Genomic DNA, 121,896 nt, shown 5'->3' with positions numbered 1-121,896 from the left:
ATGCAATCAAACAACCTACATTCTATCTTCCATCACCTGAAGATTGGCTCCGAACAACCAAGAATTTGAGAAGAAGAAGAATTTCTCCCGAAGCTCTACCCGCGGACTTCAATCCTCTGAAAACCAACTTCCTAACCTGAATTCCAGGAAAAGACAGAAGAAGTTAGTGATCTAGAGAAGAAGAAGAATCAATCAGAGAAATTTGGGAGAGAAAGGAGCTCATGGACCCAAAGTCCTTCTCTCTAAGTTTTCTCTCAGAATGAACATAATGAGGCTCCCTTCTTAGAGAAAACCTTATATACTCTCCTCTCTAGCATTCACTAAGCTCTGAACCAACATACTATGTTACAACGATGATACTATATTAATGATTGAGAAGAAAATATTTCTTTTCATTAATCAATTCATGTTATTGGAAAGGGAACTACAAAAAAAAAAATATATACAAAATATTGTAGCTGTTGAAACAAAAATAAAACCTAAACAAATAGAAATTATTATGTAACTGATTTAAAGAATTCAGTTATAGAAAAAAAGAAAAAATATAATTATTTTATGTCTAATAATTATCGTGAAAATCTCTCATGCGAATAATTAATATATATATATATATATATATTATTTTTCTAATAGGATGAATTAAATGATTTCATTTTTGGTTATAAATTATATTTATAAATAAATTATTGATAATAAAAATTTCATATTATTTTCCTTATAGTTTTCATTAATGATTGTATTACATTATTTAATTTACTTTCTTTATACATGTCGTTATGCCTAAACTACTTAAAATGGTATTCTATTATTTTTCTCAAATAGGTACTATTATTAAGTTTCTCTATAATATATTTATTCTTAATTTTATCTTATCTAATACGTTCACATATCCAACACAACACTATATATGTGCATTAAAATTATTCTCTTAATTGTCTTACTGTCCAACATTTAGCATCATACGATAGTGCATTGTTTTTTTAGATATATTAAATCATCTCCTCATAAGCTTGCTCGACTTAGATGACGTGACCCTTCTAAATGATACATATTATTTTATTTCTATATTTTTATTTATACGTTACTAAAAGTTTGCATACTTTACAAATCACATTATCTTTATAACAATTAACATATATTTACCATTAACTTTGCAAACCTTAAAAAGTTAAAATAAACACAACCTAAAAGATTTAGAAGAAATCAAGAAACTAGATTTTTCTTCAAAAAGATTAATACAACCAAACCCTAAAATATCATCTATAAAATTAAAAATGCTGAAATGCATATCCATACGTGGCTTCATGTGCAATAAGTCCAAAAATATCTATGCGAACTAAATTTAACTTGTCAACTTATCTATTAATTTGTTCTTCTATCTCTAAGTTTTGCTATAAGTTTTCCTTCATAAAATCAATGCAATTATCAGACTTAATGTTGAAGTCGAGAGATGAAGTATTATGCCCTTTGATTCACCTTTCATGGCAATACTTTTTCTTATTTATCATCATCAAACTTAATGTTAAAGAATTTATCATAAAAAAAATAAGTTATGCAGTAAAAACAACTTTAGTTAATTGTTCCATTACAAATTATCATATGATAAATTTAATAATTTTTATAATAATCATATCAAAATTATACTGACGATGATTTTTTATTGGTTGACTTTAACATGTAATTTTTTTTTTATAAAAAAATATGTGATTATCAAACTCGGTTATCACTAAAAAAAAATTATTAAATGTAAAAGAAGTTTAAGGATTTAAAATACATATATATTTCTTTTTTGTAAAAACTACAAATATCTTCTATTGAAGACATTTATTCACAGTTTAATAAAATTATCATGAATGACAAAACTTTTTTCTTTTTACTATTTAACATAACTGCGTATATTTTATCAAAATTATACTCTATTCATCCTCTCGTAGTGACTATACAGATTAAAGATATCAATGGATATAACATTATTTTTATAGAATTTTACTAAAATAGATCACCCTTTTAATAAGTATATTATTTTAAATTGTAATGGTTGAATTATTTATGAAAGAATGAATAATATAAAAAAAAATTACATTAAAAAATGAAACTTCATTTATTATTTTTGGACATTCTTTAATTATTAATACTGCAGTCAGAAAAAAAGTATTAAAAAAAATGAGATAGTTACGTTTTGAATTAACCAACATTTCATTGGTGTGTTGTTTGTCTAAAATCTGTCAAAGACTAAACTAAGCATCTTTCCCAACACCAACAGGGAAGAAACATACGGAAATTGTTATTTCTTAGACAGCGCACTACACCTTATCATAAATCTCATTTAAAACACTCTTTTAGAGTAATTTTAAAATAGTATCTGCGTTAATTTAAAATTTAATAATTTAAGTGTAGTTAAATCACAATTAAATTGATATTGATAAAATTATTATTAGTAGTAGTATAAAAATAATATTAAATAATTATAATTTATTGTAACGACTCACTATAGTTGTCACACTGTGGAATTATTATTAATAGCAATTGAAATTAAGTTACTAGAATGTACATGATTAATGGAAGAAATATACCATACATATGTTTAACATGATTATATAAATAAAATATCCAAACTAATATAAATAGGATATATATATATATATATATATATGTATATAGTCATCCCAAAATAATCTTACATTAGTGTCGGTCAAGCACACTTATACAAGGTACATCAGTAGTACTGCCATCAAAAAGTCACAACACCTGCCCGCATCAGCTCCTCAAGCCTAGTCCTGATCTGCTCCTATATAATGTATGATCATCGCGCAGTCTAAACCACCATGAAAATAGAAAGGGTAAGCTAGAGTTCAAAAACATATACATATATAAACAAGTCTATAATATACAACAACATATCATATATCATATATGAAAACTAATCACATCCCAAGCAAGCATGTACCTCACCTAATCATGTCCCAAAAGACATCAAATGCACATGAACACACCTCAACATACATCATATATAAACACATAGACCAATGCGTCGTCACACATTCACCTACAAAGATCTCCTAACAACATGAGCAGTTTAAGTGATTTTCACCCTATCGAACCAACTCAATCGTTTTCACGTTCGAAGCACCAGCTTGATCACAGCAAAAGGGGATACCAATCCCTCCTCTGTTTCTTGGGTCTCATCACTTACACTAAGAAAGTCCTGTTCCACCGTCAAGAGTAGTACAACTAGGTATAGACTTACCACGACCTTGGAATGCATTACCAAGTCACATATGGAATTCGTCCACTAATTATCCTTAAGGAACCATGCAATATTTCCATGTACTTGGTTAAGGGTTATAACCCTCGACCTCCTATCTTACTTAACCACTAACTAAGGATTTAGAAAAAACTCAACACACTTCAAAACCTATTCCAAGAGACACACCTACTCAAGGAGGGTTTTACAAACAGTGGCCTACCCGAGCACCACTCCAAGATACCCTATGTGGGATCTTCAGTTTTCAAAATAATTTTCTCTCCTCAAATCCTAAGTTAGCCATCATGTTATAATGCTACACAACATTCTTAGCATCCACACCTCACCATACATCTACCACATACATTACATCCAATCAATGCATATAGAGATCAGTGTAACATCAATCATATACAACATACCAATGCTTAACATCTCAACCAAGAATAGCATACCAATGCTTAATAATTCATACAATAATAGCATATCAATGCTCCACAATTAATTCAAACATAGCATATCAATCATATAAAGCATACCAATGCTCATTATCATCATCTTATAACACACAACATGCAATAGACACAAGCATTCTATTCATGTTTACCAATTAATTTCACCCATCATACAATATGTATCACATGCAATTTATCAAAATCACTTATTCCTACACTGACAACCCTCACATAAAACAACTCATAGAGAGTTCTACTACTCCAATCACTCTCATCCTTATCTCATATGAAAGACAACAAGAATATTTTCTACAACTTTTGTGAAGAACTCAGGTTCTAATTCCCTTATCTACCATGTTAAAAATTGTAAAAACTGCAACCGTTTTCCTAAATGTTGAAAACTTGACTTTTGCTCACCAAAAAGGTCATAACTAGAGTTTTATATCTCTTTTTTAGGTGATTCCAGTGCCATTGGAAAGCTAACATCCAAGACTACAACTTTCATGAAGACCCCAAGACCAAATTCGATAATCTAGCCTTGGCGCTACAATACTCAATTCTGCGCTCCAGCTTTAACTTTTTGCCAACTTTGTTTCCTCCTGAAGTTGCAACGCCCAACTTGGAGATGCAGTGCAAGATCTCTGCTTGATCAATTTTTCCTAGGGCTATAGCACCTAACCTAGAGTTGCAGCGCCAGATCTCGACCTCCTTGTTTTCTCCCACAACTGCAGTGCTAGTTCAACGCTCTAACACTGCATAAAAAGCTTCTAAACTTTCATGGCTTTCCACCTTCGTTTTACACCTATAATTCCTAAAAAACCTGCAATCCAAGGAGACCCAACACATGCAACTATACAAATACCATACTACCATCAATATATACAACACAAAAAACATCACATAACCCACATGCATCAAGAATTTGACTCAAACCACCACATTTTCTCACTTCCACTCAACGCCTCACTTTCAACTCAAATGCTACACAAATTAATCTCCATTCAGTCAACCCATCAAACAACACCACTTTCATGCTACAAGTAACAATTAATGGTAAGTTTCTAGCTTCCCTTACCTCGAAGGGAGAAGCATTTCGGTTCTAAGCTCACGGGGAAGAGAAGAAGAATAAGAGAAATGACAATGCGAACCAACTCTGGACTTCAAGCTTTCTAGCTCCTCTACTGTCCAACACCTATGTGAATTCAAGAATTGGGGTGAATGAGGTTCAACAACTAAAAAGAGTGAGTGAGAAGGGAGAGATAGAAGGAAATGAGTGTGGAGGAACAACAAGAAAAGACACTAGTCTCACATTTATAACTTTAAATATTAAAATAAAATATAATTTATATATTTTTAATATTTAATATACACATAAAAATTTAAATTATATATAATATAATATATGAGTTTAAGTTTTAATAATATATAACAACGTCCACTAATAATGATTTTACATCTAAAATAAAAAGTATTAAATTAATATAATATAAATTATAAAAAATAAAGATATTAAAAATTGTAAATTAACATAAATTATTAAATTATATTGATAAGAGAGGTATTAAAAATAAGTTTTTTTAATTTATAATTTTTATTAAATATTATTTTAATTAAAATAATTTAAATGAATTTTTAAAATTTAAAAAATAGTTTTTTAATTAGATTGGTTTTAAATTAGTTTGACTAGTTTTGACCATTTGGGACCATTTTTTGACTAATTCACTACAGAACAATTTCTCGGATGAACCAATCCAATTCTTGATCCAACTGACAAGGTCTATCCAGTTTTCACAATCATCCCTATGCAGATACTAACAATATGATTGAAATATAGGGAATAAAAAAAACTTTAACAATACAAGGTATACACCTTTAAAAAAATAAGGCAAAAATACACTTTTTGTACCTTATATTATTTATTAGATTCAATTTAATCTCACTTTAATTAATTGAATCAATTTAGTCCCACATCTTTAAATGTATCTCAATATTTGATTTTTTTCCTCCATTTAAATATTTAACGAATATGACATGTGTCATGTTGTCATGTCACATGGTTGGACATCATGACATGTGATGTGACACATGGTATGACACGTGTCATGATGACATGACACGTGGCATGACAACATGACACGTGACATGACAACATGTTACGTGTTATGACAACATGACACGTGTTAAATCTGTTAAGTATTTAAACAGAGGAAATAGAAAATCAAACATTGAGATACATTTTAAAGATATGAAACTAAATTGATTTAATTAATTAAAGTGGGACTAAATTGACACTAATAAATAATATAAGGCACGAAAAATATATTTTTGCCAAAAAAAAAAATAATAAATGCCCTAAAAGGAATAATAAAGACACAAGATTTGACATGGAAAAAAAAATTTAAACAACTAAAAGTCTTAGTTCTCTCTTTAGAGAAAATCTCTCCTTATGAACTTTTATCAAAGAATTATTTCTTGTGGTAAGTTCTTCATCTTTTTGCTTATCTTCCTTGAAGTGACATACATCTTTCCTCTCTTTCTTTACTATTTTTGAGTTTCTTTGAGCTTTGGAGTTCCATGGAAGAAGATAAGGAGCAACATAGAAGTTAGATGAAGAGAAATATCAACCATTTCTACACTAGATTGATCACAAGATTTTAAGTTTAAGCTTTGTTGTCATCATTGTAATTTATGTTGATAATTTTTTAAGATTAATAAATCTATTCACTACAAAAAAACTGGGTGATTTGTGGGGGTTATTTTGGCAATTTCTGGCGGTTAAAAACTGCCACAAATGGCATTACCAGCGTCATTAATAACCGCCAGATTCACGGTCGCCAAAAACGGTTTGTGGCGGTCGCCAAAAACGGTTTGTGGCGTACATTCCGTAAACGGTGGTTTTGAGCGTCAGGAACCGCCACTAAATGCATTTTAATATTACTTGTTTTACAGTTTCTGACAGTTTAAAACCGCCACAAAATTAATCCAAAATTTTCTTGATTTAACACTTCTGGCGGTTTTAAACCGCCACAAAATTGTTCTTTTTTTTCATTGCTCAGTTGTGTTTCCATTTTCATGAGGCAGTGACCCATTCAATTCATTCTTACATAATCTATCAGTAGAGTAATTAACTAATGAAAGCAAGGGAGTGATAAAGTATGTCGATATATTTTTAGCACAGTTAAATTAACATGCTACATGAAAAACAAGAAAATAGAAGAATCCTTACTTATCACAAATTTGAAAATTCTTGCATTGGCTACAAACCCAACAGTTCCCGGACACCATTAGAATACAATAATGGTGCATGCATGCTGCAAATGAACCATGATAAAATCTTCCTTCATTGGGGAAATGGTTTCGCCAAGCTGGAGAGAGATCAAAAGCTTTACAATAAGGAAACTAATATTTCCAAATAAGGAAATCCCATATGTATGATAAATGCAATTAAGTGAGAAGGTAAAATTGTTTTAAGATCTAGTTATATAACACAAAGCAAATTCAAAAACATGATTAACAAAGGACTTGGTTCCAGCTGCATGTTCAGATGCCTGGGTTACATTTTCTTGCTTATCTTGTCCAATTTCTTTCTCAGTTTTAATATTTTCTAGCCTAGCAATATTAGCAGGCTCGTTATATGTGACAGGCTTACCAGTAGGCCTTTTATCATGTGCATTATCCTCGTCCATTTTTGTCTCACTAAGATTTTCATGAATTGGATGCACCAGAACCTCTGTTTTAACTTCCGTAAGCTCATATTTAGTTGATATATACATATCACCACAAGTATTACGGACTTAATCTTTTAATTTTTACATTCAGTTTCAGTTTTTAATTTGTTTCTGTTTCAATTTTTAATTTATTGTTTTGTCTACTTAAAAGCCAAGTTTAAGGTTACGTATTATAGCACTATTAATCACTTTGTTTAGCTATGATTGGTGAACGTTAGCCATCTAAACTAAAAGAGACTTGCAGAATTATGTTTATAATTGGAACAAACTCCATGCAGGACAAATACAAGAACAAATTTTTACATTGAAACTTCTCATAACCAGGCTTTCTACATGGTGGTTTGGTTCACCCATCAAACCACTATATAAAACATTGAGAAATTAAAAAGATATCCTTTGGATTTATTCCACATATAAAAAAGAAGTTCCTATGAATTTAATTAGATGATTAACCAGGTTCCTTCACATTAGGCAGATAAAGAGAGATTTATGCATATGAGCCCTTGCTCAATAATCAAATTTATGAGATTGTCTGCTTGGTTAATGTCAGCAAGGGAGAAAGAGGAGTACCTTCTCATAAAGGCATTGTGCAGGCTCCTATGATGAAGAAGCAGACACTTTATCTATCTCTTCTATATTGACTACACACTAGTTGCATAAAACCTACAAATATAGAAATCAAACAAATATCTCAGTTCAAAGAGCCAGGTTTCAAGTAACTGCACTAATGATTGACAAGAAACAAACTGCCTCCACATTATTTATATGCAACCAATTTGGAAAGTGAAATTCAAAGCAACAATTCAATAAAAACATAGTTACTAATTTGAACCCTTAATGAAACTCCTTAAACAAAATTCCATGCATGACATCTAACGACTGAAAATTCAAATAGGAAAACTGTTGAAGAGTTAAGTATGCGTAAGATATCTTTTAAAATTATATTGAATACCTTATCATCAAATTAATAACTTATTTTGTGAAATGCTTCCACTCAACAATATATGATTTTAGTTTTATTAAAGACTAATATGTGTTTGTGATTGACCAAATATTAGTTTAACAAATCAAACCTCAGAAAAATAAATAATGCAAGCATATTAGAGAGGAAGGAGAAACAGCATCGTGTGCCCTGTGCTCGTAATCCAAAAGCCAAAGAAGTTCGTGAGATAAAACGTAATGCAGTTACCGTAACTGGACAGGGAAGCCAAAGAGTTTACAAAAATAAATTATGCTATGAAGATCTCATTAAATGTGAAACATTCTGTTCCTAGCAAGATGAAAACTTCTAAAGATGAAGATATCACCTTACAACAAACAGGCTACAAAAGAACTACTAAACCACTTCTATATATCGTAAAGCTACCAATCAAAAATGATACAACTTCCAACATATTGCATTCACCTTGATCCTTATCCATCTAAAATCCTACCTGGAAATTTATAAGGTTGCCTAGAAGGCTATTACATAGTAAAGTCTGAAATATTTCCTAAGCATTAAAACAAGTAAAAAGATCAGTAAAAGTTTTGATAGATCATAGAATCAAACTTCGATAGGATAGATTGCGGATGATTCATGAACTTAAGTAATTATGAACAAACAAACATATAACATTTAACTGAATCTGCGAAATAAGTCTATACTAGAGTTTAGATACTCGATAGTAGCCAAATACCTTATGATACAGAAATTAGCTAATTTCACAACAATTATGTTCCCAAGACATGGAAACAAACAAATTTATCATAAAAATTTGTTACTTTGCAGCACAACAACAGCTTATAGCTGTTAATAAAACATACTAAAATCATTAATTAGAACTTATTATAATAAATGAAAGGGGGAAAAGGAGAAATCAAAATAATTTAGAAGTTTGTGTTAAAAAATCTAATAGTGGACAATAAAAGAGGTGTAGTTAAAGAAAATCTTATTAAATCACACACGAAACCGGAATTAACAACACAACCAAACCATGCCAATAGCCAAACATCAAATCACAAATTCGGGAGCAAAAACTCAATGACCTCAGTGAATCCCTCGCACGCGGCAACATGAAGAGCAGTGCGATAATCAATATCCCTGAAATTGACACTAACACCAGACTCCAACACCTCGCGAATACCATCCACATTGCCTTCGAACGCCGAATACATCAACCTCACACTTTGGTCAACGGCGTCTCCCTCATTCTGAAGCTCCACTTCCTAGTTGCGGCGTTCCGGTGCCAGCGACCAATTAGGAAGGAAGCTCACAAACCCTTCAAAAAACTTAGGTTTACTCTAAGGGCACTGTCTCTATGGATTGGTGTCTTCCATGGCTCCTACTTCGAATTCAAAGTGCAGAGGGGATCCATAAACATCTTATTCTATAAAACATTGAAAAATGCAAAAACAAAAAAGAAAGAAGAGAGTTAGGGTTTGTACCTTGAATTAGGAGAGAAAAGAACACCTCACAAATGAAATCGCCTTACCGAGAATGTGACTGAGTGTGAATTGCGATTGAAGGAAAGCAAGAAAGAGGGGTTGGGAGTGAGTAAGGGACTGAAAGTGAGCGAGTGAGAATAAGTTTTTGATTTTTATTCCTTTAAAAATAATATAAAAAAATGGTTGCCACGTGTGACATGGAAAGATAGAACAGGTATTTAAAGATTGTGGCGGTTTTAAACCGCTGAAAATATCATTCTTTTGTGGCGGTTAAAAAAACTGTCAGAAATATAATATTTTGTGGCGGTTTCTTGAAACCGCCAGAAAAAAACCCCTACTAATTACATAATTTTTTGTAGTGATTATAAATAATTAAATATTCATATTATTACAAACAATTATTGGGATGCAAATCAAAGTCCTACATCCTTAGAATAAGAGAAGAAATAATAGTTTATAAAATACACATACACATACTCCATTGATTAGAGGCCTTCTAAGCAATGATCAAAAGCAAAATCATGAGGATGTAAACTAAAAGTGGATAATATCTTATTATTGTGGAGTTGTGTGTACAAATACCCTAAATAACTCGATAAACAATATAAGAGACAACCTGCACCCGATAAATATATCCCTCCCAAAAACCAAACACAACATAACCTTAATGTTAGTATCAAAGTCATTGGTTGGATTCGATGACAATCAATAACCCATATAAACAAACAACAAAATTACAATTCAATGATAGATTTTTGATGAATGAGAGATTATATCTTTTGTTTGATTGAGGATTGTTGAGATGTAAATTAAAGTCTTACATCGTTAAAACAATAGAAGAAATAAAAGTTTATAAAACACACACATACTTTATTGGTTAAAAGCCTTTTAAGTGATGATCAAAAGCAAAATTATGAGGGTGTAAACCTTGAGTGGATAATATTTTACTATTATGGAGTTGTGTGTACAAATACCCTAAATAACCCCATAAACAATAGAGTAAACTACACTCGCACCCCCAATATTTTTTTAAGATTGCGCCCACTACCCCTTCATAATTTAGACCCATAGTAAAACCTCATAAAAATTGATTAGATGTTACATTGACCTCTTTTGATTGCAAAGATGCATGTCATGTGATCTGCACATGACTTTTAATGAATTTTTCTCTTCCTAAAATTAATGCCCTAAAGTTCTTTAACTGCTCCACCCACCTTCCCCCTTCCCTTGGTTCTCTCAACTTCCTTTCTACTCTTTGCACCCTCCACCTCATTTATTGCACCATCACTACCCACAACCTTAGCCCCATCCACTTCTTCCTCGCCATATAACCTCAATATTTTGATTTTAGTATAGCGAGTTTAATTATTCTTTATCTCCTTGTGATACAACTAATTCCATATTCTATCTACCTTGATTGATTAGTATTCTTTATTAAACATTTTATGGGAACACATTTTTCCTTTGGCATCATCCTACCTTGATGCTTAATTTTTTTTTACGATTTATTACATCAAAATATAATTTTACCCATTCCATAAAAGCCCAACCCATAGTTAATACTCTCTAATTAACCTTGTTTCTATAATTTCTGAAGGTCATTTTTATTCATATTGATTCATTGGTCACGTTGATAAGTGATTTTGGGGGCCGATAGGTGAGGAAGAAATGTGTGGGGGTGAAGGTGTAGGTGGTGATGGTGCGGTTAAGGAGATGGAGGGTGCGAAGAGTGGAGAGGAAGTTGAGAAAGGCAAAGGAGCGATAAAGGTGAGTGAAGTAGTTGGTGAAGATGAAGACATTTAAGGAGAGAAAAATTCATTAAAATTCATGTGCAAGTTACATGACATGAACCTTTGAGGTTAAGGGAGGTCGATGTAGCATCTTTTCAACTTTTAAGAAATCTTACTATAGGTTTAAATTATGAAAGAATATCAGACACAATCTTAAAGAACCAATATAAGAGACAACCCAAACTAAAGATGAATATATCCCTTTCAAAAACCAAGCACAAATCATAAACCCAACACAAGTTACTGATTTGCGTGAAACTAAACTCAATTTCTTAAGATTTTTCAACTATTTTAATAACTATATTATTAGTATAGAATATATATCAGGTTTGTTGATGACAAATTTTCATCGAAAAACATGACTAACTACATATAATAGAATTTTCCTTTCCAATCATTTTTTTTTATCTATAAGACTTAAATTCAAAATTTTCTTTAAGGAAATCAAATCCAATATTATTCACACTAATGACTTGTTAGTAAGTAAGATTTTAAATTTTTTTAATACATGAGTATCAAACATATGTATTAAAGAAACTTAGACTACTCGTCCACCCCACTCAACTAGGTAAGCTAAACTTGTCAATTAATAAATATGAATAATAAGAAAATTCTAAAAGAAATAATTATTAATGAAATTCTAGATGGATAGGTGTAGAAGCAATTTGTCAAGAGTCATACAACATAACAAATGTAAAAGATTAAAAATATTAGATAGGTTCCTTTCTATAGCCACATTATCGGCCGAAGGTGATGGCATAATCAAATTAATTAATTAATATAGCATGCGTAGCCACTAATCCACCACAACTAATCAATGTTGTACTTTATCTTCCACGAAACCTTTATTTTATTTTTCTTGTTATTTTAACTAGCTTTGCATAAAGTCTCCACAATTCTAAAAGTATTTAAATACTAATATTTTTTTTTTACAACAATACTAATATTTTAAGATATGATAATCGGTTTTCCTCAACGGATTATTGACAAAATTGGCATAAGCTACCAGACAAAAAGGTAACAAAATTAATTGTGAAACATAATGTAATAATTCAGTTTTACGAATTCCACAATTTATTATCAAGTAAATATCAATTAAAAATTAATATGTATTTGCGGCGAGTAACTTTTACCAATTAAAATATTATTTTAATATTGATGAAAATTGAATTTTAAAATATTATAACCTGTATTTCAAATCAGACTTTATAATTGTTGAGTCAAAAAAAATTTGATTTATTTAATTAATGTAATGTAATATTTTTATAACTAAAATTGGTTCAAATAATAATATAATACATTTTATAAAATAAAAAAAAAGGTACTTCGTATATTTTTTTTGAATTTTTTTTAAAATTTAAAGACAATAGTATTTGATATAAAAATGAAAATAAAAAAGATGATTATTAAAATCTATTCTATTTATAGTAGATATAGATGATTGTGATCCAATTTCAATATAATTTTTTTTTTATATTATTAATACATAACTTTTTTTCTCATACAAATATAAAACCTGAACTACATAATCATATTTGCAGCCACATCACAATAATCATTTTTGGTCGCATCATCATAATGATATTGTTCATGTGTTGATTTTTTGCAATTTCAACTGCATGTGTAAATGTAAGGAGAATTGCAAAATCGAGAGAGTTGACATACAATGTGTTATTTCTTCCTTTTATTTCACTCTTCTTAATATTTTCTCACTCCATAATTTGGGATTTGGCAATCATTACTCTTCCATTGAAAAATCTAGCTTTTGGTATTTCATTTCAGTATTGCATGAGTTAATTAATATAGGTGAAAAATAAAATAAAATAAAACTAAAATTACGATTTTCAATGGTGTAAACATAAGCATAATTGAGAAAGTTGACTTGTGTGGTATTCTTCCTTCCCTTTTCATTGTTCTTAATTTTTTCTTCTTTGTGCATTATTTTAGATTTTAAAATATTTGTAATCGAATTAAATTAAGTGACTGTGTGTTTTTGTAAAATGGAAATTCATTAGCAATTTTTTTTTTTATTAATATGCTTTTGCCCATTTTAGACCACAATTTTTATTGATTGTTTAAGAATAGTTATGATATTTTTTTTGCCATCATTGTATTTGCGACATTTGATCGTGAAGATAGACAAATGAGAAACCCAAAACAAAAAGTCATTGTTGGATGAAAATCAAAAGTGATCACAAGTCAACTTTATAGAATTTTTATAAAACTTATTTCCTTATCTCATTCGTCAAAGCATAATAAAATATACCGTGAAGATTAAAATACAATAAAATTAAAAGTCTTAAATTACAATGCTACAGAAAAATTCATAAATAAAAAATTACCATAATTTCCATAACTACTATAAAATCAAAATTCTCTTTAGAAAAATAGTGACCTCTTTTTTCCACACATATATATATATACATATATATATATATATATATATATATATATATATATATTTGTATTAAAAATCGTACGATTTAATTTATAATCTAAGCAATCTTATGCCTTATTTGTCCTACTTATTATTTTGCATTAATTCTGCGTACTTATTATATATTTCATGCTTTTAATTTTTATTTAATGTTAATAAGAGAGATTAATATAATTAATATGATGTGTAAGCTAGTTTAGAAAATATTTAATTTTGTACTAAATTAGCCATGCCTCCTACATTTATAATATAACAATGACAATAGCTATTATTTAAAATTTAAAACAAATATACTTTAATTTGCATTGAAATAAGTTTAAAGTTTACTTATAAATCTATTTAAAGTTTAAACTTTGATAGCATTTGAAAAATCTTATAGGAATTGACATTAGAATTTTTTGAGAAGGAAAAGCTTGAAAATTTTTATTTAACAAATTCGATATTTTTATTTGTGACTTTTAAGTAAAAGGTTCTAAAGGCTTTAACAACTTCAATTTATGCTAAAAAAAGAAGAAAAAAAATCAGAATTTAAGTATTTTAGGAATAATTCTAAAAAAAATATTTTAGAAATAAATAAATAATGTTGGAACCACATTTACTTAATTTGACTTGAAAAACATAAAAGACCTAAATTTCATACAATTCAAATGAAAGAGATAAATGCATAACTAAACATTTTATTAAATATTCAATATAATTATTATCAATATATACATATTTACAATATATAAAATAATCTTCACGTACTTATTTGTAATGTTAAGATAATAATTTTTTAATAATATATAAAGTTTTCAATAATTTTATTTATTTACTCGTATATTGTACCGGTCACAATCTAGGCTTTAATAAATTTCAATTAATAATAATAAAAATATTATTTTCTCCAAAATTATAACATCGGTGTAACAATCATGTTACTCTACCAAGTACCAACCATAACATTTGGGCTACCTTGGCCAACCACCAAAAAAATATGCATTTACAGTATTGACATAACAATTAGATAAATCAAGGTCGACAAGGTAAACAACCATGAAAATGTCCAAACTAGAGATCATTGACATTCCTTGATACCCACGATGTCACAATATTTGTAGCAACAAATATTTCTTATTCATGAACAACTCAGTTACCAAATAACAATATGGAACAATACATCATGCAGGATCCGATAATATGAAAGCTGTCACATTATGTCACTATGATTAATAATTTAACAAACCATATTAATGTAATATAATAATAATACCCACAAAGAAATTGAAAAACCTTGTTCAGACCGATCCTATCAATCATTATGTTCATCATCTTGGCACAACTTTTCCTTGTCAAATTCGTCAAACTCTGAAACTATTAGAGACAAAAGAGGGTATGATATCATTATTCACAGTGCTAAAACCTGGTTGGTTGGTTCCAAGATCCATGTCAAGTTCTTTTGTGCAATTTCATCCATCATCATGAGCTTGGCCCTTAACATAAGTTTTTTTTGTGTGGTCATGTTTGTGTCATTCAAATTCAGCATGGTTTTGTGCATTAAAATTGAGGAATTCTACCCAGGAGAAAGAGATGCTTTGATGCTCATAAGGGATTCTTTGAATTCTTCTGTGGATTTGCATGGGAATTGGACGGGTCCTCCTTGTATAGACAATCATAGCAGATGGATTGGCATCACTTGTTCAAATTGGCATGTTGTTCAAATTGTTCTTGAAGGGGTTAACCTTAGTGGTTACTTGCCTCATACATTCCTTCAAAACATAACTTTCTTGAGCCAACTTGACTTCAGAAACAATGCACTTTTTGGACCAGTGCCCAGTCTCAAGAATTTGACGTTTTTGGAACAAGTTTTGCTATCATCCAATCATTTCTCAGGGTCAATTCCTGTGGAGTATGTTGAACTTCCTAGTCTAGAGGTTTTGGAGTTGCAAGAGAATTACTTAGATGGTCAAATTCCACCATTTGATCAAGCATCCTTGACAAGTTTTAATGTGTCATATAATTATCTTTCAGGGCCTATTCCTGAAACTTCTGTGCTGCAACGGTTTCCTGATAGTTCATTCGGTAATAATTCAGGTCTTTGTGGAAAGCCATTGGATAACCCATGTCCTATTGAACCTCCATCTCCATCTCCATTTTATGCACCACCTCCTTTTGTTGTTCCTCCAAGTTCACCAATGGAACCAAATAAGAAGAGGCTTCATGCATGGATTGTTGCTTTGATTGGTGCTGCATCTGCATTTTTTCTACTTTCTCTGATAATTATTATTGCTTTCTTGTTTCTTAAAAGAAGAAGAACAAGTGGAAAAGAACCAAAAAGGAATGATTCAACAGGTAAAATATATCCTATACATGTCAATTCCACCATTGATTTTGTTTAAAGGCTTATTACAATGCTATTTATGCAAAGTTTCAATGATACAAAAATAAAAATGTTAAAAAACATTTGTCTAATAAATTTAGACTGTCATTGACATAAAGTAAAATGCAGTGCTGATTCAGGATTTCGAAATGTTATGATTTTTTTTTTAATTTTTTATTTTTGTATAGGGTATGTTTTTGGGGCATGGGCAAAGAAGATGGTGTATTATGCTGGAAACAGTGATGTTTCTGAAAGGATTGGGAAATTGGAATTTTCCAACAAGAAAATGGCAGTTTTTGACTTGGATGATTTATTAAGGGCATCAGCAGAAGTGCTTGGAAGAGGGAACTTAGGCATTACATACAAAGCAACACTTGAAACTGGAAGTGTTGTTGCAGTGAAGAGACTTAACCACGTGAATGAACTGAGCAAGAGGGAATTTCTCCAGCAGATGCAATTGCTAGGACAGATGAAGCATGAAAATCTTGTAGAAATCGTCTCCTTCTATTATTCAGAGGAGCAAAAGCTGGTCATATATGAATTTACCTCTGATGGCTCTTTGTTTGAATTTCTACATGGTTAGTTTTGATTCTTTCCTTCCTTAAAACACAAAAAGAAAAAACTAAATATGTTTTTAGTTCTTGAACATTTGACAATTCTACCTTTTAATTACTGAACAAATTCTTTACTAGTTTTAATCTCTAAATTTTTGTTGATTTTCACACTTAGTCTTTGAATATTTTCGTTAACATTTTTGTTCCGTGATGTCGAGATTTTTTCTTCATGAGAGAAAACGTTAGGGATTAAAAATAAAAGCCGAGAAAAATTCAGAGACTAAAAATATATTTAATCTGACACAAAATAACTAACTCAATACGCTAACATTCATAATCTGCTGGTGCTAGAGGGTAGAGGACTAGGAAGAATACCACTTGATTGGACAAAAAGACTTTCTATAATCAAAGAGATTGCAAAGGGTCTTGCTTTCCTCCATCATTCTTTGCCTCAGCACAAGGTCCCTCATGCCAACCTCAAATCATCCAATGTCCTAATCCATGAAGACAGTAAAGGGTACCATTCCAAGCTCACAGACTATGGTTTCTTGCCTCTACTCCCAGCCAAACAGAATGCAGAAAAGCTAGCCATAAGGAGGTCACCAGAGTTTGTTCAAGGGAAGAGGCTGACACACAAAGCTGATGTTTATTGCTTTGGTATCATCATGCTAGAGATCATAACTGGCAAAATCCCTGGTCATGTCATAGGTGAAATTGAGGAAACAACTAATGATCTTTCAGATTGGGTGAGAACTGTGGTCAACAATGATTGGTCCACAGACATATTGGACTTGGAAATACTAGCAGAAAAAGAAGGGCATGATGCAATGCTGAAGCTGACAGAGTTAGCTCTAGAGTGCACAGATGTGACACCAGAGAAACGGCCTAAGATGAGTGTAGTATTGATGAGAATAGAAGAGATAGAGCAAATGAGAAAAGAGAATGACTAGAACAAATTTAAGTCACTACAGCAAGATGTATTATTATTGTCTTGCATGAAGTGCACCCCAACAATGTCCTTGTAATCTTGTATACATCTTAACACTCCACTCATATGACATACCATCCAAATCAGAAATGGCTTAACAACTGCATATAACAATATGTACGGATGACAATTTTTTCAGAAGAGATAAATTCTCTTCGATGTTGAGAAATTATTATTTCCATTTTTCCCCATTTTATGAATTTTATTATTTCCATTTATTTTATGATATCCTGTAATTAATGTAATCAAGTTTACCTAGTAGGAGAAGATTTTGTTCTTGTTATTGTATGATTTGGTTTAGAAGACAGTTAAGACATACTAGTAATTATTAGAACATCAGGTGACATGTAACAAATAGAAAGAAAGTACTTTATTCACAGTTTTGATGCTGAAGATATGCCTTATTCAAAGTCATCTGGGATCACATTTTCAATTTTACTATTTCGTTTTTTCTCTCCTTTGCTTCAACTATGTCCAGATTTTGGTGCCTCAGAATATCACAGTTAAGTTGAGCTATTTATTGAATGAAAGAATGTTTTTCCTCTCCATTAGATAGATTAATTGGAGAGAAGGATCATAGACAGTCAATTAAGCATTTGAGTTTGAAGAGAAAAAGGGTATTTTCTAATAGTTAATAAATGTAATATGAGCAATAAAAATATGCCATTATTAACCAAACTCAAGAACTTGACACAGAATATGATGAACTGGAAGTGGGTTAAAGATTTTGGGACAGTCAAGGTTACTCACATGGGATACCCTCCACAAGCAAAGTTAGGGATGGACACGTCCACGGTCCACCTCATCCACACGAATAATTTGAAAGCTCTGCTTTTCAAAGGTTGAGTAGGTTGCAACATAATAAATGAAGGAAAATATACCACATACAATTTTTAAGCAGTTATTTAATAAGGTTTGATATTGTTCCTCGTAATAAATGAAGGAAGTCGTAAAAATATATTTTTCATCCTTATAAAATTTATGCACTATTTTTACTCTCTACTTTTTAATTAAGTGATAAATTTAGGTGGAATATAATTATGTGTGATATTATGTTAGCATGTAATTTTTTTTAAAAAGTTATAATTCTTCAAAATAAATATTATTTTCTTAATTATTAGGGTAGTCTTGTGGTTGGATTGGAAGAAGTTTGGATAATTAGAAATATGAGACATAAATTTGATTTTTTTTTTGACAATTTTTGTAATTATTTTTATTTTTACAAAAATTTTTTTATTGCGATAAAGAAGACATGAAGCACTTGGAACTAGAAGCAAAAGTAAGAAATGTTTTATATTGTGCCATGAATTAAGATATTTTTGAATAAAATTTCAAGTGCGACTTAAATATGTTTAAATTATCTTCAATTAGGCCAACTTTTAGATTATTTCCTGTTAAATTTTTTTTAGTATCTGACGTTAGTTCCTCTTTATTAAGTAATGACATGGTTGATAGATTGTCACGTCATCACCCAATAATGTCTACCACATCATCTAAATGTTCATGTGACAGTCCTTTAAATGATATGACAGACACTGTTGAGTGATGATGTGACAATCTATCAACCATGTCATTATTTAACGGAGAGAAACTAATGTCAAATAATAAATTAAAAAAAAATCAAGTATTTTAAAAAAAATTAATAGATAATAATATAAAAACTAAAATTTGAGATAATTCGATCATATTTAATCATTATTTTAAAGACTAAATGTGACACATTTCTAAATTAGAAAGACTGAAATGGATTTTTTTATAAAAAAAAAACATTTACCGCAAAAAATAACTCGAACTTCAATTAATACACGAGTCAGACAAGCCTCCAAAACCGCAACCGCATGGCATAGATAGTAGCTACATGTTGGTTTTTGTCCTGTTGAGTGAATCAGGATCAACACAGGCAAAATTGTTGATGTTGATATGGGTAGGAAATAAAGAATGACTCAATTTGTAAAAAGCAGCCAACACATACCAATACCCCTACGTGTCCACCATTTAGCATTTCACACAACTAGGTGTCTCAACTAAGTTCAATACCTAGTTTCCCCATATAAGCACACTATCACTCCACTTCTCTAAGCCATGCACAAAAGGCCTTCACTTTAGCCTCTTTTTCTCCATAACTTCTCACCTTTCAGTTTCGTTTTCTACAAAGAATAAACCCTTTTTGTGAAGAGAGAATATAGTCTCAGCTGGATCAGGATCATTCATATTGAAATACCAGTTGTGTGTGACAATCTTAGTTGGTTGAGGGTGCAAGAGAGAGTTTTGCTGTGATGGCAACTCGTAGATATGCTTTTGGAAGGGCTGATGAGGCCACTCATCCAGACTCCATGAGGGCCACTTTGGCTGAATTTGCCTCCACTTTCATCTTTGTCTTTGCTGGAGAAGGCTCAGGCCTTGCTTTGGGTTTGTACATGTTCAAAATCGTGCTTCATACTTCACATATAAATGCTTTGAATCTTTTTATTGCATGTTTACATGGGCTTAATTTACTAGATATGATCTTAGGAGTTTTTTTTTATGCTGCTTTGGCTACATGCTAAAGAGTGTTTGTTTATCTGAAATAACTCTCTCTTTTCCATACATCTTCTCTTATAAGTTTACAAGCATAGAAGTGCTTCTTTATCTGAAATAACTCTTTCATTTCAGTAGAGTATCCTTAGAAGTGCTTCTTGATATAAGCTTAGAAGTGTTTCTTTATCTAAAATAACTCTCATTTCAGTTGTGAAGCTGTTGTATTCAAACATGCTCTTAATCTTCAATGTATATAAAACTTTTTCAGCTGAGTTAAAGGTGACATTTGATCTTGGATTATCTAATGCATGCTATGAATATGCTAGTTATTTGTGTGATTTGTTTTTGTTGCAGTTAAGATTTATCATGATTCAGCTTTCTCAGCTGGCGAACTATTGGCACTTTCACTGGCACATGCATTTGCTCTATTTGCTGCTGTATCTGCGAGCATGCATGTATCAGGTGGTCATGTCAACCCAGCTGTGACATTCGGTGCTCTTCTTGGGGGAAGGATCTCTGTGGTTCGAGCTGTATACTATTGGATTGCTCAACTTCTAGGTGCTATAGTGGCTGCCCTTGTGCTCAGGCTTGTCACTAATAACATGGTAAAATCTATATCCCACTTTTTCAAAAGATTAAAAAAAAAAAAACTTCGATACAATAAGGATGATGTATACAAAGATGTTACTGTGGCTGTTTATAGTTCTTATATGTGCTAACAAGATTAAGAGGTTAATTTCTATACATTATTACTCATAAAAACTGTTATAGTCAATCCCTCCGAAATCATAAATTGATATGATTTTTAAAGTACTTGTATAAAAGTTACCAAACATGCTGAACATCACAATTTGTGATTTGAGGCTGTATATATTGGTTCTGTTTACTCAATTATTATAAAAGCCAATAATGAGATAACAGTTAAATCATTTTAATTTTAATGGTGACATGAAAAAAATTGGACTTTTTCAATGAAAACTGATGTGTTGTTGTGGTCTCTTGTAGAGACCATCAGGGTTCCACGTGTCAGAAGGTGTTGGCGTAGGACACATGCTTATACTTGAGATTATCATGACATTTGGGCTGATGTACACAGTGTATGCTACTGCAATTGATCCCAAAAGGGGTGCTGTTAGCAACATTGCACCGTTGGCAATTGGACTCATTGTTGGGGCAAACATCCTGGTTGGTGGGCCATTTGATGGAGCATGCATGAACCCTGCTCTGGCTTTTGGGCCTTCCTTGGTGGGCTGGAGATGGCACAACCACTGGATCTTCTGGGTGGGCCCATTGATTGGGGCAGCATTGGCAGCACTGGTGTATGAATATGTTGTGATCCCAACTGAGCCCCCTCACCAACACCAACCTTTGGCTTCTGAAGATTACTAGTTGCACTTGTGCATCAAAATATGAGTGTTATTAGCTTTTGTGTATCAAAATGTAAGAGTATGCTTGTGTTTTGTTTTTTCAACCACCTTTCTGCTTGAGTCACCGCTAGGCTCCTGCATGTGCATTTTTACTTTTCTTGTTTTGGGGTCACAAATGCCAAAATCTACTCGAGTGTGTAGCTGTTGTATTTTGTCTTCAACACATACTGAATAAAATGTGTGTGAAACCCTATTTTGTATAGGGATGTTGCTCTTGCATCATATTCAATTCACACTTTAATATAATGCTGAAAGTAACCAATAGATTTAAGAACTATTCATAGGTTTAGGGTTTAGGGTTTAGGGTTTAGGGTTTAGGGTTTAGGGTTTAGGGTTTAGGGTTTAGGGTTTAGGGTTTAGGGTTTAGGGTTTAGGGTTTAGGGTTTAGGGTTTAGGGTTTAGGGTTTAGGGTTTAGGGTTTAGGGTTTAGGGTTTAGGGTTTAGGGTTTAGGGTTTAGGGTTTAGGGTTTAGGGTTTAGGGTTTAGGGTTTAGGGTTTAGGGTTTAGGGTTTAGGGTTTAGGGTTTAGGGTTTAGGGTTTAGGGTTTAGGGTTTAGGGTTTAGGGTTTAGGGTTTAGGGTTTAGGGTTTAGGGTTTAGGGTTTAGGGTTTAGGGTTTAGGGTTTAGGGTTTAGGGTTTAGGGTTTAGGGTTTAGGGTTTAGGGTTTAGGGTTTAGGGTTTAGAGTTTAGAGTTTGTGTTTGCTTATAAAATCTGGCGACCCAAGGAGCAAGTTTGGTATTATGGGGTGTCCTGGGGTTGGAAGAGTAATAATCTGACCAATAGCAAGGGTTGAGTCTATCAGAAAATTTGTTGTCAGCATAAAGGCAAAACGGAAGCCAATTTTCACCTCCATTCATTCTTCTCTTCCTTTCCCTTGGGTAAGCTAACGGTGCCTGTACATACCTGCAATTGTGTCAAAACCTTTTAGCAATATATCAATGAAGGAAAATGAGAATATCATTGATTCCTGTCTCTTTTAAAAACAGAGCTAAAATATGAACAAGAATGGAAGTTTACTCACTTTCACTCCAAATAAGTTAAAATATGCTTTTTTTGGTCTCTTATTTTATGGTTTCAATTTAGTCTGACATCTTTCACAATTTGTCAACACTTTATCAACTTATGATAAACTAATAGAAGCCAACTTATTCTTAAATTTTAAGGGAACTAAAGTACATATATTTTGAAGGATATCTCTCACAATTTGTCAAAACTTTATCAAGTTATGATAAACTAAAAGCCAACTTAATCTAACATACATTTTAAGTGAATTAAAGTACATACATTTTAAGGGAAGGAACTAAAGTGATAATGATACTTTTTAAATTAGATACCAAACTAAAAGGTTTACATAAAGACTAAAAGAATACCTGATACCATCAACAACAGCATCCCAGCAGAAGTGAGTATGGCCAAACACATGGCAAGAAGAGGCATCCTTCCTTCCCTCAGCCCCATGTATAGACCTTATTCGATCTTCAAGAGAGTCTGAACCAATTATTTTTGGAAGCTTGGGATAGAATAACATCCTCTTCTCTGGACAAAGTTCCTGCCTGTGAAGCGTGTAGCATAACCACAACAAATTAATATGTTCATCTTTTGGAGTAACACAACCACACTAGTGTTGCTGTTTAAGTTGCTCCTCATGCACCAAGAGACATGTCATAAGTTAATATAATGCATCTTGGTGTTTATGAGGAATTATGCAGTGCAAAGTCACAATATGTAGCTTTTCATCATGCAATCATGCATTATGGGCCACATTTTGTTAATTTAATTTTGGTGTTTATAAGAGATGTCACTGAGTGGAGTTTAGACTCATTTTGGAAATTAGAACACCAGCACTATTGCACTGACAGAAACATCATGTACTGAGCAATAAACACAGTAATTTCTACACCAAAACTCGCAACACAATTTAGAGCAATTTGTTGTGGCTAAGCATGCAATTAGTTCTATGAAGTTGGAATTGACAACATAGGGAGATCTTTTACAAATTTTCCTTTCCTTTCTTTTGCAAGACCACTAGAGGCACCCATGGGAATGGTAGATTGTATGTTTTTAGCCTTTTTTTTTTTTTTAAATTTTATCCATCAGAATCGAACTCAGAATTGCATGTATTTTAGTCCTTTAAAAAGGGTAGAGACACCAAGAAAAACTATAAAGGAAACTATTAAAAAGGGTCTCATGGTATCCCTGAAAATTTGGATCTTGGCTGTCTTATGGTGTCATTGGTCTATGTAGCCAACCTTGCCTAGAGGGGTAGGTTATTGTTGTTGTTACTTGAGGCCAAAGTATAATAGAAGATGGCTAAACTCGAGCAAAGATCAAACAGCACCGTATACATAAGTGACTGCTACAAAAGTTGCAAGTCAATCATCTAAAATATTCTACAAAACAAGAAGTAACATGCAATCAGAACATGTGTAAGAAATCTATACATTTATTCAGTTTCTCCATAAAACCCAAGTATTATAATAAAAGAACTTAAAAAAGAGCATTAGTTAAGTTTCTCAGTTTGTCAATCAAACACTTCATAATTAATTTCTATAGAAGTTTAGGAAAGAACGATAAAGGAGTAAAGGACTACTGCAACATTTCTCATAACATGATTAGGTAGATTGTTAGGCCATGTAATTCAAACAGCACGTCAATCATACATAGAAGCAATAATAATTGATTGTTTAATTTTAACCTGAGCAATAGAGCTACAATTTAAATGACAGATTAACCACCTGGGAACAAAGTGGGAAAAGGTAATGATGTGATCACACGTCATCTGAATCTCCTTTATCACTTTCATTTGTTTATCATTCATGGCATCAAAATATAAAGCAAGGGACATGTCTCCATTTGAAAGTCCCTCGGGCCACTTACACGCATAGAAGTCTTTACATGCCTAGGGAAAAAGAAGGTACAGACTTAAATCAATATAAATCAATTTGAGCACTACATGGAAAGTAAGAAAAACATAGAAATAAACGGATATAGTCATATAGATACTAAATTAAAAAAGAATGTTCCTATCATAATATGTACACATAGTAACCTTGATCAAAATTCAAAAGCAGGCACATGGAACGGTAAAAAATAACAGTTACTATGAGATATTATAATTCGGTTATTTTTATATTTTAGATTATGATAACGAAGATAAAGGAGAGGCCATCAATTTAGAAGTTGTAAGAATTCTTAAAGAAGGTTTTAATATCATTGTTGAAGATAAAAAATTATGATTTGAAATACATGGTAAGAAAACTACTTTATTTTTGTTTTTCTATTCTACAGGTGTTTCCATTTGTCGACAAATTGATGTTTATTATTATTATTATTATTTTCAGTTTTTGTGGAAGATGTTAGAAGACTTATGAAACTTTGATTTATTTGACTTAGACTTTAATATTTGATTAATACATTGTCTATTTATAAAATTACATGCATGTTTTACATAGTATTGTCTTTTTTAAGCTAACCATTACACCTTAACCTTTGTAACTTTTAAAACTTACAAGTGTAAACTCTTAAATATATTATATATAAGTATGTGTTTCACTATAACTTTTATAAATGGTAGATGAGATTGCTTTCATAATATGTAATAATTTTTCACATGTTAATAAAAAAAAATTATCATAATAATTGTCAAATTTGAATTTTGGAGAAAAATAAAAAAATCAATTAAGGTAAAAATAAAAAAATAAAAAATAGGCCAGCCCGAAAGAGTCATAGTTCCCATAGAAAAAATCCAAAGTCCATAAAGTACCGAGTTTGGACATCAATTTAGAAAACTGAATTCAATCCAAACCTTTTACCCAAGCAAAACCACATAGATGCTTATAATACAAGACATAAATTAGCTCAAAATTTATATGCAGATAGTCCTTAATCAAGCACCATAGGAAATCAAGTGCATGATCTGATCATCAATCAACTTTTTTCAAATGGCTTACTAGGAGTTAAAGAGAATAGTCATCATCTCCAAAGACGGAATGCGAAAGCCTGTTATGTCCTTCTCTTTGTCAAAGCTCTGTCAAAGAAGCAGGTTCAACATTTAAATAAATTGCCCTCGAGGAAAACTTTGAATCAAGTCCAACACAAGGTATGGAAGAACGAGGACTGGAGGAGCCAAAAACTGACACTATAGAAAGTAATCACCTCATGGTACCAAGAGAACAAAGGAATTATTCCTATTTCATCTATAACCATTGGATTTGTCTCCACTCCGATTCTCTTACATGCATCAAGCAATTTATTCAGCTTTTCAAGAGAATCAAACTGGAAAGAAATCAGCAAAACTTTATCAGAACAAAACTATTGCAAAAAAGACAGAATGGAATCAATAAGTATAAACATCAATAACTTCTAGGTGATAACACAACATTAAAATTAATGAAAATAGTATGTTAGTAAGTACCGTTTTCAATATCATGTTTAAAAAACAGATATACAACAAGGCATCTGTAATTTCAAGTTAAAGAAAACAATGGCAAATCAGGTAGCGGATACAGTGTAAAATACACCCGAAAAAATATTGATGAAATTAATGGAATAAGATTCCAAAACAAAGTAACGAACACTTTTCCTTTATTTTTGGTGGGGGAAGCTCAGATGAAAACCATTATCTACACACAGAATGAACATAAACAAAGTCACTAGTCTAGAACTCAGGTTTAGATATTGAGATTGCAGATATGTTCCTTTTTTATTGATTAATCAAGTAAGGGGATAACAACTCATTTTTCAGACTAAATAATGGCCAAAGCAAAATTTAACAAACAAGCTAGAATACTTAATCTTTAACAAAGTCAAACTAAGAGCATCTACTTTCTAATAATGGTTGCATAGCTAATTAAGTTGGCAAACAAGCTCCGATGGAATTATGCCATAGTTTTCACCTGATGTGAGTGACATACCTCCATTGTGTCTCAAATTATAAAACGCAATCACAAACTCTTAAGAAAATGGGTTTCAACCTACTCAATCTTACAAAATTAGTTTGTAGGATGAAGATTGCTCCTAACTCACATACAATATTATGACCTTCTCACTAATCAATATGCAATATCCAACATACTCTCTTACGTCGAGAATTGAACATCTTAAGTGTGAAGTTTGCAGGATGACCCAATAACGGACAACAGGATAGCCTGATAAGCTCAACAACACTTACTATTATAGACTCTGATACTATCTTAAGAAAATAGGTTTGAACCTACCTCAATCTCACTAAATTTGCTTGTAAAATAAGGATTGTACTCTACTTATAAACAATGTTATAGCGTTCTCACTAGTCAATATAAAATCTCCAACATGAACCATGATAAAAAGGACTATACATTCAAAATTAAACATGCCACACATAACATCAAGAACCAATCATCCTTGCCTAACAACAACAACGAATCATCCTAAAAGTTTTAGTAGTCAGGTAGAGAGGCACAGAATCGTTTTCATTTCTAAAAAACATTCCACACAATGCACAAACTTGAACCAAATGATCAAGCACAACAACCTTACATAGTTTTGCCCCTCACGGCGGCACCAAAGGTCATGGTTTCCAGGAACATAGAAGACATGATCAAACTTCTCTTTCAAAAGAGACATTGTGACAACAAACATGGAATATGTCTCAGCCACATCACCTGCCACAAGAAGCACATCATTCTGGTGTCTCACATTGGACAAGCCCTCCACCCAGTTCAGATTATCATCATAGTCAGTGTGCAAGTCAGACACCACAAACACACGCACCCCTTCGGTGCTCCCCAACACAGGAGGCACAATCTGTGGCCTTCCAATGCCACCCATTTTAATGTGTTTCCCATAACTGCTGCTAACTGTCACTTGTTTGGAGAAATATGCAGTGTGGTGAGGATTATGAGAGAGGGTGAGACATGAAGGGTTGAACCTCACCACCATGAGTACAAAATAAAAATAAAAATAAACACTTTTGATATGACAAAGATCCTAATTCACCATACAAATGCCACCAAAATGAACAAATGGCAAAAGCGTAGCTGGTAATTAGCTCCTGACAGCAAAACCAAGTTCAGATTTAGAACATGAAGGATTGCATAGGAAACATCGAACAGAATACCCAAAATCTGAAGAAGAGTATGTGAGAATCACAAAGGGGAAAAGTCAATCTGATAATTGGCCACTTGAAAAAATTGATTTTGAATGAATTAAAATTTGATTTTGAATGAATTAAAATTTGATTTAAGTTCCTTTCGTTCTCTTAGATTAGATATCTACCCTAAATTTTCTCGAAAACAATTTTTTTAAAGGTTTTTATTTTTCTTGGAAGGTAATATAGCATAGCAGGCTAAGAAAAATATCATTTTTTTTTTAATTTTAGGTTTCAATTTTTAAGTCCAAAATTTTTTTTCTTTTTTTTTATTATTTAAAAAAGCTTTTTCTCATTTCTTATTTATGAAGGTGGAGATGAAAATAACATGGTTTCTTCCCTTTATAAATTTTTAATTTAACTATCTATCTATTTATATATATATATATATATATATATATATAATTAATTGATGCATGATTGTGTTAATTAATAATGTCAAATTTGAACCTTAAAGTATAAGAAATATTTTTTACATCAGATATTTACATTGATTCAATAAAAATTAATGTATGAATAAAAATAAAATAAAAATTAATGTAGCATGTGAGATGATAACCGTTTTGAAATATATTGATATGAAATTTAAGATTGATTTAATAAAAAAATTGACCTGAAAAATACTTTTCTCATCAATTGTATCAGATTATCTATATCTATCTGCAAAGTATTTTTATTACATGTAATTGGATTTGTGGTGATAATTAGTTACTTAGCAATAAGTCGTTTTGATTGAGATGTTATTTGAAGCCCAAATAAGTGTGAATTTTGTGTTTTTTTTAATCTTCTATTCACATTTCATGGCCCAAGAAAAAGAGTGTACCTCTTAATATTTTTTTTTTAATTCTCTTCTCTCTAATGGGCCAACCGCACACTCCAACTCAATTCCAATTCCATGTGTTCAAACACTTGTCAAATGTCAACCCTTACTTGCATTATCCGTAAAACACTATTTAGTTATATATTTTTTATTCATCTCAAATACAACCATTTAAATTAATTACCATCAATTGGAATATTGAACTTAAGCATACATATCAATTTAATAGATATAGAGATGATAGATTTTTCATCAAATTATTAGTTTTATGTGATTTTTTTTCCCTAAATTTCATAAGTTTTATTTGTTTAATTTATTATTATTTAATAAAATAAAATCCTCATTATTTATTGCAGTGGGAGAAATGTCCTATTATTTTTTAAAGTACATTATTTTTTTAATCTTTAATTAATAATAATGATATTGCTTCTCTTGTAACACTATAAGTCGTAGTGTTATAATTATTTCAAGTCATTTTTGTGTGGTTAAGCTAGAGTGTTATTCATTGTTAAGAGACTTTGCAGTCTAAGAATCTCTTAGGAGTTTTCATGGTATTAGGGGTTTCTCTAGGTAGAGGGTCAGTTTAACCTAAAAGGAAGAGTATATGTAAGATTTTTGTTTTGAATAAAGTCTTGTAAACTCTTTTTCCCAAAAGTCTAGTGAGAGGATTCTAGAGAGGATTATGGTCTGTGAACTTCTCTTTTCTCTAAATCTTCTCTTCTTCCTTCCTTCATTCTCATTGTATTGTCTTGTTGGTGAATTTAGGTACTTAGGAACCTTGAACCGAGCTGTAGATCCATTTAGAGTTGTGTTGCGGATTGTTCGAAGTTTTCTTATTCTCCTTCCCTAGTTCTCTTCAATTCCGAGGTAAGGGAGGCTAGAATAATCACAAGTTGGTTGAGTTGCTAGCTAGTGAATGATTTTTGAGTTGTAAGTGGCATGAAATTTCAAAGATTGGTGGCTGTGTTGGAGAATTCGAAGTGAAAAGCATGTCAAAAGTTGGGTTTTGGGTGGAAAATGAAATGTGTTGATTTGATGTGAAATTGTTGTCGCATGTTAAATATGATTGCATTTTTAAGTTGGTTGTGATGTATATAGCCGTGAGAGGATTCTAGAGAGGATTATGGCTTGTGATCTTCTCTTTTCTCTAAATCTTCTCTTCTTCCTTCCTTGATTCTCATTGTGTTGTCTTGTTGGTGAATTTAGGTACTTAGGAACCTTGAACCAAGTTGTAGATCCATTTAGAGTTGTGTTGCGGATTGTTCGGAGTTTTCTTATTCTCCTTCCCTAGTTCTCTTCAATTTCGAGGTAAGGGGGGCTAGAATAATCACAAGTTGGTTGAGTTGCTAGCTAGTGAATGATTTTTGAGTTGTAAGTGGCATGAAATTTCAAAGATTGGTGGTTGTGTTAGAGAATTCGAAGTGAAAAGCATGTCGGGAGTTGGGTTTTGGGTGGAAAATGAAATGTTTTGATTTGATATGAAATTATTGTTGCATGTTAAATCTGATTGCATTTTTAAGTTGGTTGTGATGTATATAGTCGAGAGAGGATTCTAGAGAGGATTGTGGTCTGTGATCTTCTCTTTTCTCTAAATCTTCTCTTCTTCCTTCCTTGATTCTCATTGTGTTGTCTTGTTGGTGAATTTAGGTACTTAGGAACCTTGAACCAAGCTATAGATCCATTTAGAGTTGTGTTGCGGATTGTTCGGAGTTTTCTTATTCTCCTTCCCTAGTTCTCTTCAATTACGAGGTAAGGGGGCTAGAATAATCACAAGTTGGTTGAGTTGCTAGCTAGTGAATGATTTTTGAGTTGTAAGTGGCATGAAATTTCAAAGAACTGTGGCTGTGTTGGAGAATTCGAAGTGAAAAGCATGTCGAAAGTTGGGTTTCGGGTGGAAAATGAAATGTGTTGATTTGATGTGAAATTGTTGTTGCATGTTAAATTTGATTACATTTTTAAGTTGGTTGTGATGTATATAGTCGACTTGTAATGGTGCATGTGTGGAAGTTGTTGAGTTTCAGGTGGAATGAGCCAAATTCGCAATTTACTTAAGTGTAGAGCTTGCATTGTGCCCGACGCGCCTTTAGGACACTAGACATCATTCCAACATGAGACTTCTATCTCGATCACATTGGACACAGGATTAGTGACATCAAATGTGAGGAGAGACACTTGTCTTGGGTTGGGATAGCGTTAGACGTGAGAACATTGAGAGGTCTCTAATTTGGTGGCGTCGACCCTAAGGTGGAGTGACACCTAGCATGGCCAAGCTAGAGCTTTGTGTTTGGATGATGTCGAGAGCTAATATGGTGACCCTAGGTGTGATTGAGGCAGAGACTCTTTGCTAAAATGAGACCAAGCATGACACTTTACCATGCTAGTGTGAAGTCTCAAGGGCCTCTGTCTTATCCACCCCGAACGCGAGTTATGTAGCATTAGGCGTGGAGAAGGTAGAAAGTTCCCTACCTTGATGGTGCCGAGTGCAGAGCCTGTTGCGTTAGGCGTTGTTAGTAGAATGAGAACATGTTGATGTATGTGTTGAATTGTATAATATGAGATGAATAGATGTATATGTTGTATACTTTAAAGTTGTTAAGTGTTATTGTTCTATATATAATGATCATTGAGATGAATGATGATTGAGAAGTTGAATATGGTTGAGATGTGTGTTGTGGTTCTAAAGTTATGTGTTGGTTGTGTAGCTATGTTGAATATATAAGAAGTTGTGTTGTTGAGCTATGATAACCATCCTAAAACTAGATGAGAGATTTTCAAAAGTTGCATATCCCATTGTATGGATAATGTCTTGTGGTGCTCTAAGAGCCCAAATTTGTTGAAAATCTTTCTTGAAAAGTTGACATTTGAAGTGGATAGTTATGTTGAATCTCCTCTAGGACTTAGTTGGTATTGTGTGTGGGTAAGATTGAGGCACACATGTATGAAATAACCATAATATAGGGGTCAGGTCGAGCTATACTAATTACAAGTGACCAACCGAGTAAAGTAAGAAATAAGGAACTTAGTTCCTAACTGAGTATCAAAAAGACATAGTATTTAAAGGGTAGTCGATGTGCTAATCCTATATGAGGCTTAGTTAAGCTAGCTAATGTCATGGTAGGCCAACACCCAACTGTTCTACCTTGATAGTAGTATTATACTTCCTTGTTTAAGTGACAACATTCGAGAAACTTAGTTGTTGTATTGTGAATTTAGATCCAATTTGTTGTTGATCTAGCAAGCCCAAAAATATCACCTCGTGTTATTGGTTTAGTAAGGTCAAACCACTTAAATTACTCACCTTGTTTTGTAGAAGATTCTTAATTGAAATGTGTGATAATGCATGTAGTTATTGTGTTGTAAATATTGTGTTGTTGAGATGAACAAATTTGAGTTGTTAATATTATGATGTTGAGTTATGGTGTTGTAGCGGAATGAGCAATTCATGTTGATATATGTTGGTTGTATTGTGATGATGAATGTTGATAGTGTTGAAGATGAGATGAAGATGCGATGATGTATTAAAGTTGTTGATGTTTTATGTTGTATGATGCATATATATGTTGATGCTTAAAACTCTAGTTTACTCTTGTGTATTTCCATATGACTTGGACTACGATGATTATATGTAATATAAGAACAGGACAACGATAGGTACGAAGTTATGCAGTGAAGGCTATTCAGCGATGTTAAAGCTAGATGTCTTTTTGATGCTTACCTTTTTGGGGTGATTTTGTATAGATTTTAGAAGTTGCTTGACCAACAATTTAGGTTGTATAATTTATATTTATATGATTACTGTACTTATATTGCACATATTTATGTAATTATTTATTTTATATGTATGCAATATAGTACATATTCTTGTATCTATAGGTATATAATCTTAAGTTAGTTGTTGTTTTGTTACTTATAGATATGTTGTCTAATGTAAGGATCATGACGAGTTGTTACATCTCTTAATATATTTTAATTATTTATAAATATTATTTAAATATAAAATAATCATACAATAAACTTTTTTACTAGTTAAGATAAAATATAAAACTCTAAATAATAAGAAAGCCTTAAAAAGTAAAAGACATATGTGAAAGATAGATAAATCAGATAAAAAAGAGTTCGAAAGAACTTATGCATAGAATTTATTTCAACTTAAGAGGTATTTAGTACGAAGAAATTTTTTTACTTTATGTTAGTTTCTTGTATTTAATTTATTATTTAAAAAATAATATTTTTAAGAAATAATATTTTTTGAAAATAATTTTTTTGTATATGTTTTTTATGAAATTATTTTTACGAGAAGGTAGAAAATTAATTTTTTTGAGGTGAAAATAAATTTTTAATATGGTGAAATGGTCATATTACCTTTATTTGTTTATTTAGTATAGTAAAAGTTTTTAGAGTGTTTGGATGAAAAATTTTAATGAAGTAATTTAATTTTTTTTAAAGAATTTTACATGCTTTGGTATAAAATGTTTTGCTTGAATGAAGAATTTACAAAATATTTAAAATTCAAACATTTGTAAAATTTCTTAAAATGTAAAATTTCATAATCTTCCTAAAATATAAGAATTTAAAATTCTTCTTTCTCTTTTTTCTCTTACCTGTCTCTCTTCTCTTTCAAAATTACATAAAAATATCAATAGTTTTTTTTAATTATAGAATATTTATTTTTAAAAATTATTGAATATTATCTAATAATTTTTTTAAAATTATTAGTTTTATAAAATTAAATTGTCCTATCCAAACTATAAATTTAAAATTTTAAAAAAATTGAATTGACTTATCCAAACAAAATATTTAAAGAATGAGGAAAATTGAAATTAAAGTAATTTAGATTTTAAGAATTTCAAATTCCTTAAATTTCTAAAATTCTTCATCCAAACTATTTATTATCAAGTATCATTTATAAACATTATCACAAATATTTATGACCAACAAAATATATTTTCATGATTTTCAGGATTTATGAATTCCATAAATCATGATTCTTAGACATAAAAAAAATTGTTGTGTACTAATGCTCTCTTATAGAAAAGCTAATGACTTATAATTTTTTTTTAAAAATTATTTTAACAAAAGATTCATCGAAATTTGTCAAATACTTTATTAAATAGTTAATATAACACTTATTTTAAAAATTATTTTTTCTTTTAATGCGACACATAAAGAGTATTTTTTTTTCTTAATGTTGATGAGTAAGTTATTTAAATCTTACAGTAATGATAAGAGATCTATAATTTTTTTTAACCAAATTTTATCATTTTCCATACTATTTCAATTATTTTTTGTTTTAAATAAAAAATATTTAAAATTTCACTAAAGGTTGAGGTTTAAGATCAAATCCATAAGTACTAAATTTTAAAAGCCTGTTTATATATAAATTGGAAGTGTTTTTTTAGAATTTCTTTATTTAAAATAAAAAATATTTTTAATAAAAAAATACAATTTTTTAAATTTATATTCAAACAAACTCTAAATCAATGGGTAGGTAAACATTTATCCTTTGTTGAAAATAGTCTAATATGGCCAATGCTATGTTCTCATCTCATATCATCTTTAAATGCTGATGTTTTTGGTCCAAAAGAAGACTCAAAAGATAACAGTATGACTCGTTCAGTGGTCCAAGTTTATTAAATTGTCCATTATTAATTTTTTTTTCATATGATCCTTATCCCTTCTCCAATTTCAATTCCAATCCTATAACACAAATTGGTCTACTTATTGCAAAGACTTTTATCACGTCATCGATACGAGTTAAAAGAATTCTATAACAATGCTCGTGTAGACAACAATATAACAATACAACAATATGTTTAGATGATAGTTTAATTTTTTTTATCAAACTGAAAATTTGGATCATATATATAATTATTTCTTAACAACTTTTTTCATTTAAGTTCATTTATTATATAAAAGACTGATTTTTTATTATTATTTTTTATATACAAACGAAATTAAACATCTTTACATAACTTTTCATCCCACTTATTCAAACAAAATTTCATTTTAATATTAATTATAGCAATAATCAATTATTCATATAGCCAACTATCAATTATGTTAGAGCAACTCCAATGGGAGTTGCTTGTCCCATGAAGCAACTCAAGCCTCGGTTTCTTGCCATTGGAGGACTCTGACGTGGCAACATGAGTTGCTTGATGAAGAGAGAGAGTTGTTTCTTCAAGCAACCGTTCCTTACCAAATCTTATTGAACATATTTGGGAACGTTTCGGAAATAATAATAATGAAAATTAATTTCGTATAATGTCTATGTATTTACTATTGCTTTATTTTATTTTTAATATTTATTTATTGTATATTTTTTCTCGTAGTACAATTATCCTTTTTAATAAAAATTTAAAATTAGTTCATAAATAATTAAAAAAAAAATTCTAAAAGTTGAATTTCTTAAAGTTTCTTACCATTGGAATAAATTTGTATTTGAGTTGCTTAATATTGACATGACACACTCAAAATCACTTTTTTCATTTTTCAATGCATGAAGCAACTCAAATGAGTTGCTTCAATTAGAGATGCCCTTATTAATATAATTTAATTTTCACATCTTTTTTAAATGCACCCTAAACAACTAAAAAGGTCTTTGCACATTTAATAGACAACCAATCTCTTAAACATCGTAAATTTTAAAATAAATTTTTAAATGGTAATTCATAAATAAATATTATAAAATTGAATTATTATAAATTGAAAAACACCTCTTTTATATTAATTAAATAAATTAGTTAAATATTTAATTTATTCATAAAAAGGGACTAATTTGTTAAAGAAGAACCTCTAAACATAAACATAGTCTTTTTATAAAAATAAAATAAAATTCATATCTATTCACAACACAAAGAAAAAATAATAAATTTATAAAGATTATCTTAAGATTCTCAATTTTATTCTAGATAATTGTTTTTTATTTATATATACTATTAAAGTGATAATTAAACATTGAAAATTTTGATCATGGCCGTACAAATTTTGATAAAAATGAGGGGAAAGACATAACATTAACATAAGTAGGAGATAAGGTTGTGGGAGTGAAGAACGTTTTGATGAAGAAGAAGACATAGAAACGAAAGACATGGAGCTGCCACACACCAAACGACAAGCAACTCAGTTTAGCGCGTACGCACTCAATTGATACCTAACTCACCTACGATATACTCTATACTATTATTTTCCAATTTCCATTTCAACAAAACATAATTTAACATTTTTTCTTACACAATCACGTGTGAGAGAGACATGCTTAGTGATTACGATGCATCAATTTAATTAATTGTATTACCAAATTCACATTCACATTCAAAACCAATCTTTTCTAAAGATAAAAGATGGATAAATATATATTAATTAAATAGCAATTATAATAAAATTAATATTCATGGGTTGTAAAATGATAACTTGGTGTTAAGAGATCCAAAAGAGATAAAATTAAGTTGTTTAAAAATTTTATTGGTTGGATTTAAATTTATTTTATTTTGTTTTTTAAAATTAGGATATAGTGACATTTTTAAGGTCATTCTTAATAATTATGAGGTTATAAATTTATATCTCTTTTAAGGGTTAAATTATTAATAATTTGAATGCTATTTTTATTGTAATTTTTATTTGCCTCTTAATTCTAATGGTAGAATAAAAAGTAGTAATAGAGTATTTTGCTTTCTATTAATATGTGTTTTCATAGAAAGAAAAATAAATTAGCTTAAATATGTTTTTAATTTATCAAATTGAGGATAAATTTATTTTTTATCTTTCAAATTTAAAATTGTTATTTTTAGTTCATGTTATTTTCAAAAATCTTGTCCATTCAAGTCATCAATAATATATTTAAAAGTGACAGATTAAAATAATAATGTAGCATCAACGAAATTTAATGTGATATTTTTATTAATAAGAACATCAATAACTAGATTTTATACGATAATATTTGACAGATTTCCTAATAAAATTTGAGTATAAGAGTTAAAATAAAATTTTTTAAAATTACAAAATTAAAAAAATCAATTTTAAATTTAAAAGATTAAAAATAAATTTAACTTAAATTTAAAAGATTAAAAATATGTTTAAACCAAACAAATTTATTGGTTGTGATCGAGGGTATCAAGGAATATGTTTGGGCTATTGGTATAAGAAAAATGGGTGGACCTCTGAATAAATGTTTTAAAAATGATTTAATCATATTTTATTTTGGACCTAAATTCCATCCTTTACTTGAAATAGAATTAATTAAGGGCATGCTGTTTTATACATAGAGTCAATTTTTTTTTTCGATACAGACGTGTTTTAATATAAAACGTGTAATTAAAACTAATTAGATCCAATGATTTGAAAATTGAGAAATTTTACGTTACTTTTGCAAATTTGTGAATTGGAAAATTTTACGTTACCTTTGTAAATTTGTGAGTTGTTCTAATAATTTTGACTTCAAGTACTAGACATATAACTTCATTATTTAACTAGCACTGACTTCAAGTACAAGATATATAACTTAGTAAAATAAAAATTTTGCTATCACTCATAATAATCCTATCTATAATTGAGTTTGAAGTCAGTTTAAGCTATTTTAATATTTATTAAAATAAAAAAATTTGGATGAATCATTATTAATTTAATTAGATAAGTTTAGATAATTTATGAATAGTTTTTTAATCCAATATATGAATAATATAATTCTTTTATATCTCTATATTTTTTTAGAGGATTTATATCTATGAAAATATCGAGTTGTGTGAAGTTTATAGTTGTTTATAGACATATTAATAATTGGGATGAACTATTTTTTATAAGTTTGAGGAACACAAATAAATTTAACTTTTGTAAAAATTTTGTGTCATTTTAACCTTTAAATTTATTTATTTTTCTTCTTATGTCCACTCGCTGAAAAATTTATTCAGATTAATATAGTCTTATTAAAAAGTTTAAAAGATATATATATATTTTTTTTATATTTTCATCAGCATATTTTTTTTTAAAAAATAAATACAGAAAAGTAATAACTAATTACTTTATAATAAATCTACAATAAGCTTTACTGCAACAAACAATTGAACACCTACTTTTTTATCATCAGAATTAATCATAAAAATACTATTCAAGTTTAATCATTTTTCTCTGGGGCACGAGATTATCATGCACGACACAGATAATCCAAATAATAAAGTAATATTTGAAGGATTGATTCAGATCCTTTCCTGTTTCTGGGGCAAGATTTCTCTACAACACAATGCATCATATTCTCTCTCCTCTCATAGTGTTATACAATAATGGATCGAATCATTAAGCATCTGTTTAGATATATATCAATTTAAAATTACATTAAAAAATACATTTTAATATAAAAAAGTAAAAATTTGTTGGTGTAATTTTTTTTCCCAATCATAATTGAATTCAACTCAACTGATTTTTAATCACATCCAAAGATATTTGCAATATTTTGATCGAAGAAAACAAGTGAAAGAGGATGCAAAAGCAATCAAGATTAACACACATTATTACATGCCTGCAAGAAAAAAGGTTGATCGGAGTCTAGTGGGAATATCTCACAATGTGTCCAACCAAAATTTGAATTTTTTATAAAAACAATCGTATCTTAAATATGATTGTATTTGAAAAACAGAAAATTATAATTATAAATTTTTTTGTTATTCATCTTTTTCATTTTTACATATTTTTTCATTCAACTTTAAAGTTGTACATTTTGTTATCAAATTTTAAAATTTTCACATATATTATCACTTTATTAATTAATTATCTAACTCTATTAATTATAATTGGTTGTTGATGTGATAGGTTAATAATTGATGCAATATAATATAATACATCATCGATTATCCAGTCATATCAAAAGTTAACCTATTACATTAGTAATCAACATGTCAAGTTTCTCGTTTATTAACAAAGTCAAACAATCAACTAATAAGATAACAAAATTTGTAATATTAAAAATTTAGTAACAAAATGTATAATTTCAAAATTTTTGTAGCAAAATTCATGAAAATATAAAAGATAGGTAAAAAAAAATACAATTAAGGCAAAAAAAAAAAAAAAAAAAAAAAACAGGTGAAACAAGGAAAAGCCAAACTAGAAAAGTTGGTCCATTGGAGCAAACCCCACTTCCACTACTTATTGGTCTATAAATTGCAAGTTACTCTTCCTAGTTGCTCCATAAATTGTACTACACTTCCTTATTGTCATTATTACTGTTTCAATAACAGTAAGCTGTAAGCCACCGCCAAGCTTCATTTCATTCTTTTTTTTTCCTTCCTTTCCACTCTTCTTCACCTTCCCAAAAGTTCAATATCTTTTTGCATCTTCAATAACACATTTATATGTTCATATAGTATATGGAATACCACATGGCCCTTCAATATTCACCCTCAATAAGTTGGAACTTCAGGTTATCCATGATGGCATGGCTTGTCTTGTGCCTCCTTGTGATGTTGAACAATGCAAGTTTTTCTTCTGCTCGTTTGTTGTTGAATAGAACAAGAGGAGGAGGGTTCATGGTGTCTAGAGAGCTACATAGGAGAAACCTTCTTGGCAATGGACTTGGCCAAACACCCCCTATGGGGTAAGTAAATTAACTCTTTTTTTCTCAACTTTTCCCACCAAACTTTCTTGTTTTCTATCTTCTTTGTTACCCCTTAAGCTTGTCCCCCCTATAGCTAGCTAGCTTTTGCATTTAACTAACATGCTCAAATAATTGAAATATACACTATTTCGCATGAGTGTGTCAAAGTTTAATATTATTCTTCCACAATTGCACATGGTCTCATATTATATTTGGTTAATTATTGGTACTACTTTTCATCTTATATGTATATATATCAAGAATGTATCTTCTCTGGTGACATTTTCACTGAATTGGATCCTATTCATTTAATGTAAAAATTTGTTAATATAATAATTTTTTTTATTATAAAGTAGTAATTTAATGGATTAATTAAGAATGAAATTTAAACACTTTAGAATCTCAATTTGTTTTCATGTATATATGAAAGGATCTCTTCCAATTTATATCCATCCTAATTCTTAAATTAATGTACTAATTGAAGAGAATACTTAATTATCTTCAATTTCAACTGCTCCATTATCAATTTACACACTCTGAGATGGTAGGGAAATTGGGAAGGCAGCTAGCTAGTGGAATCAAAAGGGTATCTGAAATCGGATAAAATCTTCTATAATGTATGAAAGTTATTAATAGGTATAAAATAATAAACAATAAATTATATATGTCTTATCTTGATCTGATTCTTGATACATATATATATCTATAAACAATTTATGGTGGCACCATCAAGTCCTCCCACTACATCCAACTTGTTTAATCATGAGTTGCATGCACAAGATGATGATGTGAGTGATCCAACGGAAGGTCCATATATGGTGGTGGCATTATTTGTCTTAATTTGCAGTTATGATATCTTGTTTGGGGTTTTAGGGATTTTGGGTTACTTGTTCATCTTCACTGATTTTGTGGGCAAGAATAAGACAAGGACATGTGGTAACTTAATTGCATCAATTGCATAAAATATTAAGGCTCAAGAGGAGTTGTTATAGTATTTGATAGTTTTACCTAAGCCACCTACAGGGAATAAAACAAACCTGGGTTGGTTCTTGTTGTATCTTTTTATTTTTATTTGTTGCATTCACTAATCAAGAAATTAGTAAATTAGGAGTTATATGATGTTATAGAAATAGATCACACATGCATTCAAATGCCCTATCCAAGCATTATTTCATGATGGGAATGTTAATCCACTATCTTTTCCATTTACATCAATAGCAACGTCAATATATTAATGATTCGTGATTGAGCTTTCAACTCATAATTGGGTTTTCAATTGACCCTCCAACCACTCCTTATATGTTGGCCAAAAAAAAAGTTAATGATTTTCTTGTTATCATTGAATAACTTTTCTAAACGATCTTATCTTCAATTTTTAGGAAATTTTTTATCACATTTTATAATGTTTACTTGATAGATTAGTAAAAATAAAATAAAATATTACCACAAGTAAATAATGTAAATGTAATGTGAGAATTTGAATAGTTACGTCTTCAATCCTTTTTTTTTCTTTCTCTATTGTGTGATTTATTTTTTATTTCATCACGTGAAACATCCGTTGCCTTGTTGTATACAGCTATGTTATCCAAAAGAAGAAGTAATAAAGGGATACTTTTTTTATTTATTTTTTACTAATTTCCATCATATTATATAAAAACAAAGCCTTCATATTTTTGGCTAAAGCCAATAAGGAAAGAGAATTGAATATGAAAGTTCATAGAGCATCTGCAATAAAGATTACTTATAAACAATTTCTTGTATTACACTATTGCCACATCAATTCTGGTCCACTTTATGGATTGCTTAAATTTTAACAAAGTTACTTGTAGAAGCAAATAACGAGTATTTGATGCATCAAATTATTTAGCTTTCAAATAATTAGTGTTTAATGTAAAAAGTGTTTGAAATGAATGTTTTACTTTGGAAGCCCATACTACTGAATTAATGTTTTCATATTGAATAGTAATTTTTTTTTTGGTCATCATAAAAATAACATATATAAAGTGATATCCCTTTTCTTAAAAAATTATATAATTTCTTCAATGACGATGTCTTGTAAATATATGAAAATTAATGTATAGTGACACCAACTACTAATGACAATTATTCAGATGGAATAGCTGGAACCATTTTTCCTGCAATATTAACGAAGACTTAATTCGAGAAACAGGTAACTTAACTATTCATGGTTATATATATATATATATATATATATATATAACTATTACTACATGAATTTTGAATTCACTAAAGTTTTATTAAAATACTAGACATATTCATGTAAATATTATGTTGTGCCATATCTCTTTATTATTGCAGCTGATGCAATGGTGTCAATGGGCCTTGCTGCTCTAGGATACCAATATATTAATATAGGTACGACATTTTTTATTATCATTATTGTCATTAATATTAATAATATAAAGTTATATATATTTATTTATAATGAAAAAATAATGTACTATTTTTCTTTGAATTTTTAGATGATTGTTGGGGCGAGCTTAATCGAGATTCACAGGTAATAATATTATTTTATATAAATAATTCCACTAAAAAATAATATTTTGGTCGTGATAATTACAAGATTTGAATTTAGGCGCATGAGTCACCCTAAATTACTTACTATAGTTGGTTTATAATGAAATTAACATATTTGCTACATAGTGTATCACTCTACAATTGCATCTGCATATCAAAATTTAATATCCTTTCTGATAAAAAAAAAAAAAAATTTATATCCTTTTTTGTGATATTTAATTTTGGTTAATGTAAAATGTTGGCAGGGTAATTTGGTTCCCAGAGCCTCAACATTTCCTTCAGGAATGAAGGCTCTAGCAGATTATGTTCATAACAAAGGTTTAAAGTTGGGGATATATTCTGATGCAGGGTATATCACAAATTAAACTTTTTTATTTTTATTTTTTTTGCATTTCTATGATTATTTAATCTTTTTTTTTTGTTGTTTAAATCCTGACAATTTTTCTGCAGAAATCAAACATGCAGTAAAACTATGCCAGGATCACTAGGACATGAAGAGCAAGATGCAAAAACATTTGCTTCTTGGGTAACATGCATTAATTTCAAAGTCATTTTACATTTATGTCAAGCCCTATCCTATGTAATTTTACTAAGATCTCCTTCATTGTTACTAATTTAGGGGATTGACTACTTGAAGTATGATAACTGTGAGAATAATAATATAAGCCCCAAAAAAAGGTACTTGTGACCTTTAAATGCACACAAAAAAATTACATGCTTCAAAAACTCAGGAATTGATACATTTTGTAGCACAGGTACCCTCCAATGAGTGAAGCTTTGTCAAACTCTGGAAGGCCAATTTTTTTCTCTTTGTGTGAATGGTGAGCCATTGGTGATTGTGTTTCACATATTCTTCAATGCTGATGAACTTCACTATTTCTTAAGGAATTTATATTGCTAAAAGAAATCAAGTATAACTAGCATTTTGTATACTCTATTATTCCTCTAAGCCAGAAAATTCACTTTTAGTTTTGAACTATTAATTGCTTTCTCAAACATAGGGGATCAGAAGATCCAGCAACTTGGGCCAAAAGTGTGGGGAATAGTTGGAGAACAACAGGAGACATTGAAGATAAATGGGATAGGTAAGCTGTAATCATGCATGATATGCTATAAAGTATAAAATTATTTATCTGATTTGATGAATTTCATAATCTTATACTCAATTTGAAACCTGTTACATGTTTGTATCACACTCATTTTTATTGAACATTTGACAAAGACATTTCTTGGAGAGGCTTTTATTGAACCAACATGATAGTTAAGTTATAAAGAGTAAATATCATTTTTAAGAAGTTCATTTTTCTTCCATTATTCTGTTTCATACTCTCATTTATTCATTTGCCACATGGGAAACTTATGATATTGTCTCCATAGTATGACATCTCGTGCAGATCTAAATGACAAATGGGCTTCTTATGCTGGACCTGGAGGGTGGAATGGTAATCATACCACTCACTAGTTCTCATGAACATAGTTATCATTCTTAGACTAATTCATACTTAAATACAAAATAAGGACAATTGTCAATGTATAACTCTTATTTAGTTACTGTATCATATTTAAGAAATTAAAGTTCATTATCATTTTTTTATACAGATCCTGACATGCTAGAAGTTGGAAATGGAGGGATGACAACTGAAGAATATCGTGCTCATTTCAGCATATGGGCATTAGCTAAGGTAACATGCAGCAAAAAATTTTAACACATGCTGCTTAGGCATTTCCATATAATAAATGAGAAAATAAAAGTTATACATTCACCATGCAAGTTTTACACTATCATTGAATCACAGAAGTATGATAAGTTTGTTGACTTTTATAATAATTAAGTTTAATGATCATGTATTGTAAAAAGTTTCTTCAGAGCCATTTAGATCCACTTTAAAAATGGGCCACCCACCATTGATGCATGTCTCATAGGCATGAGGGGGTGTATTGGGAAAAACCCAAGTCCCGCCAATCCTAGATCATTAAAAAGGGCCACCCACCATTTATCCACGTACCAAGCCCAATAGTGCTGGACGTGAGGGGGTGTATTGGGAAAAATCCAAGTCCCACATCGACTAGAGATTAGGCAATTGAATAATATATAAGTGGAAAGCAATCATTACCTTACAAGCCGGTTTTGTAGGGTTGAGTTAGGCTTAATCCACTATTCTAAGATGTTTGTATCAATTTTAAAATAGTTATTATAAAATTCAACAAACTTATCATTTATGGTAGATTGTGATTGAATGACACTGTAAAATTGTTTTACACTATCAATATATCACTATTAAACCCATAATAATTACCTAAAAAAGACATATCAATAATGACTTCAGTAGTTAATCTCTTGTAAAAGTTTTTACGCAGTGTTTTTCTTTGAGGAAAAATGTATTTGCATGTTAAGTGCATTTCTTTTGTGTATATAGGCTCCTTTATTGATTGGTTGTGACATTAGAGCATTGGATGCCACCACAAAAGAATTGCTCAGCAACAAAGAAGTTATTGCAGTAAACCAAGGCAGGGACAGACAAAAACAACCTTCTTATACTTTCTTTTACAAGAATGCTTTTAAAGCTAATAACCGTATGTTATTGCAGACAAGCTTGGAGTTCAAGGAAAGAAGGTGAAAAGTAACAATGATTTGGAGGTAACTTCCTATCCTTTGCCTCATGCGTTTTGTGTGTGTTTTTCTTTTCTTGTAAAACTGGGGATAAGTTTTGTCAGCAACTTCCTTTATGATGCTATTCCATGTTTTCATGTAACTACTAAACTTTGATACTGGCACCAGCCTAGTTTTCAAGAGCTGTTGCCTTATCATGTAGAAATAAAGCAGATGCTAACAAATGTGTACTTGAAGTCAAGAGACTCAACCGCGTGTGTCTTCAATGATTTAGTGATCAAATTTAGTGACTTAAACTGTGATAAATTTTGAAACAGAGGAATGGTGGGATATTAAAGGATACGGGCACGGATTTGTTAGAAAAGTTAGTATTGTTTTGTTAAGCTTTTAAAACTGATAGAGAATAGTAGATGTAGAATTAGAAGGGATAGTTAATTGGAGGAGATTAGCTTAATCTACGATCAGCACCAAGTCAGTAAATTGTTAGGCTCTTAATCTATTTATAGGCTCTTAAAGTCAGTAAATTGTTTCACTTGTGATTCTAAAGTTTCCTACATTTATCTAATTATTACATTATGGAGTATTACAAAATTTACAAGAATATTCTAGAAATTTACATCAGCGTCTAATATATTGTTTCTCCCTCACTAATTCTGGGGTCACAAGTTTTTTAGGGATGATGTTTCTAAAAAATTACATATAAATTGCTTTATTATTAATTTAAATTTAAAACTTATATGAAATATCATAAGTGTTGTTTTCTAATTAAAATTAACATTCTTACTTCGGTAATATATATAATAAAATATTTTATTAAATATCAATGTGTATTACTGAAATAAAATACTAATTTTAATTGTAAAACAATATAATTGACTCAACATATCTTTACATAGGCCTGAAGTAAATTATATTTTCAAGCTGGCTTAAAGCAAATTTTAAGATAAAACATTGTTAATTAAAAAATCTGAGCAAAATTTGGTGAAAAAGATATATTAAAAGGTGATTTATTTACTTAAAATTAATGATTAAATAATTTAAATTTTGGTGATAATTGACATATTAAGAGACAATTTATTTATTAAAATTAATGACTAATTTATTTTTAAGTAAGTTAAAGTAATAAAGTAATAAATAAATAACAGAATAAATAAGAGACATTTTTTTCAAGAGGCCTAAAAAAAAGGGCTTGTCCAACTTTATACTTTCTTGAAAAATAGATGGTACTGTTTTTTTTTATTTGATAAGCAAAATATAATATAAATAAATAAATAACAGAATAAATGATATCATTAGTATTGTTATTTTCTAATCAAAATCATAATTTTACTTGGATAATGTGTAATAAAAGATTTCATCAAATACTAACAAAGTAAACGCTTATTGTATATAAGTTTAGTCCTTTAAATTTTTTTGCATGTCAAATTGCTCAATAAAACATATTAAAAGAAAGCAAGTGATGCAGGTCTGGGCAGGTCCTCTCAGTAATAACAAGGTAACAGTGATATTATGGAATAGAAGTTCATCCAAAGCAAAAGTTACTGCATCCTGGTCTGACATAGGCTTGAAACCAGGAACTTCAGTTGATGCAAGAGATTTATGGGCGGTGAGATACCAAGTTTGACTTATTTTGTTTTTCCTAATGCACAACATCTGAAATGCTTATGCTTTTGACCATTTGTTTTTAATTTTGCAGCATTCAACACAATCATCAATTTCTGGAGAAATATCTGCTCAATTAGATTCACATGCTTGTAAGATGTATGTCCTGTCTCCCAACTAAGTTCTTAGTTGGGGAAAAAAAAGGAGTTAAACACAAAAGTCAGCAAAAAGAAATGCATTGGATGTTCCACAGAAGGAAAAAGAAATCACAGGAAATTTATTTATCAATAGGAAATACAAAAGATATGTATAAGTTTTATTTCTCCCAAGGTTTCCATTTTAAATTATACATTGCCATTGAGATCCACTTGATTTCAATATAATATGCTTTTCATATCCCTATCTCCTGTTAATCTGATATCAAGCATTACTATATATATGGTTGACAATTTTGTCTATTCCTGCTAGTATTTCTAATTCATAGTTATAGTGTGAACATTTTGCATTTTGCTTGAAGAAAAAATGGATAATTTTTTCTATGTTCTTACGGTAACTTTGCAACTAATTGAAGTTCAGCACTATACAACAATCAAATTCAGCCAGATCTTTAGTTGAAGTGAAGCAACTTAGGTTGCATTAAAATGAAATGAGTCAACTTCCTTTAAGCATCCCCTATAGAAGCTTCTCTAGTAAGTAGTAACTATTTTCAAGAAGTAGAAGACATGTTTTGAATTTGTCATCAAGCCTATTTGCATGTAGATTTTTCTTGATACAAAGATGAAATAATTACTTTGTAATAAATTTTGGCAATGATATTTTGTGATATAATTGAATTTTTTTTAATTTTTTAAAATTATATTTGAAATAATTTCTAACCAGTTAATAATATATAAATCATTACACAGTGATAAATGGAAATAAAACTCCTTACTTAATAAAATAACAATAGAAACAAGTTATCAATTTATTAAAATCCACTCTAGTTTTGGTCATTACTTTGTTACTTTTTAATAAATAATTATAACTCCATATGTCATCCTTTCCAAAGGACAAACCATAGGCTTATGCATGAAAAATTACCCAAAGCAACTCAAAAAGAGAGAAAGATGGCTACAAATTACTAAGAAGTAAATGTCTTTGCGCCCTTCATCACTTGCCAACTTTCGAAGGTCACTATACCAATGGAACTTGATGATTCGAGACTCTAACAATAATGGGTTCTTCGCACAAACATTAAATATATACTCTTCCATGGCACACTCTGGTGTCCATGGCAACAACCTCACCTACCCTTTGCTCCTCAAGGCCTGTGCCAACCTCGCTTCTATTCAACATGGGACAATGCTTCATGGGCACGTCCTCAAACTTGGGTTCCAAGCAGACACCTTTGTTCAAACTGCTCTCCTTGACATGTACTCAAAATGCTCCCATGTTTCATCTGCACGTCAGGTGTTCGATGAAATGCCGCAGAGAAGTGTCGTCTCGTGGAATGCCATGGTTTCGGCTTACTCTCGCGGGTCATCGGTGGATCAGGCATTGAGATTCTTGAAAGAAATGTGGGTTCTTGGTTTTGAGCCGAATTGTTCCACATTCGTTTCGATTTTGTCAGGTTATTCCAACTTGGATTCTTTCAAGTTTCATTGGCAGGGGAGGTCGATACACTGTTGCTTGATCAAACTTGGGATTGTGTATTTGGAGGTCTCTCTGGCCAACTCACTAATGGGTATGTATGCCCAGTTTTGCCTAATGGATGAAGCAAGGAAAGTTTTTGACTTGATGGATGAAAAGTCGATCATTTCTTGGACAACTATGATAGGGGGTTATGTGAAAATTGGGCATGCTGTGGAAGCATTTAAGTTATTTAATCAAATGCAGCATCAAAGTATTGGCATAGACTTTGTTGTGTTTCTAAATCTTATTTCTGGTTGCATACAAGTAGGAGAGTTTTTGTTAGCTTCATCTGTTCACTCTCTTGTACTTAAATGTGGGTGCGATGTAGAGGATTCCATTGAAAATTTGCTTATTACTATGTATGCAAAATGTGGTAGACTTACATCTGCTAGAAGGATATTTGATTTGATCATTGAAAAGAGCATGTTAACATGGACATCAATGATTGCAGGGTACGTCCATTCAGGTCATCCAGTGGAAGCACTGGATCTGTTTAGAAGGATGGTAAAGACAGGTATTAGACCAAATGGAGCAACCCTTGCAACTGTTTTATCAGCTTGTGCTGATTTGGGATCACTCAGCACTGGGGAAGAGATTGAAGAGTACATTTTTCTAAACGGGTTGGAATCGGACCAACAAATCCAAACATCTTTGATACACATGTACTCCAAATGTGGGAGCATCATGAAAGCAAGAGAAGTGTTTGAAAGGGTGAGAGATAAAGATTTAACTGTTTGGACTTCCATGATAAATAGTTATGCAATCCATGGGATGGGGGATGAGGCTATCAGCCTCTTTCACAAAATGACAACTGCAGAAAGGATAATGCCGGATGCCATTGTTTACACTGGTGTTTTGCTGGCCTGTAGCCATTCCGGATTGGTGGAAGATGGACTGAAGTACTTCAAAAGTATGCAAAAAGATTTTGGAATAGCTCCTACCGTAGAACATTGTACCTGTCTGATAGATCTTCTCGGCCGAGTTGGCCAGCTTGACTTGGCTTTCGATGCAATTCAGGGAATGCCACTGGAAGTGCAAGCTCAAGCTTGGGGTCCATTGCTTAGCGCTTGTAGGATTCATGGTAATGTTGAGCTGGGTGAGCTTGTTACTGATAGGTTATTAGACATTAATCCTGAAAGCTCTGGAAGTTATGTATTAATGGCTAACTTGTATACCTCTTTGGGAAAGTGGAAGGAGGCACATATGATGAGAAATTTGATAGATGGTAAAGGTTTGGTCAAAGAACGTGGCTGGAGCCAAGTTGAGGTCAGTCATAGCTATCATGCATTTGCTGCAGGAAATCAACCGCAGTAAATTGTTGCAGATCTAAATTTTACTCTTCAAGGAAAAAACAATCTCAGTGAATGATTAATAGCTAAAAAACGAAAACACTAGGGAACCTCTGAAAACCTGAGGTTTTCCATAGAATTGTTTCAGCTGGTTGTGTCAATAGAACTACCAGAATCCAGCGTTAGAACATGCTTTGGAGCTCAAGTTCCATAACTAATGACAGGGATTTTATAATGCAAGATCAGCATGTGGTTGCATTTTGAATCCGGTTCTTGTCAAAGTAAGGAATTCAAGTGAATTTGTGATTTCCTTCTTTTTAACCTTTTCTGTCCTGAACCTGGTTCTCTCTAATAAGGCAGTTAGTTTCACATTTGACCAGACAAAGTGTTTACCCATGAATATGATACATGTTACTTTACATGTAAACCAAACTCGTTACGGAATATAAAAGATGTAAATTTGGAAAGATCAGATCTTTGTTGTCCTTTCTGCCAGGCATTCCTAATGCCTACATTCAGTTACTGCAACAGATTTATACATATTCATATTCTTACAATGACAAGGTGGGGGTAGATAACCAACTTGATGAAAATCACAACCATTATCCATCTTCCTTGAATAACTTTTTTCTGTTGGTCACCAGCTAACTTCTATCATTCTGAGTTCTTTTGTTGTAGTTGTAGTTATCAAGTATTGGTCAAGCATAGATCATGCTATCAGGGTTCATAATGATTTGCTTCATTCATGTAAGTCTTTATATTTACCTTCTTAAAAGAAGATATTAATATCAATAAAGAAAATAGGAAGCAAAGTTTGCAATGCTTGCATGCTTACACCAGAAGCAAATTTAAAGACAAAGTAGATTTGGAATAATCTCTTCGTAGTTCAAAGTTAAAACTACTACGAGGATCCACATGGTAGTTCCAAGTTAATAGCAGTTGGCTAGTTAACAAGGCATTATAGAAATTCAAGTACGCAAAATAATAAAGTGAAAATATTCCTCAAATGAGAGCAACTACGAATCTGAAGTATCATTTTTCTGTCACATTATTTGGTAATCAACAATCCAATGAGTCTTCTATTCTATCATACCACGTGGCCATTGCAAATTTACAAGTGAATTAAGTCAGTGCCGTGGTATGCAATAAAAGTATTTTCTATGATGTATATATCTAGTTTTCCCATTTGACCTTCTAAGTTCCTAAACAATATACAACTCATCAATGAAACAATACCTAATACCCCACATTCTTATTTATGAATGGTACTAATCTCTGACATGGTAAAAAAATCAGTAACATAAGTATGTAAGCATTCTGACATTTACTTTGTTTATATTTCTCTCACGGTGCTCTCATCTTCTCAACAATGTTCCTACCCTTTTCTTCAATGTGACGCTTCTTTTCTTCAAATTTCTCACTCATTTTCTTTTTAAAATCAAGCATTTTTTCCCTTCTCCCAATTTTTCTTGGCCTTGAATCTTCCCGTTCAATTGAAGTATGTTGTTTATCCATCACAACATTTCGGGAAGGTGATGGAATCACAGAAATTTCCCCCATTTTTTCTTCCCTAGTTTCATCATGTGTATAGTCATTCCATAACGAAGTAGTTCTAAGTTCTGGCAAATCTCTAGTTTCTTGTGATTTGTCATCCTCTAACAAAGGTGTTGTCAGTTCTTGCAAACTTTTGCTGCTCCTTAATGTTACTGAACTAGAGGAAATTGGAGGAAGTGCCAAAGAATCTGATTTCCTAGCAGGTTCCTGACTAGATTTGGTACACTTTGGTGCTTTCTGTTGTTTGAGTTCTGGACCATCACTTAAGGTCGTTGCACTAACTTTTAGTCCACCAGAAGGTTGATTACTGATATCAACTGAGGTTGAAGTCTCGTTCCCCGATTCTTGGTGGATCCATATGAACGGAGCGACGTTCCTAGGAACCCAATCGTCTTTTTCAGCTAGCATCCATGGAAGGCATATGCTTTCACAATTTGGGAGCACTAAAGTTTCCCGAATTGCTGCCTGCAAGAGATCAATTAAATTAATTTTGCACGTTAAAGATGCTCAAATCCTTTCTAGTTTTCTACTTTTTTGATGTTTCTTTAAACTAAATTTTTTTAAAAAGAAGTTGTTTTAAGAAGCAAATTCTATCTGCTTAAAAAATTACTTTTTTTAAAAATCACTTATTCTATAACCATTTGTTTTCATTTTAAACAAAATAGCCCTGTTTCCCAAAGAAATTCCTCTTTGGACATAATTACCAATATGATTTTTTTTTTTTGTATATAGATTAAACAAGATTCCAAGAAGGACATAGAAATGAACTGCATAAAGCTTGAAAACTTCAAACATCTGCACTGAAAAAGCAATTGTTCAGCAACATCCTTTCATAAGCAAATGAGAAGAGTCATACCTTGAGCCGATTGACCATGAACAAAGCTATGTGTGAATTAGTTATCTTGTGTTCTCCAACAAATGATTCCAAGCTGAAGTCTATATCGGGCATAAATGTGAAACCAAACCACAATTGATCAGAGGGAGGTGGCTTTATCTGCAAACGCAATGTCCCTCTGAGGGATGCTACCCTTATTGCCAAAGAGAGAGGAACCTTTTGATAATAAATAATCCATTAATTTGAGAATAACACAGCTTAAGCATTCATAAATAACTGCATTTATGGATAAAATAGCATAACATCTACGCATTATCAAATATAGAATAGTATAACATCTATGCATTTATCAAATACTTAAGAAGTGTCTCCATGTGCATCTATTGACACCAAAATGCACAAAAACAAGATTTGAATTATGCTCCATATGCTTTGCGGCTTGGCCTATAGATGGGAAAAAATACTTATCAGTAGAGATGGAAAAAAATACTTCATATGCTTTGCCTAAAGGCAAACATTTTTGGGAGTGGTCTAGAGTGCAATCCTTGTTGGCCCAATGATTTTAGCAAAATCCTTTTGATAAAAAGTTGGAATTTAGCACAAGGTAGGTGAGCTTCTGCATTGTCATCCAGGGCCACAAGGTCATGTGTGACGGGGCATGTCAAAGTTGTAATATAAAAATCATTTATGTATCTTCTCCTAAAAGATGAAGCATTCAGTAGAGTTGAATTAAATATATAAATTATTTAATGGTTAAAAACTTAATTTGGTCTCTTATAATATTTTTTTGTTTCAATTTAGTCTCACTTTAATTTTTTGTTTTAATTTGGTCCAATAATTTAAATTATTGCAATTTGAGACTTCCGTCCAAATGATTTAAACAGGGTTAACTCCTGGTGACGTGGACGCCACTTGGATGCGGACGTGGATGCTTAATTTTTTCATGCATCTGAAACCATAATGGCCCGTTCTGAAACTAAAACTGACCGTTCTGGTTGCACTCATGGTGCGTAAATTTTGCATCCGGAACAGGTGTTCCTGATGCATTATTTAACACCAATGAAGTGCATTAGAACGGGCCGTTCTGAAATCAGAGCGGGCCGTTCTGGTTTCCAAAACGGGTCGTTCTAGATTTAGAATGGGCTGTTCCAGAACGCCAACCAACACACTATGTGATTCAAATATCAAAGACAAACCACTTACACATACATAATTTTTTTTATCTAAAAAATAATATATTTTAAAAATAAAAATTATATTCTAATAAATATATATATATATATATATTTAAATTATCATATGTATAAAATCTAAATTTCGAAGAATTATTCATTTATCTCATATTTGTCAAACTTTTGTGCTTTCTATTTATTGTATATGTTGATAAAAAAAAATTAAAATTGTAAAAATTTATCACATCAAAAACATCTTTATATGATAAATAAATTAAATTTGATTTTTATAAGATTTAACATATTTATTTTTATGTTTTTATTAGTGTTAAATTATTATTAAGTAGGTTTTTAAGATTGTAGTTCTAACCAAACATTTTAAAAAATGTCTGACAGATAAATATATCATATTAATAACATGTATTTTTAATAAAAATTAGGTTTAATTTTGTTAAATTATAACATAACATAATCTGACCTAATTTATTTTCATCCTTAATCGTAATTGTAGATATAAAAACTTGTAAAAAATAACTATAATATATATTTATACTTTTAAAAATTATATGTAAAATTTTTAATATTACAAATATATAAATAAGTATTGCCCCCACGATCTAAAATTTCTGGATCTGTTACTGACTATAATCATCGAGTTTGTGTCGCATTTTGGAACTAGAACGGGCCGTTCTGGTTCCAAATGCATTAAAAAAGTTTAGCATCCACGTGGCATTCACGTGTGCATCCACGTGACTAACAGTTAACTCCGTCTAAATAATTTGGATGGAAGTCCGACATTGCAATAATTTAAATTATTAGGGACCAAATTGAAACAAAAAATTAAAGTGGGACTAAATTGAAACAAACAAATATTATAAGGGACTAAATTAGGGTTTTAACCTAATTTAATTAAATATATAATGTTGACTCTAGTCAAACCCAACTGAATATTGGTTGACCTCCCTTTCCAGTTTAGACTCTTTAGAGACTCACTTGATTTTCATAACAGTCTAACGGGGTGAAGTATGAACTATGAACTAATGCCAACATGCTAATCCCCATAAAATTTCACCATATAATAAATTTGCTATTTGTGCCAATCACCGAGTCCCAACCATAAGAACCATGCAGTCTGAATTTCTAGTGATAATTTGCAGACATGCTACTGTGATTTGTGAATAAGCCATGGTAAAAAAGGAGGGCAAAGTATAATGACCTCTTACAGGGTTTCACAAAGCATATGCACATGTCACACTCACATCTAGTTTCATATCATACAAAAATTTCCTTTGAAATTAATTTTTGGCTTAAATATAATTTCAGTCCTTGTAATTTCAAGAAAGTTTGTTCTAATCCCTTAGGACCATCACTGACGAGGAAAAATTGAATCAATTGTTCAACATCAACTTTGATTAATGTGATGTTTTCATCAACAAGGGTATTAGTAGATGTGTTTCGTGTAACAGATTTAGCAACCAGTGAGCTTTGTCGGATACATTCACTAACAACATTTGAGTAGAGATTAAAATGAGTTTTTTTTTTTCAAAGTACAAGGACTAAAAAAATCAATTATAAATTTAACAGACAAAAAAATTTACCTCATATTTGAGAGACTAAAAACATATTTAAGCCTTAATTTTTCATTGGAAAAATAGATACAGGATATTATGTCTCTAGAGAGAAACAGGAGTTATTTGACTGACAAAGAATTATGATAGGGAAGGTCATTGCAATATATAACATGAAAGGGGATCTGTGCTTGGGTGAAAAACCTCAACAAGAGGTTACTATAACTTACCTAAAACTGGAGTTATTGCCTACCAACAGAATAGAACCAAACAAGACCATGCACTAAAATATTTACACGATGACAGAAAATAAATAACATTTAGCTAACTACCATCAAACTATGAAGGCAAAGCAAATATATATTTCTTTAACCCTGGAGAGAGACAATATAACACAGAGAAACACACTTCATTCAAGCACAACCACACTTGATAGTTATATAGCAAACTCCAAATAATGAAAGAACAGCTGAAAAAATGCAGCAGGAATAATTCAACCAATCAAAAAGAAAAGAGAGGGAATAACAAGAAGATGCTACCTGTGAAACTTGCTTGGCAACAGAATTTAACATAGACTTCCATCTTGATCCATGACTTGCGGAAGATGTACTGTGCTTAAAGCTCTTAGACACGTCTGCATAGGGCAGTCTAAAATTGTTAATATGAATGCTTTATATAAACACTATCTAGATACAAGAATCACTTATAGATCCCCCAACTTACGGACACAAATTATTTTTGGAAATTCATTATCTCTTAGGAGAAAAGGACTAGAAAAAGCTGAGAAAGTATCCTATAGGAAAACAAGAAAATAAAAACCAGTTTTTTTTACCAATGCTATAAATATACAAAAAGAATATAATCTTGTAAGAAGAAACCGTAGGTACTTGGTAGAGATACTGCAGGAATTTGGAAGGCTCCTGCCGTCAACCTAGTTTATCAAGTCTAAAAGATAAAGTAAAATACATATGCATAGACTATTGTTGAAGGCGGTGTGATCTTAGGTGACTAACACATTAGAATCCTATGAAGCAACCAAAGAGGATCAAGCGGGCATCCTCCTCTAATGATGATGTAGAAACTGTAGTCCAAGAACAGCCAAAAGAAATTTCATTTTAGGATACGTCCAAAATTTTCAAAGACCAAGTCTTCCAAAAGGTAAGGGCCCATTTACTTGTGTTTTTATTTTCTGTTTTCACCTTTTAATTACAAAAATTGTCACCTTATTTTCAATTGGTTTTCTGTTTTCAAATATTGTACAACAAACACTGAAAATAACATCTTATTTTGCTTTCTCTGTTTCATTTACAAATCTGTGAAAACAAAAAACAGATAAAAAATAATAAGGTGATAGTTTTGTAATTAAAAAGTAAAAACAAAAAAGGAAAACAGCAGTAATGGGCCCTAGTTGTTATATTGAGACCCATGAATGGTTTTAGTATTCAAATATGCCACCTGAACTAGAGGCATTTGGACTTTGAGGTGTGCCCACAAGCTCACTTTATCTTGTGTTGAAATAAAATTTAATATAATGAATGGGAAAGACAAGGATTGAATTCCTAATGATTTGATTTTAAAGGATTCAATACCATGCCAAAGATAAACTATTTTAAAAGCTTAAGATGTTAGATGGAGGCCTGTAAATGGTTTTATACCTTGAACAGAAACTACTACTATGGTCCTCATTAAGTCCATTTTTATGGGGAAAATATCCTGTATAATGTCAACAAACCATTACATACAGAAAATGCATAGATAGTTGGATTTGTCAGGATTAATTTACTAACTAGTTTTCCACTCACCATCTCCTTTTGGCTCTTGTAAATCATTAATTCCTTCTGCAAGATTCAATTGCTCACCCAAATATTCAAATCGTTCAAGAAGATCTGACGGGACATCCCCAACATTGCTCGACTCTGGATTTGAGCCCTCTGTCTCTTTCTGGAGCTCTTCTTCACCTACTTCAAGCCTTGTTTCAATCTCTAAGAATGCACTTCCAGAATATTCAATGTCAACCTCTAAGGCACACACCTCATTCATTTCCATGGGAAGAACCCTCATTCCAATGATACAGGGTGGGACATTCCCCATGTTGATGTCTGTACAGATTACTTCACCTACATAACTGGGAGTCCTCATATTTGACAAGGTTCTCTGTACAAATAATAGAAAAGACCAAAACTTATCTTATAGAAACCAAAACAAAACAAGGTTTTGCGTAGGGTGTTCTTTATATATATATATATATATATCAACATTTAAGTCATAACAGAATGGAATTTGCTGCATGAAAATGAAGAAGTCAGTAGGGAAATGTAAAGAACATTTTAAAATAATGTCCCATCTCATTCTTTCAAATCTAAAACTAATCCTTTTCTTGTGCTTTTTTCATCCATTCATCACATTAAAAATAACTCTAAAAATAGCATTGCTGGCCCTTTGTCTGGTTGATCTAGTTCTTGTCAGAAACATAGGACTTTCAGATTGGCTAAAGTAACAAATTAACTCTAGATGTATTTAAAAGGTAAATCTTCTCAATATTCTTAATGTGTTAAGCTTAACAAATATAATCCACCTTGCACCAATCCGCTTGAGTTTTTGGAACAACTGGCTATGGAGAAGATTACTAGAAAGATATAATATCCTTCATCCAGTTATGAATAAGCTAATTTTATCGATTTAAGAAACTAATATACAGGTGACATGATACTAGAAATTGATCGTTATGCAAAATAATTCCCATTTCCCAATGTTAAACATAATTAAACAGAGTCAAAATAAAGTGCCTACATATGTGAAATTCCCTTACCTGAATCCTTTCTTGGATGGATTTCTTCACTTGCACATTTCCTTTGACATCAAAAAAGAATCGGGAAACCAACAAATTCCAGCATAATGTTCCTTCATCAAAACCTAACTTTTCATCAGCGTCAACGTCAGAATTGACAGAGATATGACTCTGGCTTCCTGAATGAGATAAGGTCGAAGATAATGGTGCAGCATTGTCTAACAGAGGACTTTTCAGATGATGGTTTGCTGCTGAAGCAGATTTTATCAAAGTAGTGGCTAAAACTGCATCTTGAGAAGCACGAAGCCTCTCAATGTTCTTTCTTTCTTCACGGCATGACACTGAAGTCCAAGCTGATTTATTATCCACACCAACTCGGGAAGTTTTTTTCGTAAGTTTTTTCAAAAATTGACGAACCTTTGAGGGACCACCATCAGGCTTACTAGCCCTTTCTATAGCATCAGCACTTGATCCTACCGGTGGTTTTATAAGAGAATGATATTCAGTATTTAATGATGTCAAATAACTATGAAACTCTTCTTGCAACTGGGCAAACCATTCGAGCTTTTCAATCTCATCACAAGAAGCCAGACGGAGGACCTTACACCATGCTTCTTTCTCACATGAAGTCTCAAGATACATGTAAAAAGTCTTGCTTCCACGGTAGATCACAGAGGTCTTGGCTTCCACTTTGATGGGGAATTTTTTTGCCCTATAGGATTCATTACATTGAAGCACCTAATTTCTTCAGTAAATAAGCAAGAATGTAAAATATATATCTATCCATTATCATTTAATGTATAAGTCAAGAAATAACAAGTTACTTCATTAGGATGTATGTGGGGCACAAACGAAATGAAACTTCTCCATTTTAAATTTAATATCATGAAAAGTTCAAAGGAAACCCATTTTCAACTACTTTTTAAACTGCGAATCATAGTTAACTGAAAATGACGTTCATTTCAATATGAATCCCACTAAAAGGATGAAAAAAGTTGTTGTATAAGAGTTTAAAATCATGTTTTCTGCGAATCTAGTACTGCTCTAGTTGATAGCAGTGGTTTGACATGTATAAAACCTTTGTATTGATGAAATAAATATTATACCAACTACAGCATCTACACACTAACTACTGTTGAGAACAAGATATTGGCAAGACCAAGTCTAGTTCAACAACTACAAACCCCAACCCAACAACACTACTAACACAACAACTCTAATTCTAACATTATGAATTACTTCCCTTCAAATTGATCTCACCTCTCAGTTGCAACACACTTATCAAGTGTGTTTGGATTAAGTTCCATTCAACTCAATCCATTGCTCACATAGCTTTCCGTTTATGCATTAGAAGGTGCAAAACTTTCATTTAACGTAATTCTAATAGATATCCAAACACACCATGAACCCCACAAACAGAATTCATATAATGCAGGCAGGCAGCTAATTCAAATGGAACCAAACCAACACACCACAAACACAAAAAAAAAAAAAAAAAAAAGGTGAGTCCCTCTCACTAAACAGTTCAAATTACCATTTTTTTGAAGGAAGACTAGTAGCTGAAACAGCTTCCACTAAGCACCCCTTAAGCTGAATTGTGGTGTGCAAGCCATCAGGGTCTGTAAGCACAAGTGAGGACCCACTGATTTTCCCATACTTCCTAACAGGACTCACCTCCAGCAGTTCCTTTTTTCTCTTCTGCTCCTTTGACTGCTTCTCCACCCTCAATTTTGAAACCTTGTCAGGCTCCAAAACCCAAACCACACCCTGAATAGAGAGGAACACATGATCAAATTAAAAAACAAAACAAAACAAAACAAACAAACATGCATCATGGGGGACCAGAAAGCCACCTCCTTTCTGAGTAACTGTTGATGGGAATCACTTCGAGCACCACCAAGTTGCGTTTCCGACGCGATTTTCGCCTGGTCTCTGCTGATCCTTCTACGCAGTCGTTTCAGGACCCACAAAAACCCAAGAGCTTCGGCAGCCACAACCGCCACCACCCCAAGAAGAAACCCAAAGAAGATCAAGGCGAAAACAAGAACCATTTCACACACCCCCAATTGTTCAATTTCCTTCGAATCAGGGAAAATGGGAACGAAAAACGAAAGTGAGCAAAACGAGACCGACCCAGATGGGGGAATCGAAGGAAAAGCGGGGGGAAAAGATGCCCAGATGCTCAAAATGGAAACTTCCGAAAAGAATCAGATGCCAAACACGGTAGTGGCAATAATCACTTTTCTTCGCTAACGGTTATAGAGAGAGAGAAAGCGCGTGGGTAATTTTTTGTTTGGGGCGAAGGGAACAAAAGAAATGGAAACGTAAGAATAACGGTGAGAAAGATGAAAGGATTTCATTGATTAGTAAAAGGGGGAAAAAAAAGATTTTTGTTTATGAGAAATTTTGAGTTGTGTGTTGCATGCAGAGAAGGGAGAGTGAAGCGAGTAATCGATGTGGACATTGAGAAGCAACAAGGCAGGATTTTATGGGCACAAAAGGAATCTTGGTTTTGATTGGTCACGCATGGGAGGTGTATTGATTGTGTGATCGTAATATTTGTCTTTTGGCCACATTCTTAACAATGCTTGATTCGCTTTTGTTTGAACTTGGGTGGTTGATGGATGACCATGACTATCACAAGCTTTGCTTCCAAATTCAGTTTAATTCCCTTTCCTCTTCACAGCAGATGTTTAGATGAATTTCCATGAATTTTTATATAATGTTAAGATTTCCCATCAATCGACGTGATAAAGGGTATGATTTGAATTATTTTTATAGTTTCATGTATTGTTCTTTGTCCAATAGATTTGATTATTTTATCATATATATGTTTTATAAAGTAAATTAAAAATTTAATTTAATTTTACAAAACTGATTTGTAAGGTGAAGATTATTCTTCATTTATATACATTATTGTGATCTTATTTCTAGTCGATGTGGAATCTTTAACACAATTCTTTCACGTTGAAGATTAAACATCTCAAACGTGAAATTTACATGGTCTTATTCTTATACAATGTGAAGTCTTTCGAGCATGAAGTTTGCATGGTCTAATTCATATTAGGAATGGCAACGGGGTGGGGCGGGTACGGGTTTCATGATACTCGTCCCCGTCCCTGCGAGCCAAACTCATCCCCGTCCCCGTACCCGTACCCGTCGGGTATGTAATTTTCATCCTCATCCCCGTCCCCGTCGGGTATCGAGTATACTCGTACCCGTACCCGTACCCGTCAAAATTTACGGGTATGTAATTATTTTTTTAATTATATTATAATTATAATTAGGTTATTTATTTATCTCATATTATAATAAATAATCACACATAAAAGAATATTAAATTTCTTTAATATAATTAAATTGAAAGTGGATATTAAATTAAAAATAGGAACGGAGACGGATACGGGGACGGGTACGGGGCGGGTAAGTACATACCCGTACCCGTACCCGATTTAATATATCCGGTTTTACCCGTACCCGTACCCGGTCAAATCGGGTATTCCCCGTCAAAGTCAGGACGGGTTCGGGTATTACCCGCGGGTACGGGTATATTTGCCATCCCTAATTCATATATAATGTGAGATCTTCAACACACATTTGTGTGAAGTTTGCATGGTCATATTCCTATACAATATTAGATCTCCAAGACACATTCCTCATGTCGAGGATTGAACATCTCGAATGTGGAGTTTAACTAGACATCTACAGGTGGTTTAATAACGACCTGATAACAAGTGACATGATAAGTCAACTAACAATCATTAATAGCTAGGATATACGTATTTGTGGGTGGTCCAATATCAGTCGATATCAGGTGATCTGATAAGGCCAACAATTAGAATCGCTAAGTAGATACTGATATGCTTTGATACCATCTTAGAAAGTGGATTAAGAGTCTTACTCAATCTTACAAAACAAGCTTGTAAAATGAAAATTGTTCTTTACTTATATACACTATTATAGTCTTATTCTTCCAACACATCTCTCTCATGTCGAGTATTAGACATCTCGAGTGTGAAATTTGCATAGCCTTATTCTTAGACAATGTGGGATCTCCAACAATTTGATCATAAGTATGAAATAAAAAAGAAAATTATTAGAAAAGATAAAATTTACTTCGCTAACTTTTATGTCTTGAAATAAATTAGTATTCAACTATAGATGACATCAAACACAAATATTACAAGGGCCAAATATAGAAATCGGGGCAAATTGCACTTATTTCCCTTGAGATTTGTTTAAATAATACATGCCTTTCCTCTAACTCATCTATCTTAGAATAATGTCATTAGTTAAAGTAAAAAAATGAAGAAAAAAAATAAAAGCCAAAGAAAAAACAAAAGTTAATTCATATTTTATCAATCATATACATGTTTATCTTTCATTTCTAAATTAATTACAATACTATGTATACTAACCTCTCTGATGACATAACCTCGATTATATACTTCTATTTCTGATGACATAACCTCGGTTATACTTCTATTACCGAGTTGATATCTTAATCTCTAACTTATATAATAATCTAATATTAATCAAGTCGGTGTAGGAGCTCAATACTTATTGATATTTAACTCAAATTAGTTTCTTTGTGATGGGGTTATTTTATAATATTTGTCTAAAGGATATTTTATAAGAGTTATTTTTATCATAGGAGCATTACACAAGCATACTCCACAATGATGAGATATTGTCCGCTTTGGGTCTTAGCTCTCACGATTTTGCTTTTGGTCATTACCAAAAAGGCCTCTCAGTCATTGAAGTATGAGTATATTTTATAAGTTGTTATTTTTTCTCTTATTTTATCGATGTGAGACTTGTTTGTATCCCAACACTTTGTAACTATAACGATTATAAAACTGATAAAAACGGACAAGTACGATTAACAAGCAAAAAGGTATGTATAATAAGATAACAAGGATATTGAACAAATGAGACTAACTTGATCGTCAAAATCTCTTTTGCATGTACTTCCACTGCTTGGAACTAAGATTGACAATAATTCATTTCAACATCAATTCATAAGTACAAAAGAGGATCTTTCGAGATAACCATATGATCTAAGTTTATCTTGGTAAGAACACTGTTTTCTTTATAAATATTTTTGTTATTCTTTAATTTTGAAAATAATAATTTCTCAACTCATTCTTTAAAAATATAATTTGAGAATTAAAATTGAATAAGAAATCAAGTCTCATTCAATTATTAATACCTACATTAATAATATGTTCCCTCTTAACACTGTACAAATAGTATTATCTTATATAAGGGATTGCATGTGTCACTTAGATAAATAAATAAGAGATACTAGTATTCACTTAAAAATCAGAAGAGATATGTGTATCATTTAAAAAGACCTCAAAGGAAATTAATAAAATTTTCCCTAAAAAATAAAATTCATAAACATAATATATATTGTATTTCATATAAAACTAGTAGAGAATAGACAATGCATGCCTCTATTATTTATTTATTTTTAGATAAAGTACAATAAAAAAAAACAATCAAACAAACAAGAAAGAAGGATACTATTACACCCTTATAAAAAAAGGATTCTACTTTCATTGGCTAAAAGTTGGTGTCGTAATGCAACTGGGAGTATCTAACTCAAATAATGCAATATCAAAGTTCGGAGCCATCTTGGTGAGCAAGTCTACACAACAATTTTCCTCGCATATCATATGGACTAATATGAGAGTCCAAGGTTTGGCCATAAGCTCCTTAGTGTTCTAAATAATGGATGCATATCTATAAAACTAAGTTTCTATTGCATTAAACCCAAAATGTGAGTTGAATCTGAGATACAAATAGTGAATGAAAATCTCATGCTCCAAGCTAACAAGAGTTCACTAAGCAAAGCTAGCAACTCAATACTTATATGGTGAATAATATAGTGAAGGGAGTTTTTACTGTACCCTTAAAGGTTTAGGGATTTTGGTACTTTCTGTGACATGTACCAATAAAATAAATATATGTCAATTAACAAGCCACATTGGTTTTTTAAATAATGTTTTCTTTTATTTAAATTTTTATATTATTTTTCTTTAACTCCTTATTTGATATTTTTAAAATAAAAAAATAATTTTTGTATTTGTCATTTGTTGATGGTGTGATTTCCGATTGGAGGGAGCTATTAGAGATCGGAGGGTGCAGAAGAAGTTTGGACCGTGCAAAGGAGGCTAGAGGGTGAGGTTGGAGGGTGCAGAAAGAGATCAAAGGGTGTAACTTGTGCGTTAATATCGTCTCTCCTTCTTCAGGTTGCCTCAAGTACTTCTGTGATAGGGTGTTCCTCCTTTGTCGTCAAAGAAAATGTAACTTCTTTTTAGTTTAATATCCTCCTTCTGATCTACCATACCCTAGAGAGAATGGAGGGTACAAGATCATTAGGGTCGGTTTGCATGTAGAGGTTAGAGACCGAAAGTGAAGCAATGACTAAGAGTAACTCTGATGGGAGTGGCTTGTCTCATGAAGTAACTCAAGCCCTGATTGCCATTAGAGAACTCTGACGTGACAACATGAGTTGTTTGAAAAAGAGAAAGAGTTGTTTCCTCAAGCAACAGTTACTTACCAAATTTTAAACAGATCTTATTGAATATATTTAGAAACGTTTCAGAAATAATAATGATGAAAATTAATTTCGCATAATGTTCATGTATTTACTATTACTTTATTTTATTTTAAATATTTACTAATTGTGTATTTTTTCTCGTAATTTATTTTCTTTCATTATAGTGAAATTATCTTTTTCAATAAAAATTAAATTTGATTCATAAATGATTAGAAAAAAATTCTAAAAGTTGAATTTCTTAAAGTTTCTTACTATTGGAATAAATTTGTGTTTAAGTTGCTTAATGCTAATATGATACACTAGAAATCACTTTTTTCATTTTTCAATGCATGAAGTAACTCAAATAAGTTGCTTCTATTAAAGATGCCCTAAAGGTATTACAATAGCGGTTGAAGTGAGGGAAACAACGTAACAAATTTGGGAGTTGAAGGATTGAGTTTGAAAAAAGAAGGAAGAAAGAGAGACATATTGGAAGGTGAAGCCACAACCATGGCAATCTACTTTACTAAAACATCACAATGTGGATGGAAGTACGGTGGATGTAGTCCTGATGCCTTCCCTATCGTCGACAAAGAGGTAGACATTGATGAAATCTCCTCTATAAAATTAAAAATTAAAATTATTATAATTATTTAAAGACTAAATTCAAAAATATAATAATTTTAGCATAGAAATATAAAATGATGACAAATCAAAATTGATGACATGGTATGATTGTACCAAAACCTTTCAAATTATGATAAGGATTGTAAAATTTTCTATATTAAATTCTATTTATCATTTTCTTATATATATATATATATGATAAATTTGTTGATTATTATATTTATCTTAAAAGTCATATTAAAATTATTTTTTATTAGTTAATGATATAAAAAAAATTATATTGACAATACAAATTTGTTACTCTTAAATATTTTTATATTTTAAAATATTAAAAAATATTTACATTTTATTGAGAAATTTAAGATGAAATCATAAAATCCATCCTTATATATTAAATACGAATAACTATCTTACCTAATAAAGTTTTTAAAGATTTCTCTTTAAGGAGATGATTTTGGATGTCTTTCTTTGATAAGATAATTTTTAGAGATTTTTTAATTTATATTTATCATATTTATTTTTAAAATAAGTTATCAATAATTAAAAAATAATCTTATATTAAAATATAAATTATTTTTCTTAAATATAAAAGATAATTTATATATTTTAAAATATTTGTTCATGTAAATTTAAATCCATATAATTTATACATTAAAATATACTATTTATATATGTATGTATAATTATTATAAATTTTATTTATATATAATAAACATTTAAATTATGCAATGTACATGTATATATAAATTGTTGTATAACATGTCTCAACATTTTAGTTCAAGGATTTTAAGTTTTAATCGGTATCTCTAAAAATGAATGTAAAAAAACAAGGGGTTTATTAATTTATTAGTAAAACAAACATTAAATTGTTATTTATTGATAGAAATTTATTTATTTTTATTATGAAGATAGTTAGATTTTTTTATTCTTTTTATTGTACATTTTTTTATTGTAAAATAAACAATCATAAATACTTATTATAAATATTTACAATAAATTAATATTTATATATGAGAACAAATTCACTTGTTTTAAGAGTAAATTTACTTAAACTTATTTCACTCAATAATTCATGTTCTACATCAAGTTTTAACGATTAAATTATTAAATTAAAAGTTCTTAATGCATAGATAAATTTGTAATTTTTAAAAAAATTTGAAAACTATTTAATATTTCGTTTAATTAATTCAAGTCAATGGATAAAATATTTTTATAATTATCCATCAAATTGAATTAATGAAACAGAATATCAAATAGTTTTCAAATTTAAAAAAAATTATAAACTTTATTTAAACATTAAGAACTTTTAGTTTAACAATTTGATCATTAAATTTGATATAAAACATGTTATCAAGTGAAGTAAATGTAAGTAGATTTACTTACTCTTAAAGTAAGTGAATTCTTTCTCGTTATATATTTATTAAATAAATTCCAATTTTTATAATTGGACCCTTCTATGATTAAACCTAGCTCCATCTTTAACAACCTGACATGTCATATATAACTAGTCCTAAATGTTGCCAAAGATAACTACTCTTTGAAAACACATTTACATAGTGTTTAGTTGGATGGAAATGGAAGGAAGGGAAGGGAAAGGATTTTTGTAATTTTTTCTTGTTTTGTTCAATTTTTAAGAAGGAACATGAATAAAGAGAAGCAAAATTTCTCCTAATTTTAGTTTTAGCTTTCATCCAGTATTAGAAAGATTGGAAGGAAGGAGAATGGTTTTAAAACATTTAGTATAACATGTAGAGAAAAGATACACACTAGAAGGGTGGTTGAACAATATGTATAAAAAACTCACATTTGTATAGTGAAAATAAAGTAACTTATCAAACGAAGCTTTGGAGAAAAGTTAGATGAAACATTGAGATTTTTATACTAGTTAATCTAGTTGGATTGAGCTCCACTAACTTTCAACATAGTTACAAATATTCTTTTATCAAGTCACTTCTGGCTCAATCAAGTATTCTTTCAAGCAAGTCTCTTCAAGTTCAACACTAAGTATTCTTTTAAACAAGTCTCTTCAGGTTCAATAATAAGTATTATTTCAAACAAGCCTCTCCAAGCTCAACCCTTATAACAAAGGTAATGGATGATTACAAGGTTGTTTCATCTCTTCTAGACATAGTGTAATCAACAATGAAAGTACAAGTAATCTACAAAGAAATATATACAAAATTTACAATAAACATTTCTTTGTAGTTGTATGCTCTATGTATTTCAATATGCTTCTCTATACAATTTTCTTTATATATATCTTTTCTATTAGTATTGTTTAAAGGCTTGATCCTTTTATAGTAGTTCTAGAGAAGATGACCGTTGTGACAATTTGAGTTGAACTCACAATATTGTTTCACGAGTTGCTTTGTTTGTTTTCTCTACTAATATTAGAGATTGTCGTTGTTGCATTTAATGCAAGCATTAAATGTATTTAAGTAAGACGTGTATCTCTTATTTGATATAACAGACTATTTATCATTATTTCTTTCTAAAATGAACATGGTAGAAGTAATGTCAAGGCAAAGTAGCTAAAGTCAGTGCAAAATAGTTTTTTGTAGAGTCTTTTTAGTTATATCTGGGATTTTACCTTTTGTTTTTGATGAAGAATTTGATTTTTTCCAAATTCTTTTATTGAAGAAAAATTTCTAAGAATATCCATGTACAATAGAGGTTCATATTTAATATATAGAAGTTGATTAACTAAATATTAAATTAAAAAAATCAAAAATTTAATATAAATAAGAATTTTTTAAGAAAAAAAATCATAACCGCATCTATTTAAAGACTCCTTCAATAATGAGTCCATGATAATTATCATTGTTTTCGAGCTTTAAACCGAATTTTGTGTGTGAATTATTGTAAATCTTAGTTATTTAATTAGATTCTTACTGATAAAAAGAAGAGTTAATCACCTATATATTGTCAGTGTAAAATTTTTTTACATTGATAACTAATTATATCTTTTAATTGTATCATGTTACTATTAAAAGTAAATATATTTATGGTGACATGACACAATTAAAAGATATAATTAGCTATTAGTATAAAAAAAATTTATACCGGCAACGTATAGATGATTAATTTTTAAAAAAAATATCTAAAAAATACTGTCTCAAAATTGGATCGAATAGCCACTATTGTGTTGTGAAATTAATTATGTCTACCTTATTTAATTTAATATCTATTCAACAATAAATTTAACTTCTTAAACTCATCAATCACATGCAACTCGAGTATCGCCAATTGAATTTCATTATTTTGACGATGATTAATGAGCGTACAAAAAAAACGATTTTAGTATAAAAATCATACTTCCTCATCAAATATATATTGCTGTGAAAGTAAGATAACTTTTCCATTAATGCATAAAGCCAAATAGATCAAATAACTTCTAAAGGAATGAACAACAATTTACGAATATAAAAATCACACTTTCTCTTTCAAGTACATATTCTAGAAAGATTAAGATATAAGATATAGCCTTTTCACATATGCACCAAGCCGAATAACTCTAATCACTTTTGATAAAAACAAGTATGAAACTATTAAAAATAAAAAATAAAAAGATGAATCTCCGATTTCAACCATATAAATGACAATGACAATAATCATTTACATTCCAGAAAAGAGACAAAATACAAAGATGAGGAATATATGCATTACAGTCAACAAAATTCGAGAGCAAAGTAAACTGATGCTACGTATAAATTAATTATGGAGAAAATCTCTAGTTTGATTCTCTAAAATCACTTTTTTTTCCTGCCAACTAGTATTTTTGGCATATTGTATTAAAGACTAATTTTATTGATATTATTATAATTACTGTTGATCCAACGAACTTTCATATATAAAAAAAAAATTAAACATGAATTCTTCATTATATAAATATATTGTCCCCCATAACATATAATCATAGGATGTCATACTACATTAACCCATGTTACCTTAGAGCATTTGCAATGAGGTTGCTTATAAACAACTCCCTGTGTCACATCAATGCCATGTCAGCCCTAACACGATGTGGCACAGGGAGTTGCTTATAAACAACCTCATTACAGATGCTCTTAGTTCATTAGGTTAAAGACTAATTTCCCTTGCGTTATTGTAATTGTTGTTGATTAGATGAATTTTCGCACAAACAAAAATTAAAAATGGATTATTCACTAAATATATTGTTTCCACAAAATGTGAGCATAGGGTGTCAAACTACATTAGTCCCGAGGATTTTAAGGTTCGAAAATCACATGTTACAGTACAAGGAATACTAATAATATACTCTGTTTAATATATTATTTTTTATTGATTAAAATTTATTAAAAATTATAAAATTAAGAAAAAAGAGAGAGACCGACAGGGGGGAGATACATTAAATATGGCATGAGATTCACCAACTTTTTTATTTTTCAATTAATTTCAACAAATTAGATAAAGTGTGTTAGAAAGGAGGGCTCTCCTTACATTTTTTTTACTCCCTTTATTCTCTATTATAAAAAAATCAAAAATACACACACATTTTTTTTTCTTAAATATAAATAAATTTTAACTACTTTTAATATCATTTAATTATACTCTTCTTAAAATATATATCCTTTAATGTATGATATTTCAGTTGTACTATTTCTTTTAATATTTATAATAGGAACAATTTTAAAAAAATAGTATAGGGTTAATATAATTTGATACAGATAACTAATTTTTTTAATATGTATAAAATTATTTTTTTTATAATAGAAAATAGAGAGAGTATTGTATTACTCCCTCTAGATCATAATTTTTTATGTTTAAGTTTTTTGCACACTCCTTAAAAAATATTTAATACTAGTATATTAAATCTAAAGTATCTCCATTTAATATCTTGAAATATGTAGAATAAGAACAATAATAATTATAGAGTAGTAATATTAATTATTGAATAAATGTATACATAAAAAAGTAATTAATATAACTTGGAATATGTAAAACATAATTTAAAAAAAAAACAAAAGTAAAAGTCCAAAAATTATAAATGATAGTACGAAGGGAGTACTCATTTATCCTCATTGTATTAGTTCTTTAAGGGTTCAACACTAACTTAAATTTAAGAAATTTAATATACGTCTCAAAAAAAAATTTATATGGCAATAATTTGAATTTTTGAGAGATTGATTTAATAATTGATTCTTGAAAGTCTAACTAATGTAATGAGGTTTTCTTTTTATTTTACAAAATTTAGTTAAATTTCTTTAAGTGTGGTTGGTGTCATTTTTCAATTAAAGTTAAAGTTTAATCTCAATATTATACAATTGTATTTAATGTATGTCTCATCAATGTATATTTATGCATACTTGCCAAGTAAAACTCTTTATGATTGAAGATCACCACCAACTCCACCTAAAAAATTATATATAAGTTTTGTCCCTTTTTTTTTTGTTTATTACCAAGAAGTTTCTCTTCGTCAAACACGGAGACTAATCTCTCTCAAAAAATTGAAAAACATTGAGTAGATGGACATTTCCTTCTAGTTGAGCTTTCTGCATTCGTAAAAATTTGAATTTGATCTCTAACCATTTAGTTAAGTAATGTGAGTTCCTTGCCACTTGTATCAATCCAAGTTGGTACTAATATAATAAGATGTATAAATTTAAAAGTCAAAATTCAAATTAGTTACCCACCAAGAGAGTCTTGTAGTTAGAGATTGTCTTCAATATATTTATGGGTTGGGGAACAAGAACTTAGATACCTTTTATTCACAAACCTCTCCTATGCCCCATCTATGGCATTAAAGACGTAAACTACATCATTTGAAGTATGTCTAGTGTGTGTACAAAGGAATATGTACCCTCCAATATATAATCATAGTTTGATTCACAATGGCCACTACTTTTGTGAGGCATAAGTTAATGTTTGATGAAAAACTATGAAACTGATTAGAAGAAAAGTCTTGTTCCACAAAATCAAGATAATATGAAACAGACAAACAAGTCATAAGTTAGCGGCTTATGGGCTACAGGCCCACAGTCTTGTCCATTAACATAGCGCGTCATTAGGGCCGCCCTGGGGCAGCGACGAAGGGCGACAGCCCAGGCCCACAATTTGGAGGACCTTAAATTTTTTTAAAAAATAATAACACACATTTGTGTGTAAAAAAATATATTTTTATATTATTTTATGGTAACTTTATAAAAGATTAAAATCATATTTATTTTTTTATATCTAAATTATTTTTCCAACCCATATTTCACAATAAAAGTATTTTTCCTCATTTAAATGTATCATTGAACAACTTTTTGGTTTTTCCGTAAATGAGTTGTTAAAAATATTTGTAGCTCATATGGCTTAACTAAAAATCATGAATGGTCCTCTTTATTTATTAAACCACACATAGCTCCAGCTTTTAAAGATCTTATTCTAAAGATTTTATAAATTAAAACAGTGTTCTTATGGAGTTTGACAAATTTTAAAAATAGTTGAACTAATAATAGCTAAAGTACTCAAAACTAGGGATGGCAAACATACCCGTACCCGCGAGTAATACTCGAACCCGTCCCGACTTTGACGGGGAATACCCGGTTTGACCGGGTACGGGTACGGGTATGGGTAAAACCCGATATATTAAATCGGGTACGGGTACGAGTACGAGTATGTACTTACCCGCCCCGTACCCGTACCCGTTCTCATTTTTAATTTAATACTCACTTTCAATTTAATTATATTAAAAAAATTTAATATTTTTTATGTATGATTATTTATTATAATATAAGATAAAGAAATAACTTAATTATAATTATAATATAATAAAAAAAATAATTTAAAAATATCATTTTTTTATAAAAAATAAAAAATAAAAAAATTGACAGGTTTAGGGTTTAGGTACGGGTATACCCGATACCTGACGGGGACGGGGATGAGGATGAAAATCTATACCCGACGGTTATGGGGACGGGGACGGGGATGAGTTTAACTTGCGGGGACGGGGACGGGTATCATGAAACCCGTACCCGCCCCGCCCCGTTGCCATCCCTACTCAAAACTTTTTAAACATTTTACCATTGATTTCAGAAGCATATATTTTCTAGGAAGTGATCTCATTATTTCAATAAAAATCACAAAAACAAAATAACAAAATACAAAGGCAATAACCATGTGAAGAAAATAAAGAAAATACTCGAGTAAAAAAAATGACCAACACAAATGAGCACCATACAAGATCTCTCACAATCACATCATGAAGAAATATTCTTGATGTACAAACAAATAATCAAGAATAAGATAGAACTCCTCCATTCCTCAAAGGATGAACACAAAGTTGCAAGAAATACAAAGTTACAAGAAATATCAAGAAGCTCAGTAATGGTGGGTTTGTTTGGCTTTGCCTTGCCAAAGAAAAATCTCCAAAAGCTCAACCAACACTCTTCAATTGTGCTGAATGGTGAAAAGTTGAATTGGGTTGTATGTTGTTGTTAAGTAGTTGTATTGAATATACTTTATGCATAATGTTGTTGTGATATTGATGTTGAAAATGTTTAAGGTATGGTGTTGAAAGTTGTGTTGATCAACCTAGGACTAGTGGTAAGGTTGTTTTAAAGTTGTATATCCTATTGTGAGGATATTGTGTTGTAGTTCTCTGAGAGTTCAATTTGTTGAAAATCCTTTTTGAGAAGTTAATCCTTGAGGAAAATAATTGAGTCTTCTCTAAGACCTTAATTGATTTGATATGTGAGTCAGGTTGATGCATACTGACTACAAGAGTATAGGGGATAGGTCGAACTATACTGATTAAAAGTGACCAATCTAAGTAAAATACAAAGTTAAGGACTTAGTCCCTAATTGAGTATTGAAGGGGCATATTATTTCAAGGGTAATTGATTAACTAATCTTATAGGAGACTTAGTGAAGCTAGCTAATGTCATGGTAGACTCATATACAAATTGTATTACCTTAACAAAAATACTAGACTTTCTAGTTTAAGTGACAACATCTGAGAAACCATGTTGTAGGGATTGATATCTCATTTGGTTGTTGATCTAACTAGTGTAAAAAGATTAGGTTGTTGGTTCAGTAAGATCAAGTTACTTAAACTACTCATTTATGTTGTAGAAGATTTTCACAGTTGAAATACATGATGACACATGTAGTTGACTGTTGTGCATATGTGGTTGTGTTATTTTGTTGTGTGATACATATGCTATGTTGATGATGTTGATTGAGTTGGATTGTTGAGTTGAGCATGAGATGTGATGATATAACTTGTTGCTTATAGTTTATGTTGCATATGTTGACTCTTTGAGCTCTAAATTATCCTTGCTTGTTTCCATATGGAAGTAGAGCAAGAATAGGTATGAGGTGCATAGTGGAGGTCATTTGGCGGATGGTAGCGTTTTATTGTTTTGGTGCTACTTTTGTGTAACTTTTGTATAAATGCTTAACCAAAAATTTAAGTTGTATATTTGACATTTATTGGATTACTGTACTTATTCTGTTTTATAATTTTATAATATACATGTTATATAGTACATATTCAAGTATTTGTAGATATATAATTCTAAAAAATTAGTTATTTTTCACGGTTAATTGATAAGCCATGTAGTATAGGAATCATGATAGATCATTACACTTTTAAAGTATCAAAGCTAGTCAAGTCAATTGGACACTATGTAAGAGTGATCACATTAAGTTTGTGTTGTGTGTTTTACCTTGTATTGTGTTGAATAGTTGTTAAGTAGTTGTTATAAAGTGTTACTAAATGATTTATTGATCTTTATAAAAGATGGATTGATTCATAAATACTTTTATAAAAGAAAAATATGAAGAAAAAAATAATTTTATAGGAAGGCTAAAATTAGCATATGAATAAACTAATGTAGAAGTGTTCTCCTATTTATTTATTTTTAAAAATAACTATATATAAACTTATTTAAATTTATAAAGAAAAATATTTTATTTTTCCTCCTACGTATATTTTGAATATTTTCCCCAAAAATACTTTTATCATGTTACATTCCACATTAACCCTTCCACCATAAATCACTTTAAACACGACATTAATAATTAGAAAAACCTTATGCCCAGGTCATAAGAAGTACGAGGGTTTTCTTCTTCTTCTTTTTCTTCTTTTTGGTCAACTTTAATAATGATTGCCTTCTTGAAATATTAACAGATTTAAAATTACATAAGCAAAAAAAATTGCTTACATATTCTTTACTCTTTCAAATTTAAGATAAATTAATTTTAATTTCTTAAATTTAAAATCATTATTTTTAATTTTGTAATTTTCAAAAACTTTATTTTAATCTCTCAAATTATTAATAATATATCTAAAAGTAACTTAAAACAATTATATACTAAGTTTAATATATGATTTTACTAGATACTAGTAAATAAATAATATGTAGCAAATTTGTTAACAAAATTTAAATATAAGTATTAATTTAAATATTTTTTTGAAATTACAAATACTAATAAAATTAATTTTAATATTAAAAAATAAAAAATAAAATTCATCTAAAATTTGAAAAACTAAAAATATATTTAAACTTTAAAAAAATTAAAAAAAAAATCTTTAAAACTAGCAAGTGAAGCACTTTACGTAATAGCCTGTTAACCAAGTGGTTATTAATTAAATGGATTTACAGAAACAAACGTACTACTTATATATTTTCTACTCTTGGCAAAAACAAACTAAACAAAGCATACCGATAAAATGAATGTTTAATTACTCTTTTTTTTCTCTTTACAGTCTCGTAAACATTATCTTTTGAGTACACTTACGTTAAAAATGTTCTATAACTAAAATGAAATATTATTAATTATAGAGGCAAAAGAATAATTAAACCATAAATAAAACAACTGAACAAAGCATGATATAACAACAATGCTAGATTGGGTCCCATCCCATTATCGTTAAGTTGATCTAAACGACACTAGTTCCTTCTGCCACTAAGATTAAAAGAAAGTAGCAAGATATACAAAATTCAACTTGATGACAAGTTTGGAGAATAAGAAAAGAACTATAGTACAAAATATATATGTCATAGTTTAGTTACCTTCAGCAATCTATTAGTAAATTTTTTTTAAAAAGAAAAAAAAAAACTCACCCTCCATTAACAAAACTATACATTGCATGGGGTTATGGACTCTTTTGAGATATAACTCCTCAGGGGAACCTTTCTTCCTTAGCCGGTGTCAGAGTTCAAAGCTAAACAACGTCAGTGAAGGGGACATGCATGGTGAATGGTGATGATGATGAGGAGGTTTGAAGCAATTTACAAGGTAGAGTGTATGGTGAAGAAGTTGAAGTCATGGTGATGGACATTGAGCTGCTTCAGCCATGAGTCTGCTGCATTGTACAGATAGGATCTCCTTTCACATTCATAAGGATCAGGGCTTAACCAAACTTCTCCTTGCATTTTGTAAGTGGCTAGCCCAAATGGAAGGAGAGATACATGCTCACTCTTCTGCTTCTTGCATTTCTCTTCTTGGATCGAATAGTAGAGATCATTCCCAATGTCAATGTCATCACATTCCATAGTGCAATCTGCAGACACATTAGAGATGGTATTGAGTTTTCAGAAGGAATGTGATCAAGGTCAGCTTTACAACAAATTATGTGAACCAAATCACATAGAATTTGGTTTTGCATGATTGAGTAAGGTCCAAACTTATAGACTAAAGTGGTATCAAAGTCTATCTATCCTAGATCCATTAAAATGATTATCTATTACTACTTATTCATACACCAAGTCCAATAGTACTGTGTCTGAAGCGGTTGGGAAAAAACCCACATTATGAGAGAAGCTTATACCAATGTTTTCTACCAATAAAAACAACAAAAGTCTTATCCCACTAGATGAAGTTGACTACATGGATTACATGATGTTATTAAGCTCAATTGAAAACCAAATTTAAAAATGTATACCAGTGTTTTCTACTGATATGATAAATGAAATTGTATAACAAATAACTCTTGACTTAGATTTTAGAAAGAAATAATGTGGGTAAGGGATATCAATTATCAGATGAATGTCTCAACTCTTATGCATGCTTATCTAATGTCCTAAAACTCACTTGCACATAAATAAACATCATAATATTAGATTGAAAATCAAATATTGCCACACTATATCTTGCATTCAAGTGTTGGATTAATGTATTGAATGTCAATTATAACTTTCATTACTTCAGGGGTGAATAAGGAGAAAAACTAGCAAACATCAAATGATGTGATTTGTGATGGTACAAATCTACCACCTTCTCCTAAGCTATAACAACTGGCAAGAACAACAACTAATTCTGTTTTTTTTTCACTTTCCAGAAAAGAAAATAGAGTGGGAAAAAAATACATTAAGATACCTTGGAAAGATGATGACAGTGTATGGTAAGTGAGAAAGCATGCTTCCAAGTCCTTTTCATTTTTCCGGCTTGGGACGGTATAAATTGGGTACCTATTCAATGATGAAAAGGTCAGTATAACATCTCTCTAAAATGGAAACTGACAGGGACTGACATCTTACAGAAAGTCATATAAATAAGATACAAAAACTATGAATTTGAAAGTCACAAGTGTATTCCTATAAACAATTTATAACATTGTAGCTATAGACTTCATCTTGTATATGAATTCATAAACAAAGACTAGCATTGTCTTGAATTATAAGACAAATGTGTTATCCCATTAAGTGAGGTCAGCTACATGAATCACACAACGACAACATCATTCAGCTCAATTAAAGACCACATCTTCAAAGATGTACAAGAAAGTTCACAAATTTTATCCAAGAATAGAAATGTAATCTTAGAAAGTGGATTTGGGATTTAGACCTACCTCAACCTTACAAAACCATTTTATTTAGACCTACCCCACTTATATACTCTATTAATATCATATCTTTAGTTGAGGTAGGACTTGAAGTTTTTCTCATTATATAATTAGAGCAGAAAACTATGCTCACCAAGAAACGGCCATCCAACTGGCTGGGGAAAGATCCACGCTCTTCAATGTCATTAACGCCGGATGGCTTCTAGCTAACTCATCAATCTGAAACAAGAAACAAGCAAAGGCAATGTATTGTGAGTGTAGCATACAAATACATCCATATATATTATTACAATGGAAATGAGGTGGCGAAAAGTGAATACTACTTGACAAGTGACAACAAAAAAAAATACCTTTTCCACAAGTGGAACCCTTGAGTAAGGTGAAGCCATCTCAGTGTACTGTAAGTAAAGGTAGCCATGCTTGTCCCTTTGCCATGAACCCTCCTGGTCAGAGCTTGAATCCTCAGAAGCAGCATCCCAACCTTTGCTGGAATTGTTACTTAATGATCTGGATAGTTTATCACTTCCACTATCCTCACTCCATGAATCACTTTCAAATTCAACTCCATCACTATCCTCTCTCCGAATCCTGCAAAATAGATAATAGCAACATCACTTAGACCATTTTGTTGACACATTTAAAGTCTATTTAGATACAAATATAAAAGAGTTTTCAAGAACTTTTCTACTAAAAATAGAAAGTTTTTTTTCCACTAAAGAAGCTCTTTTAAGTTTGTATCAAAACAAACTCTTAGTATATAAGCATAAGGATAAAACTTAGATACAATTTCTTAGGTGTTATTAGTACCGTTCTCCAATCAAAACTGGAGATTTACCTTGATAGTATGCATTTACATTTCATACAGATTTTATTAAGACAGATTTATGCATATATCGAGGTAATTCTCTAATTCTGATTGGAGAATGATACTAATCACACCTAAGAAAGTGTTTCTAAGCATAACTGCACAAGGCATTGTTTCCTATATACCTAGAAGCTGCAACAGACTTGTTGCTGTAGATTTGGATAGCAGAAAGATATGGAACATAGTACTGAGTCACAGTATCGCCATCCTCCAACGTCACAGGAGTGCCGGCACCATATGCACTCCATTCATGATAGCAGTCCCAAAGATCTTGCAGAGTGAAGTATTCAATTGTGTCCTTGCCTACCGGCTGCCAGAGGGGATTTACATCATTAAAGCAACTCTGCAAATTACATGATAAAAGCAAAGAAGATTAAGGAAACAAATCAGCCAGTCAATGGTCCTTCTCCCTTCTAATACAATGAATAGCACAGTTTCTTAATTGAATTAAAAGCAGGCAAAAAAAAGCACATTGAATAAGACAGCACCATCACAACTTCACCTCCTGTCTACCTCTGACTAGAAACAAAAGTAGCTCATTACAAGATAATGCAATGCTACACATGCAAGAAATGAGACATCTATAGAATACTACATTTGTGTCAAGTAGTTCACAAGATTACCAGCTAGTATAAGATAGTCTTTTTTTTTTTTTTTTTTTTTTGGTGTAGTAAAGTTTAGATTAGTAGAAGGCAGACCCTAGGGAAGACCACCACCCTCAGTGAGGATTGGTTGATTTATAGTGGAATTTTCATACCACTTACTAACAGTAGAAATCATCTGAGAATCAAACTAAAGTCATAGACTCAGAGTTAATGTGAGGAGAAGACTCAACCAGATGTATCAGTAAGAGATAGAGTCAAGTATAAGAGAATATGTTAAAAATAGGAGTAATTGTCAATAAAGTCATTAGCCACTATAAGCAGTAACAGTTTAAAAAGCAAAGGGGCTAGCATCTAGTAAATTCCACAACATCTTCCACAATCATCATTTTTTGCTTCCTTCATTTGCCCCCAATTAAACACCCAAAAAGCATTGATTAATTCTCTAACACCAGATGTTGATTGAAAACAACATAAATGACATTATAATGTCGTAACATGGAACAATCAAATAGGAAAATCCCACAGGACCATCTTTCTCAATAATAGGTTGCCACAAAAAAAAAAAAAAAAAAAGATTGATATTAATACTTGGATCAACACTTGGACCACTAATCAAAACTAGTGGCTTGTGCCCACCAATGTAATGACCAATTTCCCAGTCACACACGACACATCATGAGGTAAACTAGAAGCCGCCAGAAACACATGAACTAATCTCCTTAAAGAAAATTAATGGATTTTGGTTTATACCATAAAGTTTTGCCCTTGTCCTTTAAACCACAAGCCAAGAGAATAAGAAATTAGAAATCTTTATTTTCTCTCCAAATCAAAATATCTTTGACTAATAACAATTACTTTACTTATACTATTCATGCCTTGATAAAGCAATAAATCACAAAGATTTTGTATGATTTTCCCATTCAAGGAATCCGTAATCTCACGAAGAGTTGTCAAAGTAAAAAATAATTGGAATTAAAAAAAAAGTGGTCTCACTCTATCCTATGGCAGAATTTTGATTTTTCTACCAAGGAATGATTAGGATAGCGTTGTCAAATTTAAATCTCACAAGCAAAGTGTATCAAACCTGCCTAATTAGTTACTAACTTTCTTTTTTTTTTCAAACATAATTGTGTAGAAGATAATGGCTAATCTCATACCCACGTAACAAGACTAATCTCACGCAAGTGGCGTAAGAAGCATAAAAAAAATAATTATTAAAATTTGCAACTTGAGAAAAATAAAAAAAATAAATAAATAACTACTTGATTTATACTTTTCTAAACTAGAAAATATTCGAGAAAAAAAAATATATAACCAGGGTTGTACGAAAATAACAAAAAATAATAAAGTGTCTTTTTCCTCGAGTAGGAAAACTTTGGTGTCAATATCAACCGTAGGTTATCACAAATTTACTTTATGTACAATAATAATTGAAAAATGACACGTGGAGGGAGATTTTTCAAAAGCATCCAATGGATATTCCCTACACAGTACACATGCTTTATTTCTTTACGAATTACGACGTCGTTTCTCATTTTCTAAAAACATGTTAATGTCCTCTCTCACCGGTTACATATCCCTTTAACTCCAAAAAATTCACAATCACAGTCCCACAGAGAAAATGAAAGATAAGCAAATAAATAAATAAATAACAATAATAATAATAATAAAAATAAAAATAAAAATAAAAAACAAAAACAAATAGCTTTTTATCAACGGGACCATAACTCAACTGACACTACTCCATATAAGTTATGTAACCGCGTATTATTCATTAATAGCTATGATAAATATTATGATTTTAATCAACAGTTATAATTAATTCAGAATACTTCCACTCAAAAGAAGTTAATTTCATTAATGTTTGATGAGAGTTGACAAATGCAACCGTATCACCTATTTAATGAATTTTTAAAAATTTATTAAGAGGAAAAAAGCAACCATGGCAGATTTCATTATTTTTAAATTAAATTAGAGTGCTAAAAATCATTTATTTTTTATCTTATTCAGATTCTAAATGTATGGATTTTTCTTTCTTTTTTTTTTTTTTCTTATTTACCATTTTCTTTATTATATTAGTTATTAGAAAATCTTATTGCGTCCCTTCAAAAAAAAAAAAAAAAATCTTATTTCGATACCATGTGACAAAAATGTACTAGAAAGCTAACAGTTTATCTGAAAAATGTAAATCTTAACAAATTTCGACTAAACCATGCCAACTTTTTTCTACAGAAAAGTAGCAGAGAAAATATTTTTAAATTGTCGAGATCACATTTAAATTGTACATATCCACTTTATTACTTCATTTTAATCTTTTAAAAAAATAATTACTTCCTCTTGTATCCCATAAATGCTCGTAACAGGTACAAATATTCTCATAACTGAAAAATCAAAAATTAATTGTGCAAATGATAATAAATTTAAGATAAATAAATAAGTCATTGGAAGGTTAAATAAAATAAAATTTTATTTTTTGTTTAATTATTAATTAATAAAAATAATTCCAGAAATATCATAAAAGTCAAGATTTTCAAAAAAAAAATAGTACAAAAGTCAATATTACAGAACCAATAAACATATTTTTCAAAATTAATTATTTCAATCTGTCAAAAAAAAAACAAAATAATTTCAGAATCTGTAAACTTACTATAAATCGTTCATAAATGGTCTCCTAAAATACATGTATCATATTATTTTTTTTATTTTTCTATTGAATGATGCATAAAAAGTCAGTCCATACACCATAATGAATCCCAATTACAACATAACTCGAAATTTCGAATCTAAATCCTTGTTCATACCATATAATCCCGCTATTCATGTAATTATTTATTATAAATCAATCACGCATTATTATTAGCATGGTTTTTAATTATTTATCATAAAACCCAATAAATTTATTATATACTATGACTAATAATAATGTACAATTACTCTATATTATAGGTAAATAACTTATTTTCTGTTACTAAAACTGATAGTTCTGATATTAAAATATATAAGCAGATAAAAACGAGGAGAGAGAAACAATATAAATTGAAAAAAAAATCAAAAATAAAATATTGAATTTTCTACATTAGGAATTGTGGGAATTAAAAAAAAAAAATAGAAAAACACAACCAAACAAACAAACACACCGTCCGATGAATCGGAACAAAGAGAAGCAACCCAGAGAGAGAAACACACTTGAAGTCTTGAAGAAAAATCAACCTAGAAAATAAAATAAAATAAAAATAAAAAAAAATACCTTGGGTAGAGTCTGTGAAGGAACATGGGGTGTGACACATTGAAGAAATCGTTCGAGGTTCGAAGGAGAAGCAGCAGAGCAACACGTGAAGGAGGAGGTTGTGAATGAGGAAGATGAAGAAGTGGTGGAAGAGGGCATTGTCGTTTCTCAGAGATTTTCCCGGAAAGTGACACAAAACCCTCAGAAACCCAAAGCAAGAGAATGATTATTCAGGAAATGGGTTTTAGTACTTTTGGATATCTACCTAGGAAGCTCTCAAGTCTCTCTCATTGTGTCATATAAGGGACCAAAGATCATTTTTTTTTTCTTTATGGTTATGGCTAAAGTGGCTAAGATGTGATTTAATCAACCAAGATTTCATTTTTTTGGGGAGAACTTGCCACTTTCCTTGTGGGAAGGGATTTGAAGCATTGCATCATAATGGGTGTCAAGAGAAAAGTTAATCAAAACTAAAAATGGGAAAAGGGTTGGGAGAGAGAAATGGTAGAGAAAGAGAGGATCGTTTCAAGGGACAAAGTTCAACCACCCAATATTTTATTGTGCCTCCTGGATTTTTAAAATGCTTCAAAGGTGCAAGATTTTTTCATGACCCAAGTTGAAGAACAAGAAGAAGGAAGAGGTGGGGAACAAAATGTAACTCCCTTTTGTGAATGTTTTTCTTTTTTTTTAAAGAGGGGATGCGTTTAATGAGTTACTCAATTAATTGCAAGATAATAAAAGAAACGGATTTTGGGGCCTTTTTCACTGATTTTTGGTTGACAAAAGTGATGTAGAAAGAAAAAAAGGGGTTTATGGAGAGAAGAAAAAAAAAGTGTGTTTTTGAAGAAGAAAGAGAGTGAAGAAGAGACGATATGTGATGGCGCGTTGCGGTGGCGAATGAAAAAGAGTTCGCTTCGCCGCGTGTTAAGGTCCAAGTGTTGTCAGAGGTTGTTTTTGTTTCTAAAACTCTTTATCTCTTCGCAAAAAAAAAATATTTATTACGTTTCCTTTTTTAAAATGTGTAATTATGAGATTTGCGTTTTGGTAGTAAATTAGGAATTAATTAGGTTTTTATTTATTTATTAACTGCTTTATCAAATACTTTAATACAATGTAATTAACTAATATTTATTTTTTTAAAACTCAATTTTCATTTAATTTATCCATTAATTTAGTGACGGATTGCTTTTGTTCTTATCTTTTTGCTTCTCTTCTTAATTTTCTATTTCTTTTCTTTTCTGGGTTTAAATTTTATAATGTTAACAATTTGGTTGCAGCATGATACACGTGTTGAATATTTTAAGGATAAGGCTGGGATCGTGGATTTATTTATATAGAAACAAACTACTAGTATAATGGCTGGAGTTTTTTTTTTTCATTGTCCTTACTTTTCAGTAAAGAACATGTGTTTGATGCAGTAAAATGTGAAGATTTGGAAACAGGGAAAAAGTTTTTTTAATATCCGAAAATGATGATTCTTGACAATTATAAATTAGAGATGAGTTTTGGAAATGTATAAAAATATTTGGTTAGTCACAAAAATTCTTAAAGAATATTAATATAAGTTTTTGAAAAACTAAAATTTTTTACGTTTAATTACAATATTATGTTTTAATTATATAAATATTTTTTATAAAATATTCTTATTAAATGTAGTCGTCTCATAATCTAACATTAAAAAATATCAAATTTAACTTAAAATAACAAATTAGAAATTTATATATCATTAAACTATGTGTAAAGTCATAATAAATTAAAGTATAAAATATAATTTTCATGATTTATTATAATAAGAAGAGAAAAAAAAGTTAAATTAATGATAAAAATTAAAATATAATGGTATGTTTTGGATTATAATTTCAATAGATTTTAAAATATTTTTTATTATAAAAAATTCATCTGATATTTAATTAAAAAAAATAATATAAAAAAATCATGTAGTATTCAATTAAAATAATCAAGATTTTTTTAAGAATTTGTCGAAATTTTAGGAGTCCATCAAAATTCGATAGTATTTAATTTTTTAAGAATCCATCAAAGTTTGATAGGATTTAATTAAGACTTTTTTACTTTAAAAAAGGTTTGTTTGTATTTAAAAATTTAAAGATTTCAATGGATTATGTTGAATAATGAATTTTGTGAGATTTTTTAGTATAATTTTCATGTAATTTACTTATTATAATCTCACCAAAATTTTTGAAATTTTGCATGAATTTATTTCCCTTTTATTTCTATTTTTTTCTCTTAAAATCTTTTCATATTATTTTTTTCTCTTTTTCTCTCTTCTTTTAATTTTCTCTATCTCATTTTCTCATTCTTTTTATTCATCTCACTTGTTTCTCTTTTCTTCATTATTTCATATTCTTTTTTCCCTTTCTTTCTCCCGTGCTTTTCTTATTTCTCTTTCTCTCACTAGTACAAAAATTAGTTTTAAGATCGGGGTTTTAAGATCGGTTATTAGAGAACCGATCTTAAAAGTAATACGGTGGCAATTTTGTAAATAAGATTACGACTTTTAAGATCGGTCACATTTTAACTGATCTTAAAAGTGCCACGGTGGTATTTTTGTAAATAAAGTTACAACCTTTAAGATCAGTCACATTTTAGCCGATCTTAAAAGTACTTTTAAGATCGGCTCAAATATGACCGATCTTAAAAGTTGTAACTTTATTTACAAAAATGTCACTGTGGCATTTTTGTAAATAAATATAAAGAATTAAGAATCCATATAAATATTATATGACCTTGAGTCCACGATATGTTAAAACTAGCCGTGATATTCTGAGGCATATAAATTGTTGTAGAAAGATAGGCGATACTTATTTGATTGGTGTAATGTAAGAAGATTGGTTTATAGAGTATTCCTGAAGCGGCGATGCTGTATCCAAGCAATTGCTCCGTAATATCCAAAGTATTTATGTGTCTTATGTTATAGGAGATATTAGAATAACAAGCCAAAGAATGATCTTTTGTTTCCTATGGACGACAAGATATACTTACTGTTGCCATTGGGAAGCCTGAGCACACAGGTCGGGTTCGAGCAGCTGGTAAAGGTCATAACTTGCAAACTTACTTTGGACGACAATCAACTTCACACTCATCTACCTCAGTGGATCAATTGGTGGAATTGAAGGTGTCTCAGGTTTGGCGAATAGCTTTTCCTGAAGCTATTGTGGAGCATTTGGTAAGACGACATTCAGATCATAATCCACTCTCCGTGCGTTGTTCTCAAGTGTCGCGTGAAAGTCAAGAGAGACCCTTTCACTTCCAGGCGGCTTGGTGCACTCATGAGGAGTATGGACGGGTAGTTCGGCGTGCTTGGCGCAAAGGTGGGGAGGATGTGGTCAAAGCATTGCAATGTGTGTCGGAGGACTCCTTAGTCTTCAATCGTGATGTTTTTGGGAATATCTTTAACAAGAAAAGATAATTAGAAGCCAGATTATGCGGGATTCAACGCATATTAGAAACTGTTGATTCTGTTCGACTTTCCCTCCTTCACAGGGATTTGTTACAGGAATATGAGTCTATTCTCTTTCAAGAAGAAACCTTTTGGTTCCAAAAGTCTAGAGAAAAGTTCATTCGGTTGGGTAGTAGAAATACATCATTTTCCATGCTCAAACGATTATTCGTAGAAAACATCATAAGATACATGGTCTTTTCTTACCTTCAGGAGAATGGTGTACTCTTGATAGCACACTCCAACGGGAAGCTATCACGTTCTTCAAGGCTTTATTCTGTTCTAAAGACACTACTAGTTCTGTGGCCACGGCCTGGAGTTCAGGAGGTCTTCCTTCATAGGCTCATATGCATCTTCTCGCCCCAATTACCAAAGAAGAGGTGTATCAGGCTCTCCTAAGCATGAAATCGTACAAGGCCCCAGGACCTGATGGCTTTCAACCTATATTCTTTAAAATGTATTGAGAGGATGTAGGTGATATGGTTTGGAGTTTTGTCGCAAAGTGTAACATCCCGGAATTTCTACTATTACAATATCAATTATTATCTATTTTTATATATTTATGAAGATTATTTTTATAGTTATTTTAGTTAATTAAAGGGGTTTTTATAGAATATTTTAATGGTTTGTAATAATTTAAATTATTTATGAAATTCTTTTATAAAATTCTATTTCTTTAGGTTGGAACGCGCCGTTCCAAACAATGAAAATAAACTATTTTTGGAGTATCAGAACGGGCCGTTCCAAAAGTGGAACGGGCCGTTCCAAAGTAGAAAAGAAGCCTATTTGGGTTTTTCCAGAACGGGCCGTTCCCAAAGGGAAACGGGCCATTCCAAGATTCAAAATTTACCTAAAAAGGTTAGTTAGAAAAGGGGCGTTCCAGTAAAGGTCAATGTGTGTAAAATGAACTTCAGAACGGGCCGTTCTAATTTTAGAACGGGCCATTCTGCTTTTTGAAATGGGTCGTTCTGCTTTTTGAAACGGGTCGTTCTGCTTTTTGAAACGGGCCGTTCCAGTTGAGAAATTTACATATATTTGAAGGATCCGGAACGAGCCGTTCCGAATTCAGTACGGGCCATTCCGGGTACACCAGGATTCCTATAAATAGGGACAAAGGGGGTGAAAAGTTTATACTGAGTGAGAAGGTGAAATCTTAGAGAGAGAAAGAGGAGAGAGAGAGAGAGAGAGAGAGAAAGAGAAAGAAAGAAAGAAAGAGAGGGAAAGAAAGAGGGAATCCAGAGGAGGAGGCTCTGCCCAAGTTTCAACTCCTGCTTATCCAGGTAAGGGGGGAGTGAGAAACCTCGCTCGGGGGTGTGGGGATAATTGTTGGATAGTTTGTTTGTCGGATTGGCCCCCAATCCCTTGCCTGTTGTTCTGTCTTTCTGTTTGCTCTACTTTGTTTCTTGTTACTTTGTTCCTTGTTACTTTGTTCCTTGTTACTTTGTTCCTTGTTACTTGTTTCCTTGTTACTTGTTTCCTTGTTACTTTGTTCCTTGTTACTTTGTTCCTTTAAAGTAATAAATGAATATGGAATTAATGGTAAAAATAAATAAGTTTTAATATGAAAAAAATGTTCTCTGTGAATTCCTATGCGAACCTTATGAGGAGTATTTATGACATGACCATGTGAAATATGGACAAATGACATGAGATCTAAGAATGGACTATTGAGACAAGTTATGATTATAAGAATATGGAAAATAATGACATGATATACTTGTTGAAATTCTGTAATATGTTAAATATCGAGTCCATCAAATAATGAAGGTATGACATGCATCATATGCATATATTACTCCAGGTGTGCCGTTGAGGCCGCATACCAACGATGCTAACTAGGTGTACCTTTGGGTCACCCACGACGTAACATGCTAGGTGTACCTTCGGGTCACCCACGACGTAACATGCTAAGAAGGTGTACCTTAGGGTTATCAGTGATGTAACTAGGTGTACCTTAGGGTCACCAATGATGAATTGTGAATCTTCCGTATGGCGCCACATGCATGCATTTATGAGTCAATTCCATGACATTATAAGCATGATAAATGAGTATATATGTGATATTGATTATTTATGTGTATTGTTTACATGTGACTTATATATGTTGTGTGTGTGTGTGCTATCTAGCATTTATTTCTGCACCTGAAACTGAGTGAGATGTTTCTCACTCCCTTGTTGTTTTTGTATGTGTTTAAATTATGTTGCAGGCGATCAACATCATGAGGATGTGGTTGATGAGGCTTAAGGCTTCAGTTGGGCATGCTCTGATAGGATGTGACATCGGGGCATAGCTAGCTTAGTTTAATATGTTATTGTTTTAATAACTTTAGTTTTTCTTCTTTTGTAATTTCTAACGAAGAGATAACGTAGATAAATTTTATAATCCAAGGAAAATGTATGTTAAGAATTGTAATTTGAACGTTTTTGATAAAAGACCCAAATGTGCATCTTTGTTATACTTTTATTACATGATTTGAAAGTTATAAATTAATTCCTAACTAGGAGGCACTGCCACCTTTGCTGGAATTAATCTATATTTTCCTTTTATATGATCTCTTGTATTTTGATACTTACATGATGATTTTCTATGATTTATGAGTTATGAATGTGAATCTTCTACCTTATGATTTGAGACATTTGTTTTATCATGAAAGATGTTATCAAACTATGGAAAATTTTATTCTCTCAAAAAGAAAAAAAAATATTATTTATATTTATTGTGTATTAATGTTGTGGTAGAGGGTGTCACATTTAGTGGTATCAGAGCAGGTCGATCCAATCGGCCGTGAATTATTAGTTTACTATGCTTGTTTGATGAATTATGGACTGAATTGATTGTAGAACTTATTGGTTTGCTAGTGTGATGTTTGATTGTATTATTTTCTTTGATTATGGTTTGGTTGCATATGGATTTTATTTCAGTTGGTAAGTCTTTTGTATTAAATATGTGAGTTGTTTTGATTGTAGTAAAAAGTTTGGATATGAATTCAAGGTAAGAAGGAGTGAGTTTGGAAAAACTAAGGTATTTTTTTTGTGATTTTAGATGTTGATACACTGTTGTTGTCTGGTGTAAGAGATGTTTTCTTGTGTCAGTACAAGTGTTATATTGACAAAATTAGATTTTGTAGTCTTTAGGAAAGTGGTAGCCTTGGATGTTACCTTTCAAATGGAATTGGAATCAGGTAAAACGGAGGTCTAGAACTCCAATAAAGCTGTTTTGGTAATCAGAGGTATAATTGTAAGTGTTGAATATCTTTGTTGTGGTTTTTGAAGTTTTGTTTAGCTAAGAAGATGATCTTTTTAGAACCTCATGTTTTCATAAGGGTTGTAGCTTATTCTCTTGGGATAGGTCGAGATCGTTTGGATGAGAATAATTCTTTATGAACCATTTCTTTGACAGTTATTAAAGGAAGATATATGATGTATTAATGTTTTTGGGTGATTAGGCAATGTAATGATAAAAACTTATCTGGATATGATGTTCTGAGGTGTTGAAAGGTTGTTTAAGGTTGTATGATGCTATGTGAAAAAAATTGGTTCATGTACATGCCATATGGAGTAAACAGTGATTGATTCATACATGCTTAGGGATGGTGTATATGAAGATTTAAAGTAGACATTCTAATATGACTTGATATGCATGTATGTTGGTATGTGGATAGATGACCTTAGAGATCAATTAATGAAGGTTGTGGGAGATTGACCTTAGGATGTAATATCATCATATTAGAGTTAAGGGTGAAGATATATCCAAGACAGCGTTACGCCAAGTTACCTAAGTATGAATTTCTATTGTATGAGGTGAACTTTCTAGGTCTTGTAAATTCTAGTGGAGATATAATGTAGATCTATCTGTGGTAGAAGTTATGCTTAAGTGGGAGATACCAAAGTCAGTTAGTGTGGATATGAGTTTTCTTGAATTAACTTATTATTATAGGAGATTTATTGAGGAAATTTCTAAGATAACTTTACCTTTGATTGGATTGATCAGGAAGAAATAGTTGCCTTTAAGGAATAGTAAGTGTGAGGGTATTTTCCAAACTTTTAAAAAAAAAAATTGACTAGTGTTAACATTACCAGACTTTAGTGAGTCTTATGTGGTATATAATGATGCTTTGAAGACATGTTTGGGTGGATTACTGATGCAAGAAAAAGGTAGTAACTTATGTTTTTAAGTATCTAGGTAATGGAAAATTCATGAGAGAAATTACCTTACCCATGACCTTGAATTAGAGGTTGTAATATTTACGCTTGAGATTTTGGAGACATTACTGGTATAATTCTAAGCTTGAGGTATTTAGTGATCATAAGGATCTTAAATATCTGCTTGATCCGAAGGAGTTGAATATGAGATAGAAGAGATAGTTGGAAATTATAATGATTAGGATTTTAATCTTAGTTGTTATCTGGGTAAATCTAAAGTAGTGGTCGATGCTTTGAGTAGAAAACATCTATATTTATCTTTCTTTATGGTTAAAGATGTATCTTTTGGCTCAAATTAGGAATTTGAGTTTGACTTGTGAAATTACTCCTAGTAGTGGGAAACTAGGTATGATTTGAGTAACGAGTAGATTGTTGAAGGGTATTGGATAAGCATAATTAGTCGATTCATATTGGTGGCAAGGCATGAGGCTATAGGACAAGGTAGTGAATAAGAGTTTGTTTGGGGTATAAATGAAGTGGTAAGACTTGAAGACCGAGTACGAGTACATAGTGAACTTACACTTAGGCGTCTAATCCTTGGAGAGGGTTATAAAAGTAAAATTAATATAGTGACAAATGCCCTGAGTAGGATGAGCATTCATCTATCATTTTTGATGATATAAGGGTTGTATTTGATTGAGGAGATTAGAAACTTAAGCGTGACGTGTGAGCTCACCCTTAGGAACATTGAATTGAATATGTTGAAAGGACTGATAGATTAATGGATGAGGTTAGAGAACCCAGGAGTTAGATTCTTTCTTAGTGACCTAAGTGAAAAAGATTGGTAGGGATATAAATAGCCTTTTACAAGTGGAAGTTGATGGTGTTTATGTGCCTAGTAAAACTGAATTAAGGAAGATGATATTAGAGAAAGAACATAAGAGTACTCTTAGCATTCATTTAGGAGTTACTAAAATGTATCAGAGTGGCACAACGGAAGCGTGATGGTCTAAGGTGAAAAGAGAAGTAGAGGAGATGGTTAGAATTCCTTAAGGATTATGACTTTCAATTGAATTATCACCCTGGCAAGGCTAATGTTGTAGCTGACGCTTTATGTAGAAAATCTTTGAAAGTGTCTTCTTTGATAATTAGGGAATTGCATATGATTGAGGAGTTTAGGGATATGAGCTTAGGGTGTGAGTTGACTTCTAAGAGTATTAAGTTGGGAGCTTTGAGAGTGACTAATAGTTTGATAGATGAGATTAGAGAAGGTCAGAAGACAGATCCTTTCTTATTGAGTCAAGTAGAGAAGTTGAATCAAGGTGTGGAAAGTGAGTTTAGAATTGGAGTGGATGGAGTCTTGAGATTTAAGGATAGGTTGTGCATTCCTAGTGTGCCAAAGTTTAAGAGTGCAATCCTAGAAGAAGGTCATAGAAGTAGTCTTAGTATCCAACCAGGAGTCACTAAGTTGTACCAAGATCTTAAAAAGATGTTTTGGTGGCCTAAGATGAAGAAGGAAGTGGAGGAATTTGTGTATGCTTGCTTAGTATGTTAGAAAGTTAAGGTAGAATACCAAAAACTTTCAGATTTATTGCAACCTTTAGACGTCCTAATTTGGAAATAAGATTCTGTATTTATGGACTTAGTTGTAGTTATGTATGATATTCTTACGAAATTTGATCTTATGGATAGGCTTACCGAGTTTGCTCACCTTGTACTTATGAACGTTAGACATTTCTTGGAGAGATTGATAGAGTTGTACATCAATAAGGTAGTGAGTGCTACATGGGAATTAGAAAGTAAGATGCGAGAAATTTATTCATTTCTGTTTTCAGGTAAATTTCGGGGACTAAATTTCTAAAAGGAGGGGAGAATTGTAACATCCCGGAATTTCTACTATTACAATATCAATTATTATCTATTTTTATATATTTATGAAGATTATTTTTATAGTTATTTTAGTTAATTAAAGGGGTTTTTATAGAATATTTTAATGGTTTGTAATAATTTAAATTATTTATGAAATTCTTTTATAAAATTTTGTTTCTTTAGGTTGGAACGGGCTGTTCCAAAAGTGGAACGGGCCGTTCCAAACAATGAAAATAAACTATTTTTGGAGTATCAGAACGGGCCGTTCCAAAAGTGGAACGGGCCGTTCCAAAGTAGAAAAGAAGCCTATTTGGGTTTTTCCAGAACGGGCCGTTCCCAAAGGGAAACGGGCCGTTCCAAGATTCAGAATTTACCTAAAAAGGTTAGTTAGAAAAGGGGCGTTCCAGTAAAGGTCGATGTGTGTAAAATGAACTTCAGAACGGGCCGTTCTAATTTTAGAACAGGTCGTTCTGCTTTTTGAAACGTGTCGTTCTGCTTTTTGAAACGGGCCGTTCCAGTTGAGAAATTTACGTATATTTGAAGGATCCGAAACGGGCCGTTCCAAATTCAGTACGGGCCGTTCCAGGTACACCAGGATGCCTATAAATAGGGGCAAGGGGGTGAAAAATTTATACTGAGTGAGAAGGTGAAATCTTAGAGAGAGAAAGAGGAGAGAGAGAGAGAGAAAGAAAGAAAGAAAGAAAGAGAGGGAAAGAAAGAGGGAATCCAGAGGAGGAGGCTTTGCCCAAGTTTCAACTCCTGCTTATCCAGGTAAGGGGGGAGTGAGAAACCTCGCTCGGGGGATAATTGTTGGATAGTTTGTTTGTCGGATTGGCCCCCAATCCCTTGCCTGTTGTTTTGTCTTTCTATTTGCTCTGCTTTGTTTCTTGTTACTTTGTTCCTTGTTACTTTGTTCCTTGTTACTTTGTTCCTTGTTACTTGTTTCCTTGTTACTTTGTTCCTTGTTACTTTGTTCCTTGAAAGTAATAAATGAATATGGAATTAATGCTAAAAATAAATAAGTTTTAATATGAAAAAGAATGTTCTCTGTGAATTCCTATGCGGACCTTATGAGGAGTATTTATGACATGACCATGTGAAATATGGACAAATGACATGAGATCTAAGAATGGACTATTGAGACAAGTTATGATTATAAGAATATGGAAAATAATGACATGATATACTTGATGAAATTTTGTAATAAGTTAAATGTTGAGTCCATGAAATAATGAAGGTATGACATGCATCATATACATATATTACTCCAGGTGTGCCGCTGAGGTCGCGTACCAACAATGCTAACTAGGTGTACCTTTGGGTCACCCACGATGTAACATGCTAGGTGTACCTTCGGGTCACCCACGACGTAACATGCTAGGTGTACCGTATGGTCACCCACGACGTAACATGCTAACAAGGTATACCTTAGGGTCATCAATGATGTAACTAGGTGTACCTTAGGGTCACCAATGATGAATTGTGAATCTTCCGTATGGCGCCACATGCATGCATTTATGAGTCGAGTCCATGACATCATAAGCATGATAAATGAGTATATATGTGATATTGATTATTTATGTGTATTGTTTACATGTGACTTATATATGTTGTGTGTGTGTGTGCTATCTAGCATTTATTTCTGCACCTAAAACTGAGTGAGATGTTTCTCACTCCCTTGTTGCTTTTGTATGTGTTTAAATTATGTTGCAGGCGATCAACATCATGAGGATGTGGTTGAGGAGGCTTAAGGCTTCAGTTGGGCATGCTCTGATAGGATGTGACATCGGGGCATAGCTAGCTTAGTTTAATATGTTATTGTTTTAATAACTTTAGTTTTTCTTCTTTTGTAATTTCTAACGAAGAGATAACGTAGATAAATTTTATAATCCAAGGAAAATGTATGTTAAGAATTGTAAATTGAACGTTTTTGATAAAAAGACCAAAATGTGCATCTTTGTTATACTTTTATTACATGATTTGAAAGTTATAAATTAATTCCTAACTAGGAGGCACTGCCACCTTTGCTGGAATTAATCTACATTTTTCTTTTATATGATCTCTTGAATTTTGATACTTACATGATGATTTTCTATGATTTATGAGTTATGAATGTGAGTCTTCTACCTTATGATTTGAGACATTTGTTTTATCATGAAAGATGTTATCAAACTATGGAAAATTTTATTCTCTCAAAAAGAAAAAAAAATTATTGTTTACATTTATTGTGTATTAATGTTGGGGTAGAGGGTGTCACACAAAGGCTTTTTCCACTGGCAACTTTCCGGCTAGTGTCTCTGACACCTTATTGGTTCTCATTCCTAAAGGCGAGAGTCAACGCACTTTCAAAGACTTTTGCCCGATCAGCCTTTGCAATGTAATTTACAAACTAGTGTCTAAGGTTCTAGTGAGTAGATTACGCCCCTACTTAGACTCGATTATTTATCCGTGGCAGAGTAGCTTTATTCCAGGAAGAAGCACAAAAGATAATGCTATAGTTTTTCAAGAGGTTGTTCATCACATGCACAAATCAAAGAGCAAAACTGGTGACTTCCTACTCAAGCTTGACTTGGAGAAAGCTTATGATAGGCTTGACTGGGATTTCCTTGAACAAACCCTCAAGTTATATGGGTTTCCGGAACGAATAGTTTCACTAATCATGCATGGCATTACCTCTACTAGTTTGTCTCTACTTTGGAATGGCAAAAAATTGGATGGGTTCAAACCTATTAGAGGACTCCGCCAAGGCGACCTTCTCTCACCCTATCTCTTTGTTCTTTGTATGGAGCGCCTTGGCATTATGATTCAGCGGGAAGTGGAAGAGGGCACTTGAAACCCATCCAATTAACCAGACATGGCTCAAAATTGTCCCATATCTTTTTTGCGGATGATGTCTTGCTGTTTGCTAAAGCAGAAAAAGAGCAGGTTGTAACAACCCGACTAGTCACTACACACTACACAGTACACCTAAAATCGGACAGAAAGGAACAAGCGTATACATATAGTGTCTAGAATATACATATATACATGTCCAAGTCTGACTAGATTCAAAATGTACAAAAATACATCCAAAGCTACTACACCAAGTAGCTGAAACAACAAAACATCAACAAGGATCAGCTCCGCCTGCCAGCTGCAGACTCACCACTAGCCACCAACCTATCCCTGTTCTGCTCCCATACATAGTATGATCATCGCAGTCCAAACCACGTGGAAACAACAAAGGGTAAGCTAGTGAAAGGAACAACGTACATATATAAATATGTGAATAGGAAACAGCTACAGTTATCAGCACATCAACTAGCTTAACAACATCAACTTAAAATACCACAACATTCAGCAATAACAGCACACATCTCACATCATCAGCATACAATTCATCAGCCATACATCATAACAGCAATAAAACATATAATGCGTCGTCACACATATAAGTTAGTATTGGTCGCTTGTAATCGGTATAGCTCGACTTGGCCCCTATACCGTGGTCTCTTTGTACACGTGTGCCTCGACCTTGCCCACACACGGGACCACTAAGACTTAGAGGAGAACAGCAAGTTACCACTCCAAGGGTCATACAACTGATACAGCTCAACATCAACAAGCAGCGTTAACCACAAGTCATCACATTATATTCATCAACTCAGCTCATCATTCTAGAGCACAACAATAATATAATTTTAGCATTTAAAATAATCAATAACAGCCCAGCTCAGCACAGCAATATCAGCATCCAGCACAACTAAACATCCTTAATCAGCAATAACATCTAACAACACGACATATTCGTCAATTTCAGCTCCACAGCATAATTCAGCGTTATCAACTAGTTAGCACAACAATATTTAACAACTACAGCTCAGCTCAGCATAAAACAACCTCTTTCAACAATTTCAGCAAAGTTTAACAGCTAATAGCACATCAAGTCAACATCCTCCTACGCGCCCGGCGCACCCATGGTTGCGCCTAGCGCGGCTCAACCAGAGAGCACCAGGGGCCAACGCGCCAGGCGCAAGAGTTCCCGCGCCCGGCGTGCCTCAGCCAGAGTGCCCAAGGCTCTCACGCGCCTGGCGCAATTCAGATTACGCCCAGCGTATACCAGGCAGAGACTCCAAGGAGTCTCACGCGCCCGGCGTGGCCTAACCCGCGCCTAGTGTGGGGAAGGCAGAGACCTACCAAGGTCCCGCGCCTGACGCAATTCGCATTGCGCCCAGCGCCCTCTTGGCAGAGACTCCAAAGGAGCCTCCGCGCCCAGCGAGTCCAAACGCGCGCCCAGCGCGGCACCAAACACCCAAAACAGATCACCATTGATATCGCGCCCAGCACAGCTCAAATCACGCCCGGCGGGGGCCAACCAGAGACTCCCATTCTCAAGCTCGCCCGGCGCACACACCTTTGCGCCCGGCGGGCTTGCCTAAATAGAGTCTCCAGGTGGTCACGCGCTCAGCAGCAACACTCTATTTTTGAAAAACTTCACCAAATCCTGCAAAAACAGCCAGAAAACCAGCATGCAACCCAGCCAAGAGTTCCTATTTTCATCAACCATCCCAAAAATCCTTGTTTTACCCACATGCAGCCACAATCAAGAAAACCTCAAGACTTTCATCAAAACCCCGGAAACCCCGAAAACCCGTTTTCATCAAAACAGCTCAATATTATACAAGACGACTTAAATATCATGATTCAACATGAACATCCCACAACACAACTCATCATTAATCAGCTCAACAACGAAATTTAGTATTAGCATCTTACAGTACAACTCAACGTTACATCATTAACAGTATAAATAACGTACTTCACAACTCGACTTTTCATCATACAACATTAACAATATTAATCAGCATAATCAACCACTTTACAACATAAACATGTCCACACCTATAGCAACTTATCAACTTAACTTAAACTAGCTTCCCTTACCTGAAGATTGGATCAGGATAGCCAAGAAGCGGAATCCCCTTTCCGAAGCTCAGCCCGGAACTTCATTCCTTCAAAAGTCAGCTTTCCAGTCCAGAGCCCTTCTCTCTAGAATTTCTCTCTAAAAAAACCTCTTCCCCTCAACTGCCCACAGCCCCTATTTATAGACATTCCAGAGTGACCAAAACGGCCTGAACTGAAACCGGAACGGCCCGTTCTGCACCTCCTCAACACGTACAAAAATTACATGCAGAACGGCCCGTTCTTCAACCAGAACGGCCTGTTCTCCCTTCGGAACGGCCCGTTCTCCAACCAGAACGGCCCGTTCTCAGCTACGACTTACTGGTCATTTTAATAGCTTGGAACGGCCCGTTCTGGGCTACTAAAACACTAACTTGCTACGTCACACAGGCTATCACTATCAATAGAGTTTTGGAGAGCTTTTGTCATATGTCTGGTTTAAAGATTAGCATTCAAAAATCCCGAGCATTGGCTTCGAAGGGTGTGACAAGTCAATGAAAGGAAGCAATTACCACTGTTACTCAAATCCATTTCACCTCTAGGATTGAAAATTACCTGGGGTTTCCTATGTTTCAAGGTCGGATCCATCGCCGAGATTTTATGGCACTTATTGAAAGGGTGAACTCAAAGTTGACTGGCTGGAAGAGTGCATTGTTAAACAAGGCAGGCAGGGTTACTCTCGCTAATGTAGTTCTCACGGCATTGCCATCCTATGGCATGCAATTATACTGGTATCCTCAATACATTTGTGATTTTATTGACAAGTCAGTGCGTTCTTTTATCTGGCATAGTATGGAAGGTAAAGGCCCTCACATGGTAGGATGGGACAAGCTCACTCGACCAAAGAATTGTGGTGGGTTGGGGATTCGCACCGCTCGAAACCAAAATACTGCATTGTTGGGGAAGCTAGTTTGGGATCTACTACACCCAATGCATCAACTATGGGTTTCAGTACTCAAGGAAAAATATCTCCTGCAAGACTCACTCTTCTTATCCAAGAAGAAGTCAGGTTCACCAACTTGGAGGGCCATCATTCAGGCGTTAGCTCTTTTGGAAGACGGTCTAGTTCTCAAGTTAGGCAATGGAGAGATCGATGTTTGGCAGGATGTGTGGGTGGGAAAGGAACCACTAGCGACGTCTGTCCCGTGGGTGGATATTCACGATTCTGGGTTGCGAGTCAAAGATATTTGGGATGGCACCTCATGGCGACTGGACCAGCTTTACACACCTTTGTTTAAGGCTCTTCGTCTCAAGATATCTTGTTTAACTCTGCATCTTGTTGTAGGTGTGCCAGACTTGTGGACTTGGGCACCTGATATCTCTAGGAAGTACACGGTATGATCAGCTTACAGGTGGCTAACAAAGGATCATGGTTTGGAAACCTCTGCATGTTGGAATTGGATTTGGAGGTTGCCACTTCTAGCTAGTTTATGTTTCTTTCTTTGGCAGAGTTATCATCTGGTTTTACCTGTTAAGGAGGTTCTTTGTCAACGTGGCATCTTGGCTTCCAATACCTTCCCTAAGTGTAACTCTGCCATTGAAAGCTTTGAGCATTGTTTCTTTACTTGTCCAATGGTGCAGGAGGTGTGGAAGCGATCTGGTTGCGATTTCTCAACACCTACTCTTGATGAGACACATCGTAGTTGGCTTGAGAAGCGGGTGCAGACGCATGGAGCTCTGTTTATAATTATCATGTGGTTTATTTGGTGCCACAGGAACAGACACATCTTTGATCAGGTGGATTGGAACTTAACATCTATTCTAGCTCAAGCAAATGCTTTACTTCAATTCTCTGTTTCTGCTTTTACGAGTATTGACTGCTCGCATCGGCCTCTACCCCGTTTGGTGCATTGGATTCACCCCCTAGTGGATTCAGTGGCTCTAAATGTGGATGGGAGTAGGATTGGCACGCCTGGTAGAGGGGGCTATGGTGGCTTGTGTCAGAACCATGAAGGACAATTCCTTTTTGGCTTTTATGGCTTTTTGGGGGAGGCTTCTGTTCTTCAAACAGAGATCTTAGCTCTTCTCCACGGCCTTCATCTTTGTTGGGATAAAGGGTTTCGAAAGATTGTTTGTTATTCAGACTCTACTTTGGTGGTATCTCTCTTACAGGGACCTATTCTAATGTTTCATCGCTATGGAAATCAGCTCATGGAGATTCATCAGTTGCTCAATTGTGACTGGACTTGCACTGTTGTTCACACTTTATGTGAGGGTAATAGTTGCGCAGATGCTCTAGCTCGAATGGGAGCTTTAGGAAATGATAGGGTAGTTATTTTACAAGAGCATCCTATGACTCTTTCTAGTTTATTACTAGCCGACTCTCTGGGGACTGTGTTTCAGAGAGGCTAAGTTTTATTTGTCTTTTTGTTAGTTTCTTCTTTTTATTTCTCATTCCAATACAAAAAAAAATAGAAAAATTTTATCCTTCTATTTCTTTTTCTCCCCCCTTCTCTCTCACTCCAATTGTCTTCCTCTCTCTCTCTCTCCTTCTATTCCTCTCTCTCACTCCCCCTCTCTTCCTCTTTCTCCCTCCCATATATCTATTTTTTTTTCTTTCTTGTATTTCATTATTTTCTGACCATGTCAATTTTAATAATTATAAGTTTTTAATTTTTTAAAATAGTTTAATGTCACATTATTTTAATAAAGGAAATTTTTGTATAAAATATTTATATATCTAAAAATATATTATTGTAATCAAACATGAAAAGGAATTGAACTCACATCCTTTTGAGATATGAGTTTGCTTCTTATCGATTGGATCAATCTTTGTTGGTTATAAATAGATATTTTAAGCATATAAATTATATTTTAGTTTATAATAAATAATTTATATTGTAACATAAATTACTTTTACTTATTGGGAACTAGTATTTTAGCATGTACAATATATAAGTTAAATATAACTAAAACTTAAAATTAAATTATGTATATAGATAAATATTTTGTTTGAATATATAAATTATATTTAAAATTTGAATAAATACATATTTTAAATAAATGAATTAAATTTTAAGTTTATGATAAATAGTTTATATTGTAGTATAATTTATTTTAAAATAATAAATCTTAATTCATAAATAGTTATGATAAATGAAATCAAATTCAATATGAAGTTAAAAGAATCTATAAAAAAAATTCATCCAATCGCTTAAAAATGTTATTACAAAAGATAGTCATTCATGTTTCATATATAGAGGTTGATAATTTATAACCAAATTAGATATGAAGTTAAAATAATTTTAAAAAACTTCTCCCTAAAAACACTATCACACAAGATAGTTGTTCATAAATTAGATAAACAGTTAAAAAAAATTCCTATAATTTAGAAACCCTCTCATCAAAGAAAAACCCTTTAAAACAGTTCACACAAAATAATGAAATTAAATTAATATTTTAACATGTATAATGCACAAATTAAATATTTATTATACATAACTAAAATTTTAAATAATTATGTATATAAATGAATACAATTTTTGAATATGAGTTATACTTAAAATTTGAATAAGTAGACATCTTTAAATATATAACTTATATTTTATATATATGATAAATAATTCATATTGTAGTACAAGATTATTTTTATTTATTGATAATTTATTTTTAAAAAATATTAAATTTTAAATAATAAATAATTACGATAAATAGAATCATATAGAATTCCTAAAAACTTTATTATTGAAGAAAAACTCCTAAAAAACTATTGTACAAAATAGTCGTTCATGTTTTATATATAGGAATTGATTTATTGATAAATTATTTTTAAAATATTAAAATTTATTTCATAAATAATTATATTAAAATTTATTTCATAAATAATTATATTAAATAAAAATTGAATTAGATATGAAATTTAAAAAATTCTTAAAAACCTTCTTATTAAATAAAAAAAATCCTAAAAACACTTTCTCGCAAGATAATTATTCATGTTTTATATATAAGAGTTGATTAAAAATATTAAAATTTAATTAATAAATATTTATGATAAATAAAGCTTGAATCAATCCATATATATTAAACACGAATCTTTATTTCGTATACGAATGATTTTGGTGACTTATTTTCGACGAAATGTTTTTTAAGAATTTTTTGAACTTTTTATCTGATTTGATTTTTATTTATGATAATTATTTATAAATTAAAATATTTTATTTGTACATATCATATTATAAATTTTAGTTATATAAAATATATATTTAGTCTTTGCATTATATAGGCTAAAATACTAGTTAGATATAAAATTGAAATAATTTCTAAAAATCTCTTGTAAAAAAACCCTTAAAATATTATCATGTAAATTAATTATTCATATTTTATATATAGTGATTGATTATTATTTATAATTGAATGATAGGAAAAAAAAATAAAGTCTTTACTATGTCAATACATAATTTAGATGCATTTAAATTAAAGTAATATTAAGGTAAAAAGGTAAAAAAAAAAATCTTTCAAGTTGACTTTTGTGAATAGATAAAATATGATAAATAATTATAAAAATATTTTATAATTTAATTATGTGACTTATTTAGAAATAAACAATAGGCTTTTCTCTAAAAAAAAAAAAACAATACGCTTCACCTACAATAAATAGTTGGAAGCATAAATATTTAAATTTTACCCGCACCAACTATTTATAAATAAAAATAACTTTTATTTTACCTTTGACATATATGTAAGAATAAAATATATGTTAGTATAAGTCTTTTTTTTTTAATGTGGTTTTCAAAGTAATCATTTAAATTTTATATTTAAAACTAATTGATTAATAATATAAAATTATTAACTTATTAAAAAATCAGACGTTATTTATAAATACTTGGTAGAACAAAAAATAAATACTCGGTATGATATATATTTATAGTCACAATCTTGCATTTTCTTTGAGATATACATTGAACATGATTCTATATTTAATGAAATATTCTTAAATAATACTATTTAAGACAAAAATCAAAGAAAAATTGACATACTAACATTTTTATAAACATTTTAAGTAAAAAATATTATTACTCACCCCATTTCAAAATGATCTTAGCTTTAACAATTAAAAAAAATAAAAAATGATCTATCTTCAGGTAATATTATTATTATTTTTAATTATTCTTCTCATAAATTTTTTAACAATTGTAATTAAAAATAATGTATTTATTAAAAAATAAATTATATTTATTAATTATCATTCTTAATTTACATATAAAAATCTTAAATTACAATCACTTTACTACAGAAGAAATAAAGGAATATGTAATTGATAATAATTGCTTTTATAAAGTAAACTTTGACTTTGTATCTTTGAAAAGAAAAAAATCTTTAACCATTATTCCTAAATCCATTCTCTTTAACTAGGTGAAAAAAAGTATACTCCTTCTATTTCAAAATAATTGTGATTTTAATGTTTGATTTTTTTAAAAAAAATAATTAGTGTTTCTAGTTTGCGATGTAATATAATAATTTTTTAGAAGTGATAATAACGCATTCTTTAATATGCTCATTTTTATTAACTATAATTTATTAAATACTATATGATTATGAGAGAGTCATTAAATAGAATGTAAGTTCAATTAATTTTTGTGTTTAAGAGATTGTATTTCTATCATTTCTCATAATTTTTTTTCTAATTTGTTTTCACATAAATTCTTCAACAAAAACAATTAAAAATACTTCCTCCACCCTATAATAAGTATTGTCCTAAGTTATTTTATAAAGACAAAAAAATTAAAAAAATAAATGAAAAAATAGTAATTTTAAAAAATTAATCTTATAATTAATCCTCTTTGATAAAACGAATGTAATACAAAACCATTTTTTAAATAATATTATGAGGAATATAAAAAAAAAAATTAATATACATTGCAAACACAACACTTGTTTTAAAACTTATTTTTTCCTCTAACACAATACTTATTGTGTAACAAATGAAGTAATATGTTTATTAAGAAATTGAGATTATTTTAATAAAATTGTATCCAAACATGATATATTTAATATTTTTATTAATTGTATAAAAATCTTCAACAACATTTATTTTATGATGAAGGGATTAATATTACTTATCTCTATTACAAGAAAAGTCATAACTCAAGTTTATTATAAAATACTTCTAAATGTATTTAATGATATTTAAAATTCAACTAGTTTTATTTATTTATTTTTATAAACACACATATCATTTATTGAAAAGAATCACATCAAGATTAATATTTTTATTTATTTATAGATAATACCTTCGTGGGGTAATATATTTTTGCAAATTTTCCTGCGAATTTTTTTTTTTGCAGGAAACTTTCTTGCAAATTTTTTTCGCAAGAAATTTTGCAGGAAATTAAAGAAATTACTATAAATTCTATCAATAATTCTTCAACTTTCAAATATTCACAATGAATTCATCCAAAGTATTTGTTTTCATGCCTCCAACATGTGATACATAATCTTTTAAATTCTAAGATTGTAGATTATAAGCCTAACACTCAACCATACAAATCAACTTGTCAGGTAAGTGTTTCCCCAACTTATATACTCTTTAATTGTTTTATTTTCAATCGATGTGGGACTTGAAGTTTTTTTTAAATATTAAACTTATAAATTTAAATATTTTTTTTTTATTTTTCCTACAGATTAAAATTTGCAGGAAAATCTGCAAGAAAAGTTGTCTGCAAATTTTTTTTACTATTTAGTAAATATTACTTGCGAATTTATTTTTGCAAGAAAATCTGCAAGAAACAAAATAAAATTCTTACAATATTTTCTGCAAACTTTTATCATGGAAAAAAATTTCTATGATCATTAAAATTGTAGCAAAATTTACAAAAATTTCTTGTAAATTATTTTTCGTAAAAAAATTTGTAGAATTTTTTTGCAAAATTATTATTAAAAAAAATTTTGTGAATATTTTTTTATAAAAAAATTTGCAAGAAAATGACTTTTTCTAATAGTGAATTACATTTTTATCATACTCAAAACTTATAACCAAAATTTTACTCAAGATACATATAACCGCTATAAATGATAAAAATATATTTAAAATAAATGTATATCTAATATTCCAAGGTGAAATGACTGAGACACATGAAATTGAGACTTGGACAACTATGAGCGTTAGTTAATCTATGTGCTTCATAGTTCAAATTCAACTAGTCTAAATGATTAAAAAAATCTGAAAATGCGAAGAAATATTCAGTTTTCAACTCTTATATGATGAAAAAAAAATATTAGAAGACTTTTTAATTTAAAACGAATTTATTCAATTTTATTTTAATTAGATAAGGGACATCTTCCTAATATGTTCAATACATTATTGTGGTAAGGTTTAAGATTAATTAAAAATTATTTTATGGTAGTAAGAAAAAGTGTCAGAGAATTGTCACGTGTCCCTTGGCATGTTGCTCTTAATAAGAAAGAGTCTTTACTCTTTAGTTTCTCTCTCTTCCCTCAATCTCTGACTCCTAAAGTCAACCGACGCGTTTGTTTCAACTTTTAAGCTTCAATTTAATTAATGCATTTATTAGACAAAGCAATTCCAGGACATGCTCAATCACCTGCATAGTGTTTTGATCTGACTTTCAAATCCTATTAGAATTTATATTGTACTCTAAATATTCATTTGTTTTTTATAGTCTTCACTTTTCTATATAATGTATTAAATAGAAATATTGTGTTATTTATACTCATTAAATTAAATACATTATATTGTTTATGTTTAAATATATAGTTAAATTATAAAATGAAATTAGTATAAAACTGAGAATTATCGTATATTTTATACTATCTCTTATTCTTATATTACAAGACACTTTTAAATGATTCACATGTACTAATTAATGTTAATTGGTATTATTAGATTTATAACAAGAAATTCACAATATTCTAATTCTATCCTTTTTAGTTATTATTGAATTTTTTTGAGAGTGAAAAAATTACTTCATATCAAAATTTATGCATTAATATCAATAAAATTAATACTCCTTCTGTTCATAATGATTATAGATTTAGCATTTGAAAAATGTTATAAAAAAAATGAATTATGTTATTTTTTTTAATATAATATTAATTAACCTTTTATTCTAACTTGGCCTTTCTGATATGCACAATCCACAAGTGCACCGATTGTTGTCAAATGATAAAAATATTGATTCACTTAGATTGTGTTTTGATTGGCATAATTATCGTTAATTAGCCAAAATTAGGTAAAAGAAAAATTTTACAGTTAATAATGGAAAATATAATTTTAAGAAGATAAGATAAAAAAAAATTCAATATTGAGATAATAAAGTTGATTTTGATAATAATTAAAATATATTTTGGAATTGAGTTCACACAAAAAGTTCCTATCCATCTAATCATCTCGTTCAATATTTTACTAACATCTTCTTGAAGGTGAATTAACCTAAGGTGTAATACCTTCTTTTAATTACAAACTATAATTATTTCTTTAATTATTTATATAAAAGAGGAGAGATCCGTTTATTCTAGAAGTAAGTCTATCTAGACTTACTTTGTTCAATAACTCATTATTTATATCAAATTTTAATGATCAAATCATTGAATTTAAAGTTCTTAATGGATAGATCAAGTTTGTAAATTTTTAGAAAATTTGAAAATTATTTGATACTTCATTTCATGAATTTAAATTGACGGATAATCACAAAATCATTTTTTACATTGATTTGAATTAATGAAACGAAGTATCAAATGATTTTCAAATTTTTTAAAAATTTACATATTTGATCTATGCATTAAGAACTTTAAATCTAATTGTTGAAATTTGATATAAAACATGAGTTATTGAACGAAGTAAGTTTAGGTAGACTTACTCCTGGAGTAAATGTGAGACTCGTAGCTCTCCCTCTTTTCTCGTCTTCCTTCCCCATTCACATTCATTTTCCTACCATTCACAATCATTTTCCTACCATTCTCTCATTTTCCTTTCTCATCTTCCTTGGTGGTTGTAGGTGCTGAGTAGAGGTGTTGATTTCTAGCTGAGGGCGCGGACTTCCTTTTCTCCTCTCATTTCTCTCCTTCTCCTCATTTTTCCCGGAAGCTCGAAATTCTTCTCCTCCAAGGTAAGGGAAGCTAGATTTCTTGCGGATTGTTTGAAATGAGTTTAGAAACTCAAAGGTTGTTTGATTCTTGGAGAATGATGGTCTGATTTGAAGAAAATTGCATTTTCGGGGTTTTGGAAAAAATGGTGAAAATTTGGGATTTTTACGTGTTGATGGTTGCATGTTGAAAAGGTGATGATTTTTGAGTTGTTTGCTAAAAATGTGGTTCATTTGATGGATTGCATATGGTTGAGCTGGTTGATTTTACAGGTTTTGAGTGAAATTTTTGAAGTTTGAGGGTTGCTGTTCGTAATTGCGTCGGGCGTAGTTCTTGGCGTCGGGCATGTAACCATCAGAGAGTTCCATTGGTCAAGCACGTCGTGCGCAAGGTTGTTTGCATCGGGCGAGCTTGGGAATGGAAGTCCCTGGATGGCTCACGCCGGGCGTGAGAGAACCGCGCTGGGCGTGATATCAGACAGGGACTCACAATTTTGGGGTACTGGCATGGTGTCGGGCGTGATTCAATCTCGCCAGGCGTCGAGACTCCATGGGGGTCTTTGCTAGGGGTGGCGTCGGGCGCAATTGAAATTGCGTCGGGTGCGAGACCTTGGGGAGGTCTCTACCTTACTTGTGCCGAGCGCGGGTTTGGTACACCGGGCTTGTGAGACTCTTGAGAGTCTCTGCCTTCTATTACGCCAGGCATAATTGGAATTGCATCGGGCGCGTAAGAGCTTTGGAGCTCTCTGGTTGGTCCAGGTCGGGCGCAAACTCTATTACACCGGCCGCGAATGTGCTTTTTTATAACTATGCCGATTAATGCTGTTAATGTTGTATGATGTAAAGTTGAGCTGTGTCGTACGATGTTTATGTTGTATGATGCTTATGCTGATGAATGTTGTTGTGACGAGCTGTGTTGTATGCTGTCTAAGCTGTTAATGCTGTCAAGCTGAGCTGTGTTAAGTGTTGAATATGCTGTTCAAAATAGTTGAGTTGTGTTGTTGAACATGAATTGTAGGTCGTAAGGTTGAGCTGTTGATCATTAAGACTAGAGGAGATCTCCTAATTGAAATGTGTGACGATGCATAAGCTGTTAGATGTTGATTTTGCTAAATGATGTATGTTGTTATGTGTTGTATGTCAACTTTGTTGAATTTGATGATGTGATGTTAGTTGAAGTTGTTTATAATTGAATTATATGTTGATTCTTTTCACTAGCTTACCCTTGCCTGTTTCCATGTGGGTTGGATTACAATGATCATACTATGTATGAGAGCAGAACAGAGATAGGTTGGAGTATAGTAATAGGACTGCAGCAGGCAGATGGAGCTGATGTTTTGTTGTTTATGGCTACTTAGTGTAGCTAGGTTGATATTTTTGTATATTGACTTGTTGAGCCCCAGGCTAGACCTATGTGTATTATTATCTCATTTGGCAAGTGTACCAAATCGTATAAGTAGTTCAATGAAAGTATGAGTATCGACTCCCAAGGGACTTGCGCAACACTTTGCAATTTCACTTGTTATACTAACTAAGCTACCGGAAAGCAATAAGAGTTTGATTTGCTACAGTAAATAATGTAAACAAGAAATAATAATTCTTTTTGGTATTTTGGTAAACACTTGGAGTGCAAAACTTGATTCTAAAGCAATATTACTAAATTGTTGGGGTTTGACTTCACTAAACCTTCCTCTCATGTTTACCACTAAGTTCACAATAGTTATTATTCAGAATTTATCAATCACTCTCAAAAGTAACCAACCCTAATCTCTTACAAGTTGGCATCTAAGTTGCTAACTTAAAATATCAATCTCTTGCATAGTTTAACCAAGAAACCAGCTTTAATACCCAGAGCTTAAGAAAGACCAATGGCATTTACTCTATCTCTAGCAATAAAAACCATTAGCTGCTCCATTTCAAGTCAAAGGTTTAAAATCATTTCTCAATCTCTTAAAAACCTCAAGTTCAAGTTAAGGGTGTTCAAGCCATAACAAACATTATGCACAGAAATAGAACAATAAAACTGAATAACAACTTCGATTGATAGCTTAGAGTTTACACATGAGAATGGGTTTAGTTACATCAAACCCCAACAAGGGTGAGTTTAGCTACACATAGACATGTAGAACTCTACAAATGATGAAGAAAGGAAGAAGCTTGATCTTGAAGGTTCTAGAGCTCTCCAGCCGCCACACAAACTCCAAGAATGATTCTCCTTGCTTCCCTTCTTGAAAATCCCCTTTTTAGGTCATAAAAGCTTTTGTCTTATGTGAATAATGACATGTCAGCATAATCCACGCTAAGCGTGAGATGCCACGCTAAGCTTGAGGATGGGTCTAAAGTGAAATGAGGTTCTAGGACTCCCACGCTCAGTTCCAATTCCACACTCAGCATAGGGATCAAAATTCTGTTCTAGGGATTTTCTGCCACGCTGAGGCTAAGTTTGGATCTGGGGCTTAGCCTGGGGACTTAAAACCAAAAATTCCTTCAACTTCAAATTCACCACTTTGTGCTTGACTTCCTTCCTTCTTTCCTAGCTTTCTCCTAAATTACAAAACAACAACCAAATACTTGTAAGTTAACTAAAAACATGATTCAAAGACAAAATGTGACCACCTAATAATTTAGATATGTTTTGAGTTAAAAACAAGGTCTAAAGTAAGGAAAATTGATATAAGTGCTTCAAACTAGGCCATAAACTTAATGAAATCATAGCACTTATCATGTATATATTTTCTATTTATATGCATTTTCTATTCTGTGTGGTGTTGTTTGTTGTGCAACAGCTAGGTGGGTCGTTACAGTAAACAGATTGCTCCTCGCATAAAAAATATTAAAAGAAATTATTTAAATTAAACATTCTATTATACAAAAGTAAATTGAGATGAAGAAAATATAAATTTATTGATTACACATACATTTGATCACAAGTCATAACTGTCATAGAAAAGAAGGAAATATATTTTTTTTACCAACCTCTTTCTTATTTCTTATATTTATTTCACAAGAAAAAATGTTATATGTTATATAGTGGATTAACATGATTTGTTGGGGGAAGAGTGAATGATATGGTCACAAGATCATTAAGGATGATTGACATTGTCTCACTTGGCGGTGATATTATTGAGGAACCTTGTCCCTCGATGGTGACAATATTAGTTTGGGTGTCTAGAGTCCATTGCAAATCAGAAAATGTGACATGAACGAGTGTGGTAAATGGTCCAATATTTAGAAAAACCATCTATTTTAATTAATTTATTATTTAAAAAAATTCAAAGAAAACAAGAACCATAAAAGGAAAACATATGTTAGAAAATAATGGCACAATCCAAGAGGGGGGTGAATTGGATCCTATGACACTTTAAAAATTTTCAGAGTTCTTAGGATCTTTATTTCAATTCAAACTTTTCTAATATGAATTTTCAAAGAAGTTCCTTAAAAGACTTGCTAATGAAAATGACTCCTATATGCTTTCTTGATTAATCTTTGATAAAGTTCAAAGTTAAGAACAATCAATATGTAACTCTTTGATTCAGTTGAAAGAAATGTTGTGCATACAAATATGTTAATCAAGATTATTCCCTTTAACACACACTCAAGATATTACTCAAAGTAAAAGATAAGGGTAAGAGAAGAATGCACAAGTCTTTTATCCTGGTTTAGCCACTCCACATGTGACCTACATCTAGTCCTCAATCATAACCTGATCAAGATTTGTTCCACTATCTCAATAAAGAAGGTTTACAAGCATACCACACAAGCATATACTCCTACATTCAAGATAACCACTTTCTTGACCCCAAGAAAGCACCTCTTGTAGAAACTCACTACAAGAATTCCTTACCACTTGAGACACCTACTCAAGATTTACAATTATTCACAGAGAATTAAAGGAACGAATTCACTTGGAAGCTGAACAAATCAGACTGTGAATTCAGAAGCAAATCTCAATATTTCTCTTTCAAGAATGTGATGATGATGATGATCTTTTTCAAAGCATTTCAAAAATGTTTTACTTCTTGGTTTCACAAAGAAAAACACTCCAAGAAGGTCACAAAGATTTCACAATAACATTTTTCTCTTTTTGATTGTTAACTCATTCTCTGTTCTGAAGTTTCAAAGTGTGAAAACTATTTATAACATTTTTAAAACCAGATAATCGATTATTTTAAAATGATAATCGATTATTTTGTTCTTCATGATTTCTGGAAATCAACCAAGAACAGATTAATCAATTATTTTGCAGGATAATCGATTATTCCAGAGAGTGATTCCTGGGATAATCGATTATTTCACAAATAATCGATTATTACAGCAAGGCATCATTTTCACCTGTTGCTGGAATAATCGATTATATTTAATGATAATCGATTATTTTGAGTCAGTTTTCAAAAACTCTGTTTTACATCTCAAAATAACTTTTCAAGTACCTAACTCATCATCATACTCACTCTTAGTCAGATTAGAAAAAGATTGACTCATGCACAAAGCACACACATGCAAAATAAGCTAAACAAAACAATACAACTTATGAGTTATCCCTATTACACATCATAGTAGCCATATTTTCTTCTTGACTTTGTTTTTGACTTGTTGATGTCCTTGGTCAGCTTTGATTCTCATAAACCACATTTTGTTATCATCAAAACCTTCATTCTCCAAGTTTGAGTTGATTCACCACTCCATGAATCTCAACAATCTCCCCCTTTTTGATGATGACAAACCATACAAGCCATTTTATTTTGCCAACCAGTATTTTCACATTTTAGGTCCTGCAAAACAAACTCAAAAACCTTTCTCCCCCTTTGGACATCATCAAAAACAACCAGATATATTCATATGTCCAGATTGCACATGTATTGAATTATGCACAAGAATCATTTGCTCAAAATTAATGCCACAAAACCAACTATAGGTGTGACACCCTTCTACCCCATAATAGATAAGTAACAACAATAAGAATAACTCAATAAATATAACATCAAGAAGGGTCCACATATTTTAATAAAAACTCATAGGTTCACAAGTCTTGAAATAAATAGAAATAATAATAATAATAATAATAATAAAGTTTTACTCTTAAAAGAAAATTATCAAGGTCTCTAAAGAAAATGAAAGGGATCCAGAATTTACAAATATAAGGTGAATATAAAACTCCTAAAAATAAGTCTCCTCAAACGACAAATAACAATTCATAACTAAAACATCCTAAATTCATGCCCCAATGTCACATCCTATCAAAGCAGAACCCTTTCCCTTTAGAACTCAACACTATGTGTGCCTTCATCTTCACCTAAAAGAAAACCACATAAAAACAGGACGGTGAGAGATAGATAACATCATATATGAACATAGAGCTACCCAATTCCCACCCCACACCGTGCACCAAAATATCATCATTAACTATAAACAACAAATACATCTCATATAATCACCAAACATCATTTTTTTTTCAATCATACAAGCTTTCATACACATGCTCACTATATGCTCACACACATCTCCTCTCCTAAGAGTCTCAACTTGGCACTCCGCACAATGGGTGTACCTCGTCAATTCCCTTAGTTGTTGCCAATGCGGGCATACCGTTCTCACACCCTCCCAGGGCCGGTATGTTGCACGGTTAAACACCCAGCGGCCCGTGCAAAGGCAATCCACCCACCGTTAAACCCTCTGTGGCCAGTGAGCTGCGCAGTTAAACACCCAACGGCCCACGCATGGAATGCCTCCCGTCATGGTCCCCCCTGTCTCAACCCCTCTCTGGGCCCAGGGTCCAATGCAATATAGCCACGTTTGGCTTCTCAAGCACCACATGCAACTCATAAGTCTCATGCAACTCATGCATCCCACGTAACTCATAATTAAAGCATCTCCATTATATAACATCATCACATGTCAATAACAATCCATGAAATATCATCCTCACATGCTAGGTACCTATCATTAAGTTATCAACATCATAGACCACAAATTTCACATAATTCTTCACACACATCACAATATCTATGACATTCAGTTAATAATTTAACCATAACTTGAGATATACATATCCTTTCTAAGTGATCCCAACTCCATTAGAATCCTAACATCAATATATACAACTTTCATGAAGAACACAAATCCTAATAAAGTCGTTTAGGTTACCATTCAGGGCTCACAAAAATTGATGTTGTGGTTCGAACACAGATTGGAAGGCTCAAATTGCAACTCACATAACTTGATCAAATATTAATATTTTGACACTATTCTTGTGTCTAAATGGTAGCCCCAGATGTCTAGTTTCTAACAAAACAAACGGCACTCGATTTGGATAACTACACAGAAAGATATCGCAAAATTACAAACGTATGTTGGGGTCCCGACGCCCGACGCCCAAAACTGGCGCTGAGCGCCCAAATCTCTGCCCAGACTCCCCTCTGTGAAATTAAACCTGCGTTTTACGAGTTCCAACAAGGTTTTTACCAATTTTCACTACTTCTACACCCCGTTGGTTCAGTTTAACTCCATTTATATTCTTCATACGTTCCAAATCAATCCATACACATCTCAAGCCTCAAAAATTGGTTTCCATTGGTTTTACAAAAAAAAAATCTAAACTCTTCTTAACACATAAAATTCAAGTCATCAAATTTAAGGATAAAGAATTAACAAGAAAGCCCCAATGGAATTCAAAGACAATTCAAGAAATAAGTTCTTCCAAATGAATTAAGAATTTAGAACATCGATTGCACAGATAATCGTTCAGAATTTTAAATAGAGTTCCTAGAGGGACTTAGGGATTGCCCTCACTACCCGAACACCCCTATATTCACATATGAAGAAACCCATCCCCCCGTACCTGGATGAGCAGAAGATGAATGGTCTTGGTGTGATTTAAGATCGTTCCTGAGTACTCTTCCTTAGAGCTCTTTGTTTCTCCTTTTTTTTCTCTAACCCTTCAGAACCCAAATGAGGCAGATAGGGTTAACACCACCTGACTCCTTTCTTAAAATTAATCCATTGGACTGGGTCAACCCAACCCATTTTCCTTCTCTTCTAACCCACTTCTAATTTTCCTCAAAATAATTAAATAAAATAAATACATGTATATTATAAAATATTTTTTCTCTATAATAATAATATATTTCTGACCCTAAATATAATAATATAATTTCAATAACAAAATATCATATAAAATCAACCTTCTCTTAAAACATATAAATATTTATTTAAAAATGCTAATAAAAATACTTATTTAATACGTACAAAATAATTGTCCAAAATAATAATTATTTAAAACGTACAAAATAATATTCCTCTATAATTATTAAAATAATTATGACCAAATACCATCTAATAATAATAATAATAATAATAATAATAATAATAATAACCTTTTTGAAAATTGGGGTGTTACAATAGGCATTGTTCCAATTAATCCAAAGTAACATCAGAATTTGTATCAGGGAATTTTTCATATTCATCAAGTTGTCTTTCAATCACAATATCTCAACCACATGATACATTAATTAAGCATCACAACAAACATAACATCAAACATCACAAATATGCATTACTATTTGCTCATATCAACATACACACCAGAGTATTGCAACCAAATCATCCAAAACACAATATAATCACAAAGACATTTATATTGCATCAGAATTTAAATTGTTCAACACAAGATAAACCAAGATAATTGTTCAGGAATTAAACTGGTTACAACCCAATTGAAATTAAAAATAGAAATTTAAACTAAATTTTTTTAAAAACAGAACATAACACTAAAGCTCCTCGAATCACTCCGAGTCCTCCTACATCCCAAGCTAAGCCTTAATTCAGTTAATCTCATGATCAAGGTTATCAAACCGATCAAGAATGCCCGAATAATACTACTCGTGCTTCCTAGACATCTCTATTACCTCATCAAGCTTGTTAATCATAATTTGCTCAAATGGAGAAAATGCTTTAGGCTCCGGTTCTTGTTCCCGTTCAGGTTCAATTTCCACTTGTGGTGGCTGGTCTTCATCATGAGATGGAACACCATCTTCATCAGTTGCAGGTTCAGGCGTTGGAGGGACATCTCCTTCGAATACCCATTTGTCTTCTTGTTTCAGCATCCCCATTTGATGCAAAGAAGATTTTTCAATTTTATTCGAAGCATGGAGAATTATCTTTTTCTCCCCTTTAAGATCCACACCGGCTTTCTCAAAAATCCTAGATAATAACAAAGCATATGGTATTGGACCATCCTCCTTCCTCCTAGCCTTCCACATACAATCATTCACCACAAACACCCAATCTATCTTAATTTTTTTCTTAATAACATGCATCAGCAAAATGTCATCCCTAGACATTTGAGCATGATTATGTAATCTAGGCTTAATCATCCAAGCTATGATAAAAGAAATTAATCTTGAATTTTTCTTCATACCTCCGGCCAGAAATTTTGTGTAATTAGCGGTCTCCGGGATCCTTTGACTATATCTAAATGTTGTCAGCTCCTCAAAATCTCCAAAGTTGAAGGGTTGGGGCTTAGTACTCCCGTCTCCGCTCAGCCCAGCTGCTTCCTTCAATGTTGGACCATCAAGCTTTATAAGCTTGCCCTTCACCACAGATTGCATTATCCTTTCATTGCTTGAGACAAAGCATGAACAACCTTATAAGCTCAGGGTAATACGGTCCTTCTAACTCCAAGAACTTCCCAAGTTCCTGGTGCTCCAAGAGAGGAGGAAAGTTAAAACCCTCATTCTTGAACCATTCTAGCTTCAAGGTCTTCGGAGGGATGATTCTCCTACTCGCATACCATTCAAAATAGTAATCTTGGGTCTTCTCATCAGCAAACCACTTGCAGATGAGTTGCTCAGCTCCTGTGGGCAGAGGTCTTTTTCTCCTCCTGACTTCAAGCTTCTTTGGTCTCTTGGAAGATGATGCCATGTAGAGGTTAAAGGTGAGCTCTTTGTTGGAGATGAAGAAGAAAGTGTGTTAGGGTTTGAGAGTTGAGAGAATGTGGGTATTTGGAAAATAAGAAGGTTTAAGTGTTTTAAAAGCCCTAGCACCGGATTGGGGTAGAGGAGAGGTTCCACTTATGAAGAGTAGTGGGAAGTTGGAGGTTGGCGCGAATAAAATCGTTCAAAAATCGTTTGGAAAACCAAGGGTCACGCAAATAATCGATTATCTATACAAATAATCAATTATTTGTATTAATAAAATCCTTTGAAAAACCCTTTCTGCACTAAATAATCGATTATTTTTGGAATATATATATATATATATATATATATATATATATATATATATATAGAGAGAGAGAGAGAGAGAGAGAGAGATAGAGAGAGAAAGAAAGAAAGAAAGAAAGAGGGGATAAATTCATTTACTTCAAGAGTAAGTCTACTTAGACTTGCTCCATTTAATAATTTATATTTTACATCTAATTTTAACAATCCAACCGTTAAATTTAAAGTTCTTAATATATAGATCATGTTTATAAGTTTTTTAAAACTTTAAAAATTATTTAATGTTTCGTTTTATTAATTCAAATCAAGATATACAATAATTCATTTTAGTTTACAAGTTTTACTTTGCATTATTATCTACAACAAATAATTACTTCCTCTTTTGTTACTTGCCATGTAACTATTTTAAATAAAGAACATTTTTTATCTAGTATGCCAATCTTATACGTACACTCTTAATGGTCTACTCCAACTCATATCAATTTCTTTTCGTTATCACTCACACACTCTCTATATATACATATATAAATAAAGTGTGAGTGATAAAACAATGTGCATCCATGAATCTAATAATTAAGACTCCATGTGAACTTGTATTACTCGTACTTTGTGTTTTCTTTTTAAGTATATCATTTTTTTATCACATGGTATAGAATTACAAAATATTTTTAAAACTTGATTGTTATTATCTATTTTAAAGAATTATCAACAAAAAAATCTAACATGAAAAATATTGTTTATTTAATACATACAATAAAAATTAAGATTTAGAATGTCACATAAGGTATCTTTCATTCTCTTTCAAGATATAAAGGAGTATCTAATTGAATTAATCCCTATTGTTGTGGTAGTTATGTTTAATTAAATTTATTACGTTCTTTGTTAATCCAGTTATTCCTCTAATGATTAAACTTACTTTCCTAGTTAAAAGTCTAAGTCTAATTTTTAGGATTTTCAATGAAATTATGAAAAATGATTTTCAATGCTTCGTATATATAAAATATTAAGAATTGAAATCAATATGAGAAATTAAATAAATTATTGAATAATTTGATTAAACAAAAATGTTCTCAAAGGTTAAGCCTTGATCCCAAAATAAAATGGGATTACTCATACATGTTCATGGTAATTCTCTTTAAGAAAACAAGAAAGTACAAAAATGAACTTAAGAGTTGAGAGAGTGAGACTCAAAATCTTCAAGTTCAGAAGGTAGAAAGTAAATAAAAAGATGTTTACTTTCTCAACTAATCTTCTATTTAAAAGTCTAAAAAATTTAATCCTAAAATAAAATACAATTAAAATAAATTTATAATTATATAATAAAAAAGAGTACCTATAGATATTTGCATGGGCGTGCAAGTGGGTGCACGTCCGTGATAGTTGTTGTTTTTGCAAGGGATCTCTTTCAAACTCTGGTTGCATGAGCGTGACATTTGCTACCTTGTGAATTTTTGTGGTACAAGGTAGTTTGCACGGACATATCATTTACTATCTCATGATTTTCCATCTAGTAAAGGATTGAAACCTCCTCTATGGGCTCGTGATGATTAATCACGCTTCAATGATCTATGTAATTCCAAAATTTCTCCTTTTGCATCATATCCAAACACTTTTCAACCCATCTATTTATAAAAACTACTTCAACGTAATAGATTCAACAAATAAAGAAAAATATGCAATAAAGAGAGCATAGACAAACATTTATGTAAATAAATTAAAGTAAAAATATTTCATAAATGTCTACAAAATGTAAAGCATCAAAGAACCTCAAACTTAAACTTTTGTTTGTCATTAGGCAATAGCCAAAGATTTGGAACTTTAATTACTTCAATCCAAGAACAACATCTACTCAATGGTGTCTCAATGATTGCGAAAAATTTAATCTCTTTTGAATTTCATGCCCAACTTGGAACTCCTTTGTGTTGAGTTCTTTTGACTAGGTCAAGTAACTTAAGTGATGGTTTGGAAGTCTAATGTAATTATTTTCTTACCACATAATTATTTCCAAAATAGGCACTTACATGCCAACTCTCTGTAAATCTTCTACTCAAATGCTTTAAATTTACCACACAAGGTCTCAAAGGAATGTTTGCTACTAAGAGCAATAGCCAAACATTTTAGACCAAAAAATTTTAGTAACCTATGACCTCAAAGAGGTGTCTAGCAATTTTTTTATTTTATATTTTTATTTTCTCCTAAGACTAACATTTCTCAAGTAACTAGGTGTAGTGAGGGTCACCAAGAGAACCTATAGTCTAGCAGGATTATTTTACTTAACTAATTAGAAATCTTCTCCAATTATTTTTGTTACAAAACTCAATTGTGTAGTGTGTGGAGGGAGCTTTGCAAGAGGCATTGAGTTACAAAAAAAATTATTCTTTTGGCTAGTTTTTAGAGATATCATAGAGCAAATGCAAACTTGTAAACATAAGAAATTAAAGTTTTTTGTTTGTTTGACACAAAAGGTTTGATAGTAATGCAAAAAAAATAAAAAGAAAACTAAAAAAAATGCATGATGAATTAAGAAAAATGTAGAAAAATGGTAAGCAACCCCAAACTTAAAGATTACATTGTCCCCAGTGTAAGTCAAAAGGTAAAGAATTGGTATAAGAAAAAGAAAAGAAAAACAACATATCACTGAGGTAGTGGAGATATAATTTTTTTTTAGTTTTTAATTTTGGATTTTTTACGATGAGTGCTTGTTTAACATTTAGACATATGCAAAACTTAATAGCCCATGGGTGGTGAGGTTAGGAAACTGTAACCACCTTTTCACTTGGCTTCAATGCCTATTTAAGCATCAACTCTTACTTTATCCTTTTACCTCTCTTAATCAAATCATTGATGTCCCCTGATCTATGTCGATGAGGAAGGGTAGAAGGTTTCCTTTTTCGCATGCGTGTTTCTTTGGGACTACCCTTTATAGGATGCTTAGTAGATTGGTTTTCATTTAAGCTTTACCTAAACAAGTCCTTAATAGGGCAACCAACCACTCTATGTTTCATTACTTTTATCTTGAACAAAGAATTCTCATCAATAGGTTTATTTTTGTTCTTTGTCAAATTAAAATCAATAGTCTCATCACCCATTGTCAAAGAAAGTTTACCTTTCTTAACACTTATATTTACATTAGTTATAGCTAAAAAGTGTTTCCTTGAAATAATTGGAATGCCCTCATCCTCTTCCATATCTATTACAACAAAATCACAAGGAATTGAAAACTTGCATATTTGCACAGGCAAGTCCTTTAGGACAATTACTAGGTGTTTAATAGACCTATCAACCAATTATATGGACAAGTCAGATGGCTTCAACTCGCCTATTCACAATCTTTTACAAACAAAAAAGGGCATCAAACTCAAACTCACCTCAAGTCACACAAAGTCTTTTTAAATTTTACTTTTTCTATCCAACAAGGAATTGAGAAATTACCCAAGTTTTTAAGCTTCATAAGAAACTTCATATTGAAAAAGGTCATTTTCTTTCTTTCATTCACATTATACGGTTAGCAAGAATATCCTTGAGAAATTTAGCATATGTAGACATTTGTTGCACAACCTCGATAAAAGGAATATTAGCATAACATTACTTAATTATCTCAAGAAATTTGTCAAACTTACCATTCCTTGTTATTATAACATTCACATGCTTAGCTAGATTAGTTTCACCTTTACCTAAAAAATTACCTTAGAGATGATTAGAGGATGGAAGGCACTGAGTCATTTGAGATATTTTTCCTTCTATCATTTTGTTGTGGAGGGCCATATCATCCATCCTAGTAGTTAATTCCTTGATGGAATTATTAACTCTTTCATTTGTCTACTATTGGCTAGACATAAATTTCTTTTGGCTTGAGACTACTTCTGTCATCAAGCATTCAATCCTAGAAAGTGTTTGTTGGGTTGGATGTTGCTAAAATCCCTGATTGCTTGAGCCCTTGTTGAAGTGAGAGGGTTGTTTGTTGTTGATTACCTGCTTGTTCTCCTTGGTTTTTTCGGTAGGAGAATTTAGGATGACTCTTCCATCCCAGCTTGTATGTATTTGAGTATAGGTCAAGCTTATCCTTCTTGGGGTAGTCATAGAAGTTATGTGTTGTAGCAATGGTTTCCATTTATTCTTTAGGCATTCTTACCTGATAGTCAATAGCTAAATGTTCATGCACACCATATACTTCATAGTAATAGTTAAACCTTAAACCCTAGGCTTTAGGATTTAGGGTTCCCTTTTTCCTGGTCGATGGGCCATGATTGAACTAGGTCGTGGATCAGTCACAACTCATAACTTTAGTGCTCTTAATCTTCTTTGGAAGGTTTTTTCAATTTCAGGATGAAACTCGATTGGTTCTCCTAGGTAGAGATCTATGCATAAATTGAGGAACCCTCCACACAAAAAAAGTGAGTTTTAAAAAGAAATACAATAAAATAAAAATAATAATTACGAAACTAGAAGACGTAGTCGCCAACAATGACTCCAAAAGCTTGATGCCCAAAATTTGCAAGTGCATGGATTATCGTGAAGTAATAAAAATATTGATCCATAAGGACCACATTTTGATTTGCACAATTATCGTCAATTAATCAAAATTAGATAAAAGGGAAATTTTTGCAATTAATGATGGAAAAGATAACTTTAAGAAGATAAGATCAGAAAACTTAAATACCAAGATAACAAATTTGATTTTGATAATAATTAAAATATATTCCAAGAGTAGGATTTGTACAATGAGTCTCTATCTATCTAATCTTCTCATTCAATATTTTATTAACATCTCCTTGAAGGTAAATTAACTTAAGGTATCATTCATTCTCTATTAAGATACAAAAGAGTATCCAATTGAATTAATCCCTGTTGTCGTGGTAGTTATGTTCAATTAAATTCATTACATTCTTTGTTACTCCAGTTAATCCTTAATGTATTAAACCTACTCTCATGGTTAAAAATTCAAGTCTAATTCTCCTTTCAATGTAATATTAATTAACTTTTTTTTAACTTGGCCTTTTATAAATTATTTATTTACCACAATCAAAAAAAATACATTTATCGAGAAAGATGACCATTTTATTAAAATTGCATTAAAAAGTAATACATTTATTATTATTCTTAATTTATGTATGAAAATCTTAAATTGCAGTCATTGTAAGACGGTTTGAATAGAGGGGTAAATGATAATTGGGGGGCGGGTGTTTACCAAGCAAGAGATGGAACATTTATTTTTCAAATTTTCTTCTTATTTTTTAACAATAAAAAATACATATTCTCACAATCTTTAATAAAAGTAAAAGAAGAAGAAAAATAATAATATTTTATAAAAATTATAAATACAATGTAAAAAAGATCATAATTTCTTTCTAAATTATTTTATAATAAGGACCATATGATATAATATATTCTAAAATAAATAATAATATTATAAATATAGCACCACTTTATACAAAATATTATTATTTATCAACATGTCATTTGGTTTGAGTAAAAATAATTTCAAATTTCTTAAATAAGGTATTGTAGATATAAGAAATGTGGTTAATTGGAAGGAAAAATTCACTAAGTATCAACTGTGTTTTTGATAATATATTAAATTGATTAAAATAACTAAATATAATCTAAATTCATTTGTAATGCACCAAATTTAACTTCAATACCTAAACGAATAAAAACAACATTAGACCCACTTAAATTAATGAGATAAATAAATCATTAACATGATATAGTGATAAAAAGTTGGAATAATTTACGGATACTTTTAGGTTATAAGTTATAACTTTGTATTCGTACGGAGTTAATATATATAAAAAACAATTAATGAGACGTATTTTGGCGAGCTAGTCCACAGAAGTATTTGCACCATGTATTAAAAAAAACCTTTAATGCCATTTTAATGGCATTACTATAGTATGACTTTGAATGAACTCATTTCTTAATGATACAATTACCTTTTTTAAAGGTTTCATTTTGCAATGATCGTCACAGATTCCAAGATTGATGATCGTGAAGCCATTATTCACTTATCAATTGTATCCACTTGGATATTGTTAATTTGTCAAGTTGTAGTAATTCGATCAGTAACAGAACTCATGATCTTTACAAGGATTTTGAATTCGAATAGTTATTGGACTTCATCAGTGTTGGATTTTAAAAAAAATTATATATATATATATATATATATATATATATATATATATATATATTAATTTTATAGTTTAAAATAGATATTATTAATTTTTATTTATTTTTCTTTATAGTTTAAGACAAATCTATTTAGTCTATTCATTTGTAATTTTTTTTAAATTCTTTTAGTATGTATTGTGAAATTTTTTTATCTTTTTTTTATATTAATGTAAAAATATTAATTCAACTTTTTGCATTTGATTTTAAATTTATTTTGCCACACTTTCAATATTTTGTGTCTTTTTTGTATCATTACTTATAACATCTAATCCATTATTGAAACACTTTTTTAATTACTTTTAAAAAAATAGAGGAACTCTATCATATTAATACAAAATAGACAACGTTAAAAAAAAAAGATATAGATTAAAAAGATTACAAAATTATAAATATAAAAATAAAAAATCTCTTAAATTAAAGGCTAAAAAGGATAAACATTAAAACTAAAATGTAAAGTAAATAAAAATATATAGACTAAAAAAATTATTTTAACTTAAAAAAAATAAATCCAACTGATGTAATTTATAAAAGTGGTTCATTGAATTATTAAATTATATTTTATAAAATGGGGATTGAATCAATTTTTAAAAAAATTGATTTAAAATTTTCTTTAAAATAGATTCTGTTCTCCATTATATTTGTATATAGTTTGAATTATTAAAAAAATCATATTGAACTACTTTATTCAAGTAAATTAGTTAATCTAACATGATTTTTTTTTTCAAAACGAACCAATTTTTATAAACAAATTTGATTTGGTTTCGGATTTAGAATTAGGTTGGTTGGGCTCAATTATAAGAAAATTTTTATTTTATTATATTCATTATTATATTATATGTTATTTGTTTATAGAGATAATTAATCCATTATAATAGAGTCATAATTCATTATCTAACATGTTATTTGTGTATTAAAGTGATCATAATCAATTATGACCGATTAATAATCTGGTATAATTTGAAATAGTCTATTATATCAATCCATCATGATTTTTTTGGAACAATATGTAGTATAATAGGTTGTGATAATTAGTATAATTGATTATGTTCCTATAATTATATTAAAAAAAATCAAAAATCAAATGTTATATGTTAAAACAAAGAAAAAGATATGATAATTGTTTAAAAGAATTATTTTATAAAAAATTAAATCATATTTAAAATGTTAATTTTTCTATAATTTTTTTAATCTATTTTTACTCTATTAAATAACTATAAATTTTACTATTTTTTTTAAATTTATTTCGTATAAAGTGGTTTCTTATATATTCTCTCTCTTTCTCCTCTGTTCCTATTTCTCTTCCAAGCAAAACACAAGAAACTTTCAAACAAACAGTGAGGGTTTGAAATCTTGAATGATGTGAACCGGAAAAAAAAATATTGGAAGAGAATAACTTACCTCATAAATTTCAACAAATTCTTTATCTACAAAATAGTCCTATAACTTTTAAAAGGCCTTATAAGAATATAATAACTTTTTTAAAAAAATTAATTTTTTTAAGAATATAATGACTTTTAAGCTTTTTTTAAAAAAAATTTATGATCAAGATTTTTTAATATTAATTTTAATAATTTATATAATAATAATTTATAAAATTTTAAAAGATTTCATGAAATTTCAAAAAATAATATGAATTTTTAAAAAACCACACAACTAATAACAAATAACAAAAATAATAAGACTTGAATATAGAAAAGTAATATAAATACAATCTTTTAATAAATAATTGATTGTATCTCTATGTCTTCTAAGTAACATTTCTTTACATATATGCATTCTTGCTATTGAATTTAAATAATATGCTTAAATTTATAATATTCATTAATTAGTAAAATTGTCAAAATTGACATGGCATAATGGGTTAGTTTGTTGACTTGTTTGGTCAAATTAGATTGACCTCTTTAGCTTATGCTCAAAAAAGATTAATCAATACTTCTTAGCCCAATGAGTCAATTAGATTAGATTGGACCCAATAAAAATTAGGTTGTAAAAGTATTGAGCTTATTTAATCTAATGATTTTTTCCCTTTAAAATTACAAGTAAAGTTATTAAAAAAAAGTAATTATTATCAAGTTATATATAGGAGCAACTCAAATGAGAACACTTGTTAATATGAAAATATGAAAATAACTAATAACAATTTTTAGATTTAAATAAATGACTTAGACTAAAAAAATTTATCATGTATTGTTGTTATTGTAGTTTTATCTATCATTGTTGTCTTCATCCATGTTATTGCAATTGACACCACCTCCACCTCCACAGCATTGTTGTTACATCACAACTATCATTGCTATTGTCATCACCATCTT

The 121,896-nt window shown here is 31.1% G+C and overlaps 8 protein-coding genes across 11 annotated transcripts; 5 read left to right on the top strand and 3 right to left on the bottom strand.

Moving 5' to 3' along the window:
- Nucleotides 1-15,538: 15,538 nt before the first annotated feature.
- Nucleotides 15,539-18,170, top strand: LOC109803275 (leucine-rich repeat receptor-like protein kinase PXC1). The gene is made up of 3 exons (XM_020364780.3): nucleotides 15,539-16,409; nucleotides 16,626-17,015; nucleotides 17,343-18,170. The coding sequence occupies exons 1-3, from the start codon at nucleotides 15,539-15,541 to the stop codon at nucleotides 17,939-17,941; spliced, it is 1,860 nt and encodes a 619-aa protein (XP_020220369.2). The 3' UTR covers nucleotides 17,942-18,170.
- A 1,865-nt stretch (nucleotides 18,171-20,035) lies between these two features.
- Nucleotides 20,036-22,145, top strand: LOC109804117 (putative aquaporin TIP-type alpha). The gene is made up of 3 exons (XM_020365893.2): nucleotides 20,036-20,388; nucleotides 20,851-21,101; nucleotides 21,502-22,145. Exons 1-3 carry the CDS (start codon nucleotides 20,256-20,258, stop codon nucleotides 21,883-21,885), a joined length of 768 nt encoding a protein of 255 aa, XP_020221482.1. The 5' UTR covers nucleotides 20,036-20,255; the 3' UTR covers nucleotides 21,886-22,145.
- Nucleotides 22,146-22,463: 318 nt separating this feature from the next.
- LOC109803953 (uncharacterized) lies at nucleotides 22,464-28,206 on the bottom strand. The gene is made up of 6 exons (XM_083074097.1): nucleotides 27,441-28,206; nucleotides 26,079-26,198; nucleotides 25,898-25,950; nucleotides 24,659-24,823; nucleotides 23,294-23,476; nucleotides 22,464-22,826 (listed from the first exon to the last, which is right to left on the bottom strand). The coding sequence occupies exons 1-6, from the start codon at nucleotides 27,840-27,842 to the stop codon at nucleotides 22,595-22,597; spliced, it is 1,155 nt and encodes a 384-aa protein (XP_082930223.1). The 5' UTR covers nucleotides 27,843-28,206; the 3' UTR covers nucleotides 22,464-22,594.
- Nucleotides 28,207-39,031: 10,825 nt separating this feature from the next.
- LOC109803572 (alpha-galactosidase) lies at nucleotides 39,032-46,605 on the top strand. 2 transcript variants are annotated; one of them, XM_083074096.1, is made up of 16 exons: nucleotides 39,032-39,102; nucleotides 39,279-39,452; nucleotides 41,564-41,622; nucleotides 41,772-41,828; nucleotides 41,936-41,970; nucleotides 42,236-42,339; nucleotides 42,441-42,516; nucleotides 42,610-42,668; nucleotides 42,746-42,811; nucleotides 42,992-43,075; nucleotides 43,368-43,432; nucleotides 43,590-43,672; nucleotides 44,408-44,498; nucleotides 44,579-44,628; nucleotides 46,067-46,207; nucleotides 46,298-46,605. In XM_083074096.1, the coding sequence occupies exons 2-16, from the start codon at nucleotides 39,286-39,288 to the stop codon at nucleotides 46,382-46,384; spliced, it is 1,224 nt and encodes a 407-aa protein (XP_082930222.1). In that variant the 5' UTR covers nucleotides 39,032-39,102; nucleotides 39,279-39,285; the 3' UTR covers nucleotides 46,385-46,605. The 2 variants fall into 2 exon arrangements, with proteins under 2 accessions (XP_082930222.1, XP_020220792.1); XM_020365203.3 differs by having other exon boundaries at nucleotides 39,045-39,452.
- Nucleotides 46,606-46,733: 128 nt separating this feature from the next.
- LOC109804178 (pentatricopeptide repeat-containing protein At4g19191, mitochondrial) lies at nucleotides 46,734-49,983 on the top strand. Its single transcript, XM_020365965.3, has one exon. It carries the CDS (start codon nucleotides 47,335-47,337, stop codon nucleotides 49,186-49,188), a length of 1,854 nt encoding a protein of 617 aa, XP_020221554.1. The 5' UTR covers nucleotides 46,734-47,334; the 3' UTR covers nucleotides 49,189-49,983.
- A 165-nt stretch (nucleotides 49,984-50,148) lies between these two features.
- Nucleotides 50,149-59,761, bottom strand: LOC109803303 (uncharacterized). Of its 2 annotated transcripts, none has more exons than XM_020364822.3 (7): nucleotides 58,934-59,761; nucleotides 58,615-58,847; nucleotides 57,102-57,792; nucleotides 56,152-56,446; nucleotides 54,832-54,926; nucleotides 51,574-51,768; nucleotides 50,149-51,182 (listed from the first exon to the last, which is right to left on the bottom strand). In XM_020364822.3, exons 1-7 carry the CDS (start codon nucleotides 59,129-59,131, stop codon nucleotides 50,508-50,510), a joined length of 2,382 nt encoding a protein of 793 aa, XP_020220411.1. In that variant the 5' UTR covers nucleotides 59,132-59,761; the 3' UTR covers nucleotides 50,149-50,507. The 2 variants fall into 2 exon arrangements, with proteins under 2 accessions (XP_020220411.1, XP_020220412.1); XM_020364823.3 differs by having other exon boundaries at nucleotides 56,095-56,446; nucleotides 58,934-59,759.
- Nucleotides 59,762-74,099: 14,338 nt separating this feature from the next.
- On the bottom strand, nucleotides 74,100-81,677 carry LOC109804163 (uncharacterized). 2 transcript variants are annotated; one of them, XM_020365952.3, is made up of 6 exons: nucleotides 80,769-81,677; nucleotides 77,042-77,259; nucleotides 76,402-76,639; nucleotides 76,185-76,270; nucleotides 75,586-75,677; nucleotides 74,100-74,770 (listed from the first exon to the last, which is right to left on the bottom strand). In XM_020365952.3, the coding sequence occupies exons 1-6, from the start codon at nucleotides 80,904-80,906 to the stop codon at nucleotides 74,499-74,501; spliced, it is 1,044 nt and encodes a 347-aa protein (XP_020221541.1). In that variant the 5' UTR covers nucleotides 80,907-81,677; the 3' UTR covers nucleotides 74,100-74,498. The 2 variants fall into 2 exon arrangements, with proteins under 2 accessions (XP_020221541.1, XP_029128378.1); XM_029272545.2 differs by lacking the exon at nucleotides 80,769-81,677 and adding an exon at nucleotides 77,419-79,172.
- Nucleotides 81,678-83,622: 1,945 nt separating this feature from the next.
- On the top strand, nucleotides 83,623-84,174 carry LOC145957407 (uncharacterized). Its single transcript, XM_083073666.1, has 2 exons — nucleotides 83,623-83,646; nucleotides 83,764-84,174. Exons 1-2 carry the CDS (start codon nucleotides 83,623-83,625, stop codon nucleotides 84,172-84,174), a joined length of 435 nt encoding a protein of 144 aa, XP_082929792.1.
- Nucleotides 84,175-121,896: the final 37,722 nt, after the last annotated feature.

This window comes from Cajanus cajan, chromosome 1, assembly GCF_000230855.2.
Source record: "Cajanus cajan strain Asha chromosome 1, NIPB_CcT2T_4, whole genome shotgun sequence".
NCBI lineage: Eukaryota > Viridiplantae > Streptophyta > Magnoliopsida > Fabales > Fabaceae > Cajanus > Cajanus cajan.
The sequence above is the reverse complement of the archived record's forward strand: the minus strand, read 5'-3'. Positions and strand labels throughout refer to the sequence as shown.

Coding starts and splice junctions, on each gene's coding strand:
- LOC109804117 (XM_020365893.2), top strand. CDS start 20,256: ATGGCAACTCGTAGATATGCTTTTGGAAGGGCTGATGAGGCCACTCAT. Junction 20,389..20,850: donor AGGCTCAGGCCTTGCTTTGG/GTTTGTACATGT, acceptor TTTTTGTTGCAG/TTAAGATTTATCATGATTCA. Junction 21,102..21,501: donor GGCTTGTCACTAATAACATG/GTAAAATCTATA, acceptor GGTCTCTTGTAG/AGACCATCAGGGTTCCACGT.
- LOC109804163 (XM_020365952.3), bottom strand. CDS start 80,906: ATGCCCTCTTCCACCACTTCTTCATCTTCCTCATTCACAACCTCCTCC. Junction 75,678..76,184: donor AGTTGGATGGCCGTTTCTTG/GTGAGCATAGTT, acceptor ATCATTGAATAG/GTACCCAATTTATACCGTCC. Junction 74,771..75,585: donor ACTGTCATCATCTTTCCAAG/GTATCTTAATGT, acceptor ATGTGTCTGCAG/ATTGCACTATGGAATGTGAT.
- LOC109803572 (XM_020365203.3), top strand. CDS start 39,226: ATGGAATACCACATGGCCCTTCAATATTCACCCTCAATAAGTTGGAAC. Junction 41,829..41,935: donor ATACCAATATATTAATATAG/GTACGACATTTT, acceptor TTGAATTTTTAG/ATGATTGTTGGGGCGAGCTT. Junction 42,669..42,745: donor AATATAAGCCCCAAAAAAAG/GTACTTGTGACC, acceptor TTTGTAGCACAG/GTACCCTCCAATGAGTGAAG.
- LOC109803303 (XM_020364823.3), bottom strand. CDS start 59,131: ATGGTTCTTGTTTTCGCCTTGATCTTCTTTGGGTTTCTTCTTGGGGTG. Junction 57,793..58,614: donor AGTCTTCCTTCAAAAAAATG/GTAATTTGAACT, acceptor TGAATCCTATAG/GGCAAAAAAATTCCCCATCA. Junction 54,927..56,094: donor ACAAGAGCCAAAAGGAGATG/GTGAGTGGAAAA, acceptor TGCCCTATGCAG/ACGTGTCTAAGAGCTTTAAG.
- LOC109803275 (XM_020364780.3), top strand. CDS start 15,539: ATGAGCTTGGCCCTTAACATAAGTTTTTTTTGTGTGGTCATGTTTGTG. Junction 16,410..16,625: donor AAAAAGGAATGATTCAACAG/GTAAAATATATC, acceptor ATTTTTGTATAG/GGTATGTTTTTGGGGCATGG. Junction 17,016..17,342: donor TTTGTTTGAATTTCTACATG/GTTAGTTTTGAT, acceptor TGCTGGTGCTAG/AGGGTAGAGGACTAGGAAGA.
- LOC109803953 (XM_083074097.1), bottom strand. CDS start 27,842: ATGGTGGTGAGGTTCAACCCTTCATGTCTCACCCTCTCTCATAATCCT. Junction 25,951..26,078: donor TGTTCTCTTGGTACCATGAG/GTGATTACTTTC, acceptor CTTCTTTGACAG/AGCTTTGACAAAGAGAAGGA. Junction 24,824..25,897: donor CGCATTCCGTCTTTGGAGAT/GATGACTATTCT, acceptor TCTTTTTCCCTA/GGCATGTAAAGACTTCTATG.
- LOC109804178 (XM_020365965.3), top strand. CDS start 47,335: ATGTCTTTGCGCCCTTCATCACTTGCCAACTTTCGAAGGTCACTATAC.
- LOC145957407 (XM_083073666.1), top strand. CDS start 83,623: ATGCTGTATCCAAGCAATTGCTCC. Junction 83,647..83,763: donor TGTATCCAAGCAATTGCTCC/GTAATATCCAAA, acceptor GCCATTGGGAAG/CCTGAGCACACAGGTCGGGT.